General features: G+C 38.4%; 1 protein-coding gene and 2 pseudogenes across 1 annotated transcript; 1 reads left to right on the forward strand and 2 right to left on the reverse strand.

Moving 5' to 3' along the window:
* Positions 1–15276: 15276 nt before the first annotated feature.
* On the reverse strand, positions 15277–83510 carry Rab38 (RAB38, member RAS oncogene family). Its single transcript, XM_090349134.1, has 3 exons — positions 83257–83510; positions 53226–53506; positions 15277–16258 (listed from the first exon to the last, which is right to left on the reverse strand). The coding sequence occupies exons 1-3, from the start codon at positions 83456–83458 to the stop codon at positions 16106–16108; spliced, it is 636 nt and encodes a 211-aa protein (XP_090205260.1). The 5' UTR covers positions 83459–83510; the 3' UTR covers positions 15277–16105.
* Positions 83511–84280: 770 nt separating this feature from the next.
* Positions 84281–84462, reverse strand: LOC150053619 (keratin-associated protein 20-2-like; annotated as a pseudogene).
* A 14942-nt stretch (positions 84463–99404) lies between these two features.
* Positions 99405–100599, forward strand: LOC150053620 (zinc finger and BTB domain-containing protein 35 pseudogene; annotated as a pseudogene).
* Positions 100600–132437: the final 31838 nt, after the last annotated feature.

A 132437-nucleotide genomic window follows, 5' to 3' on the forward strand; every position in this document is an offset into this window, starting at 1 on the left:
GCTCAAATCTCAGCTTCCTGAGTAGCTAGGATTACGAGTGTGAGCCACCAGTTCCAAGCTCAGAGATTCTTCTAAATGTTTCAAACCCATAATCTCTTTTAAACCTCTCAGCAATATTAGGATTTGGAACTTTTCTTTTCTTTTGCCAGTCTTGGGATTTGAACTCAGGGTCTGAGCAGTGTCTTTGGGTTTTCTCAAGGCAAGAGCTCTACCACTTGACCCACAGCACCATTTCCGGCTTTTTCTATGTATGTGGTACCGATGAATCGAATCCAGGTCTTTGTGCATACTAGACAAGCACTCAACCAGTAGGTCAAACTCCTGGCCCAACATTTTTTTTTCTTGCCAGTCCTGGGACTTGAACTCAGAGCCTGAGTACTGTTCTTGGGCTTTCCTCAAGGCTAGTGCTCCACCACTTAAGCCACAGCACCGCTTCCAGCTTTTTCTATGTGTGTGGTACTGAGGAATAGAACTCAGGCCTTCATGCATGCGAAGCAAACACTACCCACCCGATTTGGAACTTTTCTAATGGATTCCTTTAATAATAATAATAATAATAATAATAATACACAACATAGGAATCCAGGAAAGAAACAGAGACAAGACAAACATAAAGAGAGAGACATAAAAAAAGGAGAAGGAATGGGACCAGGCCGGGGAGAAGAGGGGAGGGGAAAGAAGGGGGAAGAGGGAAAAGGAATATAGAACTAAAAGGTTAGAAACAAGTGCCACTCTGTGCTATATCACAAACTCAATGATAATTGATAGACATCAGTAACTCTTGGAGAGATCTCATCATCTCTGATGCAGGACCAGCTAAGAAATGTGAACATATTTGTAGAGATGAACCTGTTTTCTTTCCCTCCCCTCCTTTGTTGGAAGACACTGCACCAAGAATCCTTCCTAGATATCTTGTGAAGTTCCCATCCATTCTCCCTTCCTCTTTCATCCTGATGCTACAAACTTGACTTCCAAGTATCCTAGCCATGAGTGGCTTTTAAAGCTTTTGATTTGGCCTTCTGTTCGTGTATTGTTGGTGTACAAGAAGGCTACTGATTTCTGAAGGTTAATTTTGTATCCTGCCACTTTGCTAAAGTAGTTTATTAATTCTAGAAATTTGGGAGTGGAGTTTGTTGGGTCACTCAAGTAGAGGATCATGTCATCTGCGAATCGGGATAGTTTAATTTCTTCTTTCCCTATGTGAATAGAATAAAATACTTAGAAAAATAATTAACCAAAGATGTAAAGGAATTATTCAATGAAAACTATAAAAGCCTAACGAAAGAAATTAAAGAGGACACTAGGAAATGGAAAGACATACCATGCTCATGGCTAGGGAGAACCAACATAGTGAAAATGGCTATACTGCCAAAATTGATATACAAATTCAGTGCAATCCCCATCAAAATCCCAAAGACATTCTTAACGGAAATAGAAGATATAATCCAAAGATTCATATGGAACAAGAAGAGACCTAGAATAGCCAAAACAATTCTAGGTAAAAAGAGCAATGCTGGTGGTATTACAATACCAGACTTCAAACTCTACTTATAGAGCCATAATAACAAAAACTGTTTGGTATTGGCACAAAAACAGACCAGAAGATCAGTGGAACAGAATAGAAGACCCAGAAATAGAACCACATACCTATAGGCAACTTGTATTTGACAAAGGAGCCAAAGATATATAGTTGAACAAACACAGTCTATTCAATTATTGGTGCTGGCAAAACTGGGCAGCCATATGCAAAAAACTAAAAATTGACCCTAGCCTTTCGCCATGCACAAGCATTAACTCAAAGTGGATCAAAGACCTCAATGTCAGACCGGAAACCGTGAAACTGCTACATGATAAAGTAGGAGAGACACTGGAACTCATAGGCACAGGCAAAAGATTCCTGAACAGAATCCCAGGGTCACAATAGATTGGAGAGAGACCCGATAAATGGGACTACCTAAAAATAAAAAGTTTCTGTACAGATAAAAACATAGTCGCAAAAGTAGAGAGACAGCCAACCATCTGGGAAAAGATATTCACCAACAATACATCTGACAAATGCTTAATATCTAGTATCTACAGGGAACTCAAGAAACTAATCCCCCAAAAACCCAATAAACCATTCACTAAATGGGCAAAGGAACTAAAGAGAGACCTATCAGAAGAAGAGATTAAAATGGCAGAAAAGCATATGAGAAAATGTTCATCGTCTATGGTCATAAAGGAAATGCAAATAAAAACAACCCTAAGATACCACCTTACCCCAACAAGAATGGCCAAGATTTTGAACTCAGACAATGACAGTTGCTGGCAGGGTTGTGGAGAAAAAGGAACCCTATTACACTGCTGGTGGGAATGTAGACTAGTTCAGCCACCCTGGAAAGCAGTGTGGAGGTTTCTTAAAGAACTGAAAATAGACCTTCCCTATGATCCCACCATACCACTTCTGGGCATCTATCCTAAACATCATGACCCAAGATATTATAAGGACACCTACTCAGCTATGTTCATCTCTGCATTATTCACAATAGCCAGGCGATGGAAACAATTCAGATGCCCTACTGCAGATGAATGGATACAGAAAATGTGGAATATATACACAATGAAATTCTACATAGCCAACAGACAAGATAAAATAATGGCATTCACAGGGAAGCAGATGAATCTAGAGCGAATCATGTTGAGTGAGACAAGTCAAGACCTAAGGAACAAAAGGCACATGGTATCTTTAATATGTGGCTATTAAATCCAAAGAGTGCAAGAGCGAGGACTCAATAACTGCATACCCAAAGCTATGGACATGGCAATGGAAATAGAAACATAACTATATAGATATAAAAGCCTATGACCCTATAGACATGTCTTATTTCATAAATTAATATGTTTCTATGACATACAAACCCTTAGCCTAATTTTGATTAAGTTCTAAATACTAATTCCCAGTGATTGTAAATAGAGATTTCTTCCTTGAACACCTGTTTGGGTTAAACTTGTCATTTAAAATATGATGTAAAAATCAACGTTAATAAATTCTTTAATAAAAAAACCTGCAAAAAAATAAAGTTTTTGAAATTTTATGGTTTTTTTTTGATCAGTTGTGGGACTTGAACTCTGGGCCTGGGCGTTGTCCCTGAGCTCTTCAGCTCAAGGCTACCACTTTATTCCTTGAGCCACTATGCCAGTTCCAGTTTGCTGGTGATTAATTGAAGATAAGAGTCTCATAGACATTTTAGTATGGGCACTGGCTTTGAATCGTGATCCTCAGATCTCAGCCTCCTGAGTAGCTAGGATTACAGGCATGAGCTACTGCTCCCAGCTGAGATATTTTTTTTTAATTTTAGAGTTGATGTACCATGGATTATAATCACAGGAGTAATGAGTTCGATTCTTTTTTAGCTGTGTACTTCCCTTCTATTGCTCTCTCCTGGCTTTTCCCTCCCATCCTTACCCACAAAATACCCAGTTCATTTTCCAGTCTCTAGTGAGTATCACTGTTGTCTAAGATATCATATATTCTAGGTTCCAAACATAATAATAGAATGTTGAATATCATCTTTATGATTATATGTATAAACATGTAATTATGTACATATACATATAATACATTTTCTCTTCTACCCTTAATAGTTACCAATTGAGGATAATTAAATGGCTACAAGTTTGTGTGTTCAGTGTTGTACATATCTCCTTAAATCCCATGCAATTATTTTGAAATGGGTAACTATTTCCTACATAACATATTAATTAAGATTGGGGCATGAAATAGCTTGCTCAAGTTGAAAACTTCACAATTATTTCTGAGACCTAGTGTGATGAAAACAAGTCTACATGTTTATTGTATTTCCTTTTTCTGTAGTGCATTCACTGACTTCTCATAAAAATGGAGGGAATTCAGGTACTGGTGGCTCATTCCTATAATCCTAGCTACTCAGAGGTTGAGAATCCTTGAAATTCTTATCTAATTAGTTACCAAAAGAAAAACAACAACAACAACAACCTGAAATGGAACTGAGGCTCAAGTGGTAGAGCACTAGCCCTGAACACAAAGCTCAGGGACAGTACCCAGACCCTGACTTTGAGCCTTAAAACCAGAACTTATCCCTTCCCCTCCTCAAAAAAAAGAAGTTTTGGGAATAATGACTTTCTACATGCAAGCGGATTGTGAGTTTGAATCTAGTGTGTGCACAGAGAAAGTAGAAAAACAGCCTGGGTTATGAGACCCCCTTCTTACAATGTAAATTGCTCTCAGATATTTATGTGTGCTTATTGTCAATCATATAGATTACATCTTACTATTATCCCACTTACATATGACACTATTTAATTTGTATTAGCATAAAGCACATATTCTCCAATAGCCATGTTTTATATACTTCCTTACTAATAGAGTATTTGAAGCAAAGACACCAATAATAATAATTATAAATCGCCCTGTTATAGGAGCTCTGATTGTTACATTACTACCATTATTGATCAGGTGAACCATATACAAACATAACCAGGTACATTAGGCTGTACTACTTAAGAGCATTTGACAAGTAGTAGAAAAATTCCACTCAATCTGTCCTGAATAACACTGAAAAACAAAAGAACACCAAAGGGAAATGTATTGCTATGTGTTGCTTCTTGCAATAAGGAAGGTACATATTTATTTACACATGGCTGGACTGACTCAGATGGGGCTTCCTTCTTCTCTTTTGGCCTAATTTTTCAACACTATGGATTGCCATGTGTTAACCTCACTGTCACATGGGGTTAAAAAAAAAAAACCCAGCCACCATTTTCTGCAGCCCCTCTTAACAATGTGGTGGGAAAGATAGAACTCTGCATGTTGTAGCTGGGGCCACAAATACACTTCTGAAACTATTACCTGAGCCAGGAGGAAAAGAATGTTTGGACTGGCCAGAGAGGCAGAAATACTGACAGAAAATCCTGCCCAAAATATGTAACACTGGTGATCACTTAAAAAATCTATACAATGAAAATATTCTCCCAAAGGCTAGAAGTAATAATAAATGACATTTGGTTCAAAACATGTGACACTATGAGCAAGACATGGTATTCAATCAATAAATGATAACTATTAATATTATATTGTTAAAAAGCAAGACAAGGCCAGGAGTGTGGCCTGGTGGTAGAGTGCTTGCCTATCATGCATGAAACTTTTGGTTTGATTCCTTGGTACCACATACATAGTAAAAGCTGAAAATGGTGCTGTGGCTCAAGTCTTGAGAAAGCTCAAGGACAGTGCCCAGGCCCTAAGTTCAAGCCCAGGACTGGGGAAAAAAGAGTTAAACTGTACCAAAGTAGAAACAGAAAAAAATGCTCATTTTCAATCCTCAACTATATATTTTGTCTGTCCTATTAATCTGCTCTTGAAACCAGAGATTTAACACCGCAGACTGAAACTTCAGAAGCTCTATATGTCTGGTCTGAGCTCTTCTCACTACATGCCTAATTTGGAGTCCAGATGTGATGAAGGAAAGAGAAAGATTTATTTATGTGCAGCCTTTAGAAGACAGCATTTCTGTCTTTTCATCTTGGAGTATATACATAAGCTTTAGCTTTTATGGACAAAGACTTCTAGACAGAGCTGAGGAGATATGCGTAGTGATTAAACATTCCAAGTCATATTATTTTAGTCCTTGTCCCTGGTCGAGTTCTGGAATGTTGATACTGCTTCATCACTCAAGGAGAGGGAATTTGAAGCTTTTGGCTTTTCTCTTCCGAAAGGCAATTTTGCTTATCAGTAAATCCTATCCCTCCCGGGACACAAAATAATTGCAAAAGGAATATAGTTGAGAATGGCTCAGATCAAAGGACAGATGCTAAGTAGGGCTAGGGGCATAACTTTCATTCTGCTCCTGATTTTATTTAGTGATCCAACTAAGGAGTCAGTGTTTTGGGGTGGGGTGAGGGGAGTTTAGTTCCTCTCTCCCTCCAAGGGAATTCAAAATTTGAGGAGCAGGGAATCATGATTTTTCTGTCCTATTTCCATGACAACTATCACAGACAGAAGGCGTTAATATGCATTAAGCACTATGCATCCTTACAGACTTTGACATATGACCTATTTAATGCAAACATAGCAATGTGTTCAGACCCAAGGCTGTAGAGATATTTGATTAAGGAGTTTGGTGAATACAAATTGATTGGTGTTATACATCTGGCAATAGGTAACATCTTAAAACTTTCAGTCAGAATAGAATACATCAGGCCAGGAGTTTGGCCTACTGGTAGAATGCTTGCCTAGCATGCATGTAGACCCAGGTTCAACTCCTTGGTACCCACATACATAGAAAAAAAACTGGAAGTGGTGCTGTGGCTCAAGTGGTAAAGCTCTAGGTTTGAGAAAGTCCAAGAACAGTGCTTAGGTCCTGAGTTCAAGTCCCAGGACTGGCAAAAATATAGAAAATAGGGGCTGGGAGTTTGGCCTAGTGGTTAAAGTGCTTGCCTAGCATACACGAAGACCCGGGTTCGATTCCTTGATACCACATACATAGAAAAAAGCCGGAAGTGGTGCTGAGGCTCAAGTGGTAGAGCTCTAGCCTTGAGAAAGTCCAAGGACAGTGCTCAGACCCTGAGCTCAAGCCCAGGACTGGCAAAAAAAATAAATAAATAGAAAACATCCTATTGTAATATAAGTAAGAGCAATTCTTTGTGTTTGACATAAAAAAATTAAAATTAAACACTTCCATAAAGTTCTTTCAGTTCTCTTGAAAGCAAACTTTGTTCTAATGGGGAAAATATGTAGGCCATCTAGAATTTTAAATCTCAGAGTCTAACATTAAAGTTTCAGTGAGTACATTGCTTTTAGGAAATACTGTCAGTGCTTTGGGATTAATATTCTGAAAATCAATCAAATTGAAAAAAGGAATTGGCTGGTCGAAATGGAAAATTTTAGGCTTACAGATGCAAGGACAGTTGCTGACATACCTCTGAAGTAGCATTTTATCCTCATGTTTGAGACTCTTGCTTAGTCTGTCAGCATAATTTTTACCTTTATTTATCAAAATTTCAAGCTAATTTTCTTCCCAGATTTAGGAATGTCCAATTGCCTGTGGAGTCTGGAAAGCCAAAAATAGCTTAGACAGAAACAGTTCAGATGCAGCCGAAAGCAAACCTTTGTGTAACGTGAGTCCCAAAGGCAGAAAGCAAGCTGTAAACTCAGAAATGATGATTAACCAGGAAGATGACAGTCTTGATTTTAAAAGCCCCTCCTGTTTGGGCCTGGTGGCTTGGATCTCCTTAATGAAAGGAGGAAATGCTTTGGGTTATGGTCAGATTTTTACAAATGTAAGATTTTGTCTTAAAATGGTTTCTTTTCAGGATGAAGTTAAAAAAACACCTCAGATTGTCCACAAAATTGCAAAAGGTGCAGCTATACTTTGAGATTAGTTGGGCACTGTGAATCTTATTTCAAAGTCACCTTATGTAAACACAGTTTACCCTATTCATACTAGCCAATCACAAGCAGATTCTGAACTTGAACTAGCCATCTGAGCAGAGGAGCAGGGCCTGCTGCATTGGGGGTAGGGAGAGGAGTATCCTTCCCCCTCTGTGTGCTTGCTTGCCTTATTTTTGGCTGATGGTGTATCCTTCTGCAGAAATAAATTCTTAGTGTATTCCTTAAGCTTAGGCCACTATCATATGCATAATCTCACAATGTATTTTATCATCCCCTAACAAAACCAGTACTTTTAGCTGTCACCCACCAATCCTCTCAAGTGTAGACAATAATTTGCATCAATAGCTTCATGTTTGGCTTCCAGTCTTGACACTTGCAGAAATACATACCATTTTGGGGTTGGCCATGGGGCTTGAATTCAGGGCCTGGGCACTTGTCCTTGAGCCCTTCAGCTCAAGGCTAGCATTCTACCACTTTGAGCTGCAGCCCCACTTCCAGTTTTCTGGTGGTTCATTGCAGAGTCTCATGGACTTTTGTGTCTGGGCTGGCTTTGAACAGTGATCCTCAGATCTTAGCCTCCTGAGTAGCTAGGATTATAGGCATGAACCTGGATACATACCATTTTTATGATTTGTTTTTGGATAGATTTTTATCTGTATTGCTTCACCTTAATAACTCACTAGACTATGTAATATCATCATGACCACAATAGTTTGTGCCACAACCAATTTAAGGCTCTATGCTGTGTTTTGCAGGTATTATCTTTCATAGAGAAGCACCTCGTAGTGCTGGATCTGTGGTAAGTGGGTTAGTGTTGCACAAAGTCCGAGGTAAATGGTTTAGCATCATACACTGCATCCAGAATATTGTCCTCTTCTAAAATCTAATGAGAGAATTTACCATAATGCTTAGTAGTAAGAGACCACTGGTAGGTGTCTGAATAGTTAGTTGTTCATTATAGCTTTAGAAATGGAAAAGCCTATCAGAGCACTATTGTGCTAATATATGGAAGTATATAGGGTTTTCAGGCCAACTTTATGCATACATACATCCAAATTTACATATACATACACTCACATATGCATATATACAAACAATATATATTCCTATCTATTGCATATATTACTTCGTGTAGTGAGAGAAACAGAGGGAGAGACAGGTGGAGAGTGACAGGGGAGGAAGAGAAGAGGGCAAGGGAAAGAGAGAGGAGGAATAGGAAAGAGCTAGGGAGAAGGAAAAAAAGAAAGAAAAGAAGGGAGGGGGAATGATGGAACGGAGATTATGACTAACAGCAGGAAGAGCTAATTGAGCAAACTTTGTTGGTAAAGCTAAAGCATAGTGCCCTAAGAGAAAGAATAGTTGTCTTCTAGGAAAATACTATGATTGGCAGGAACACACATTCTTTCCTCAACTTGATTGGAGTCCATGATTTGAGATAGTATATTTTCATAAAAAATAGCCCGACTTGGCCCCTTGGCTTCTCTGGGTAAAGAGAGAACTGCTTATTTGTTTGAGTCTCTTATATGATCATAGAAAGTTCTTTCTGGAACCATGTTTCAGTCCTTTGTGTCTCTACAACAGTGCTAGCTGGAGTGTTGGCACATACTAATTGCTTGATAAATACCAATATGGTAAGTGAGGGAGATGGGCAATAAATCAGTGCAATGAATCAATTTGTATTCATTTTGGAGGTGGCATATATGAACAATTTTTTGTGATGGTAGGGTTTAGAAGTTAGTTCTTACCTAGCACATATCTCAGACACATGTATCAAATCTTTTTTTTCTTTTTAAATATAATTTTTTTTTGCCAGTCCTGGGCTTGAGCTTAGGGCCTGAGCACTGTCCTTGGACTTTCCTAAGGCTAGAGCTCTACCACTTGAGCCTCAGCACCACTTCCGGCTTTTTTTCTATATGTGGTACTGAGGAATCGAACCCGGGTCTTCATGCATGCTAGGCAAGCACTTTAACCACTAGGCCCAACTCCCGGCCCCTTAAATATAATTTTATTGTTATTATTAAGGTGTTGTACAAAAAGGCTACCATTTTCTAAGTCAGGTAATGAGTATGTTTCTTTCTTTTTTTTAATTTAATGGCTGTTTAGGAAGAAAGGCAAAGTGTGTCAAAGCTGCTCTTGCTGTTCTGGAGGCTTAGACAGAAACACTGTCTGTGTGCAGATACCTGGGGCAACATGCTAAGATCCCATCTCAAAACAAAACAAAACAAAAAAGTAAAATGAAACAAAAGAATCCCAAAACAAAAAGCCATATATTTGAGATTCCATAGTTATTGCCCTATTGTAAGAGCCACTCGAATTTGAAGCTGAAGAGAAATAAAAATCATCTAAATGGAACATGATCGTGAGAAATATTGATAAGGACATAAGTAAGCAAAGCAGGGAAGCACAGGAAACCCCAAAGATTGGAGTAAGGGGATTACCAGTGTGAAACATTGCCTTGGTCTTATTAGAGATCTCACAGGGAAAGCATAGAGAAATCTTTCTAAGCCCATATAAAAGGTCAGCTGGAATATTGACTTATGGACACATGTTAGGCTTACATGAAGCTGCTCCAGAAGGTTTTAACTATAGTGTGGTGGCCTGTTCAACATACAAGACAAAAGGCTAATGCACTTAGAGGAAGCTATAGGCAAAGTTTTGCTGGGAATTGTTACAAGAAGCTGTAATATATGCTGGTATTCCTCAATTTCTCCTGTCATTTCCATTCCCTTCATGCAGTTGCTTAGGTTCATTTCATGCTATAATGAATTGGACTTTTTTCCATGAGAATATAAGTTTCTGGTTACTTATTTTTTTTTTTTTTGCCAGTCCTGGGTTTGAGCCTGAGCACTGTCCGTGGACTTTCTCAAGGCTAGAGCTCTACCACTTGAGCCTCAGCACCACTTCCGGCTTTTTTCTATGTATGTGGTACCGAGGAATCGAACCCGGGTCTTCATGCATGCTAGGCAAGCACTTTAACCACTAGGCCAAACTCCCGGCCCCTGGTTACTTGTTTTTATTAGTATAATGTTGTAATTGCCCCACCGTTGTCAACAGGCATGAAAGCACCAAGGAATACAATATCCCAACAAACAACACTCCTGCCTATAATCTCATGTGCCTGTAACCTCCACTGGGAGACAAAAGTCTGCCTTATGCATGGCCACAAATAATAAAGTACAAGTGGAGGTATGGCTACAATGGATCCCTCACTGCAGTTTTCTGATATAGGTGTCAAGACTTAACCCTGAAGAACCTGAATTTGTGGCAAGGAGGAACACATTTTAAGGTTGACTATTGAAAATAATGGAACCAGATGCTGGTAGCTCACATTTATGATCTTTGCTACATAAGAGGCCCTGATAGGAGGATCACAATTCAAAGCCAGCCTTGGCAGGAAAGTCTGTGAGACTCTTATTTCCACTCACCTATTTAAAAAGCTAGAAGTAGAGCTGTAGCTCAAATGGTAAAGTGCTAGCCTTGAACAAATGGTGGTCAGGGACAGAGGCCAGGCCCTAGGTTCAAGCCCCAGGACTTACACAAACAAAGAAAGGAGTGGAAAGGAAAGGAGAGGAAAGGCAGAGAGAGAGAGAGAGAGAGAGAGAGAGAGAGAGAGAGAGAGAGAGAGAGAGAGAGAGAGAGAGAGAGAGAGAGGGAGGGAGGGAGGGAGGGAGGGAGGGAGGGAGGGAGGGAGGGAGGGAGGGCACGCGCACGCGCGAGAGAGGAATGATAGTGACACAATCTTACTTTTTTATTTGGATCCCAGCACTCCAGAATGTAGTTTCATAATACTCCTAACATTTTATTGCCACATCTTAAACTTTAACCATTTAGGGGGTCATTCCCACAAAAACACATCAACTTCTCTATAATTTCAAACCTTGTTAATAGAAAAAAAAAGGTACCACTCAGTTTCTCATCTCTCTGTTTGGAAGACTCTTATGGATCTCGTGAAAAGAATATGTTCTAGATTTAGCTAGGAACATAATCAGCTGGCCTTTCAGAATAAATACCTTCTGACACTTGCATTTCTGCAGGACTTTCAACTGCTTCTTTAGCATTTTGCCAAGGTATTTCTGGCATCTCTACATCATTTATTCTAGGTCAATATCATTTGCAACCAAATATGTTCAGTAGCATATTAAGGCCATCTACAAGTGGATTTCCTGGGACGTTATAAATGAACTCATTCAGGAATATGTAACAAATAGATTATATGTTCTCTGGTCCAACATTTTGTGCTTCCTGATCCAATACCTCAGTGCCTTATTATTTTATTTGAAATTTCTCTAGATTACTCTTGGTGTTAGTTAATAATGTTAGTTATACCTCAATATATCAAGGTTATTTTTTAAATTTCTCTAGATTACTTTTAATGTTAGTTAGCCAGATTCATATGATGAATGATCTCATTATATCCTACAATAGTGAGCATCCATTTCCATTCAGATCCTGCGAGACCTGACTTTAATTATTTATCTAAAACAGTGATGGGAAATGACAGCTGAAACTGACAAGGGCAAGTACCACTTTAAAAATAAGGTGAAGCATTTACAAGACAGTTAGCCATTCTCCATTGGAAGGATACAGCATTCATTTTCTAAGTCAAAGTTTTAGGAGAACCTAGGGATTTAAAACTTTTAATGGTGTGTGTCCAAATATCACACTTTACATTTTGATGCTGTATTACTTTCTTATAAGGGTTCTGAAGTCCATGGAGGGGAATTGATAGTCATGTAACTTTAACCTCCTTTGCAACTCTGCTAAATAAAATTTAAGAACTAATCTGCATAGTCTATGCTCCATAGTCTACAGACAACGAAAATTATTTTGACTGATGGTTGAAGGACTTCAGTTAACTTAATTTTTGGCTGAACTGATTCTCTATTTATTTTGTCCATCAGTTTCTTTGACAAAACATTTTTTTCTTTTTTATTAGTACACATTATGTAATACACATTTGCATTAGCATACATATTTCTATACATACATGCGTGCATACATACATTCACATATACGTACAATATGTACTGATAAAATCAAGGGAATTAGCATTTTAGTTCATCACAGCTAGGGTCTTGTGCTCTGCTTTTCTAGATTTAGATAAAAATATTTATTATAGTACTATAATAACCTTATTGTACATTATTCTTCCTACCTAACTGCATTTTGGTATACCCACTATCCTGATGTTTTATAGCTTCTAGTAGTTAACATTCATATTCTCTCCTTTGTGTCAATGTGTTTAGCTTCCACATATGAGAAAGGACATTATTTCATTTTAGTATACATGGTTCTATATTCTCAAGTTTGTCCTTCAACACCTGAACTGATTATGCATTATAGTATTGTGACTTGTGTTGTAATAAACACAGGTGGGTATACTTGTGGTACATTATTCTCATTTCTTCTAGGTAGGTATACAATTAAAAATGAGATCACTGTATTACATGGTAGATCTATTTTCAGTTTGAGGAATCATCATGCTGTTCTTCATAGCAACCATACTCACATTTCTATACCGTGTGTTTCATTTCTCTACATCTTCAGCAGCATTTATTTTAGGTTGTTTGTGTTTTCCTTTTTGACACTACCCATTCTCACCAGAGTGAAACAATATGTCATGGTGCTTTTGATTTGCATTTCTCTACTGGCTAATGATGTTGAACATGTTTTCATTTATTCTATTTCTCTTCTGAGAAATGAACATTCAAGACTTTTCTCATCTTTTCATTGGGTTTTTGAGGAAAGGGTTGTTCTAGTTTTGAGTTGTATGTGTGGGTGTGTGTGCGTGCTTGCGTGCATGTGCACATGCATGCTCATTAGTACAGAGACTGAATGGAGAGCCTCTTGCTCACTTTCTCACTCAAGCCAGTGCTCTACCACTTGATCCATGCCTTCAGTCTGGCCTTCTGCTAGTTAACTGGAGATAGTTTGTCTTAGACTTTTCTATGAAAACTGCCTAGAAACTTTGGTAGTTTGGATTCGATTTCTGCCTCCTGAGTAGCAGGGATGATAGGTGTGAGCCACGGGCATTGAGCTTATCTTCTTGATATTAATACCATTATTTAGGTTGTTTCTTCATGTTGTCAATTGTTTCCTTTTCAGTGTAGAAACTTGATGGTTGGATATTATCCCATTCTATATTTGTCTTTGTAGTCCATGCTTTTAGGATCTTATTTAAAAATTGATTGTCTATTGGCAGAGAGCGTACTTCCTACTTGTGGGTTTTCTAAGATAGTCAACTAATTGCACAATATCATCTTTTAAATGCACTAGTATTTCCTTCTATTTCTATTTTATTATTTTCACCTCCTAAGGAGAATCACTGCAATTACAGTGATATAGTTCTGCCATGCTATGTACCAGCAAGTACTTCTTGCTGCCACCTTGGAGGTGAATGATTGAATTAAGACCTGGCCCAAGGACCACCTCTGTCTTAACTGAGGTTAAATTGCTCTCTAAGAAGACTCAACTCAAGGATTTAAGTGAATTTGCTTTACTTGAAAGGTAAATCCAAGAAGCACCAGTAGAAGGGTAAAAAGAAATTGAAAGAAATTGAAAGAAAGAAAGCCAACTGAAGGTAGCTTCAATTAGGAAGATTGCCCCATAAGAACTAGGTTTTTGTTGTTGTTGTTGTTTCTTTTTGCCAGTCCTGGGGCTTGAACTCAGGGCCTGAGTACTGTCTCTTTTCTCAAGGCTAGTGCTCTCCTACTTGAGCCACAGCACCACTCCTGGCTTTTGTTTTTGTATGTATGTGGTACCAGGGAATAGAACTCGGGTCTCAAGCCCAGGAACTAGAGAGCTTGTCCCATGAGGAATCTTGGAGACTTCACAGAGCATGCCCAGCATTGTCCCTTCTGAGGAAGAAGGGAGTTGGGATATATATCGCTCTACCCCCCTATTACTGATCGAGATCTGCTCCTGTCTCCAGGAGACATTACCTCTCTGGCACTGCTAGCCTACTGGTTGCTGGATTAGCTGCTCCAGAGTCCAGGGACAGATTTACATACATAACAGGAAGCCATGGAATTGGTGCTTACAGAAACAGTGCATGTCAAGAGACTATAATAGTGGCCTGGTGGTTAGAGTGCTATTTAAGACTCTCCTAATGAGAATATTTAAAAATAATTACAAGTTAGGAAATATATAGCTGGAAACTATATTTAACACACTTTTCCCCCGAAAGACTTGTTCAGAAATAAAAACACAATTTTTAAAGAATATATAATAGGATACTTAAAATATCTATTATAAAAGGCAAATGGTCTGTGAGCATAGTATTACTGGAAAATATGCAAGTTTTTAAAATACTAACTTGTAAATATAGCTGAAGTTGGGGTGTTTGAGTCACAAGCATAGACCCTTCACAAAAACATTTACAACAGCAATATCTGTAGTATGGGCCACCACATGTATGGCTTGGCTGCACTGTGCATGTTTTGTTTCTTTATATTGCCTGTTTCATCACCTTCTGAGTCAGGGTATCTGAGGATGTAGTCCTCTAATTAACACCAAACAGACATACATACACTATTTGCTTTGATGGCCCAAAACTGATATGATACAGTTGGAATGCACTCAATATAATTTATATATATATATATGTGGTCCTGGGGCTTCAACTCAAGGCCTGGGCTTTGGGCTTTCTCAAGGCTAGTGCTCTACTACATGAACCACAGCACCACTTCCATATCTTTTTTCTGTGTATGTTGTAGAACTGAGGAACTGAACCTAGGGTTTCATGCATGCTAGACAGGCACTCTACACCACTAGCCTACACTCCTGGCTCCCTTCTTATTTTCTTTCAGATATAAAATTTAGAAATTCATTTTGAGAAATACACATTGTCAAGAAAAGAAAAACAAAAGCACTTTAAGAAATAGGGAAACAGTATCATTCAATGTTTTATTTCTCACTTGTGAAAATATGTATAATATATCTTACATATACAGAAGAGTCCCAGAGCTTGAGTCTGAGAAAACCAGAAGAAAGGCACCTACAAGTAAACCAGCATTCAGGCACACAATGGAAATGAAGTCAATAAAAACAAAAGAGGCTGTAGACATGATTCTTAAAGAGCTAATTCATACACACAACACTGCCAAGAATGGAAGTTGTCTCTGAAGACAATACTGTTTCTCTTTAACAAGCCTGCCAGACCACCTGAGCGCACACACAGGGACATCTGAACAAAGACACACCAGGAAAAAGGCCCTGCTTAACCTGACAGCTGATTTATTCTTAACCCCTTTGCAAATATTAGAGAGTGCTAGCCTAGCATGCATGAAGACCTGGGTTTGATTCCTTTTTCCTTCCAGAAAAAACTGGAGGTGGTGCTATGACTCAAATGGTAGAGGGCTATTCTTGAGAAAGCCCAAGGACAGTGCCCCGACCCTGAGTTCAAGTCCCAACATGGGCCCCCCAAAAACGCCAAATACCAGGGCTGCCATTGGCCTTGAAACATGTTATTCTGAAGGTCAAAAAAATTTTGTAACAGGTTAAGTATTTTCAAAGATTGTAAACACTGTGTGGATGGTGGAAGAGTATCAAAAAAAGAACACTTGCAATTTCTCTTACAGAAAATGCACAGGCATAGCTCTTTGGCTTGGTATGTGTGTTTCCCTATCCTGGTTTACCCACAATGGTAAACACTGAGGCACAATTCATCAGGTCATAGGATTATGTCTGCATGGGGCCTTCCTAGGATTTAGCACAGCTGGAGCAGCTGACAGTCTTGGGTGAGGGCAGATGAGGTTTCACGATGTCAGGTTCTATGGACTCCATTAGATCACATTCATTGGCAAGGATGTGTTTCACCAGGCATCTGGAAGCTTCATCAATGTTTATGTTTTCCTAAGGAGAAAAAAACAAAGCATATTTTATTTTATGGTATCCTAAAACTTCTCAGCAGAGTCTCAGATGTAAAGAAAGAAGAGGATGAAAAAGGGGCACTGCCTTAGGAATGTAACTATAACCCGCCCCCATATATCACCCTGATCATAAATTTTAAATAAAATAAAGAACAGCACTTTTTAACAAGTCACTTCAGGGCCAGGAGTTTGGCCTAGTGGTAGAGTGTTTGCTTAGCATGCATGAAGGCCGGGGTTCGATTCCTCGGTACCACATACATAGAAAAAAAAAAAGCCAGAAGTGGTGCTGAGGCTCAAGTGGTAGAGCTCTAGCCTTGAGAAAGCCCAAGGACAGTGCTCAGGCCCTGAGCTCAAGCCCAGGACTGGCAAAAAACAAAACAAAACAAAACAAAACAACAACAACAAAAAAAAACCCAAACCAAAAAACAAGTCACTTCAAATTCCTTTTTTTTTTGTCAAAGAATTCTACATTTCAGTCCCTGACAAAAGTGAAAACATAAATGTGGTTTATTTTGTCAAAGAGTGGCCATCTTATTTGCCAAGACTCATTTAGTAGGTTGAATTTGATAGAGGGCAATTTTCTTATTTTAAAGTCCTCTGTATTATGGAATGATATCATATAAAAATATAAATTTTAATCCAATATAGTGTATAATTGCCCTCTGTTGCATATTGCTATCGTGACTGTGATAAGAAATAGAAGTAATAGGACAGTTAGGACAGTATTTTTTTTGCCAGTCCTGACAGGGCCTGAGCACTGTCCTTGGGCTTTCCTCAAGGCTAGAGCTCTACCACTTTAGCCACAGCACCACTTCTAGCTTTTTTCTATGTATGTGGTACAGAGCAATCAAACTCCCAGCCCCAATAGGACAGAATTTTAACAACTATTTCTGGCTCTCTGCCTCTCTTAAATGGGAGGTATATATGAATATGTGATTAAGTTGGCCAAAGAAATGCAAGGAGTAGTATGTCTTGCTTTCATATAGGAGTGGTAAAAGCCACAGTTCCATTCCTCATTTCTTCCCCCTCAATTTCACGGAAACACTGAAATGAGAATTCTCTCTACCTTTGGTCTCTGAGTAATGACCAAATATAAATACATATTTGAATCATCTCATTATGACACATATAGTACAAGTGAAAATTATGACCATGTTATGTTAATCCATTGAGATTTGAAGTCATCTATTACCATGACATTATCCCAACTCTTCAACAGAAAAATGTGAACTCAGACATGTGATCTACTTTTAGAAACAAAATAAAACTTAATTTACAGAAAAGAGGTAGCAAGAGCTTGAATCTAAAATATGTGTCCATAAAATAAATAGCCTTTGTTCTACTCATCAGAAGTTAAAACACAGAATATTTACTATCAATATACTTTGCTCAGTAAAAATGTCCTAAAGATATGCATTATTATTAAATTTTTTTGTTTATAATACAACTTCTAGAAATTCTTTTTGAGGGTTTTTCCATATACTCAATATAAAGAAACAAAACGTTTCTTTTGCCTGATTGTTTTTACTACTGTATAGTAAGAAGTTTTGCTATTGTGTGATTATAGGTGGCTCACACCTATAATCCTAGCCATTCAAGAGGCTGGAATCTGGGAATCCTGTTTGAAGCCAACCCAGACCAACAAGTTTTCATTTCTTTCTCTCTCTTTTTCTTTTTCTTTCTTTCTTTCTTCCTTCCTTCCTTCCTTCCTTCCTTCCTTCCTTCCTTCCTTCCTTCCTTCCTTCCTTCCTTTTTCCTTCCTTCCCTCCACCCTCCTCTTCATAGAAGGAATATCATAGATACTTTAGATACCTAGCTTTGTGTCATAATGTTCCTATTGATTTTGTCATTAGTGTTTCAGTGGAGATGGGCTGTTTGTTACTCTAGAGGCAGAGAACAGCAGCTCTCGTGCCTCACCCCACTCCCCACTTTAGGAAAACATCTATGCTAACATCATTTCCAAATCATGGCATACTTTCTGCTTCTCCTCTTGTTCTTAACGTCCTTCTCAGATGTCATGATTTGACCGCCATGCAATAATGTAATAGTGTAGTCCAGGTAAGGGACAAATCCAGATAAAGACTTTACTCCTGTTATGTGTAAGTGAGGGGAAGGTTGGTCATATTCAACACAGAGGAGACAGGTACAGGTAACCTCATCTTCCACTCCAGGGCCCAAACTCATGGGCCAGCATTTCTCATAAACGAAGTCTTGAACTGAGGTGACTTTAAAGCATCTGTCTAGTAGTTAATAAAACATGCTTTCTCATTATGGCTTATGTGTTGAAGAGAGGCAGCAATAAAACTCACCCCAAATACCAAGCAGGAGAAAGAGTGATGTGTCTGCAGCTAAAAAAAAATCTTCATTTTAGAAAGATTATAGACCACTCACATTTACACAGCAAGTGGAGTGGCAGGCCAGAGCAACTAAGTGTATTCTCTTTGTGTCACTGTTTCTGACTAAGCTGTATTCCTTTTCAAAATCAGTTAATAGAAATTCTATTTGGTTATTAAACTATAGCAGTAGACCCATTAGGTACTAAAGAAATCTCAGTTTCATTTTATTTATTATCATAATAAAAATATTTATATGGCAAAAATAAGTTTCAATCATTCAAAGATCCCTATTGCATATAAAATGTAAATTAGATTTGCCAATAGTAATTTTTTTTGGCAAGTCCTGGGCTTGAGTTAGGGCCTGAGCACTGTCCTTGGACTTTCTCAAGGCTAGAGCTCTATCACTTGAGCCTTAGCACCACTTCCGGCTTTTTTCTGTGTATGTGGTACCAAAGAATTGAACCCAGGTCTTTGTGCATGCTAGAAAAGCACTCTACCACTAGGCCAGGCTCCTAGCCCCAATAGACAGTATTTTAACAATGTTTGTTAACACTTGGTAACATGCGAGAGGCAGTGAACACCTTATAAATGTTTTGTCATCTTCCCATTTAATGCTCAGAAGGACGTAACAATGTGCATAGCCTATTTCTTCATCATTATGCTGAGGAAACTGAGTCTGAGAAGGGTTAAGCGGCTAGCCAAGTCACACGAGTAAGTGGTGGGATCAGTTGTGAACACAGGGAGAGTGCTGAATCATAATATTGCCACATGCTTACTACAGAATAAAAAGCAGATGTGTGTAATAGTTAAAGCATACGTTTGAAGCGGGATTTTTATTTCAGCTCCCTTAAATAGACAGGGTTCTTTGTGTCTGCGTGAAAAGTGTGCGTTCAGGAAAGCAAGACCTAAGACTGTCAAGTCTGATTTATAAAGACACACTTCCGAAGCCAGACTCAAAGGAACATAGGCTCAATGATTTCCCTCATTTGTCATAATCAGTAGAAACCTTGGGCTCTCCTAGCAGAGATTTACAATAGAACAAAACCTAGATACAAAAGGCCACATAGTATGATGCTAAATGAAAGGACCTCCAAGATATAGACCAAAAGCCATATAATGAGTGATTGTTGTCCTTAATGTACAATGTTATCTCTCGTCTCTTTTGCTGTCCCTTGGTTATCTCATAGTTACAGTATTTCACCTTGTTATCTGACATACTGTACGTATGCATATGTGATTATGTGAAATAGGATAGGGAAGAGGGGAAAACAAAATGAGGGGTGGGGGTGGGGGGAAGGAAATGGGGACCAAGATATGAGAAAGGGTATCAGTGTTTGAGAAGTTATGCACCTTCTATCTGGTGAATGTAATATAACCCTTCTATTAATTAAAATTAAAAAATATATGGAAAGAAAATAAAAGACACACTTCCAAATATACCTGGCTGGACCTGGTATTTTCCTTCCTTCCCTTCTCCTTCCTTCCTTCTTTCCTTCCTTCCTTCCCTCCCTCTCTCCCTCCCTCCCTTCCTTCTTTCCTTCTTTCCTTCCTTCCTTCTTTATGTTCATTGCTGGTGATTGACTCCAGAGCCTTTTGTATGCTAAGAAATCCTTCTATCATTTGAATTATGTCCCAGCCCTTTTGTTTTAGCAAAAGTGTTTGTCAGGGATGACCTTATATTTGCTTCCTGATTGCTGGGATTACGGACATTTACAGCCATGTGTAGCCTCTCTTGTTTGTTTGTTTTGGTTTGGTGGTTTGGTTTTTGTTCTTTCATATTGACTTCATTGAAGTCACAGCCAAATGTCTTAGACTGGGAGAAAGAACAACAATGTAAAATGAATTTCTTTCTCTCCTCTGTACCAAGAGTAGCATGGACAATCAGCCTTTGCCTGATAAAAGTGTAGGTTCCAGGCCCTTTGGGGAATTAGATTATGACATAAGTGACTGACCAACTTGGCACTTGGGTAGACACAGCCAGGTTCATATTTTCAGAGTGATTGTGTGAAAAAACAGCACTGCTGGCAAGAGTATTACCTGAAGACTCTTACTTGTATTAATGATCAAGGGAAATAATAACATCCATAGAAACACTGTCTGCAAGAAAGGTAATTTGCATATCCCATGACTACCCAGTCATGTAGATTCAGCCTGGCTCTGTGATTTAGTCACACATCTACAGATGAGTCTACTCTGCTGACTGCTTAAGGTTAATGTGTGTGTCTTCTGGTACAGATGCTAGAAATCTTTCTATTTATGTCAACACACAAACTAGAGAAAAAGCTTAAGGTTCCTACCAACCATTTTACTAAAGACAAATGACAGTGATTACTAATACTAGACAGGTGCTTTATTTATGCACTCTTCATAAAAATCTATTCACTGGTTAATAGCCATATTGAAAAGGTAAGGAAGCAACAAGGTTAGATAACTCCCTCAAGCACAGCACGATCTTGGCCAATCTAATTTCCATGAACAGAACCTAACATGAATTCCTATTTTATCCCTGTGCATTCCCACTAAAATGTCTCTTAGGATGGAAAGAACTGTTGACAGAGCCTGATTTCTAAACCACAAGTTTTCAATCCTGATTGTATAGCTTACAAAGGCACTTTGCCATACCCCCCTCACAGACTTTGATCTAATCAACCTGGAAGTTAAAAAGACTTATTTAATATGTGCAGCAAGTTCTCAGACATACTTTTATAACCTAAAACTGTCTTTAAGACACTGTTCTTTTTGTTGCTTCTGGAAATACAACAATACAGAGAAACTGCAGTGGTTCTGATCTTTTGATGGGGGAAGGCTTATACAGCCAGCCATCTGAGGTCTGGAGTACTTGCCAGTTTTAATTAGCTCTTTAGAACATCTGTCAGGTGGCAAATTATTTAGTCTTTGACCCAAAGTGCCAAAGAGAAGGAAAAACATAATGTAAAATCCATAGTAAAAAGCCTTCACATCTGCCTAGTTAGAAGTTGGCAAAAAAAAATCCATCCTTGTATAATCTTTCAAAATACTTCAAGCTCAAACAAAACACCAAATGTACCAGAGGCTCCAAGATTTAAGGCATAAAATTCCTCAGCCCTGTGAAATTTTAATTAAAGCAGATGGCTACCAGGGGAAAAAAACACTACTATCACAAGCTTTGTATGGAGCCAAGGATTAAGAATCCTCTCTGGAGAAGACTCAGCATTTGTTTATTAAACATGTAAGTGTCAAACATTTTCCAGCTTTCTATTTACTTTAATTCCTCACATGGGTGTTGGTGAAAAGGACACCTGTATTTGGTATGCTAAGCATCTCTGTCCTTGCTAATTTCATCTCTTCCTGAATTTCATTACCCCTTCCATTTCCTGTGGGAATTTGTTGTGTCCCACTCAACTCCTGAACTTCCATTGGGACTAGTTAGGCTCTCCCTAACTGAACTTGGGTCTTAGTCATTGTTCTCAGAATGTGAGGGTTCACTTAATATCTACAATAATGTGGAATTTTGAGCTGTCTTCCCATTGCTTTATTTTGTTTTGTGGATGGTACGGAAGTTTGAGCTCAGAAATTCACATTTGCTAAGGTCTACCTCTAGCCCTTTTTTTTTTTGCACTGGTTAGAGACTGGTTCTCACATTCTGCCCAGATGTACTTTGCCAGGTGTACTATTCCTTTCGTAGCTGGGATAAGAGACATGTACCATTACTTCCACTGAGATAGAGTCTTAGGAACCTCTGTGCTTGGGCTGGCCAAGAAATGTGATCCTTATAATTTTAACTTCTAATATAGTTAGGATGAGAGACACATGTTACCATGCCCAGCTGTTGATGCAGCAGTGATTTCCTATGTTTGCCAGGGATGGCCCTGATCCATGGTTGGCATTACAGACATGTGTCACTGAGGTCCAGTTTGCTGCTCTCTGGTAAATGAGAATAATGTGATTCATAGAGTGGTGACAGCAGGTTTCAGGATGGTAAACATTAGAACCTGGATCACACTCATCTCCTTCAAGTGTTGCATTCTCCATCTTTTTTTCTCCTGGCTGTGTTAGCTGCTGTCTTCTGTTCTGCATTCTCTAGGAAAGAATGACACACCCAGGGAATGATTCAGAGAAACCAAGTCTCAATTGTGCTCAATTGTCTAAAAGCCACTGGACTTGAGTCTCACAATCACTTAGGACACTTCTGCCACATGGTTCCTGACTTTAACAGAGTCACATTGCCAGCATGGAAAAATGGATGTATGGAGGAAAGTCCATAAATAAAGTCAGCAGGAAAAAGTGTGTCCCTTGAATATGGCACCTGTGACTGCCATAGCTTGCCCTCAGCTCTGCCCTCAAGCTTTAATTTTAATTATCGGTGGTGCTCAATATAAAACCTAGAGACCTGCTAGGCAAGGTCTCTTGCGCTCAGCTATATTCTCAGTCTCAAGTCCTTTGCTTTTCACATGGCAAAGTCCATTTCAGACCAGCTTTCCTTCCTCTCCTTGAAAGTTCCAGACATCGTATTAATGAGATCTCTTCCTTAATCTGCTCAAGTACCTTCTCCCACCACCCAGGCAACCTCTGGTTCCTATTTTCAGCCATGAACCCCTCCCACCCTGGCTCCCTGCACCAAGTTTATAGAGAACTACAACAGATTACAGAAAAAGGGAATTAGACACCAATAATGGAGCTTCTTCAAATAAAGGGTACATATATAGAATGCCTAAAATGACACAGACTGCTGAGTCTCAATCTCACAGTGCCTCCATGTTCCTCCCTAGAATTCTAATTCTTGTTTGCTTGCATATCCCAGTGCTTCTGGAAATATCTCTTCAGAGTGGCCATACCTTGAGTCCTGTGAAATGCTCTCTGGCTCTTTATACCCAACTCAGTTGTACGTTCTGCCCCTGGTTCATGTCTTAAAGACATTGTATGTAATTACAATTACATACTTGTGTTCCTGGCTCCGGCATGGAGATGGATCTCTAACCCATAACATTATCAATGAAATCTAATAATTACTGTGGACAATTTATTAGAAACCAGGTACTACTTAAATTATCCTTCTGTGCCAGCTAAATTAATCCCTACACAAATTCCAGTGAAGAAATAAAGGTTAAATCATTTTCCCAGGGTTACACAGGCACCAGAGGGAGCTTTCTGTACTTGATTTGTTGTGGCTTCCTTAGCCAATACTACAGGACCACTGAAGATGCAGCCATGTCAGAAGACAGAGGCAAACTCAAACCCAGAGTCTTGGCTCTTAACAGACTCCTCTTCAAATTGCTTGTAAAAGCAAGAAGAGTCTGATTGCTTATTAAATTGATTGATCAGTTTTTGTATATGTGTGCCAGAACTGGGGTCTTGAACTCAGAGTCTCCTCACTTGCTTAATTTTTTTCTACTTAAGGTTGGGTTCTACCACTTGAACCACAGCTCCAATTCTGGCTTTTATTTCAGGTTAACTGGAGATAAGAGTTTCATAGATTTGCTTACCTTTGAACCATGATCCATGATATAAGCCAGTGGGATTCTTTTTGTTGTTTGCTGGTTTGTTTGTTTGTTTAGATTGAGAGTTATTGCTTTCTTTCTAAGTCTCAAAAAATTCTGAATGTGCAATCTATACTGCATTACATTGGACCTATATGTACTAGTTAACTAGTTAATTCGTGATTCTTCACGTTTAAATGTCTTTAACTGACACATGTGCCTTCTCTAGTTTACCACCTATCTAGATTAATCATTGCTGTTAAATTCCATGGAAATGTGTGAGTTCATCATCCCTCCTTTTCCTACACCAGCTCTTATAATTCATCTGCCAAGCACAAGCACAAGCACATGCGTGCGCGCGCGCGCGCACACACACACACACACACACACACACACACACACACTCACATGCACACAGAGTTCCCAAGAGTTTCTTTCTGACAGTACTGGGGCTTGAATTCAGGGCCCCATTTTTTGCTTCCTTGGCTTGCTTGCTCAGCTGGCACTCCACCATTAAGTCATGCCTCCAATCCCTGATTTTTCCTGCTTATTTGTGAGATGGAATCTGATAAACCTTTACACTCAGACTGGCCTTGGAAGAACTCCTCTGGTTCTTATGTTCTCAAGTACTTACGATTAGGACCCAGTTTGTTTTCTTTGCTTTTTTGTAAGATGGGATCTCACTAGGTAGTTCAATACAGCTTCAAACGTGCAATCCTCTTACTTCCATCCTTCTAGTGTAGGGATTAAAAATAGGCAAACACTACCATACTTAGCCCTTAGTCATGTTTAAATTTATTATTAGTTTTCATTTATCCCTGTGCCAAGTACAATAAGAAATGGGTGACTTACCTTGACTGACCATTCAGAATCAGAATGTGCATAGTTTTGCTTATGTTAATATGTCCCTTTCTATTTATGTATTCATTCATTTATTTATTTTTCTTTTGAAGTACTGGGAACTGAGTCCAGCATGTTTTTTGTTTGTTTTTGTGGTTGGTGTTTTTTTTTTCTTTTTGTGAGTCATGGGGCTTGAACTCACAGCTTTGACTCTGTCCTTGAGCTTTTGTGCTCAAGGCTAGCTCTACTATTTTGAGCTGCAACTCCACTTCTATTTTTTAGGCGTTAATTTGAGATAAGAGTCTGCTGGACTTTTCTGCTCTGGGTTATCTTCAAACTGCAATCCTCTGATCTCAGCATCTGAAGTAACTAGGATTACAGACATTAGCCATAAGATCCCAGAATGTGTGCACATGTTAGGCAAGCCCTCTACCTTGTGAATTATGTATATCTGCAGACCTTTTGTTTTATCATTTCACAAGAAGATGTCTTGAAGGTACCTTTTCCCCAAATGACCTTGAACTCAAAATTCTCTTGCCACTCCCTACTGAGTATCTGGAATTTAGTCTTGTTTTGATTACCCTTGTTGTATGTCTTTTATTGCAACAGGGGGAGATTATTCAATAATCAGTCTTGAAAAGAAAGTAAATAGAAGCCTAAAAACAACTTAATCATGAAGCATAGCAGCTTTCAGCTAAAATATATTCCTATTTGCCAGTTAGAAAATAAATGACTGACCAGTCACAAAACATTGATAGTAATAATTGCTATCCACTTTTTCTAACAATTATACATAGTAACTTATACCAACACATATAATATCACGTAGCTCTTAACATACCCTGAGTAGTAAATGTACTATCACCTCATTTTAAGCAGAAATCAAAACACACATAGAATAAATCATGAACCAAAGTATTTTTATGAACTATTCAATTCAAATGCTTACTCTAGGCAGAAATGATCACAAAGGCAATCTTCGTTATTATTAAATACTTTTGACATGGTTTTTCTGAGTCTATGAGGGGGGAGTTTCATTGTGACATTTCCATAAATGGGTACAATGTGCCCAGATGAAACTCACTTGCTCTGTTTCCTCTCTCATCTACCCTCCTCCATTCTCAAAACAAATTTCAAAAGGTTTCATCATTCTATTTTCATGCTCAAGGATTTCAAACTCATTCACTCATTCTCCCGTTCAGGGACGCTCGTCTTCTTCCTGCTGCTATCTGCTCTCCCCATAGATTGTCTTGTTGCTTTTTTTTATTTTTCACATATATTATATACGTATATCACTGTGCATGTTATATACCTATATTAAGTATGCATGCATATTAATTCTACCATGCTAATACATATGTACATGCATTATAATTCATTCAGATTAACCTTATTTATTTTGCTTACTCCACCCCCAGTGTTAACACCTTTCAGCAAGTTTCTTTATACTAACATCATACACAAGTATACTGTTAAAGGTACTATTAATCTATTAATCCTTCATTATTTTATCTTGGTACTTTCCTGTGCTGAGATGAGATGGCAAACTGAGATTAGAACGTCATTGTTCCAGGAACAACAAGATGTATCAAGCCAAAACTCTGAATCAAGCCAGGCAAAGTGGTTCATACATGTAACACGGTCCTCAGAAAACTGGCAAGTTCAAGTTTCAACCTGAAAATAATTTTAGGTGTAGGAGATTTCTATACAAAGTGAAAAGAAAGTGTGTTCTCCCATGAATTTACTTCACAAGTCAAACTGCCTGTTCTTATTTCATTTGTCAGTTTCTATCTGACACCATTCTTCTCAGGTGAAATGGAAAGCAGACTGAATTCAAGTGGGCAATTAGGTTTTACAATTGAGCAGACTGAAGCTGAAAGTCACGAATTGGTTCTTCTGAAAGTAATTCTTTCTACTTTATTTCAAGACTTTTTCCAGTGACTTCTACTATTTAAGTAACTAGATTTACATAGATAAAATAACTAAATTTTCTTGGGTCTTACTATAAGATAGAAATAATTCTACATTTGTTTAATTATAAGATTATAAGTATTATATTGAGGTCAAACATTGAAAGTGGTCACATATATTATGACTACATATTAATATAATATATATTACTCTCTGTAGGGTTATTTTTAATACCATCTTCTCTTAAGAACAGAACTTTTATGAAATTGAATGCAAGTGACCAGTTAGCTTTTTTTGTCGCTGTTGTTGTCAATACCAAAAACCTTAACCTGTCTCAACAATTTCTGAGGTTTCAGTCCATGGTCTGTTGGGTCCATTTCTCCTGAGCCAGAGGTAGGCAAAGCAGAGCATTGAAATGGACAACAGGTTTTTAAGAGAGTTGCTCAAGAGAGACGGGAGGTGCCTACTTAAAGGTTGACTTTCCAGGTACATTGTCAGTGACCTCTTCCCCCAAGGAAACTCAGTCCATCAGAGAGCCTTTTAGGTGCAATCACTTGCCAAAATCTCAGTACCTCAAAACAAATGAGCCTTTAAGATACATCTGAGATTGAAACCATAATAGGAAGTTCTAGCTTAACAATTTCCTCCCAGATTTTAGTTTGTTGTTGCTTTACATACTCTCTTTTGTCTATTCCACACTAATTCTTTCATATGAACTTTCAAGCTCTTCCTTTTCCAGATATCTTAAGTGAAAGTATTCTTACCATCATTGTTTGAACCATGTTAGCTTGGGTGAAAAGAAATAGGAACAAGAAATATGGGTAAAAATAGATCTGTTGATAAAGCTAAAGAAATTCATTTTTCATCACTCTTTGGTAGTGGAATTCCAGTAGTACTAGCTAAATACCAGAACTCTGGCCTCAACACTCTCACCAAATCTACTCTATTTCCCGAAAGCCTCATTATCTAACTCCTCAATTTCACAGTTAGATATCAAATCATTCTGAGTCAGGGAAACATCCCTGGGACAGAATTTAGCACACGCTATATAATTTTCTTCTTTCTGATGTGGAATAATGTTCCTTTCCTTCATTCCACAAGCTTATACTAAGAAAATAAAAGAGATTATATCCATCACTCCCCCACCACCCACTTGACACTGTGTATAGTTTCTTTCCTGGCTACCTGTATTCAGTTTCTTCCTATTAGAATCATCTTTTGTTTCCCTACTAGACTGACTGCTGACTACAGTGTAGTTACATTCATCATCAATTACTATCTTTAAAAAAAAACTTATTTGACTCAGAATAAGTACAGATCACTAAAATGTGGGGCAACTAAAGTAGCCACAACTTAACCTCTCCTATCTCATCTCTGCTGACCTCCAGGTCAGGTTCCATGAGAAAGAGACATAGGCCCATTCTTTTCTGTGTCCTATGCCTAAATTAGCTATTCTTATTCTCTTTCTATCTGTAGATCCCATCCATCCCCAATAAAAATATCTGCTTTGGAAGCATTCAACTGTTGACATCTAACTGATTCACAAGAATTTCCATTTATTCTTCTTTGAACTGTCAGATGAAATACAAATGCATACAACAGCCTCAAAATCTCTAATATCTTGAATGTTTATTATGTGTGCATAATCCATTGCTATTAAGGGAAGAAGTATCTCAGCTCTGTTAGTGCGAGCTGGAAAACTTCAGAGAAATGAATCTCACCTCTTTCTGGTCCTCAGTTTCCTTGCCTATGGTCTACCATAGAAAAATAATAACATATTTACAAGGTTGTTGACAATGTGTATCAAAGGAGATGAACTATTCCTTTCTTATGTTGGTCATAGAGTTTTACACTCGGGTGGATGTTTTCCCTGAGCTTTTTCACTCAAGGGTATCACTCTACCACTTAAACAAACATGTCTGGTTTTCTGGTGATTAACTATGATAAGAGTCTCACAGACTTTCCTGCCTCAGATCTCAATCTGCTGAGTAGCTAAGATTACAGTCATGAGCCACAGGAACCCAAGGGGATGAACAAATCTTACAACAATTTCGATTGTTATACAAACTCTTGGCTGTTGTAAAAACTCGACAACAGTTAGAATATATAATAGATACAGAAAGTAAAATGTTTAGAATATAATAAATTGCATACATATGATTATTAAGTCAAGCATAAGAAACATCAGAAAAGCAAAAACATTTGTTTGCTGGAATAAGTGATGGCCAGACTCCTTACTTCTCTGCATCTCACATTCTCTTCTGTAAAATGGAAATCATAGTATCTGCCTCACAGAATGAGTAGTAGATATGAGCAGCACACAATAGTAGGTACTCCGTAAGTGCAGGCCCACAGAGGCACTTAGTATCTATCCCTTATATTCAAACATTCTTTCCAAGATCAGTACTGATCGTCGGATGATTTCAGCCTTGACATCCTTCTAAACACACAGCATGAGCACACAGATCAGCAGTGAACTCACAAGCAAATCTAACCACCTGACTCAGCCTCCTTCTGCTCTTCTTGGTGCTTCCAGGGGTTCTGAGCCTTACACTGGTGAAGTCCTTAATAGGGTTCTTAGTGTGACTCACAGCAGCCACTGTAGTCCAAGCATCCACGCATAAGACACCAATAGAGGGATTTTCTCCTCTCTTGGCCACAGATGTCCTTCACTGGTAATCCAGAGGCCAAAACCAGCTTATATGGCTCTGTTTGGTTCATTTAAATTTTCACTTAAAATTTTCAGTTTGTTTCCAACATTTAAAAATATAGAGCAGAAAAGGCATTAGACAAGATCCCTTTATGCTAAGAGCTCTGGAGAAACTAGGAATCCATGGAACATTCCTCAGTATAATAAAGGCTGTGTACGACAAACCCACAGCTAGTATTATACTTAATGGCAAAAAGCTAAAGCCATTCCCTCTAAAATCAGGACGAGACAGGATGCCCACTCTCTCCACTCCTCTTTAACATAGTATTAGAATTCCTAGCCAGAGCAATAGGCAAGAAGCAAGCATAAAGGGGATCCAAATAGGGAAAGAGGAAGTGAAACTCTCCCTCTTTGCAGATGACATGATTCTGTATTTAAAGAACCCTATAGACTCCACCCCCAAGCTTCTTGAGCTGATTCAAAACTTTGGAAAGGTAGCAGGGCATAAAATCAACTGCCTTCCTCTATCTATGCCAAAAGTGTGAGGAACGAGGCAACAATCAGGAAAGCAACTCCTTTTGCAATAGCGCCAAAGAAAATAAAGTACCTAGGAATCATCTTAACTAAGAATGTAAAGGAACTTTTTGATGAAAACTTTAAAACCCTGAAAAAGGAAATGAAAGCAGAACTGAGGAAATGGAAAAACCTCCTATGCTCCTGGATTGGAAGACTCAACATCGTGAAAATGACAATCTTGCCAAGGGCTATCTCCAAATTCAATGCAATAACCATCAATATCCCAATGTCATTCTTTAAAGAAATAGAAGAGGCAACTCAAAAGTTCATATGGAATAATAAAAGACCCCGTATAGCAAAAACACTTCTTAGCAGAAAGAACAGCGCTGGAGGAATTTCAATTCCAAACTTTAGACTCTATTACAGAGCTATAATAATCAAAACAGCTTGGTACTGGCACAAGAACAGGCCTGAAGACCAGTGGAATAGAACTCAGGACCCAGATATTAAACCACAGACCTATGGCCACCTAATCTTTGACAAGGGAGCCAAAAAAATAGAGTGGAAGAAAGACAGCTTCTTCAACAAGTGGTGCTAGCAGAACTGGTTAAGCATCTGCAGAAAACTAAAGTTGGATCCTTCTTTGTCACCTTGCACTAGAATTAACTCCAAATGGATCAAAGACCTCGAGGTAAAAGCTGACACATTGAAAACTTTACAAGGAGGAAGAGGAGACACAGTAGGCCTCCTTGGCACACGTCGAAACTTTCTCAATAAGGACCAAGAAACACAACAAATCAGAGAAAGGCTGGATAAGTGAGACTGCATTAAACTGCAGAGCTTTTGTATGGCAAAGGACATTGCTAGTAAATTAATTAGGAATCCTACAGAGTGGGAGAAGATCTTCACCAACCATAAAACAGACAAAGGCTTCATATCTAAAATATATCAACAGCTCAAAAAATTGAATCACTCCAAAAGTAATCTCCAAAGTAACAACCATCCCATTAAAAGATCGGCCAAAGACTTAAAGAGAGTCTTCTCTGAAGAAGAAACAAAAATGGCCTATAGACACATGAAGAAATGCTCGACATCTCTGATCATAAAAGAAATGCAAATCAAAACAACTCTGATATTCCACCTCACTCCAGTTAGAATGGCTAGGATCAAAAAAACTAATAACAACAGATGCTGGAGGAAGTGTGGCCAGGAGGGATCCCTACTACACTGTTGGTGGGAGTGCAAACTTGTTCAACCACTATGGAAAGTAGTATGGCAGTGCCTCAAAAGGCTAAACATAAAGCTCCCCTATGACCCAGCGATTCCACTACTTGGCATTTACCCAACCATCCAGAAACAAGGGCATACTAAATCCACAATGATGTTCACTGCAGCACTATTTACCATAGCAAAGATATGGAACCAACCCAGATGTCCCTCAGTTGATGAGTGGATCAACAAGATGTGGTATTTGTACACAGTAGAATTCTATGCTGCTGTCAGAAAGAACTTATCATATTAAGGGAAGTAAGCCAGACTCAAAGGAACTTAGGCTCAATGGTTCCCCTCATTTGTCATAATCAGTAGAAACCTTGGGCTCTCCTAGCAGCGATTTGCAATAGAGGATAACCTAGATACATAAGGCCATACAGTATGACACTAAATGAAAGGACCTCTAGGATATAAAAACAAAAGCCATATAATGAGTGATTGTTGTCCTTAATGTACTATGTTATCTCTCATCTCTTTTGCTGTCCCTTGGTTATCTCATATTGTTGCAGTATTTCACTTTGTTATCTGATATACTGGACAAATGCATATTTGGTTATTTAAAATTGGATAGGGAAGAGGGGAAAATGAGATGAGGGGTGGGGGTAAGGGGAGGGAAATGGGGACCAAGACATGAGAAAGGGTATCAATGTATGTGAAGTAATGCACCTTCTATCTGTTGAATATAATGTAACCCTTCTATTTATTAGAATAAATATATATGAAAAAATATGGAACATAAAAACAAAATCTATGATCTTTTTGGTGGGCAGGGGGGATAGAATTGTTCTGTATTTTGATAATGGTGATTGTTATTGGACTATATACATTGAACTATATACTTAAAATTGTGTATAGTTTGTGTGTGTAAATTTCACTTTAATAAAATGTTTTATGATTATGCCTTAATAAATGTGACTAAAGGGAAAAATGATATCTCAAAGTGAGCACTCTATCTATCTATCTATTTACTCTTTGCCTACCGACCTACTTACCTATCATCTATCATGTGCAGATCCTATAACTTTACCTCAGGGCCTGGGCAATGTTCTTCAGCTTCGGTGCTCAAGTTTCCAGCTTTTAAATAATTATTTGAAGATAAGGGTTTCACAGACTTTCCTGCCCAGACTGGCTTTGACTGCAATCCTCATATCTCAACCTCTTATGTAGCTATGATTTAAAAGCTTTAACCACCATTACCCAGCATGACTTCCAAAATCAATACAATAATACAGAGAAGGAAAGGATGTCTTATAGAAATAAAACTTCAGGAGAGGTTAAGTCTAAAATACTTCAAAATGTTTTTATGAAATGGAAAAGTATTGTTGATGGTTAGGATATGAAAGGATCCAGAGGAACACAGAAGAAGGAAAAGGCAGATTCCAGTTGCTATGGGAAACTTCAAGAGAAATGAACACTCTTACTTCTCTTTCCTATCCTAACGCAGGGCACAAATACCAAGCAGCCATAGGCTTAGCTAAACACAGAACTCTTATTGAATGCTGGATCTCACATGATTTGTGGTCTCTTTACACAACTAAGCAACTACTGATGTGAAAAACTGGTGAGCTGTGTAGCAGTGTTTGCAGATGGGGGCATGGATTGACACAATAATTGTTAACTAGCTTGTGTTACCTTAATGGCTTTCTTTTTTGCCTTTTCATGAGTGCCACTTCTATTTTTACTTTTCTCCATTTCTGTAGCTAACTCATACTTTTAAAATATGCTTTTAGCACAATAGAGTCACATCTCCAAAATTAGAAACAAATGGGCCTCACTGATTATAAGAAAGCATTATCCATTCTGGTTGACCAGATGCCCTACCCCACAATTCCAAGCAATGAAGAATCAGATGTTTTTCTTATGTTTTTCCTAGTGGTTTTCTACTGGCTGTTATCCTATACATTCAGATTTACTTTCAGAAATTTACTTTCTCATTAGATTTTAAACTTTTTGAGGCCTGAAATGGCATTTATAGTCACTTATGCTTTGACTAGGAGCTAACACAAGCTAAGACAAGGATGTGTTAAAACATAGGTCCCAAAATGTAATGAAAAAGTATGTTGCGAGTTGCTTTGTGTTAATACTATAATAAAGTTCCTTCAAAATCAGTACAGAAATTTCTAAAGCTTGATTTGGTGGTAAACTCTCTTGGTCATTATGGGGAAATTTAATCCTCTCTCTGGTGCTAATTTCACTAGTTGTAAAAGAATATTTAGTCTGGCCGGATACTGGAGGCTCACACCTGTAATCCTAGCTACTCAGGAATCTGAGATCTGAGGATCGAGGTTCAAAGGCAGCTCAGCACTAAAATCTGTGAGACTCTTATCTCCAATTAACCACCAGAAAATGGAAAGTTTTCAAGAGGTAGTGTGGTAGACTTGAACTGAAGAGTTCAGGGATAGTGCCCAGGCCCAGAGTTCAAATTCTATGACTGACCAAAAAAAAAAAAAGAAGTTCCCCAATTCTTTTAATGTTATTAAACCTCTTCAGATATACTACCTGATTTTCTTATGTTGTAAGACATTACTCAGGAAACCTGCTTTTCTGTGCATTTCACTCCTCTCCTGAAGATGCTGCTGTGTTTATATGGTTATAGGTCTTCAGATGAGTCAGTTTCATGGGTTTAAACTTTACAGATTAAAGATTAAACTTTAAGCTTTAAAGATTATTAGTAGGAAGGACACAAACTAAAATATTAAATTTGATTGCAGAAAATATTCACCTTCCATTTTTAAAATTCTGTTATTTTCTCCATTTCCCATAAAACACATATATTCTTCTACACCAAGAGGTATAGAAAAAAGAGGAAAGAATGCTGAATTTTGAACTGTGCATAATATAAAATGTCCTAAAATATTTCGTCCTTGAAGTCCAGACCACAGAAAAAAAGAATCCATCAATAAATATTTCATGACCTTGAGAATATAAAATAGGATGAATGAACAACTATGTAAATTCTACACACAGATGGAAAAGAGGTTTCATCAAACTGCATTTGAAGAAAAATAAGGACAGGAAGCTTAAACCTGGAAATTTTAATAATGAAATCATGAGTAATTCATACAAAAAATGGAAATGGTTATAAAAGAAACCATTTTGACTACAGGAACATCTCAGAGAAGAACAAAATTTAAAAATAGCCTGTACAAAAGGCAGACGGAGACAAGAAGTGGTCTGAATTCATCCAAATAGTGTTCAAGAAGCTCAAATCAAGTCTCAGGACAAACTAAATGGAAATACTAAAGGCAGAACATAAGTATGCTATCCATTTAGAGTAAAAGCATGACCAGCAAGAGGAAAGAACTTACAAGTTCAAGAGAAAGTATAGAGAAGAAGCACACTAATAACAAGTGAACTTCATTTTCTTCTCTAAGGCTAATTTCAGATTAGGCAATCAAGAGACTGCTTTATAAGTAATTTTTTGAATTTTGATTCAGAATGTTGCTGTAGATAAGGTGACTATGGGATGACTCTGTTAAGAAACAGATTTGAATGGGCTCAAACTGAGAATTATTAATTACATTAAATAAGTGTAGTTATTTTATCAGTATACTGAATAAAGCCATAAAAGTCATATTTACCAATTCGGTTAGATCCAAAGGTTAAGAAGAAGAACAGGCATGGTAGAAATATGGGACTTTAGAATGTTTTTAGAAGAAGATAGCCACTCCTATTTATTGTTAGCAGGTACAACTTCAGTCTCTTCCAAAGTTTAAAAAAATGAAGATGTTTCATTACAATCTTTTACCCTTAAGCTTTCCAGAGCATTTGACCTCACTCAGAAATTAGTATGGGGGGCAGAAAGTTAAGATAGTCCAAATATTCCTACTTGTTGGGGGTACATGCCCACTGAAATAGATCTATGAATATGATGAAACAGTCTCTCCCTTGGTGAGCTTATATCATGCAGACTCCATTGTGGCAGACTAGAGACTCCTACCTTGAAGATATCTTGTGGTGGAAAAGCCATGCAGAGAGAAACTCAAGTCACCTTCTAGATGCTAGCAGTATTCCTCACATAACAGCCAGCAAGGAAACCAAATGACCAGACCTACATTGCAGATATCTGAGTTCTGCAAACAGCTGGATGATCTGGGAAGAGGATTCTACATTTCAAAAAAAAAAAAAACACATCCATGGCGGAAAAGACTCTGAGCAAAAGATCCAGCCAAACTCTACCAGGACTGTAAAAAATAGAAAACAGAAAAGTCCCCTAAGCATATGGGAATCTCAAGAACTTTCTACCAAGGCTGGACTCCAACTGCATCTCTTGAGATCTGCACCATTAGAGTAGTTTATACTATAAATGTAAGTCATGCACCCGGGTGATGTTTCACTTTATAGGTAAAAACAAAATAAAAACAAGACTAGAGCCAGGTGTTAGTGGCTCACACCTGTAATCCTAGCTACTTGGGAGGCTTAGATCTTAAAACTTTAAGAGCCAGATTTTAAGACAGCCTATGCAGAAAAATATGTTACACTCTTACCTCAAGTTAACCACAAAAAAAGGCCAGAAAAGGAGATATGGCTCAAGTGGTAGAGGACCAAGCTTGAGCAAAGAGACTTAAGTGAGAATGAGAGGTCCTGTGGGAGTGGGGGGGAAGGGAAATGGGAACCAAGACATGTGAAAGGGTATCAATGTATGGGAATTAATGAACCATCTATCTGGCAAATATCATGTAACCCTTCTATTAACTACAATAAAAAATATATGAAAAAAAAAGAATAGAGGTCCTGAGTATAAGCCCCAGAAATGTGACAAAAATAGATAAATAAACACATAAATCAACAAATAAGTAAATAAATACACAATAATAAAACTATAAAGATAGATTAAAATCATAAAACAAAACTAGCTAGTAGGTGTACTTGAGTTGAAGTTATCAATAGCTCAAATACATAAGACTTCACTTGACAACATATGACAAAATGTCATATTTTATCACTTGGAATGAGCATTCTTATAACAGAAAATACTTTCTCAATCTAGATAAAGAAAATATAAAGATGCTGAATATTTTGGATCTTTTGTGGAATTGAGAAGTATATTTGCATATTAAACTCTGAATTAGACTTAACTGTTTGTAACTTCTCTAAAATGCTCCTAATCACACCCCTAGATACCTCTGACCAATGTTAAAACTCCTAGTGAATTAAAAGAAAATTCTTTCTTAATAGTTTAGGGGCAGGTAATTAACTCACTGTCTTATTTGCCTACTTTGATTTTTAGACTCCTTAACTAGCAGTTTTGATTAGTTAGGAAATTAATATTTCATAATCTGCTCTTTTCTTCCTGTCCGATACAACCTCAGTTTATCATTTAGAAGGAAATGAAGGAAAGAAATGATATTCTCAAAAGTGACTTTACTAATGTTGTTCAGCAATAGCGCATCACGAAAGGGCCCCTTTTAGCTCTTCCACTTCTCTTCTCTGTGGTCTCATTTTCCTATCTGATTATTATAGTCTTTAATAATCATTCTTTAGGTAATCTCAATAAGAGCTTTAAATACCATCTGTATGCTCATAACTTCCAAATATCTATCTTTATCCTACACTTCTGGATAACGACTGGTGCTATCTCAAGTAGAAAATTCAAAGTGACAGAATTAGAAAAGTTTCCCGAGAGAATTTCCTTTCTCTGGAACAATCTTTAAGAGAAAAATAATTTTCATAAAATGACTCCACTTCATTTAGTTCAAGGAAATGGATTTAAAACTCTTCAATGTTCTGCCATTGGCTTTTCTAAATTATCCTTAGGACCATCTACACATTCAGAATCTCTCCAGGCACAACAGGCTAACATGGACTTTGAGCACTGCCAGCATGGCAAGTCAGTGGAGACAGCTGAGGACCTGCTACTCCTCACTTAAACCTAATGGGATATCGATTTACCCCAATCCCAGCAGGCTTTACCAAAAAAATCAATACTTCACTAGCAGTGAAGCAGACAGAGATGAAATGGAAGGCCTTGGGATGAGAGGGCTGTCACCCACAAATCAAGGATGTCTCAAAGATGGCAAACAAGATCTATCAAAGGCAGTGAAGCACCACAAAACAGAGGACAAGCAAAATCAATACAGAAAGCAATGAAGTAACACAAGGAGAGAGAAGCCAAACATGTCTTAATAATGAAATCCTTTTTAAAATAAGCAAGCCGCATTTCCCAGGGTTAGAAGGAAAGGAATTGGACAGTGGTTTAGCCAGCAGAGAAAGAGCCCAAGAACCTTTGTCTATATTTTCTAAAGTAGGAAGCTGAGATCAAAATCACTAAGGTGAGTCAATCGAGCCCAAGAACCTTTGTCTATATTTTCTAACGTAGGAAGTTGAGATCAAAATCACTAAGGTGAGTCAATCAGACACAATTTAAATCCTAGTATTCATAGTAGCTGGCTTATCATGTCCTGCTGTGATTAACTTCCTGCATTATAAAGTGAATATAAAACAACACTGATTTTCAAATGAAATGAATAATTACATTTACTAAGATAGGGTCAGAAATGAGGTGATCAGAAGTCAGGTAGAGATACAAAAATAAAATGGGCAACTTCCCAGGAAGTATGGTCATTTCCTTTCTTTGCCAGAATTCTGCAAAAAAAAAAAAAAAAAGAGGAATTGAATATTTCAAAGAAAACCTCGAGGCTTCAGACAACCAAGAGAAATGAGAAAGTGTATACTGGTATTCAAGAGATTTTAACACATTTTTAGAAATCTAGAAGTAATGGAGCAATAGTAGTGGGTTTGTTAGCACATAGACAAAATACTCTAAAGTTTTTGGAGAGGGTTGGAGGCATGGCTTAGAGGTAGAGCACCAGTCTAGCAAACGTGAGACCCAAGTTCAAACTGCAGTACCACTAAATGAATAATAAAGGTTGTATAATGGGAACAGGGGACAACGAAAGCAGAAATTCTGTCCATAGCAGAAAAGAATGCTGAGAATTTCATAGTAAGGGCAGCTGAAATCAGGAGGACTATTTGCAAGTCAGAATAGAGAGTTCATCCCTAATCCTTCTTCATTCTTCCACATAGAACACAAACAGCTAGGCATATATCTCTCTCAAGGAAATTCATCCCATGAATAAACATTTCATTGGTTCTCATATAAAGAAACTATAACTAAAAATTTATTACAGCATAAAAGAGAAACTATTGGGAGAGACTGAGGAGAGTAAATACAGAGGGATGGGAAAATATGGTCAAAGTACATAATATGTATATAATGAAAAGAGAATAATCAAACTCATAAACATTTATAAAACGGGGGGACGGATAAGAAACAGCAATGGAGGTAAATATGATTCGATTATATTATGTGCATGTATGCTAATATAATAATATTCTAGGGCTGAGAGTTTAGCCTAGTGGTAGAGTGCTTGCTTAGCATGCACAAAGACCCAGGTTCAATTCCTTGTTACCACATACATAGACAAAAGCCTGAAGTGGTGCTGAGGCTCAAGTGGTAGAGCTCTAGCCTTGAGAAAGACCAAGGACAGTGCTCAGGCCCTGAGCTCAAGCCCAGGACTGGCACAAAAAAAAATCTGTATCATTGATATGTACTAATAGAAATATTTTTAAAGAGGCATGAGACTCAATAGACACTAACTCATTCATTAATCTCCCTCTATAGGTGGTGTGGGGCTCAAAAAGTCATCTAAAAGTCTTTTATAAAACTCAAGGCCCCATAACTCATCTTCTCTAGGAAAGAAGTATTCTGTGGATAAGTGGTCTCCAATAGTCAGACCTTCCCAGTGATTCCCAACCAGAAGTGAAACCCATGTATCAGAAATCAACTTAATTTCATCAGGTGACAAAGGCTCACACTTGTAATCCTAGGTGCTCAGGAAGCTAAGATCTGAGGACAGAGGTCCTGGGCAGACAAATCTGAGAGACTTTGATTTTCATTTAGCAAGAAAGAAAGAGAGAGAGAGAAAGAGAGACAGAGAAAGAGGGAGGGAGGGAGGGCGGGAGGGAGGGATGAAGGAAGGAAGGAAGGAAGGAAGGAAGGAAGGAAGGAAGGAAGGAAGGAAGGAAGGAAGGAAGGAAGGAAGGAAGGCAGGCAGGCAGGCAGGCAGGCAGGCAGGCAAATCAAAACAATACTGAGATGGAATTAAGAGGTTTATCTTTGATTGCTGTTCTTAATGTACTATGTGAAGTTATTTCTTTTCTCTTTTTTACCCCTTTATGGTTTATCTCATATTACTGTATCTGACTTTAGTACCTGGTATATATGTTTATTTGCTTATTTAAAATAGGGAATGGAAGGTAAAAAAAAACAAGATGATTAGGAAGAGATAGGGGGATGGAAATGGGAGAAAAACATGGGAAGGGGTATCAGTGTTCAAGAAGTAATGTATCCATGACCTGACGAATTTAAATATAACACCTCTATAAATCATCCCAACAATAAAATAAAAATTTTAAAACACACACACACAGATTCCACCTCACCCTATTCAGAACAGCCATTATCAAGGAAACAAACAATAACAAATTCTGATGGGAATGAGGCCAACAGGGAACTCTTTTACATTGTTAATAGGAATGTGTGCTTGTATACACACACACACACACACACACACACACACACACACACACACACACACACACATATACAGGGGAATATTACTATTCATTCAGAAAATTGATATAGTACTATTCATAAGGAAATGCAAAAACTTAAAATTATATTAATTGAAGTAAGACAGACCCAGAGAAGCAAAGGTTGCATGATTTCTCTCATTTGTGATACAATGTGCCTATAAACCCATAAGTAAACACTCCAGGTGGTATGCAAGGTTACAAATGAACTAACTGAATTAAAACAAATACTGTGGAGAGCTTAAATACTATACATTTTTAGAAAGATTAAGTTTAAGCCCAACAAAATTAGCACCAAGAAATAGGTACTTGCAAAGTAGAAAGGGGGAAGAATGCAGTCATGAATGTATTTTATATGCCACAAAATTGAGAAATGTAAGGCAAGAGGAGGAAATTGCCCATTGAAGGGGATGACACAGATCAAGATGCATTGTATTCATATACGCTTTGCTAAGTAACACTACTTAAAGGTAATAAAAAACAGGAAATGGGGGCCGGGAGTTTGGCATAGTGGTAGAGTGCTTGTCTAGCATGTACAAAGACCCAGGTTCAATTCCTCAGTGCCACATACATAGAAAAAGCCAAAAGTGGTTCTGTGGCTCAAGTGTTAGGGCTCCAGCTTGAGAAAGCCCAACGATAGCTGCTCGGGCCCTGAGTTCAATTCCCAGGACTGGCAAAGAAAAGAGGTAAAAGATATTATATCACCATAAAAATAGCTCAAAAATATATAACTACAAGAGCATACGCTATTGGTGAAAATGTCATTGCCTATGTTTACTTTCTCATTACAAATAAAATAATATGTACACAATTTAAAAAGAAATACATAGAATAAAAATTTAAAAAGTGATAAAAATTATGTGGGAAAAAATCTAGATTTAAAGATGTAGCTTCAAGTCAGGGGATCCTAAAAAATAACAATAATAAATAAGAAAAGGTAGAAAATGATCAAAGAAATATTACTTTTCAGAACATGAGCTTCTAAGTTGAAAGAGCTTACAAAACCCAGAGAAAGAAATGAAGAATGGTTCATAGAGCACTGGGCCAGGAATAAAAAGATGATTGCAAACAAAACAGACAATGGGAACCTTTTATACAAAAACCTAAGAATCCAAATTATATAAAACCTCTACAGAACAACCCTGGATGTTATGCTACAGTGGCATAATGCCGTCAAGCTAGAAGGAGAAATCACTTTAACGTTAGAATTTTGTCCCCATCCAGAGAATTGAAACTGTGTGAGGCTTAGAAAACACATACTTGAAGATAACAAGGGCTCAGAGGTGCCCATGCAGTTTTTAATAATCCACTGCAGAATGCTGGTTCCAACAAAATAAGGACATAGAATAAGGACTTAGGGGAGAAACCAGGCCACCAAATAGAACAGCAAAGAGTTGTCCCAAGCTTGCAACTCTGTGCTATGTATACAAGGCATTCAAAACACATTGGATTAAACAAACAGAGAAATCAAACAAAAAAACAGAAAAAAAATAGGAATCACATTTCATCAAGGATAAGTATGAATGGTAAATTGTTTAAGGGAATATCATTTTCTGGTTTAACTCACAGCATTGATAGAATTCTACTAGCAAGGTGTGATCACATGGAAAAGCCAGGCAAGGTTGTTCACACCTCCTAGCTAGTCAGGAGGCTGAGGATTGTGGTAGCCAAACCCAAAAGACTCTTTTTCATCAATTAACAGCTAGAAAAGACAGAAGTCGAGCTATATCTCAATTGGTAAAGAACCAAGGTCCGGGGTTCAAGTTCCAGTAAAGGTAAAAAGGAATGAAGAATAAATGAATGAATGAATGAATGAGTTAAATCCTCATATAGCATGGCAGGTTATGAATGGATATAATTAAATCTCTTCCATCATGGAACTGGGAATGGAATAAAAAAAGAATGAATTATTTGAATAAAGAAAGCTGAGTTTGAAACTTTGCCACTTGTTAATCATAGAGTCTTGGTAAATATTTTAATGTTTCTAAACTTTTTATGGTGTAGAATACTTATAATAATTGTGTTTATTTCACATGGTTTTGTGAGAAATAAGTAATCAATCGATCGTGCATGCTAGGCAAGCACTCTACCCCTAAGCCAAACTCCTGGCCCAATTTTCTTGCTTAGATGTTTTAAAACCAAGATGGAAAGCTTATCTGTTTTATAAAACCCAAGGATTCCTAAGTGTGATTCCTAAAGCCCCACTTGTACAGCATCCATGAAAATAATTCTTAGTGGTTCCCTGAGTCTTCTTTGATGCCTCTCTTATCCTCAGGCCTGCCGATCAAGCCTCCGGGAAGCTGCTTCAAGTTTCAAGGTAACAGCTTTTCCTTCAGGCTCTCTTTTAGAAAGTTGACCAGTTTTAAGAAGCTTCACACTGCAATAGTTCTTTCTTTTGGGGTTTTCTACAGAACACTGGGAAATTTTAGTGCAAAGAGACTGAATGTCCACAATGACCAGTTCCTTGGTCCTTAGCAAGGTCTTACCTGCACACATTTGAGGAATGCTCCCCGAATGAAGGAGTTCAACAGATAAATGAATGAAATCTAACAAAATACAACTTAACCATCCCATCTGCCAACTATGACAGTGGAACCAAAGCATCTTCAACTTTAACAAACACCTCACCTGGCCCCCAAATCACAAGTCTGTTCAAGAACCATTCTCCCTGAACTAGACCTGAAACTTTGGTTTGTTGTCTCCATTGAAAACCACACACACACACACACCTCTTGAAAGACATTTATTTATTTATTATTTGTGAGTTTACAAGGAATTTTCAGGGGCCATGAACATGGCCTAGTGGTATAGTACTTGCCTACCATGCATGGTAGCTCTGGGTTTGATTCCTCGGTACTACATACACAGAAAAGTGATGCTGTGGCTCAAGTGGTAGAGTGCTAGCCTTGAGAAAGCTCAAGGACAGTGCCCAGACCCTGAGTTCAAGCCTCAGAACTGGCAAAAAAAACAAGGAGATTTCAATTCAATATCAATTTATAAGTACACTGAATCTTGACCAATGACAAGCCCCCCCCCCCCCACTGTTCTACCTCAACTGTCTCAAACCCAATCATCACTGCAGAGCTTCTCTGGTTCCATTTTCACATACATACATTGAAAATTATCATTGTATTCATCCATCCTTCCTCATTCCATTCTGTCTCCCCACTCCCTTTGATCTCTCCATGCTGCTTGTTTATTAGTAAAAAGAAAAAAACAGGACAAATGTGACAGGCTGTGTGTGCAGCTGAAAAGACAGTAACAGAAACAAATACAAAACATGTAAAACAAGATTTTGAGACTCCCATGAAGAGTGAAACTGCAAAACTGTGGTCCTGGAGTACACTTGGTTGAATTATCAGAACTGCAGGTTAATGTTAAAGTCTTCTGAGGAGTTGTGTTGCCTTAATGAGAAAAGACCTTGCAGATCCCCGATCAAGGGCTAAGGGCATTGAGTGAGGGTGGCTATGTCCCTTACCTTCACCATTTCACTTCTCTTTTCTCTTTCCCCCTCCACACAGCAGGGCACGGTAATCTCCTGGATGCGTAAAGTGTCTAGAGAGTTTGTTGGATAAAAGGAGTTATATAATGTAGCATCCTTTGGGGGAAATATAGCAGTAATTTAATTTTTCTGCATCAACAGGGTTCTCTAAGGATAGGAATAGCCCACAAAAAGCAGCAGAGAGAATAATACAGTTAAAGAATCTTCTGAAAGAATCTATGAGCAAGCAACAAATGAGCCTCTTCTGTCTAATGATCACCGACTAGTTGACCTGTCAATGCTAGCCCCTGTGCCAGGGAAGGATGAAGAACACGTGAGCCATAGAGTAATGGCCAGGCCCATCAAGGAACAGTTTCAGGCCAGGTGCCAGTGGCTCACACCTGTAACTCCATCCCAGCTACTCAGATGGTAGAGATCTGAAGATTTGGGTTCAAAACCAGCCCAGGCAGAAAATTATGCAATACTCTAATCTCCAATTAACCAGGAAAAATCCAGAAATAGGGAGGCAGTTCTAGTGGCAAAGAGCCAGCCTTGAGTGACAAAGCTAAAGGAGAGGGCTCTAGCCCTAAGTTAGAGCCCCAATACTGGCAGACAGACAAAGGATGGAAAGGAAGAAGGAAGGGAGGGAGGGAGAGAGGGAGGGAAGAAGGAAGGAAGGGAGGAAGGAAAGAAGGAAGGAAGGAAGGAAGGAAGGAAGGAAGGAAGGAAGGAAGGAAGGAAGGAAGAGAGGGGAGAGGGAGGGAGGGAAGAAGGGAAGGAGGGGACGGAGGGAAGGAGGAAACGGACAAGCAAACAAGCATTTTAGCATAATTTAATAAGAGGAGAAGTGGCTATCAAATGTGAGTATTGGATGGTGCTCAAACTGTGCCATGAGGAAGAGTAAAAGATGGTATAAGATAATAGGACGTATGTTCCAGTCATGAATAATACAAAGGCCAAGAAGAGATTCCTTCTGGCCTCAGTTTTGCATAAGCTAGAAATCAAGAGAAAGACGAAATACAGGTAACATTGAAGGGGCAAAGAGTAAGTAGCCAGAGCAAAGAATTTTCTAAGCTCTGGAAATAGGAATTTCCAAAGGATGGGTAATAGGACTATATGGTGCCTGGTTTGGGGGTGTGTGTATGTGCAAGGTGTCCAAGTCAGATCATCACATTTGCAGAAACTGATGATTTGACTTGCTAGGTTTGAGGTATTATCTGCATAGTATGAAGACAACAATGAAGTAGAAAAGTGAATGTCTAGTTGTAAGAGAAAGTTATGGCTAGGGGTAGAGATCCAAGCACAAAATTGACTTTAGGGGCAGAATCTGGCTGTACTTTAATCATTTCTTGGATCTGGGGATGGGAGACCTGGTCTATTAATTTAGTCATATTTTGTACCCAACTGTGTCCAAGCAATGTTTTCATTCCCAAATGCCCTAGAACTCTACTTTATTCCCTTATTTTTTTATCAGCCACAATTTTTCACGGGCCTTTTTGTGTTTCATATGATATAAGAAACAGTGGAAAGCCTTTAGAGCAACTTTAGTCCTTGAAATACCAAAAAAAAAAAGCAATACACGGGTCTCATTATCTCAGAAGATATTTTTTGGAAATAATTATGATAAGGAGCTGGGGCATAATTAACAAAAAATGCAAAGATAGAAATCTTACAAAGACTTTATATTACTCCCCCTGGACTAGCTTATATTCTCTTACATGGCACAGGGAACTCATTACCTTCTTCTAAACAACTGGTCTACCTTTAGGGTAGAGTTTATGCTTTCTTTCCCTTAGTCTCTAATCTTCCTCTATAAAAGCTCATCATTTTATAGCTTTGCTTCTTTTCCATACTACACACAGGGCAAAACTTCCACTTTCAAAGGAGAAATGAGGAGAGCAATGAAGCAGCCTTCATTTTGCAAACTAATCTCAGGAGACAGTTTTGCTTAGAACTCTGAACTTGCTCCTTTCTATTCCTGATAATCTACTCTACTCCAACTAAGAATTCTCACCTAGATAATAAATATTTTCCTTCTTCAATTGCAAGGGATTTTTCTTTCTGAAGAAGACTTAAGCAATCCAAGGTACAAGGAACTGGAAATAAAACAGTTGGGTAGTTTTGTCCAGGAAGCCTCTGAATTGCCCAAGTATGTATTACCTACATATATATATATATATATAGATATAGATATAGATATAGATATATATGTATTGCCTGCATAAGTATTTTTTTGGAAAACCAATCATTTATTGCATATGAACTACCTTCTAGATACTTTATGATTTTTATCACTAATTTTGCAACAATACTATGTAGAACTATCCTATAAAATGAGGTTTGTTGTATTTGAGGAACATACTGAAGCTACACTGCCCTGTTGTAGAGGCATTCTACAAGGTCAAAGATGCATACTTTTCATCTCTATTACAGCACCATGTTTCTATTGAGTGTTGTTCCCCAGCTCTGAGTGATCCAGTGAGCACAGCTGTCTTCCAATAAATGTTATGTGCAGTGCAGAGAGAAGGCCATATTTGGCCAATAGCCCATATGTGGCAGGTATTTATTCTAAGCTGTCCACATTTCAATCAGTTCAGAGTACAGCTGGAGTTCACTGATGGCTCAAGCTTTAAATCTAGCAACTCAGGAAGCTGAGATCTAAGAACCATAGTTCAAAATCAGCCTGTACAGAAAAGCCTGTGAGACTCTTATCTCCAAGTAAACAATAAAAGGCCAGAAATGGCACTGTGGCTCAAGTGTCAGAGTGCTATGCTTGACTAAAAAAGTCATTTGAGGCATAAAACCTTGAGTGCAAGCACCAGTGTTGCACAAAAAAAGAAAAGGAAAAGATAAAAGACTTGAAGCTGAGCACCAGTAGCTTAGGCCTATAATCCTAGCTACTTAGGGGGCTGAGATTTGAGGATCATGGTTCAAAGCCATCCATGGCAGAAAAGTCTCATGTGGCTCTTCCACCAATTAACCATTCAAAGCTGAGAAATGTGCTGTGGCTTAAGTTGTAGAGCACTAGTTTTGAGTGCAAAGAGGCTCAGGGATAGTGCCCAAACTCTGAGTTAAAGCTCCTAACTGACAAAATAAATAAATCAAAAGGACAAAAAAGAAAGACTTTTGCACAAGGTAGTGACAGCATTAAAATGATCCTGTCAGGTTGGGTTTTTATCAGTCTAGAAAAGACTTCTCTAATGAAAGCCTGAGGATGAGTTACTTTGATTGTCCAAGCATAAGACAGGAGGATCTGAGTTCTAAATTATGAAAACATTAGCCAGGCAAGACAGAAGCTACAGTGTTACCTTCTGATGGTCAATTGCTTTCTTTCAATATCTTGGTTGTAGTTTGATCTCAGATTAACTAGTAAATTGTGGGCATAGACCTAGAAAATCTTTAGAGAACTAATTAACTAAAGGCTTTTAAAGTGCCATTATTAGTTCATACTGGTACTTAAACAGATGAGTAGCTTGAATTTAAGACGCTTGTGCTTAAGCTATTCTTAACTTCAGAAAAGATTTCCACTTTTCATGTAGTACATGTTGAATCTGTCAGAAGTAATGATTCAAACAGTTGTATAACAGACTGGTGGTGATTATATGATCTGATCACAACGATTAAACACAGCCATATCATTAAATTATACCTTCTAACTTGCTCTGGTTTTAAGTCTCAATTTAGAATCTTTTTATGCTTCTAAGTTCTAAACCTCTAATCAGATTGGTTAAAATATACAAGGTTAGGGCTGGGAGTTTGGCCTAGTGGTAGAGTGCTTGCCTAGCATACACGAAGACAGGGGTTCGATTCCTTGGTACCACATACATAGAAAAAGCCAGAAATGGTGCTGAGGCTCAAGTGGTAGAGTTCTATCCTTGAGAAAAATCCAAGGACAGTCCTCAGGCCCTGAGCTTAAGCCCAGGACTGGCAAAAATAATACAAGGTTAAATATGCAGTGGACAATGAGGTCAGTGGAGTTACTCACTGAAATAAACACAACCCATCCAAACACTGGAGATGGATGCTTAAAATCTGAATACCTACTTTCCATAGGATCAGACTGGAAAAGAACACAGTATTAGGCTTAGTATATACTCACAGGACAGGGATTCAACATAAATTACGCTAAGCAATAAATGCCCAAATGAATATCACAACTTTTTTTATACTTCCACATTTGAAAATTGGAAACAATCAGAGATGGCCTACTCAATTTAAGTACCAAAAAAATTCAAATAATATGCTATGCTCAATACATTTAAAAGGTACCAGAATAGCTATCTACCCATCCCCAGTGCAATTATCTATGCATTTTCCATTTGTGTATTACATTTTATAACTGTATTTTCTAGAAGCCTATAAAATAAATGATGTGTGATACTATTCCTCAAGCAGCATATAGAAAACCGGCCAATTTTTAACTGCTATGTATTTCAGATCTCAGGGCAATTGAGAAAACAATTATAAAAGAGCTCACTAAAGTTCATGGCACACAGATAAGTTTCTAAGGCAGCATTGCCAAACTTTATGTCATTCCCAGTGTTTAACATAGCCTAAGTATTTAGCAACTACTGCATGGTGTTTGGACATGGCAGTAAAAAACAAAACATGACAAAAACATTATTTGTAAATATACCAACACTTTAGAAATCTACACTGACTACAGGGCACATCTTGATTTTGAAATATTAACATAAAAAGTAATAAATAATGTATGTGGCCCTACCTGAAAACCAAACTAAGGCAAAAAGGACAGGACCATAGCTTAAATATCTAGGCTAGTAAACACAAAGCCCTGACTTGAGACAGCACCATGACATGAATCAAGACACATAGTACTGCTTTACAAGCTGCTAAGGTCCACTTGGTAGCATTTGTTAAGAGCTTCTGTGCTCATGACCAACTTTCCTCTATGAGTTTTTCAAGCTGTTCTTTAGTTTGGGCATCAGACTAATATTCATCTCATAGAAATGAGGAGAAAATGATTCTCCCCTTCTAATTTCTGAAAAAGTATGTCAACAGTGAATCCAGCTAGACCTGAGACTTTCTTTGTGAGATTTTAAAATTATAAAACATAACTTTTAATTTACATTAATGATAAAGATATATAATCCAAATATTTATCTCTTAATTGGCCTTCAATAGTTTACATCTTTTTTGAGAAAAGGATCCATTTTCATCTAAGTTAATGAAGAGTTGGGATAAGACTTTACAAAGATGCATGGCACTCACAAATTGAATCACCTTTGTAGATATACTTAAAGATAATAAAAAAGAAAATAGAGATTAAATAAAAAATAAAATAGAAACATAGAAATAAATGTCCTAAGGAGGTCTGTTACCTTTAAAACTCTTATGAAACTCAAATTGGACATAACTATTCTTGGGTCTATTAATGATTCTGTTCTCCCAAAGCTAGACACTTTCTCTGCCACTCTTCCCAGAGAAATGAATCCAGCATTTTGTCTTTTACATAAAGTTGCTCACTTCCAAATCCGTATAATTGACGGAATCTAGGTCATATGCCTGTCCATTAGTTCCAAAGTGGACAAAAGAACAAAAGTGGTTCTTTCTGAGCCAGTAACTAGAAATTCCCAAAAGATAATAAATGTAGTTAAGAACGAGAGAGCCAGAACACATCATATTGTGAAATCCATTTTTTGAAAAAAGTCTAATACCATCTCAGCAAGAAGTCTATTTTTCATTTTCTCAGCAGAAGAATACACATAGACATCTTTTCTTTTGGTCCCAGGGCAGAGACCAAGATTGAGTAGAATTTAATGTAAGAAAGCTTTTTCTCAGGGTACCCATTGTTCATAAAACACTGAGAGAAGGAAGGCCTAAAAATGTCACTATACGTCGGATAAAAATTCCGAAAGAAGTGTACTAGGAATAGAACTTGAGGATTAGGAAGCAAGAGCAGGTGTGTATGTTCTTCTTCTGAATTAGATTTTATCCCAATTACTGCAAAGATACAATTTGCTCCCTTATTTCCCAACGGCACTGGCATTTCTCTGTTGTCCAATTTCTGAAGACATCCAGGCCCAAAGCACTATATTCTGAAGCAAAATGCAGTAGAATTAAAAAAATGGGTAAAAGTAGAAAAAGATGAAACCAAACAAAAAGGCTAAATGGCAAAAAGGCTAAATATGCAGTTGTTATATGCATCAGAGATAGGTATAGACAATGAAACCCAGACTATTAGATGGGCTGTGGATATACAGAACAGTAACAGAGAGGTGGGGATGGATTGAGGGAAGGAGAGAAGGAAGACAGCAGGACGGGGGGAGGGAGAGAGAGAGAGGTTACAAGTCTAGAAGGTAAATAAGTGTGGTTAGAGAGCAAACCCAACAATTGTATTGTTATAAGGAGAGAATGAGAAGCCACATTTTGAGAAGCTGAATCTTGGAGTCTTTATCTGAACGCCAGTGACTACCTAGTGGATTCCTATCTCAAAGACCAGCAGTCAGAAAATACACTTAATACAATTAGGAAACATGACAGAGAAGAAAGAAAGAAAAAAATGACACCAAAAAGCCAATTCAGGGCCAGGAGTTTGGCCTAGTGGTAGAGTGCTTGCCTAGCATGCATGAAGACCCAGATTCGATTCCTCAGTACCACATACATAGAAAAAAGCCGGAAGTGGTGCTGAGGCTCAAGTGGTAGAGCTCTAGCCTTGAGAAAGTCCAAGGACAGTGCTCAGACCCTGAGCTCAAGCCCAGGACTGGCAAAAAAAAAAAGCCAATTCAGCTCCAACAGAGAACTGACCTGGGACTCTATGGTTACCAGAGAACAGACAGGAGACAAGAGACAGGACATGAACCAGAGACACATGGCATGGCTTAATAGTAATGAGCTGGTCTGAGCCTAAATAGGGTCCAGTCAAGGGGCAGGGTCACAAGAAACTCCCAGTACCAGGAACTGGACTGACAGGTCTAGTAACCTACCAGTCAAGTGCCCACCTAGCATGCCTCTCCCCTGAGAAGTGGTGGCTTCACAGACTCTACCAAGTAGCCAGGATGATGCCAGTCAGATCTAACCTCCTTGCTTCAGTATACAGTGAAGATTCAGGGCATTGGCACCAAACAAAACCAGGTAAATTGGTTAGTAGGCACAGAGTCAGTCAGCCTCTGAGACAGCTCATGAAAGGACTCTAAACTTTGAAGATACTTAGAAAGAGTGTAGCCTTCAGCTTTAAAGACAAGTCTAGGGGCCGGGAGTTTGGCCTAGTGGTAGAGTGCCTGCTTAGCATGCACGACGACCCGGGTTCGATTCCTTGGTACCACATACATAGGAAAAAGCCGGAAGTGATGCTGAGGCTCAAGTGATAGAGCACTAGCCTTGAGAAATCCCAAGGACAGAGCTCAGTCCCTGAGCTCAAGTCCAGGACTGGCCAAAAAAAAAAAAAGACAAGTCTATCACAACCCATAATATAAAGACAAGGATTATATAAAGCATAAATGGGTTGAACTCCTAATCTATAGGCTGACCATATATATTTAAATCACACATTAAAAATAGGAAGGTGTTCTGAATAATGCTACTAGGACAGTGAATATACAAACCAGGAACGTTTTGGACAAATTGAGATGTATGATAATCCAGAGTATAGATTACCTAGAAAATCCATAGGTGAAGGAAAAAACATGAGAAGGGGTATCAGTGTGTGAGAAGTAATGCACCTACTATCTGGTGAATATAACTGTAACCCTGCCATACACTACAATAAAAAAAGAAAATCCATAGGTAACATTCTCAGCAATAGAATAAAGTAAAACATGTGACATTGATATATCAAAAAAAAGACTTAAATAGGGTCCTTTTTTCTTTGATTTGTTTTTAATATTGGGAATGATAAAGTGAAAAACTAAAGCAGAATACCAGAAGACATTTAAATATTAGCTTTTTTAAAAATTCACTGTGGTGAAATAGCAGTAAGACAACAATGACAGAATGAATACCCTCCATGGCAAGTTACTGGTGGTGATGGCACAGTAGGAATGTAAGTTTTCCTCAGTAGTTGGGATAGTGGCAGAATGGGGGCTGGGTTCAATGATAAGTACATCTGACACTCTTGTAGTCTTAGATCCAGAGCAGGCTAGAATAATGATGAGGACAAAACCAGCAAGGTTTGTACAAGTTGTGTCCATGGAAGCAAAGCTGGAGGAGGCTGTGATCTAGGCTATTAGAAGGCTCCCAAATGTAAAAATAAAAAAAAATAGGAAATCAGATATCTATCTGATGTCCAATTAACCTGTCACTCAAGAGTGCTCTAGTCATTCACAGATTCACTTTCTAAGAGAAAGCTTTCCATAGTAAATATTCTTTAATCCTAAGTGTAGACAAAGAAGGGATGGTAGTTGTCCTCAAATATTTCCATTTCACCATCAAAAAGATCATTTGGTTCAGGCCCCAGTTTTGTAATTGTATTCAGTTTTGTACTGTATTCAAGAAGTGAGCACAACTTCCTTATAGACCTTTGAGTTTTTCCAATGACTTGACAATCTACTTTGAAAATGCAACAGTGTTCCAAATCAACAGATTGTAATGCTAGCCCAGGCAAGCCATTTTCACTAAGATACTCAGAAAGACACACTTTGTGGCTGGACTTCTGGAAGGAACAAGTGCCGGATGTGAGTTCTCTCTACTACAGGGATGCCTCGGTCCTCTTGTCAGCTCCACGTTCTCCCTCCTATACCACACACAGATTCTCTTCAAAGATACAGGAGTGGAGATTTGAAGGATTAGAAATCCAATACCTAAGGGTAAGGATCTGCCAGGCCTAAAGTGAATAAAATCACATTCTGAAACATACAGAGTTTAACATTGCTATGGAGAAACAAAGAATGTCAGAATGTCAGAATGTAATGTGGGGAAGAGGGAGACGGGTTGAGAGGTTTTTTAACCTAGAAGAAATTTCAATCATTTCCCAAACCTGTAACCCTCTTCCTTTCCCTTCTTGTTTGCTAACATCTAATCACTAGAAACACAGTCCATATTTGATTGTTTTTGGATTGTTTTATCTAGGATGTCAAGGTTCTGTTTTGTGACTGCATAAAACCTCAATGCCTAGAATGTTTGACTAACATGTGACATACATTCAACGATATATATTGAATGAACGAATAATGGAAAACTTCCTTTCTTATATACCCCATACAGTACAGTTTGCCCTTAAATATGCAGCAGTCAATCAAGAAAGTGATATTTTTGAAAGAAAGTGATTTGAAGGAAATGGAAAAATCTTGATGCTACATGTTCATCTAAGAGAAAGAGGGCAATGGATGAATCTACTCCCATTTTGGTTTTAAAAAACAAAATCCAGGCTAACATCACAGAAAGCAAATCTGATACTAAAAATGTGTCATATGTGTAAATTTTCTATAACTTAACCTCATCTCAGTATTGCTATTTCCCATTATTGCAGTAAATCCTTCAGAGGAACTAAAAAGGTGAAAAGTTAAAACAAAGTGATTATTTGCTAACCCCAGGTAAGAATCTGAAGAAATGCTAGAAATAAAAACTTTCCAAGGGAATGAGAGGAAAAAGGCATTCTAGAACACTTGAACTTCCAAATGAAGAAAAATCTTCTAGGCACTAAAGAATAACAACTTTCCAAAGACAAGAATTGGCTCACTCCACAAATCCTAGCTTCTTTGGAAATTTAGATTCAAAAATCAAAGCTCCAAGCTAGGCTAGACTGTAAAGTCCATTAGACTCTAAATTCAGGCCTCCATATGAGCATAAAAAAGGAAAGGAAGGGAAGGGAAAGAAAGGAAAGGAAAGGAAAGGAACTTAAACAATACACATTATTATCATTCTGAAGATGGTAATTATGTATCATTTTCTTTGTGAATCTTGCCTATAAGCTTAGCCATTAATGGTCACGTTACCTTAGCTGATGTCTCAAACCATCCCACGAAGCCATGCTCCTTGCAGAACTGGTCCATCTTGAGGCCATTGTTTATAAGCACATCCTTCCCCTGGTCACATTTGTTGGCCAATAAAACCACTGAAACTGGTTTGCCATTAGGCAGAGTTAATTTCGAGTCCAAATCATTTTTCCACTTTGCTACTGCTTCAAATGTGGCTGGCCTTGTGACATCAAAGACAATAAATGCACCCATCGCTTCTCGATAATAGACTCTTGTCATATTTCCAAATCTTTCTTGACCTAGAACAACAACAAAAAAAACAGAATTAAAACTTATTAAAAATTGGAGACTGATTTACATATTATAACTTCATGAGGCTACTACAATGAACAGGTCATTTTGTAGAGAGTCTCACTGCTAATTTCTAAAGAATAAGCTAAATCACATTCCCATAGATTTTTCTCTTCTTCTTTGGGTTCAAAAGTAAATTTTTTCATTACAAAATATGTACTGAGAAAGCACTACGTACCATATAATTTCTTAACAATGCATTAATTCACTTGAAGTTATTTCTGTTTAAATTAATAGAAATGAAATAAAATCTTAAATTCAATTTCTGGATCACAGTAGCTACCTATATGGCAAGTGATCAATCACATGTGCTTTGTGGCATTAGATAACACAATGTTGCACTCCACTTAAGAGTTGAAACCGCCCACTATGCTCACTCATACTAGAGTCCAAAGAGGACTAGGGCTACAATGATTAAAATATGAAAATATAATAAAATATTCATGTGAAAATATAAAGATCCAGGGAGAAAGAGAGAAAGTATGTGAGTAGAATTAACACATATACAGCACACAATACCTTAGAACTACTCAAAATGTAAGTTTCTTTCCCTTTTATTCAGGACACAAAAAACATAGTAGAAAAAAGTGAATCTCTCCAAAACAATTCTTCAAATAAACAACCATCCCATTAAAAGATGAACTAAAGACTTAAAGAGAGATTTCTCTGAAGAAGAAATAAGAATGGCCTATAGACACATGCACACTTACTCGACATCTCTGGCCGTAAAAGAAATGCAAATCAAAACAACTCTGAGATTCCACCTCATTCCAGTAAGTTAGAATGGCCATGGACAAAAAAATCTAATAACAACAGATGCTGGAGGGGATGTGGCCAGGAGGGATCACTACTACACTGTTGGTGGGAGTGCAAACTCGTTCAACCACTATGGAAAGCAGTGTGGCAGTTCCTCAAAAGACTAAACATAGAGCACCCCTGTGACCCAGCAAGTCTACTCCTTGGCATTGACCCAAATGTCCAAAAACAAGGGCATACTAAATCCACTAGCACAATGATGTTCATTGCAGCACTATTTACCACAGTGAAGATATGGAACCAACCCAGATGCCCCTCAGTAGATGAATGGATCAACAAGATGTGGTACTTATACACGATGGAAATCTATGCTGCCATCAGGAAGAACGACATCACCCCATTTGTAAAGAAATGAAAAGACTTGGAAAAAATCATATTAATTAAAGTAAGCCAGACCCAAAGGAATATAGGCTCAATGGTTTCCCTCATTTGTAATAATTAGTACACATCTAGGACTCTCCTAGCAGAGATTACAATAGCGTAAAACCTAGGTACATAAGGGACATATAGGATGAGACTAAATGAAAGGATTTCTAGGACATGGAAGCAAGAGCTTTATATTGTGTAATTGTTGTTCTTAATGTACTATGTTATTTCTCTTCTCCTTTGTTGCCATTTGGTTAATCTCATATTGTTACTGTATCTGACTTTGTTACCTGGCACATTGTATATACTTTTATTTGTTATTTGAAATAGGAAAGAGAAGGGGGGAAAACAAGTTGAGGGGAGGGGTGGGAGTAGGTAAATGGTGACAAAAACAACCTATGAGAAGGAATACACCTACTATCTGGCAAATGTAACTGTTACCCCTCTATGTACTACCTTGACATTGAAACATAAAAAAAAAAATTTAAGAAAACACTTAAAATAAAAATAAAGAAATGGGTTCCAAATTGTAGAGGTCCAGACTATGGTTTAAAACAACAAAAAAATTACAGATATTTCAGCTAACTATCAAAAGTAAACAAAAGGACCGGGAGCATTGTCTAGTGGTAGCATGCATGAAGTTCGATTCCCCGGAACCACATACACAGAAAAAAGCCAGAAGTGGTATTGTAGCTCAAGTGGTAGAGCTTGAGAGCCTTGAGAAAGCCCAAGGACATTGCTCAGTCCCTGAGTTCATGCACCAGGACTGGCAAAAAAGAAAGAAAGAAAGAAAGAAAGAAAGAAAGAAAGAAAGAAAGAAAGAAAGAAAGAAAGAAAGGAAGGAAGGAAGGAAGGAAGGAAGGAAGGAAGGAAGGAAGGAAGGAAGGAAGGAAGGAAGGAAGGAAAAAAAGGAGAAGTGGCACTGTGGCTCAAGTGGCAGAACATTATCCTTGAGCAAAAAGTGTCCAAGGACAGTGCCCAGGCCATGAGTTCAAGTCCAGGACTGGCCAAAAAAAAAAATGTAAACAAAATTGGGCACCATGGGCCGGGAGTTTGGCCTAGTGGTTAAAGTGCTTGCCTCGCATGCACGAAGACCCGGGTTCGATTCATTGGTACCACATACATACAAAAAGCCGGAAGTGGTGCTGAGGCTTAAGTAGTAGAGGTCTAGCCTTGAGAAAAATCCAAGGACAGTGCTCAGGCCCTGAGCTTAAGCCCAGGACTGGGAAAAAAAAAAAAAATGGGCACCAGCACCTTATGTCTGTAACTTTAGCTACTTAGGATGCTGAGAGCTGCAGGCCCAGGACCTGAACTCACAAAAACAGCCAACCAAAAAAAGAACATGAGACCCATTTTCAAATAACCATGCCATGCAGCCAAAGAAACTTAGAAAATGTAAGATCCGGAGTTCAAACCTTGATACTGGCAAAAAAAAAAAAAGGAATCCTGTGTCTACTAGCAATCACTGAAGAGAGAAACTAGATCAGGTATATATTTCCTGAACCCACACTGTAATAGCATGTATCCACAAGCTTTTAAGTCTGATTTGGACATTCATTTATATTGAAGGTTGTATAGAAGTATATAAATTAAAATAAAGCTAAGTGTGCATTTCTTTACTTAGAAAGAAAAAAATTGCTGAGCCTGGGGTGCACATTAGATCAATCTAGCCTCTAAGAAAGTCTATCCAAATTTTGAGAACAAATTTTGATGGCTGGCAAATTTCAATATAAATTACCAAACTGTTTTTTTGATCATGCATTACAAGTGAGATCAGAGATGTGCAGAATCCCTGAGCCATTACTGAAAATGTTGGAATATCCACTGGAGTTTTTAAACCTGTATCACTGACAAGAAAAGTATTTTACCAGCCAGCATATGATATAATTCTAAGACATTTCTTTCATAGGTTATGCTACAGAAAAACTATAACAAATTCCCACCCTCATCGAATCAATGATGAGAAGCGGTGAAAAACTCCCTATATGCCATATAACCCACAGATGAACTTTCATTTCCCCTGAAGGAGTTTCAATCGTTCTTCTTTGTTAATGTCTGATGAAAACATAGTCTTCTTTGATACTGTTCGTGGTGTTCCATGACATTTCAGGAAGCTAGACGAAGAAAGCCCTCTGTGATCATTCAGAACTCCAAAGGCCTCTAGGCTTCATAAATGATGTCTTATGATCTCTTTCAGAAATCTAATCAGATGAAGGACAGAGTCATGGGTTATTCAATAATCTGCTTGTCCAGAGGTTTTCAGGGTAGAGTAGGCAGCTCTTAAGAATAAAGATTTTTACATTTTACTATGAAGGAAAAAGTGTTTTTTAAGACTGCAGTAAGAGAGTTTTCCATAGAGATTCCAAAGGGAAAATGTGGGCATGTACATAAGATTGTAAGTCTATGTGTATCAGGTCACACACAAAAGGAGAGAACAGCTGATTTCTAGAAAGAAAAGACCTTTGTAAAGGGAGGTCACTGGGCCAGCCCACTTGGACAGTTTATATTTGTGGCATTCCAGCAAGGGTCACATTCAGATCAGAGCATTTCTAGCACTTACATTTTATCCTTCCTTAGTCAGCTGACAGCCCTCTCTGCTGTTTCTTATTAAATGAGTGCAAACCATGTGACCCTCAGTGAGTGCCTACTTATGGGCAGATGGAAACCTGAGCCATTCATTGTGGGCAAATTTACTTTCAAAGCAAACACCTTTGGGTATTATATCACATATTCAACATGTACTGAATGAGGCCAGGCTCTGTGCTTTAATTGGCTAGTATGTAGACACTTTGTTCATAAGGAACTTAGAAGTTAATGCTGAACACAGCCAGTGCACCATAGAGTACTTCTCTTAGTTTCTAAACACACTCACAGCACTGTGCATGCGTTTCAGGATTCAGTGTCCAGCTTAGATAGGTGTTAATGTCAAGACAATCAACTGAGTCACAGAAGATGGTGTAGCAGTGCCAAAACCATTTGCATAACTTCATGGCCAGCTCATTTCTTCACCTTTTATTTGTTGGCTAGTTGTGGGGACTGAACTCAGTGCTTGAGCACCAGAGAACCAGGGATTCTAATCACAAGCAAGACTTAAACAGCCTTAAGCAAATGTGCCTCTCTCCCTGAGTCTGTTTTCTGATGTGTTAAATAAAGTTAACGTGGCTGATGTCTAAGGCCTCTTGTTCTCATTGCTGAGATTAAATTGAACCCTGACCCTTTTCCCAACAGCCAGAAATGGTCCCTTTGGTGTTAAAGCCTGAACTGAAATTACACAACACATCACTGCCATAATATGCACTTAAAAACATTTTCAGTTCGTGTAGATGTTTGCAGTATGCAAAACCAAGCAGTGCTTCATCTCGACAAATATCAAACCAACAGCAGGAAGCATGTCATGCTATCTTTGAGAGCTGGCACTTTCTTTTATAATCTGACTTGAACCAAGTAGCATTGTGACTTCACCAACAGGACTAAAATGAAGGTGCTAGAAGGAACATCCTCCAATCAATTCATATGCCTCAGGGAATGCCTCCTCTACAGACAGACATTCAGTCTCCACCTCCCACTTCTTCTGTGTCCCACAGTCTAGTTCAGGATAGCATCGACACAATCATCCAGAATGTACATTCAGGTTACCCTCAAAATAATTGCTCATTCCTTTATCCCCAGAGTCTCTAATATCCTGCCATATTTTGCATTAGAAGTACCTCTGTCCATTGGCATTGCCACTATTCTAGTACAGCCTTATCTCTCCTCATCTGGATGCCTTCAAGTGTGTAAACTTTATTCATCTCCAGGAGATATAGATATAGATATAGATCCCACAGATAATATAAATGCGAATACTAGTTTAGCAGATGCTGCTGGCTCACTTTTATAATCCTATTTACACGGAAATCTGAGATCCAGAGAATCATGGCTCAAAGCCAGCCTAGAGAGAAATTCTCCACGACTCCATCCAAAATCACCAGCAAAAATGAGGCCGGTGGTGTTGCCCAAGTGGTAGAGCACGTCTCAATAGACGCGGAAAAGGCATTTCACAAGATCCAACACCCCTTTATGTTAAAAGCTCTGGAGAAACTAGGAATCCATGGAATATTCCTCAATGTAATAAAGGCTGTGTATGAGAAACCCACAGCTAGTATTACACTTAATGGTGAAAATCTAAAGCCATTCCCTCTAAAATCAGGAATGAGACAAGGATGCCCACTCTCTCCACTACTCTTTAACATAGTACTAGAATTCCTAGCCAGTGCAATAAGGCAAGAAGCAAGCATAAAGAGGATCCAAGTAGGGAAAGAGGAAATAAAACTATCCCTCTTTGCAGATGACATGATTCTGTATTTAAAGAATCCTATAGACTCTACTCCCAAGCTCCTTGAGCTGATTCAAAGCTTTGGAAGAGTAGCAGGCTATAAAATCAACCCTCAAAAATCAACTGCCTGCCTTTACGCCAACAGTGAGAGGAACGAGGCAGTAATCAGGAAAGAAACTCCTTTCACAATAGCCTCAAAGAAAATAAAGTACCTAGGAATTAGCTTAACTAAGAATGTAAAGGACCTTTTTGATGAAAACTTTAAAACCCTAAAAAAGGAAATTAAAGCAGAACTAAGGAAATGGAAAAACCTCCCATGCTCCTGGATTGGAAGAATCAACATTGTGAAAATGACAATCTTCCCAAGAGCTATCTACAAATTCAATGCAATACCCATCAACATCCCAATGTCATTCTTTAAAGAAATAGAAGAGGCAATCCAAAATTTCATATGGAATAATAAAAGACCCCGTATAGCAAAAACACTTCTTAGCAGAAAGAACAGCGCGGGAGGAATTTCAATTCCAAACTTTAGACTCTATTACAGAGCTATAATTCTCAAAACAGCTTGGTACTGGCACAGGAACAGGCCTGAAGACCAATGGAATAGAACTGAGGACCCAGATATTAAACCACAGACCTATGGCCACCTAATCTTTGACAAGGGAGCCAAAAAAATAGAATGGAAGAAAGACAGCCTCTTCAACAAGTTGTGCTGGCAGAACTGGTTAAGCACCTGCAGAAAACTAAAGCTGGATCCTTCTTTGTCACCTTGCACTAGAATTAACTCCAAATGGATCAAAGACCTGGAGGTAAAAGCTGACACACTGAAAACTCTACAGGAAGGAATAGGAGATACACTAGGCCTCCTTGGCGCAGGTCGAAACTTTCTTAATAAGGACCAAGAATCACAACAAATCAGAGAAAGGCTGGATAAGTGGGACTGCATTAAACTGCAAAGCTTTTGTATGGCAAAGGACATAGCTAGTAAACTAATCAGGAAGCCTACAGAGTGGGAGAAGATCTTCACCAACCAAAAAATGGACAAAGGCCTCATATCTAAAATATGTCAACAACTCAAAAAATTGAATCACTCCAAAACTAACCTCCAAAGTAACAACCATCCCATTAAAAAATGGGCCAAAGACTTAAAGAGAGTCTTCTCTGAAGAAGAAACAAAAATGGCCTATAGACACATGAAGAAATGCTCAACATCTCTGGTCATAAAAGAAATGCAAATCAAAACAACTCTAAGATTCCACCTCACTCCAGCTAGAATGGCCAGGATCAGGAAAACGAATGACAACAGATTCTGGAGGGGATGTGGCCAGGAGGGATCACTACTACACTGTTGGTGGGAGTGCAAACTTGTTCAACCACTATGGAAAGCAGTGTGACAGTGCCTCAAAAGGCTAAACATAGAACTCCCCTATGACCCAGCAATTCCACTACTTGGCATTTACCCAACCATCCAGAAACAAGGACATACTAAACCCACTAGCACAACAATGTTCATTACAACACTATTCACCATAGCAAAGATATGGAACCAAACTAGATGTCCCTCAGTTGATGAGTGGATCAACAAGTTGTGGTATTTGTACACAATGGAATTCTATGCTGCTGTCAGAAAGAACGACATCGCCCCATTTGTTAGGAAATGGAAAGACTTAGAAAAAATCATAGTAAGTGAAGTAAGCCAGACTCAAGGGAACTTAGGCTCAATGGTTTCCTCATTCGTCATAATCAGTAGAAACCTTGGGCTCTACTAGCAGAGATTTGCAATAGAGCAAAATCTTGATACATAAGGACATATAATGTGAAGCTAATTGAAAGGATCTCCAGGATAGTGAAACAAAAGCCATATAATGAATGATTGTTGTCCTTAATGTACTATGTTGTCTCTCATCTCCTTTGCTGTCCCTTGGTTATCTCATATTGGTATAGTATCTCACTTTGTTATCTGATATATTGAATTTATTTGTATTTGGATATTTGAAATTTGATAGGGAAGGGGGGAAAACCAAGACGGGTGGGGGGTGTGGAGAGGGGAGGGAAACGGGTACCAAGACATGTGAAAGGGTATCAATGTATGTGAATTAATGCACCTTCTATCTGGCAAATATCATGTAACCCTTTTACTAATTACAATAAAAAAAAGAAAAAAAATGAGGCTGGTGGTGTTGCCCAAGTGGTAGAGCACCAGCAGAGTGAACATGAGGCTCCGAGTTCAAATTCTGGCACTACCATAAATAAATAAATACATATATACATATATGCAAATGTGTGCATATGTACACAGACAATTATCATCAGGAAATATTTTTTTCAGGTTAATTTTATTTTATTTATTTTTTATATTTTTATTGTAATTAATAAAATGGTTACATGATATTTGCCAGATAGAAGGTGCATTAATTCACATATATTGATACCCTTTCACATGTCTTGGTCCCCATTACCCTCCCCTCCATCCCCCGCCGTCTTGGTTTTCCCCCCTTCCCTATCCAACTTCGAATAACCAAATACAAATAAATTCAATATATCAGATAACAAAGTGAGATACTATAACAATATGAGATGACCAAGGGACAGCAAAAGAGATGAGAGATAACACAGTACATTAAGGACAACAATCATTCGTTATATGGCTTTTGTTTCAATATCCTGAGGTCTTTTCATTTAGCATCATACTATATGGCCTTATGTATCAAGGTTTTGCTCTATTGCTCATCACTGCTAGTAGAGCTCAAGGTTTCTACTGATTATGACAAATGTGGGAAACCATTGAGCCTAAGTTCCTTTGAGTCTGGCTTACTTCACTTAATAGGATTTTTTCTAAGTGTTTCCATTTCCTAACAAATGGGGTGATGTCATTTTTTCTGACAGCAGCATAGAATTCCATTGTGTACAAATACCACAACTTGTTGATCCACTCATCAACTGAGGGACATCTAGGTTGGTTCCATATTTTTGCTATGGTGAATAATGCTGCAATGAACATTGTTGTGCTAGTGGATTTAGTATGCCCTAGTTTCTGGATGGTTGGGTAAATGCCAAGTAGTGGAATTGCTGGATCATAGGGGAGCTCTATGTTTAGCCTTTTGAGGCACTGCCATACTGCTTTCCATAGTGGTTGAATGAGTTTGCACTCCCACCAACAGTGTAGTAGTGATCCCTCCTGGCCACATCCCCTCCAGCATCTGTTGTTATTCGTTTTCCTGACCCTGGCCATTCTAACTAGAGTGAGGTGGAATCTTAGAGTTGTTTTGATTTGCATTTCTTTTATGACCAGAGATGTTGAGCATTTCTTCATGTGTCTATAGGCCATTTTTGTTTCTTCTTCAGAGAAGACTCTCTTTAAGTCTTTGGCCCATCTTTTAATGGGATAGTTGTTACTGTGGAGATTAGTTTTGGAGTGATTCAATTTTTTGTATCTGAAGTGATTATAAGATAGCCACTTCTGGCCAAGTACCAGTAGTTCAAGCCTATAATCCTAGCTACTCAGGAAGCTTAGACCTGTGGATCATGGCTCAAAAGTAGACCAGGCTGGAAGGTCTGTCAAACTTTTATCTCTAATTAACCACCAAAAAGCTGGAAGTGGAGCTATGGCTCCATGCCACTTTGGCTACACACCAGAGTACTGGTGTTGAACAATTAGGCTCAGAAATTGTGGCCAGGTCCTGAAGCCCTAGGACTGGCTCACACACACACACACACACACACACACACACACACACACACACACCTAACACTCCCTATCTGGGTTGATTCTTACTCTGTAGTGTTTGTGTGAAGCCTAGGTGTTTGCATTTTAAGCACTCTCGATGATCGTAATGCATGTTCCAAACTTCTGCCCTTTGTTTTCATTATAATCCACATTCAACAGGTATTTCTTACAATTAGTTTTGTTTTAATTGTTCATGTTTGCTTTTTTTTTAAGAAAAAAGACACTTTCATTAGTACTGCACATAAGTTGGATATCTTTTAGAAACTTCGCTTTCCATTACTTCTTTCAAAGTGCTGCAATGCCAAGCTACACTGAGACACTTTTGCTTATTCCTAAAAGCAGCCTGCAGTAACTCTCTGGTTTCCTTTATCATTTATCTGTGTTCCCAAAATTGTGGACCCCCTCTTTGTTTCTCTTTCCACTCTGTTCAAGGACATCTTATACGTCCTCCCATTGAGCCCTGAGACCTCACCACCTCGGAGCAGCCTTCGCCAGCCTGAGAGCTGAGACACCAGCTCCATCCTCGGCCACCTCACTAATCCTTTCTCTGCACCATGAGCACTCATCACACTGTGTGTTCATTCACATTTCAGTGTCTACCAGGCCCTGAAAATCCTGGAGAACAGTTTTGTCGTATTTTAATATCCTAAAACTTTACAGCTCATTTCTTCACCTTTTATTTTTTGGCTAGTTGTGGGGACTGAACTCAGTGCTTGCACTTTTCTCAAGGCTAGAACTCTACCACTTCCAGCTTTTTTTATGTATGTGATACTGAGGAATCGAACCAGGGTCTCCATGCATGCTAGGCAAGCACTCTACCACTAGGCCAAACTTCCGGCCCCTCATTTCTTCACCTTTTGGAGACAGAGCCCAAGCTGTTGGAAAGGCAATATATGGATATCCAGACTTCTTCTTTGAAAATACATCATCATTACATAACTAACTAAATTACTTCATCATATATTCATAAGCTACTACCTAGGATTCATGTGCAGAACTTCTACTCATTCCCAGAAAACAAACAAACAAACATACAAAAATAGAGTAGATGGAGAAAATTTAAAGGATCCTAACACAGTTACGCACTAATCTGTTAAACCATTTCAGATTACAATATGATGCTTTTGTCATCATTCTCATTTTAAAGAAGTAATCTATTTACTGTGAATTTTTATTGTATTATAAGCAATACTTTTTTGGTAATGGCACAATCAGAAATCCTAATAGTGCCATGAAGATATTCTTTATTTTTCTAGTCATGATCATGTGAAAAACAGGAAGTCAAACAAAACTAAAAGTAAATATGCACAATGGTTTGGGAGAAAATAACCAACTTACATAATTAGTACAGTAGTCAACTGGACACTGAACTTTTAATGAGTTAGATGGTTTTAACAAAGTTCGAGAAATTCTCATAAACTAGTATTCTTTTCAGACTAACTTTGGTTTTTTTTAGGGACTTCATCTGATAGTAGCTTCCAAACTACTCCATATCGCTTCAATATTTTTCCCTACAAGTGACCGAAATGTGTCATTAATCATTGGTTTTCTAAGTCGCATAGACACAGGTTGTCAAACTGGTTTTGTCTAATCTTCCATCCAAAAATCATAAACGACTCTGTAACAATGCTCAAGCTTTGGTGGCTTCAGTAATGAACACTGTGCTTGGCACAGTGAGAGTTTCTTGAGGGCTTGCTGTGGTTTGGACATGAAATGATCCCCAAAAGGTTATGTGGTGACTTGCTCTCTTTGATCCCCAGCTGGTAGTAGTAGTAGTACCTGAACTCTTATTCACTTGTCTTCATCTCCCTTAACTATCTCACCAGATAATATAAATATCATTCAAGTTACTGTATAATATAATGCAGAGTATAAAACACACACCGTTGAGAGGTGATTGGCTCATGAAAGTGCTAATTTCAATAGGTCAGTCAATGATTTTAAATAGGCTCTTATCAGGTGGGATCTGATGGAGAAAGTGGAACTTAGAGATTTGCTGTAGGCCTTCCCTCCCATCCCCCTCCCCTCTCTCTTCCTGGTCGGGGTGCAGTAAACAGCTTTCTTTTCACAAACCCTTCTGTTGTGATTTTTCTGCCTTGCCATGGGCCTAAAAGGATGTAGCCAGTAGAGCACAGACTGAAACTGTGATCCAAAATAAATCTTTCGTAATCTAAGTATTTTCCCACTCCTAGAGTATTTTGACATAGCAATTGGAAAACTAACATTTCTAATCCTTCACCCTACTAGCAGTTGATACTTAGAAATTTACCCAACTAAATCATCTGTCCTGTCTCTTGTATTAATCATTTTCTTTCCTCTTCTACTAGACACCCATCTCATCTCATCATTTTACAAAAACATTAGCACTTATAATTGTCAAGGAACTGTTCAACTCACTACAATAAAAATCTTTGCTTTATTGATAATTACAGTCTATGGGAAAGAAGCAAACAGTAAACAACAAAGTAGGTAGAACAAAGATGAGGAATGTCCAGACTGTGGGTTACTAAAAAACCTGGATGATAGGTAAGACATATAATTCTCATGGCTGTCACTGGCTTTCCTCAGCCTGTCTGCAATGATAATGTTGGATGGCCCACAAATGATGTTATAAATAGCCAAATAGCAGTGGATCTGTGGCTTAAGTGATAGAGCACTAGCCTTGAGCTGAAGAGCTCAAGGACAGCACCCAGGCCTGGAGTTCAAGCTCCATGATCAAACATAAAAGAAAAAAGAAATATTCAAATGGCGCTTGGTAGAAAAGAGGCTTGGTAAGAATACTATGGTAAATACTATCTGGTACAAAGTATTATGGGGGTTAATAAGGCAGGAAAACAGAAAAGGGTATTCAGTACTGGAGGCAGAGGGACAAGGAAGCCTCTACAAATGGGACAGTGGTTTCATCCAAGAGCAGTGGCCTCCATGACCATCTTGAAGAAGGATATAATGTGACAGGATGGTGCATGAATAGACTCCGCGGGATATGTGTGTTGGAGAAGTATTTGAAGAATGAGAAAATTCACTTGAATAAAAAAAAAATGCACATGGAGGAGATTAGTATAGAATGAGACAGTGAGGTCCCAGATCCAGACTACAGGCAGTTCCTAATCATTCTGGATGTGACGATTAGTTCTAGATGAGAGAAGGAAGTATTCAAGGGTTGCAAGCAGATGAGAGACATTAACTCAAAATAATCAATGAGCAATTAAGACTGCTGTCTTAGGAACTGACTTACAGTAGTCAAGGCAAGAAGTGAAGTGACTAAGAATTTACTGTAATCATCCAAGCAAGAGATGATGATGGTTTGAAACAAAGTAGACATGGGAAAGATGGGGAAGATTTATCAGCTTACTGGTTCCATTTTGAAGTAGAGATGGCAGTTGGATTGCAGAAGATGAGCTAATTCATGTATGATTCTTAGAGGAGTCTGAAAACCTGGTACTGCTGGGCAGTCATTAGCTGATGTGTAGAGGCAATGATACACGCAAGTTTGGTGTAAAGAAGGGGTGGAGGGTGCCGGGAGTTTGGGCTAATGGTTAAAGTGCTTGCCTAGCATGCACAAAGACCAGGGTTCGATTCCTTGGTACCACATATATAGAAAAAAAAGCCGGAAGTGGTGCTGAGGCTCAAGTGGTAGAGTTCTAGCCTTGAGAAAGTCCAAGGACAGTGCTCAGGCCCTGAGCTCAAGCCCAGGACTGGCAAAAAAAAAAAGGGGGTGGAGGATGGGAAGCTAAATCAGAATTCTGACATGCTAAGTTTAAGATTTCTATTAGGATAAATATTATGTTGGCAGTTGGCGATAACTGAGTTAGAAGTTCTAACAGAGGTTCAGAATGAAAAGATTAAACTTGACCTTGCTTTGTCACTAGTCAATATACCTTGCACAGCTTCTGCCCCTGTCATTTCCCTAATGAAATGACATACTTCTAGGGATCCTCAGCAACTAGACAATGGGCTGCTAACCTGAGGTGTGAGCCAAGCCAGATTCAAAATAATATAAACTATTCTGGTACAGTTTTAAATTGCAAGCTGTAACACGAATATACAAATATTGGAGTATATCAAAAACTCAGAACACGTAGAAGTACAAGGCACACATCATCATCATACTGACATGGCTCATTTATGGTTTATTGGTCAGTTCATTTGATTCGGTCATACCAATATCAGACTGCTCTTTAGGGAAAAAAATATGCTGAGACATTATTCCTTCCACATTATCTCCTGCCACAAAAACACTGCCTTCAATTCCAATGTATTTCACTAACTTGAATGTTTTTTTTATTTTTTATTGTAATTAATAAAAGGGTTACATGATATTTGCCAGATAGAAGGTGCATTAATTCACATACATTGATACCCTTTCACATGTCTTGGTACCCATTACCCTCCCCCCCACCCCTCCCACCCGTCTTGGTTTTCCCCCCTTCCCTATCAAATTTCAAATAACCAAATACAAATAAATTCAATATATCAGATAACAAAATGAGACACTGTAACAATATGAGATGCCCAAGGGACAGCAAAGGAGATGAGAGACAACATAGTACATTAAGGACAACAATCATTCGTTATATGGCTTTTGTTTCAATATCCTGGAGGTCCTTTCAATTAGCTTCACATTATATGGCCTTATGTATCAAGATTTTGCTCTATTGCAGATCTCTGCTAGTAGAGCCCAAGGTTTCTACTGATTATGACTAATGGGGAAACCATTGAGCCTAAGTTCCTTTGAGTCTGGCTTACTTCACTTAATAGGATTTTTCTATGTCTTTCCATTTCCTAACAAATGGGGCAATGTCATTCTTTCTGACAGCAGCATAGAATTCCATTGTGTACAAATACCATAACTTGTTGATCCACTCATCAACTGAGGGACATCTAGGTTGGTTCCATATCTTTGCTATGGTGAATAGTGCTGCAATGAACATTGTTGTGCTAGTGGATTTAGTATGCCCTTGTTTCTGGAAGGTTGGGTAAATGCTAAGTAGTGGAATTGCTGGGTCATAGGGGAGCTCTATGTTTAGCCTTTTGAGGCACTGCCATACTGCTTTCCATAGTGGTTGAACGAGTTTGCACTCCCACCAACAGTGTAGTAGTGATCCCTCCTGGCCACATCCCCTCCAGAATCTGTTATTATTCGTTTTCCTGATCCTGGCCATTCTAACTGGAGTGAGGTGGAATCTTAGAGTTGTTTTGATTTGCATTTCTTTTATGACCAGTGATGTTGAGCATTTCTTCATGTGTCTATAGGTCATTTTTGTTTCTTCTTCAAAGAAGACTCTCGTTAAGTCTTAAAACCCTAAAAAAAAGAAATCAAAGCAGAACTAAGGAAATGGAAAAACCTCCCATGCTCCTGGATTGGAAGAATCAACATTGTGAAAATGACAATCTTGCCAAGGGCTATCTCCAAATTCAACGCAATACCCATCAATATCCCAATGACATTCTTTAAAGAAATAGAAGAGGCAATTCAAAATTTCATATGGAATAATAAAAGACCCCACATAGCAAAAACACTTCTTAGAAAGAACAGCGCGGGAGAAATTTCAATTCCAAACTTTAGACTCTACTACAGAGCTATAATTCTCAAAACAGCTTGGTACTGGCACAAGAACAGGCCTGAAGACCAATGGAATAGAACTGAGGACCCAGATATTAAACCACAGACCTATAGCCACCTAATCTTTGACAAGGGAGCCAAAAAAATAGAATGGAAGAAAGATAGCCTCTTCAACAAGTTGTGCTGGCAGAACTGGTTAAGCACCTGCAGAAAACTAAAGCTGGATCCTTCTTTGTCACCTTGCACTAGAATTAACTCCAAATGGATCAAAGACCTGGAGGTAAAAGCTGACACACTGAAAACTTTACAGGAAGGAAAAGGAGATACACTAGGCCTCCTTGGCGCAGGTCGAAACTTTCTTAATAAGGACCAAGAATCACAACAAATCAGAGAAAGGCTGGATAAGTGGGACTGCATTAAACTGCAGAGCTTTTGTATGGCAAAGGACATAGCTAGTAAATTAATTACAGAGTGGGAGAAGATCTTCACCAACCAAACAATGGACAAAGGCCTCATATCTAAAATATATCAACAACTCAAAAAAATTGAATCACTCCAAAACTAATCTCCAAAGTAACAACCATCCCATTGAAAAATGGGCCAAAGACCTAACTTGAATGTTTAATAACACACGTTTTATTTTCTAAAAATCATTGGGATGGTCTCATCTTTGTTATTGTAAGGCTTGTGTTAAGGTTAACGTAGGATTGCCTGTTTATTTCATTGCATGAAATTCCTTATCATATTTTGGATCACACTAATGCATTCAATTAGCTGCATGTAAAATGTTAGTGCTGGCCAAGAAAGGGATGAAGGATATGAGAAAGCACTGTTCCTGTTTCCTGGGGAATGAGAACAAACACCCATGAAATGGATAAGATGGCCAAGAATTGAGATTGGATTTTTTAGGAAGGTTCTTAGAAAATATAAAAGTAGTTGAAAACACAGCAGGACCACACAAATAAATGCAATGACTATAGAATAGTATAGGTAGGGGTGAAAGTCCATTGAATAACCTCTTTCAATAATTATCAGGCAGCTCAACATAAATACCAGGAAGCTGAAATGTCTTGACAAGAGCATTCTGAACTCTCAGGCAGAGTAGGGGAAGATGCATGAAAGAGCAATCATAAGTGAACACAGCAATAACACTCAGTACACACACAAAAACTGAGCTAAGAGGTGTGAGGAGATAGAAGGAACGAGATGAATGAGGGACAACAGGGAATGATGGAAGGGATAACTGATCACCATGCACTTCCAGGCTGACATGTTAAATGAAAACCCCATTGTAAAACTAGCTGAAGAAAACAAAAAGAAAATAAAATTAACATTGCAGCCAAAAAAAAATCAAGATGGACAAGTCTGTGTCTATGTGAACAAAAGGACTTATGACCTTACCCTCTGGCTGCCTATGGAGTGGTGAGGTTGCACATCTTGCTGTTCAAGTGTGGGTTTACTAATCTACTTCATGCTAAGCTTTTTGCCAGTCTGGGGCTTAAACTCAGAGTCTGAGCACTGTCATTGGGCTTTCTCAAGACTACAGCTCTACCACTTTAGCCACACCACCAGTTCTGGCTTTTTCAATGTATCTGGTGTTGAAGAATTGAACACGGGTCTTTGTGCATGCTAGGCAAGCACTCTACCACTAGGCCAAACTCATAGCCTTTGGCTAAGTTCTTTGCTTAGCTCCTGACTGGATGTGACTCCATTCCCATTGAATATTCCTTCTTCCTTCTTCTCCTAACCAAATCCTACCCAGTCTTCAAGTTTGCAGTGAAAGCTAATCCTAGAGACACTGTTTGCTTATTTATTTCCTCAGTTCTATCTCCTCCCTCTTTCATATTCCCTTAGCACTGACTGTACCACTCACTGGGCTACTTGGTAAACTTTACTTTGTACTACTTTTCATCTGCTGCAAACTTCTGAGCTTGTGTCCTCGACTACATTATAGAGTCCTTGAGCCCATCATTCAACTACTCCATTATAGTGCCCATGTCTGCCTGCACACAGACAATGAAGTGAAACTGGTGATACATGGCTTCTATACATAATAAAGTAACAATTAATATTGAGTCTGATTAGAAGGGATCACCAGCAGGGAAAGCAGTAGACTGGATAAAACTAGTCTGTTGCATGGCTAGTGAAGATCTTCTTCCACTCTGTGGGCTTTCTATCTAACTTGTTAGCTATGTCCTTTGCCTTACAGAATCTCTGCAATTTAATGCAGTCCCATTTGCCCAAACTTTCTTTAAACTTTGTGTTTCTGGATCTTTATTAAGAAAGTTATTTTGTGTTTCTGGGTCTTTATTAAGAAAGTTATCAAAGATTTATGGCCATGGGTCTGTGAGTTGATTACTGGGTCTTCAGTTCTATTCCATTGGTTCTCAGGCATGTTCTTGTGCCAATACTAAGCTGTTTTGATTATTATAGCTCTGTAATAGAGTCTGAAGTTTGGTATTGATATTCCTCCAGCACTGTTCTTTCTGCTAAGGATTGTTTTTGCTATACAGGGTCTTTTATTATTCCATATAAATTTTTGGATTGCTTCCTCTATTTCCTTAAAGAATGACATTGGGATATTGATGGATATTGCATTGAATCTGTAGATAACCCTTGGCAGGATTGTCGTTTTCACAATGTTAATTCTTCCATTCCCGGAGCATGGGAGGTTTTTCCACTTCCTTAGTTCTGCTTTAATTTCCCTTTTCAGGTTTTTAAATTTTTCATCATAAATATCCTTTATATATTTAGTTAATTCATAAGTATTTTATTTTCTTTGAGGCTATTGCAAAAGTAGTTGCTTTCCTGATTTCTACCTCACTCTTCTCATTGTTGGCATATAGGAAAGCAGTTGATTTTTGAGGGTTAATTTTATGCCCTACTTCCTTGCCAAAGTTTCAAATCAAGCAACTTGGGAGTGGAGTCTATAGGGTTCTTTAAATACAAAATCATGTTATCTGCAAAGAGGTGAAGTTTCACTTCCTCTTTCCCTATTTGGATCCCCTTTATGATTGCTTCTTGGCTTATTGCTCTGTCTAGGAGTTCCAATAATATATTAAAGAGGAGTGGAGAGAGTGGGCATCCTTGTCTCATTCCTGATTTTAGAGGAAATGGCTTTATCTTTTCACCATTAAGTATAATGCTAGCTGTAGGTTTGTCATACACAGTCTTTATTATACTGAGGAATGTTCCATGGATTCCTAGTTTTTCCAGAGCTTTTTTCATAAAGGGGTGTTGGATCTTGTCAAATTCCTTTTTGCATCTGTTGAGACAATCATGTGATTTCTGCCTTTGCCCTTGTTGATGTGATGAAACATATTAATTTGTCATCAGTATTCATCAAATAAATGGGTCTATAGTTCTCTTACTTTCATGGATCCTTGTCTGGTTTGGGGATGAGAGTTATCTGGCTTCATAGAATGAGTTTGGCAAAGAGCCTTCACTTTCAGTTTCATTGAAGAGTTTGAGGACTATTGGTGTGAGCTCTGCTTTGAAGGTCTTATAGAATTTAGCCATGAATCCATCAGTTCCTGGGCTTTTCTTGGATGGGAGGTCTCTTGTTGCCATTTCTATTTCATTATTTGAAACAGGTCTGTTTAGTTGGTTTAGATCTTCTTGAATTAGTTTGGTTATGTCAGTATTGGTTAGAAATTCATCCATCTCTTCTATATTCTCAAATTGGTGGCATAAAGGTTTGAACAATATTCCCTTATGATGCTCTGGATCTTGGTAATTTCTGTCATGATATTTCCATTCTCATCCATGATTTTGTTTATTTGGGTGTGCTCCCTTCTTTTGTTGGTAAGATTTGCTAAGGGTCTGTCAATTTTGTTAATTTTTCAAAGAACCAATTCCCTGTTTTGTTGATTCTTTCTATGGTTTTATTGGATTCTAATTCATTTAATTCTGCTTTAATTTTAATAATGTGCTTCCTTCTACTTGAATTGGGATTGGTTTGTTGCTCTTTTGCCAAGAGCTTAAGGTGCTTGGTTATCTTTGTTATAGGCAAAAATTTGTCTCTATTCATCAAGAATATGATTGTTGTCATTAATGTAAGTAATCTAAACTATACAAGAATTATATGAGAAGCAATATTGATTTTTCAGGGATCCAGAAACAACAGGCTTAAAGAAGGAAAGGGGTATAGGATAGATTATCAGTAAATTTTACAAGTATATTCATCATATTCTGAATTCATATTTAAAATCAAAACAGTGTACTTATGTGTATATTTGGAAATGGGTGTTAGTACAATATCATTGCTTTTCTTTGATCCAATTCTATCATCTCTAGTAAAAGAACTAATAGGAATTAAAAGTCTAATAATCAATGTGAGATAAGATATGAAACCAAATCACGAATAAGAGATTAGTACAAATCAACACCAGCATTTACGTTTTTAGTTAAATAAATAAGCGAACTTATAAGCAAAGTTACAGTCTCATACCTGTAATCCTAGTTATTTGAGAGGCTCAGATCTGAGTATCACAGTTTGAAGCCAGTATGAATGACACGCAATCTGACATCTCCAATTAATCAGCAAAAAAAGAAAAAGATGTGGGAGGTGGAGCTGTGGCTTAAGTGGTAGAGGACCAGCCTTAATTGAAAAAGCCAAGGACAGCATTCATGTACTGAGTTTCTGCAGTCAAACCGCAGTACTTGCACCAAAAATAAGCATCCTTAAAATACCTTTCATTGCTATGAAATAAAAAAGTTATCTTTGAATTACATGGCAATTGAAGCAATATTTCTTTGGAGGTTTCATACATAACTTAATGGATAACTCATGAGAATCCCTAAACACCAAATTTTTCATTCTTGGAGAAATTCCAGAGTTTTCTAGCACTGTAGTTTCTCAAACATGTCAAAGTGTCCTCAGATGCCACATGAAAGTCACAGGGGTATAAGAAGATGTTTTGTAAATTTCAACATAAGCCTTGTGATACTCAAGCTCAATCAGACATTTTAGTGGAGTAGCTTGAGTCACAATTTTAGCTCTGTATTCATTTTTTTTATGTCATCACATTCAAAATGGATTTGGGAAGTTTCTGTGATAGAAGGTAAGAACCTTGTGACAATCACTATGAACAGAACATGATTGGGATGATACCCACTATGTCCCATGGCATAGTTCATGGTGAAGGGTAAATTGTAGTTACTAAAAACTGAACAAAACTATTCTTATAACTCATATTTTTTAACTCAGATGACTATTCAGTTGTTAAAACATATTCCTGTTGCATTGTTAAGTGCTATTTAATTAACGGAATTTCCAATTATTTCTTTTGGCTTAGGTGCTTTAATGAAAATTTGCAGGAGGTGTGGAGGGAGAGAAAGAAGGGCTGCATGCTGGTTCTGGAGCTTGAACTCAGGGCCTAGGCACTGTCTCCGAGTGTTTTTCTCAAGACTAGTTCTCTACCACTTGAGCAACAGCTATACTTCCAGCTTTTTGGTGGTTAGAGATAAGAGCTTCTGCCTGGACAGGTTTCAAACTGTGCTCCTCAGATCTCAGTCTCCTGAGTAAGTTAAGTTTACAGGCATGAGCCACTGGCTCCTGGAAGAAAATTTATTTTGATGGTAAGGATTTGAAGAATTTAGGGTATGAGGACTTCTTCTGGTGTCTAATCTATTGTTTTTCTTTAAATTGAAGTACAAAAACATATGAACATCATAGAACATACGCACACTCACCCCCCCCACACACATGCAGGACACCCACACACACTTCTACCATCATATAAGAATTAATTTTTATTTCTTTCATTTCTCAAATAAGAAACCTGTGGACCTCTGCTGCTGTGGTTTTCTTGCCAAACCTAAATACAATACATAAATATAGTTAATAAATCAAACCAACCATATAGTCTCAGTAAGGATAGATGCAAAGAATACTGATCATCTTCCAACTGGAGTGTAGAAGATGTGAACACAATTGAATTGTTTCATGGCTCATTAAAAAATAGTAGAACTGGGGCTGAGAGTTTAGCTTAGTGGTAGCTTGCCTAGCATGCACGAAGACCCGGGTTCGATTCCTCTGTACTACATACATAGACTAAAAAAACAAAAAACAAAAAAAAAACAGAAATGTTGCTGCTGCTCAAGTAGTAGAGCTCTAGCCTTGAGAAAAGCCAAAGGACAGTGCCCAGGCCCTGAATTTGAGGCCCAGGACTGGCAAAAATGAATAGTAGAATTGGCATAGTCCTCATCACTCCATGTTGATATGACTTTTAGCAAGTTTTATGTGTTTGTTCACTTGTTTATCTGTTTTGCAGTCTATGGAAGCATAGTTCTCTTACCTGCGTGTAACAACAGTGTCTACGAGATAATCTCATTTTGAGCAGCAAATGAAATGATGCATAGAGATATAGAAAAAAGGTACTTGACCTTAATAATAGATGGCTATTAATAGCAAAGTATATTGCAAAGGAAATAGTTCTTCCAAGAAATGATTTATTATATCAATTTGTTCTCAACCTCACCCTATAAATTGGATTGAAATTTGTTTGAATCCCCCACACTATTAAGCATTATCTTTGTGCATATCAGGCTGAGGAAATATACAAGAAATTTAAGCTCATCATTCTCCCAGAGAGAGCAATTTTATACAAGGCTGATAAACTAATAAAAGTTAAATCCAAATATAAATGATAAGGAACAAAGGTTAAACAATGCATCAAGATAACACAAACTACAAAAAGTAGAGTTTGGAGAAAAAAATTAAGAAGACATTTAAGTCTATTAACTTCTCTTAAATTAAATCACTTTTTGTTTCCAAAAATAAATCTTTACTTGATTTGCTCCTTCCTTTGCAATTTCTTCCTGTCTACTTCTTTTCTGACCCTACAATCATTGCTTCAAACTATATAACAAATAACTGGAATCAGGTCTGATAAAAAGTTATGAAGGATATTTAAATAGATACAGAATAATTCTATGCAAGGTTATGTAAGCAGTGCTACAGGGGATAAAGAAAACTGGTCAGGAATTCCAGGCATAAGAAAAATTAGGGAAGTCTTGGGAAAAAGCTGCTATTCAGAAGAGCCTTAAATATTGGGCAGGATTAAGACAAGGGGCTGGAAACACAATCAGGTAGGGGGAAAACAACAACAACAACAAAAACCAGAAGACATACAAGCAATAGATACAGGTCCTGAAAATGGAGTATCAAGTTCAAATGTCTGTAATTAAAGCTTCATCGTGGACAGAGGGCAGAAATATTATTAGGAATGTTATTAGTAATCAACATTTGAAAATCTTTGGCTTTCACGATGGTCAGGCACCATTCTGTCTTCTCTCTGAAATATGAACTTCTATAGGGCTGGGAATCATCCAAGTTGTCCATGTTTTGATTTCAGTACTTGACCATACTGAGCACCTGATATCAATAGCATGTTTTAAACTCTTCTAAACTCACTAGCAGAAACAAACGGGGGGAAGCTTGAGTCCTAGTTTTAGTTCTACCATTTAACAGGTTTTGTGAGTCTGACGAACTCATTTCCCTCCAGTCCAGATTACAAGATTACATCTTCTTTGTCTCCAAGGTGACTGGTGTGATGTGGTTTTGACAAGTCCTTAAGGTTTTTAACTACATACAATTACCTTTGGGGAAGATAGTATTCTGTCAAATATATCCAATAATTACAAAGAAAATACAGACCTTTGATTGTACCACTGAATAAATAATAATTCACTCCAAATTATGGAGACTATTAAACCCAGATGCATCGTTATGGAAAATATTATTTAAGTTGGGTATGTTGGAAGCTTATAATAGGAAGATGAGAACCAAAGGATTAAGTGATAGAACACCAACCTTGAAGCCAAGGGGTAGTGGTGGTGGGGGTAGTGATGGTTGTAATGTATGAATTGTAAGGAAGGTATGACATTAAAGAAAAGTGAAATTTGATTCACAGTCTAGGAGTGGCTAGTTAGAGAAAGAGGAAAATAGCAAAAATTAAAACTCGAGTCTATTTTCAAGGAGTAATTTAATATCTTACATTCTTTTACGCAGTTCCACACATCTGAAATATCTGAAAACAATAATTTGAAACCTAAGGATAGAACCTTAAACTTGATTCTGCCAAGCTGAAGGAGAGAACTCTAGAATATGAATTTAGAGATAAGGGTCTTCCCATGATGGAATAGCTGTCATTTCCACCACCGAAGCAGTAGGGACACAATCTCCCTCTGGAAACATCCATCTCATAGAGTTAAAGAAGGCTCTCAATGGCTTGACAACACTGAAAGAGTCCTGAAAGTGAATTATGAGAACAGGGAAAGAAAAGGCTGTGAGCTTACTTCAAGATAACTATTCTCAAACATTTATCAGATGAGCAATCACTCTGGTATCAACCTCAGTGACTACTTAGCATCAAACCACTTTTACTGAGTAACTTTTATATAAAAGTATTGCAATGAGTATGACCCAGTGTAACAAAATAAATATCAGGAAAATGGTACTTGAACAGTGGGTGGGAGAGGTCAAAGGAAAGGGGAAAGGGGAATGAAGAGAAAAACTAGGAGCAGAATGTAAATATAAAATTCAATGCATATCCTACAAAATAAAGAAACTGAGGAAAAGGTTAGAGTTGGAAGAGATGAGGGGAAAAGTACTGGTGACATTGATCAAAGTCCATTGGAAGCATATACTACTTGAATGCATGGCAACCTTTTTTGTACAACTACTGAAAGGTAATAAAAAAATATATTTTGAAAAAAAGAGTGACCAATGGGAAAATGGAGTTGGAAGTAAGTTGGAAGTTGGAAAGTCAAGCTTAGAATCACAGCTTTGGGGTCATTTGCATATGATCTAAACTACTTTCAGGTACTAACTTTGGTAACATCAAAGAGGTAGGGTACCAGCACAAGAAATAGCATACCAGCTCTGGCTTTGTTCATCTCCTCTGGTTTAGTCTTACACTGAAAGGATGTAGGGTAGGCAAGACCCTATTTGTATCACAGGACTCTTGAAGTTACCTATATCAATATACATTACTCCCTACTATAGGTAATTTACTTTATGTCATCATCCCCACTAAAAGTGAATTTCCAGGAGTCAAGAATAAAGTCTATGAAATGATTTGTCCAATGACACATTAACATGGGAGCTAACATACACCATGCATTAATTCACCAAAGAAACCAGCCACATATGGGAGAACCAGTCTCTCCAATCCTTTCTCTACAATGACTTAACACTCCTTGGCAAACCTCCACCTACTTTCCTGTTACAACTAGTCCTAGATGATAGGAATGTCCCACACACCCTTGATTATACATTTGTGACACATGCAAACTCCAACAGCTTCCCAGCAAGAGGCCTTGAGGTCTTGCCTACCTGAAAATTCACCATTGTTTTCCACTCTATACATTTCTCATCTGTAAGCACATACCATGCCATTCCACGTAGTAATTAGGAATCCATAATTACTCAGGCTAGAAGCAGAACAATCAGTTGCCAGTAGAAAAAAGCCAGGACCTAACAAGCCTTTCTTTTCTTTATTTTAAATTTAACATACTGAATTGCTGAAGCTAATTTTTCTGCATTTCTCTGTCTGTTACTTTGACATTCAATACTTCTCCCATAAAACAAATCTGAGAGTTTGAGGCATACACATAGTAAAGTCCAAACCCTTCCTTCGGGAAATTTCACAATCTGAAAGCACTTGGCAGACTAAAAAACAGTCTAGCACCATGGCCCAAATCGCTGTCACAGCCTCTTCTGTGAAGACTCAACTAGTTGGTAAGGACTCCTGATAAGAACTAGGTAGCATTCACCCCACTACCCTCTGCCAATGAGACATGTACCCCTGTGCTTCCTTGCCACTTGGCAGAAATGAGGCAGCATGGGCACACATATATCTTCTTCTAGATTGTGTCTTGTTAAAGACATCTCGTATTTAGTAGGGCACAACAGTGAATTTGTTTCAAAATCTCTGTGTGTGTATTTGTTTTGTAGTTTTAAATTTTAATCGAATTTAATTTTTCCTTTCTAATTTCTGTTTTTTTAATTTGTTTTTTAAATCCAATTTATTTTTCAATTTAGGACTGGATTTTCAATAGCTATTGACAGGTTTGGTCATCTCACAGACAGACAGCCAGACAGACAGGCAGGTGTATAAAGTTATATTAGTTCTGAACTTCTTGGCCACTTGTGAACCTGTGCAACTCTCTTACTCCTTTGCATTCTAGGGCTCATGCTTTTATTCGTTTTTTTCACTAAAGGTAAGTACTTTACCTTTTGAGCCAGTGCTTCACTTCCAGCTTGTATAGTCTTTGTTTCACTTTGATTTTATAAGATAATAGCATTTCTTTAATTATTATTATCTTTAAGAAGGTGTGTAAAAGTTTCTATTTAACAAAGCAGTATAAGAATACAGTCACGCCTGTAATCCTAGCTTCTCAGGAGGCTGAGATCTGAAGATCACAGTTCAAAGCTGACAAAAAAAAATACAATGCATCTTGATCCACGTGGTCCCTTTCAATAGCCTCACCCATCCCTCCCAACCTCTCCTTTCCTTTCCTTTTCTAAAATTATAGGATATAGATTGAATTCTTGACTGCAGGTTAACTGGAAATAAGAATCTCTTGAATTTGTTTGTCTAGGCTGACTTCTAACCATGTTCCTCAGATTTCAGCTACCCGAGTAGCAGGATTACAGGTGTCAGCTAGTAGCTCTAAAAGATGGAGGTTCTGCTAGTGACCCCACTTTACAAACAGGAAACCAAGGCGCAATGAGCAAGGGACTCACACCTGTCACAGGGCTAGCAGGTAAGGCATTTGGAATGAACTGCCATGAACTATCTACCCTCTGTGCAAAGTGAGACTGCGATATTAAAACTGATGGAAACTGCAAGAGATAATATCTTACAAATATGTGATGTCATTGGTAAATAAACTTGCAGCTCTACAGGTGGAGTTCACAAGGTTTTGTAACTGGCCTAATGTCATGAACTACATTTTTTTTGCCAGTCCTGGGGCTTGAACTCAGGTCCTGAGCACTATCTTTGGGCTTTCTCACTTGAGCCACAGCATCACTTCCAGCTTTTTTATGTATGTGGTACCGAGGAATCAAACCCAAGTCTTCCTGTATGCTAAGCAAGCACTCTACTACTAAGCAAAACTTCCAGCCCCACATTTTTAAATGTCTGTAATTTACATTAAATTCAGAATCTGTCTTAAGCTATTTATTTAAAAATTAATAATTTGGAGAGTATTAAGAGTCTTAAATGTGAAACTTTGGGTTTTTTCCCCTTTTCCTGATGACTCTATATCTAAAGGGGAAACCATACCAAGAGTCATAACCAAATATCAAATTTTTAAAACCAAATTTTCATTCATGTCTTTCCAATTTTGACTTACTAACTAATAACCTAGTTATAAATAGGAAGGGAAGGGCAAGACACTCTGCCAATTAAGGAAGGGAAGAGGGCCTTTTCTGTTGGCTAAGAGAGTGCCAAGAAATCACAGGCTGGTAGACCTTAAAGAACATGGCTTAACTCCAAGTCAGACAGAATGGGTGAAATCAGATCTTCCACTGTTAGTTGGGCAGCCTTGAGTAAAGTGACTCCATTTCTCTGACACTGTCCAGAGCTTCTGAACACAGGAGAGGGCCCAATTGTTTCTCTGTGACCTTCTCTCTGAGATCCAGGGTACCTGCTCTTCTTCGAACAGTAGAGATGGCAATGGGCAATTTCAGAATCAAAGTGACAGTAAACATATTATGGAAATATGGACAACAGTGGTACCAGTTAGCATTTCACATCAAGAATGTAACCAAGCAAGGAGTCCCTCATTGACATATAGTAGCCATTGACACCTAGCAACCATCAAGCCATATCATCTCTTTGCTACTGACAGTCCAGAGCCAGTGAAAACAAGGCCCACTCACCTCCACTTCCTGTTTTTCCTGGATAACATAGGAGTGGAACACAGTGCCAGAAAGACAGGTTGTAGTGTGGAGGCGGTACACTTAAGCAACCAGAGTCAGATGAGCAGTTGGCCTGGGCTTCATAGGAACTCATAGGACCTTATGAAATGTGAAACATGTATTATTCCTACCATGCTGTCCCACCATGGCCCATGCCCACCTAACGCTTACCAACTCTCCAACTCAGCTCAGAGTGTTTTGAGCTTCAAGCTGTCAATGATAGATGATCCCTGAACAAGTGTTTGAAATTCCCCTCCTGAGAGCCTACAAACAGCACTGGATCTGTAGAACTGGTTTTGCCAAACTCCCAGTTATTTCTTCACACAGACCTCTGTGACTGCAGCTTCTACAACAACTTTAGTCCAGGCTCAGGGAGAATGTCAAAGCTTAGGAGATGAGCCGGCTCATGGAATGAGGTGCTTGAGAACCAGTGGAATAGGTGTGCCACAGGAACTACAATTTAGGTGGACTTGGTATAGGCACATCATGTTCCTCTTATCTAGCATTTATAAGTGCACAAGAAAAGGTACGACAAGCCAGGCACGCTGGTGGCTCACACCTGTAATCCTAACCACTCAGGAGGCTGGGATCTGAAGATCGTGGCTCAAAGCCAGCATAGGTAAAAATGTCCATAAGACACTTATCTCCATTTAACCACTGGGAAGCCATTAGTGACACTCAAGCTGTAGAGTGTTAGCCTTGAGCTGAAGAGCTCAGGGACAGAGCCCAGGGCCACAGTTCAGCCCCACAACTGACCAAAGAGAAAAAAAAAGGTATGGCAATAATCCTACAAGAGCTTCTGTGGCTGCCACTAACGCCTTTAGCTGGCACTGTTTGGTTTTACAGCTTTTAGTTAGGACACAGTTTTTGCCTGGGCTGTCCTGGACCATGATTCTCTTGCTTATGGCTTTTGTATAGCTGGGGTGACATGACGGCTCCACTACAAACAGCATTTTAGTGGTTTAGATGGCAGTTTCATAAGGCCCTCTCTGGCTTCAAACCATGATAAACTCCATCTCCTCTTCCCAACTTGTTAGTTTTGTAGGCTTGAACCTTGGTCCCAACTCTCCCCTGTTTAGGAGGAGAAACTGAGGCATGCAGCCATATAATGCATTTGAGAACCAACAGCTGCTTAAATCTGAAGAAAATATTACATAGTAACTAGTTCTAAATCCAAGTCCTGTAGATTTTTATTACAGCCATGAGCTTTCAGATACTAAAACCTGTAGCAACAGCTAAAGACTCACAGCTGAATTTTTTTTTAGACGAAAATCCCAGTGAGACACTGGCTGACATCTTCTGGTCTCTTATAACCAGGGTGCCCCAGAACTGCCAAAAACTTCAAATGCATAAATCTGTCCACTTGCCAAGGGCTTTATCATAAGACCTGGCAGCTCATGATTAAAGAGGCACCAGAATCCTCAGACCAGAAATGCCCTTTCAAAAATTCTCCACATTTGTTCTTGCTTTAGGTCAGGAAAAAAATGTTTCCAGTCAAATGCATCAGTTGAAATGAGCCTCTTTTCTGAAGAGAAGGAATGAGAAAGAAGAAAGAAAGAAACAACAATGATCAGAAGTGGTTCCTTCTGTCACAGACCATGAAATAGCCAAGAGATGAAGTGTTTCACAGAGAATCTCCAAGGACCTTGGAACTTCTAAGCAGGAAGGTTTCCAATCTGCCATTGCCTAACTCCTTTCAGTCTAACAGGAATATGCTGCAACTAAACTGAAGGAACTTTTTCAAAGCCACCGGGCAGGTTGCTGAGTGGCAGAGCCAACATCTATAATAAGAGACTCGGCATGTCCTGATTGTAAAGAGCCTTAGTCCCAGGACTTGCTCTTTGAGAAGACACTTCACGTTATCTTTTTGACTTTCCTAAGTCCTCATACAAAGTCAGCAGTCAAATTCTGCTTTCAAAACGTATTTTTAAAGTTGCACTTTGTACATGGATGTAAAAATGAAACAATGAAGCTTGTTGAGACTGGGTCGGGAAAGGAAACAAGGAGATTAAGAGAGAAGAGGGAGGGAAAGAAGAATATGCCAACTCCTACAACTCATGGATGCTAACAAAACTGTGGGAAAAATAAAAAGTGCCTCATTTTTCAGACCATTGAAATGTCAAGAGTCAAATAAACAATTCTTAGCCAAATGTCAGTGGCTCCCGCCTGTCATCCTAGCTAGTCAGGAGGCTGAGATCTGAGACTACCTGTTTGAACCATCCACAGCCAATAAAAGTCCATCTGACTGTCATCTCCCATTAACCAGCAAAAAGCAGGAAGTAGAGCTGTGGCTCAAGTGGTAAAGCACCTTGAACTGAAAAGCCAACGGAGAGGAGGGAGCCCTGAGTTCAAGCCTCAATCCCCAAGCTCAGCACAGGCGCAAAAAAATGAGTGCCATCCTCTCTTGCCCAAAACTTATCATAAACCAAAAACACAATTTCTTTTGGACAAATTATAGGGAAGCCTAAAAACATTGAACAGATGCGAGTAGAAGACAGTGACTTGACTGGAAGGGACATGGGGGAAACTTTCTTTGTCCCTGATTTGTATATAACAAGCAAAGTATTTCCAAGTCCCTTAATATATCGGAGGGCAGAAGCGAGGAGGGTGAATCTGGAATCAAGCGGGCTGTTAAAAGCCCTGAGCGGATCCCAGCTTCCCGGCTCAGCCAGGAGGACACGCGGGGCCCGGCCACCCCCACACCCCCGCGGGCCCCTAAAAACGAAGCAGAGAATCCCAGGCCACCCGCCCGGGCTCGCTCTGCGCCCCCGCGGCGCCGGCGCAGGCGCAGCCGGTGAACTTCCAGCCACTTGGTTTGAACTGGAGTTGAGAAATTTTTGTTTTCATCTCTGCCAACAGGTTTCCTTCCAAGCCACCCGGGACGTCGGTGAGGGTGGGACGCCCGCGCCACCTGTCTGGACGGGGACCCGGGTCCCCCACGCCCGGCTCCGGGGGGAATGGTGGGGGGGCGCTCACCTGCGATGTCCCAGAGCTGCAGGCGCACCACGGTCTCGGGGTCCCAGTGCAGCACTTTCAGCGCGAAGTCCACGCCGATCGTGGCCCGGTAGTGCGAGGAGAAGTTCTGGTGGACGTAGCGTTTGATGATGCTGGTCTTGCCTACGCCCAGATCGCCGATCACCAGCAGTTTGTACAGATGCTCTTTTTGCGGGGCCTGCATTCTGGCGGCCGGCCCGCCGAGCGCTGCGGGGCTGGGGAACCGCGGCCGGCAGAGCTGGGGCTGAGAGCAGACGGGGCGGCGGGCGGGGCGCGAGCACTGGGGCGGGGCGAGGCAGGGCGGGGCCGGGGCTCCTCCCCCCGGCCCGGGGCTCCTCTCCTCCCCCTTCCCCCCCCCCCCCCCCGCGCCCTGGCTCTTTCCCCACCCCACCCCCACATCCCCGCCCCATAAAGCCTCAGTCCTAGTTCCCCAGGGAGGAGCTGTGTGAGGACCTGAGGGATTCCTAGGGCAGGGAAGCAAAGGGTTCCCGCATGGCTACAAGCTGATCCTACATTTTAGGGATTTTCACACATCTTCCTGTGAGGATCAGTGTCTAAAAACAGTGTTAAAGATGATTTGATAGGAGAGGGGACAGGGGAGAGGGGACAGTGACAGGCCCAGAGGAGTAGCACCCCCACCCCAGAATCCAGAGTGGGGTCCCCTTTAGGCCAGCTTCTCCATCTTCCCTGACCTAGGGGCTCCAGAGACACAGGTTTTTGTTTTGTTTTAAATTATGGTTTATTTTATAATATACATCGTTTCACAATAATTGAGAGTCACATTGGATATCACTTTACATAGAATAATAAAATGTAAAAGTGTTCCTTCAGGCTATCGCACAATCCAAATTTAAAATGATGAACCAAAATGAACAGTATGCACTTTATTTCTGGTAGCTGGATGGATAGTTGAGCTTTCTGAAGACATTCAAAGTTTCTCCTGTGAAGGAAGTTGGAGAGAGTTGCAGAGGATTGTACGGGCAATCCTCTCAGCAGTGGTGGATGCTCAGTAGAAGCCATAGGACCAGTATCTTCCATAGCACAGCGGGTGGCAACAGCCATAGCCATAGCCCCATAACCATAGCTGCCATAGCTTCCAGAGCCACAGCTACAGCCACAGTGATAGCCACAGCCTAGACCTCCATAGCCATAGCCCAGGCCTCTATAGTAGCTGCCATAGTAGCACATGGTGTCAGGAGTGGACTGGGGAGTCTCGATGTCCCTGGGTGCCACCTGCCTTTTATGGGCCTGTGTGGAGTGTGGGGAAGCCACAGGCATCTGCAGAGACACAGTTTTTGAGTGATCTTAGTTCCAGATCTAATCATTTTAGCTTTCCGACAAGAACTTGCTGAAATGCTGAACTTTTAGTATCCTGTGACTTCTTTTTTCTTTTTTTGTCAGTCCTGGGCTTGAGCTCAGGGCCTGAGCACTGTCCTTGGACTTTCTCAAGGCTATAGCTCCACCACTTGAGTCTCAGCACCACTTCCAGCTTTTTTCTATGTATGTGGTACTGAGGAATTGAACCCAGGTCTTCATGCATGCTAGGCAAGCACTCTACCAGTAGGCCAACTTCCAGCCCTGTAAAGATGTTTTATTAACATACATTAGCTGTACAAAGGAATTTCACTCTGATTTTTCCCAATGTGATTATCATATCTTCCATCAACCTCTATCACTCTCTCTTCTTAAAACAATTTTAACTGGTCTCATTCTTCTCTTTTCATCCATGCATATATTTCGACCCTAGTCATAATCAGTCCCTTCATTCAGCCATCTCTCTCCCACTCTCCTGCCATTCAGTCACTTTTTTTTGATAATATTAAATTTGAACTTTATTTGCTTACTTCCTAAGCTAACACTGTACTACTTGAACATGCCCACTGCTTTCAAAAAATTGTATTTTTTACCATGATATTTTGCAAGTGCAAATATCATATTTTAACCAAAAATATTTTTCTATGGTCTGTCTATCACTCATCTCTTATTGTTTAACAGCCTTCAGAAAAATTCCTTTTTCCATATAGATATGATATATTTCTATATTAATTACTTCCACCAAATCTTTCTCTTACTCTTTTCTAGTCAAAGAGTCTGATGTTCTATGTGTGTATAGACATATATACAGATCTATATATGTGTTTATCTATAATATATATCTGTATTGATACAGCATAGATAGATAGACAGATAGATAGATAGATAGATAGATAGATAGATAGATAGATAGACAGACAGACAGATAATCTTGACCTTGAGATGTGAACATCAGCACTTTGGATGCTTTCATATCTATTCACACAGTGGACATCCAGGCAGAAGCTAATGAGGGTATTTATGACTTCCAGCTTTCTCACATATCCCCAAAACTCTAAGCTTTTGTAATTCTAGCAACTCAGAGGGTGAGATCTGAAGATCACAGTACAAAGCCAGCCTGGTCAGGAAAGCCTGTGAAACTCTCATCTCCTCCAGTTAACTACCTAGAAGACCAGATTGTGAAGCTATGGCTCAAATGGCGGAGTACTAGCCTTGAGCACAAAACCCCAGGCCCTGTGTTCAAGCCTTAGGACCAGAAAAAGAAAAAAGAAAAAAAACTGAGCAGCACTGGGAGGCAAAGGCAGTGTAAATAACTGACAGTACTATTAGCAGCAGTAACAAATGTTCACATGTATCACTTAATCATCAATTCAAATAGGCACTTGTTCTTTACATTTTACAAACAAAGACATCGAGGATAAGAACTTTATAAGTAGTATCCTCATACCTAGTAAGAACTGGCATTAATAACTGGTAGAGTCCCTCAGCTACTAAGAGCACAGGGCTCTGAATTTTAGAAAACACAAGGCTCTGAATTCAAATCCTGGTGCTGTACCACAAAACAAAAACCATGCCTGGCACCAGTGGTTTATACATGATTCTCCTAGTTGCTCAGGAGGCTGAGACCTGAGGATTACAGTTCAGAGTTAATCTAGACAGACAAATCCAAGAGTTTCTTAGTCCCAATTAACCATGAAAAAGCTGAACCTGGAGGCAATGCTTGATTAGTAGAGCACTAGCCATGTAAATAAAGCTGAGCCAGAGCACAAGATCCTAAATTTAATCCCCAGTGTGAACACACACACACACACACATTCACTAATAAAGAAAATGCACATTTTAAATCTAGGTATTTCAGGTTCAAAGACTGTGTTTTTTCATTCTCGTACTCAGCATACCTTGAGTATTTACAATGTACCAGGCAATGAGGGAGAATCTCACTGAATAGGAGAAATACTTTGATGAGCTGAAGAAATGAGTAATGATACTCACAGTGTCCCCTGTATGATGGGTCTGTGCCACATAGCTCCACCCCTGGTTTGGTGATAAGAAGCCACAAACCAGGGCTAGAACTCTGCTACAAATTCCTTTCTTTCTTCTAATTGCACTATGGAGGAAGGCATTTTATAAGTGAGGAAATTGAGATGAAAAGCAGCCTTCCCATGGCCATAGCAAACTAGGAAGTACCAGAACAGAAATTTAAAGTCAGACTAGCGCGAAATAGGAAATAGAAGGCTTGCTATGACCTTGGTCTTCCTCTAACATTACAAACCCCAAAGTTCCATCACCACAGGCTCCTCACAAGCATAAGGATGTCCCACAAATGTGACCTGGGTATCTTTTATTACTTCTCTAAGTTTTAATTACCCCATCAGCAAAATGAGAATAGTAATCTTCCAGTTGTTGAAAGGACTAGAATATGTATACATATTATACATGTATATTTATATATTTGTGTGTATATAATATATTATATATTATCAGTTCCATGGAATGTACTGGATAAATGGTAGCCCTAAATGTGAAATGAAGAACAAATTATAAACACCGTTGACAGCATTGTCTTTTTCTTTTTCTTTTTTTCTTTTTGCCAGTCCCGGGCTTGAGCTCAAGGCCTGAGCACTGTCCTTTGACTTTCTCAAGGCTAGAGCTCTACCACTTGAGCCGCAGCACCACTTCCGGCTTTGTCTTTCAATGTATGTGATACCGAGGAATTGAACCTGGTCTTCGTGCATGCTAGACAAGCACTCTACCACTAGGCCAAACTCCTGCCCCCCCCCTTTTTTAAAGCTTTATCTTATCTTCTTCAAGAAGAATAAAGAGACCCCAATCCTCATGGACACTAAAAGAAGACTGGAGAATTGCACTGATGTGTGCTTTATGCTTAGCTAGGTAGGCTTTATTCATTGCTCTCCATCTACCCAGAGCACTGCAGGCAGATGGTATGTAACCAGAAAGATGTGATTTCAGTTGCCCAAGGGATTGGCCAATACTGTATCTTTACTAAACGGGGAGGAGCACTCAAGAACCAGAAAACAAAAGGATGGTGACAGCTCCAAAGTTCTAGTCTGAATCTGAAAAGGCAAGCTTGGTCTACCAAAGAGCTGATGGTGTCAGACAGGGACAGAAATTTGCATCAGACCAAATTTCATGGAGCTGGCTCTCCATGTGACACTTGCCCCAACTTCTTCACAGGCCTCAACCTATTTTCCTAAGGTGAATGCAAGCTTGAGTTATGCTCACATCTCTTTTGCCTTTCCTCTGATCAAGAGTATTCGAACATCAGATGTTTACCTGGATGATGTGGGACAGGCATGGCAAGATTCAGGATTTCTGGTGCACAGCAGACCCCATAAGCAAAAGAATGCAAGATTAAAAGCTAATTCTGTGTCAGAGCTACGGAATGAATCCAAAGCTCCAGCCCCCTTGCATCTCTGTAGACAGAGGACAGTGGCCAAGCACCAAGCACAGTGAGCAAGTAGCCTGGCTAGGAAGGAAGTATGAGCAATTTGTTTCCAGAGGCATTCTTTTTGGTCTCAAGATAATTTTTCACAGTGGGAAGAAATTACTCAGTTTGTATTTTTCAGCCCTTTAGATAGAAGTCATTTGGTGAGCACGGTGTACTCGGTTCAATGAAACATATTTGTCCTTTCGTGGCCACTACTACATGTACAAACCTGTGTCTAACCATCACCCTTGAAGCACCTCTGACAATGTCTTCAGGTTTACTATCCTCATTTTGCTCACCCATCACATATCCTGTCCTCCAGCCTACAGGAGGGATGTGAGATCATACAGTGGTTGGAATTCAAGTGCTCTCCCCAGAGGAGAGCCTCTGAGTTTTCTATCTCCATTTTCTCCCTGCCCAAGGAGGAGACACAATCTTGCACTTATTAAGTGGAAAACCTAATTGAAATGATTAGAAATTGCTTCTCAAATACTAAATTGAAAGTACAATCCCTTGTGCTTTCTTCCCAAGACTGCTGAATTCAGTGAGCTCCTGAAAACTTACTTTATTTGCTTTGCTATTAGGAGAGCTACAGGGAGTTACTCATTAGCTTCTGTGAGCTCTTAATTATTGCATCAAAGAAATACTTAAAGGACTGCAAGATAGAGTCCCAAAGGCTTTGTTGTAGGAAAGGTAAACTAATTTTTCTTTAGATTGACAAGAGGAATATATCCAAAAAGACATGGACCCTTCCCTGCAAAAGGTCCGTCAAGAGATGATTATATAATTTATCATCTAAACTGAATCTCTTGAGAGTGAAAGAGGCGTTATTAATAATTACATCCAAAAAAACAGAACCAAATCAGACAATCCTGAAGAACATTCATTCCTGAAGCAGAGGGTTAAAGATCTCAAACAAGATCTAAATGTAGCAGTGGCATTTGAAAAATCTCCTAAATCGCTCTTTTAATAAATAAGACTGCCAAGTTAAATCTGCAGCTCATTTCTCTATTGCCTTCAAAGCATTTCCTCATTTTCCACTAGGCTTGTCTGAAACTTGTGTTAACATGAAACAGGAGTTGGATCTAGCGTTTATTTAGGAATGCAGCCATTGTCTAGAAGTGGGAAGCAACTTGTAGACTATAGAGAGGGGCCTAAATGGATTCAGGATGGGTAGTTCTTGGAATAAGAACACTTCAGTCTGGAGGAACTTTGGTAATGAATTTCCTGTCCCCCAGAAAGAAAGATTATACTAGAATATTTAATGATTCTCATTAGAAAATGAGTACAAGTGATTTTTTAACTGTCTGTTAATCTACAGCGTATCAGTAAAATCAGAGTGTGTTTTAAGCTGTTTTCAGTAATAGAGTTATTGCCAGCTAGGATTATGTTTCACAGTTTTACTAATTAAACTTGCCCTGAACAGATACAGCCAAGTGGGGTCTCACATTCCTCCTAGCCCACCAAACATAAATTTGTGGAAATTAGCTATAGAATGGCCAAAAGATAAGCTGCTATGAAGAACTTATCGCAAAAAGAATTCTGTATATAATGGAATTTCAGATGTACCCTTGATCCTCATAGCTACTCTGCAGCATCACTTGCTCTTTAGTATGAGCAAAATAGGTAGCTGAATAAATAATTTTCTCAGAATCACAGGTAGAAAGTGGCATAAAAGAGAATTGCAACCCCGAATCCCTACCCCTATACATTTTGTTTCTATCACACTCCTTTAGCAGAAGATAAAAGCCGCATTCAGATTTTGACTCCTGATCTATTCCCACTGTAGTATTAGGTATTCTGGCTAAAACAGAAAAAGATGAGTTCTACTTCTATCCTACAAAATCCTGTAGGGGAATGATAAAAAGAAAAAAAGGATCCATCTCATACTCATACTCACTATGTAACTCAAGCAAACATAAAAAGGGCAAGCTTTTCATTTGAGTTGTGATCTAAAATACTGTATATAGGAGGTATGTACGGAGGAGTTGTTCCCAGAGAAAGCAATAATAATAGAGTACCAAGGTTCTTCAGTTAAGAGAACCTTGGCCCAGTTAAGTGACAATAACATATGACTTAGTATAGTCTAGCTCAAAAAAGATAAAAATTAGGCAAGAAAATTGACAGACCAATAAAACATGAATCAAGAATTACTCATACAGAAAGCATAATAGTAGGTGTTCAAGTTGGGAATGTGGCTTAGTGGTAGAGTGCTTCCCTAGCATGCATCCAGCCCTGGGTTTGATTCCTCAGTACCACATAAAGAGAAAATGTCAGAAGTGGTACTGTTGTTGCTCAAGTGGTAGAGTGCTAGCCTTGAACACTCTGAGTTCAAGCCTTAAGACTGGCAAAAATTTCATGTGTTTAAGACACAAGCCTCTACCACCAAAATACATTTATAGTGCTTAGAGAATTAGCAGGTACACAATTATGAAGGCCTTTTTAGCCCCCTTTACTGACAACTTTTTTCCTTTCTGTCTGTCTGTTATTTTACCATTTTCCATCCATAAACCCTTGACTTTCTTCTTGCATTTATCCAACTCCTCTGGTAATACAGAAAATTAGAATGAAAATTAAATTCTCATTCAATTTCTATCATTATCCAACTGTAAGAAAGTAATAAAGTGACTTAATTCCTGTGAGCTTGTCCTTGATTGTCTAAAACAAGAATATTAATGCCTCCTAACTCATAAATTTGGTGAAGACATGAAGTTAAATAATGCAATAATAACTGCTTCCATAATTCCTGAATCCAAATTTACATTAAAATGATGTTAAATTAATAAATGTCTACTGGTGATTTTTATACTTGTATTTAAACTTCAAACATTTCTTCTACATTCTATACCCTCGTTATAAACTTCCTGTTGGATACATCTTCCAGGTTGCAACAGCAGCATGGGCAAAGCTGAATTTATTATCTACTCCCAACAGACTCCTTCCTTTTCCTGTATTTCTGGTTTGGGATATTGATAGAGTCTTACCACAGTCTACCAAGTCTGGAAACTCAGTGACACTTTGTTGGTCCCTCATACTTCCCACTTTCTCTTTAAGCCCTGTAAACTTGTCCTCAGTTGAGTTCCTGAGATCCTCTTCTGTATTTCATAGAAGTAGCACAAGAACAAATTAGGAAAAGAAAGAGGAGGCTTATCGCAATGTCATTAAGATATTTATTCAATGAAATTCAAATTTAACTATTTATGCCATGTTGTTCAATGCTATTAAAGTATTAAAAGCAGGAATCACAAAAGGAAAAATATTTAAAGGATGCATATATGTGTGCATATATATATATGTGTGTGTGTGTATGTGCAACTGGAAGATGAGGAAAGTGTTTTGACACTTAAGACAGGCCAAAGTTTGGGGGGAGGGAAATGTGGACCAAGACATGTGAAAGGGTATCAATGTACGTGAATTAATGCACCTTCTATCTGGTAAATATCATGTAACCCTTTTACTAATTACAATAAAAAAATGCAAAAAAAAGACAGGCCAAAGTGAGTTTATTTAAACACTGTGTCTAGTTTGCACAGAATTTTGCTAAATTATCTTTAAACACCTTCACAGGTAAAGGAACAAGGATATAAATAGACAAATGTCCACACAAGAAATAGACAATAATAACATGAAATATAGTTACTAGTACTGAAACTATGAAAATTAAGAAATAACAAGATACTATTTGTACTTTTCAAATTGATAAATACTTTATACTAACATACCCAGATGAAATCAAGGAGGGCACAATTCATCCTCTCTTCTGCCACACACACATATTCTGATGGGACAGTATTTTAATAAAATAATGTTGGAGATAGCATGAATTCTAAACATTAAAAATGCATGTGACCTTTTGTCCAACTATTCCATTCATAAGAATTTGTAAGTAAATAATTGGGGACCTGTGTGTGTATGTGTGTGTGTGTGTGTGTGTGTGTGTGTGTGTGTCTGTGAGCAATTCTATATGAATAGTGAGCTAGAATTTGTAAGTAAATAATTGGGGACCCGTGTGTGTGTGTGTGTGTGTGTGTGTGTGTGTGTGTGTGTGAGCAATTACATATGAATAGTGAGCTTCAACAATGTCTATTACAGCCGGGCGGGGTGGCTCACACCTGTAACCCTAGCTACTCAGGAGGCTGAGATCTGAGGATCACAGTTCATGAAGAGCTCAGGGACAATGCCCAGGCCCAGGGTTCAAGCCCCATGACTGACAGAAAAGAGTGTTGCTGATAACAACAAAGTGAAACTTGCTAAATAAAACTGGAATATTATAATGGTGTTATAAACTATATGAGGATACTTCTACATACAGTTAAAGAAATAGGTTGAAGCTAGGCACTGGTAGCTCTCATTTACAGTTCTAGCTACTCAGATGTCTGACATCCAAAATCTGGGGATTGAGGTCTGAAGCCAACCCAGGCAGAAAAAATTTCCATCTCCAACTAATCAACAAAAAACTGGAGTGGAGGTGTGGCTCAAGTGATACAGCAACATCAGCCTTGACTGTAAAAGCTAAATGAGAACAGATGGTCTGATATTTAAGTGCTAGTATTGGAGAAGAGGGAGGGAGGAAGGGCGAGAGAGAGAAGGAGGGAGGAGAGAAGGATACAGAGGGAGGGAAAGGTAGGAGGAAGAAAGAAAAGAAGGAAGACAGAAAGGAAGGCAGGAAAGGAAAAAGAACAAAGGAAAGAAGGAAAAGGAAGAAGGAAGGAGAGAAGGAAAGAAAACAGAAGGAAAGAGAGAAAAAGAAATGAACAAAGGAAGGAATATATATATATATATATATATATTAGATTATTGCTGGGTGCCAGTGGCTTATGCCTGTCATCATAACTCAGGAGGCTGAGATCTGAGGATCACGTTTCAAAGCCAGCCCAGGAATGTTCATGAGACTCATCTCCAGTTAGTTGCCACAAAAGCTGAAAGTAAAACTGTGAGCAAGCAAAAAAATAAAAAGTCAAAAGGTGTCGGTAATGATTTTCATAGCTCGCTTGTAATAAGCACATTACAACTGAGAAAAGTCAATCATAAACCATAATTCCCAATACATAAAACTGTGTTTATAAACACATGTTGATGATAATGAAAAATATAAAATGGTGTGTAACTCATGTTTATGAATAGCATATGGTAGTGAAACTAACATCCTTTGTAAATTATCTTTTTCTTACTTTCTATCTTTTTTTTGCCAGTCATGGGGCTTGAACTCAGGGCCTAAGCACTGTCCTTGGGCTTTCTCAAGGCTAGAGCTTTACCACTTGAGCCACATCACCACTGCTGGCTTTTTCTATGCATGTGGTACCCAGGAACCAAAACCAGGTCTTCATGCATGCTAGGCAAGCACTCAACCACTAGGCTAAACTCCCAGCCCACTTTCTATATTTTCTAACAGAAACTTTATGGATTTACAAAAGGGTGGCGGGGGAAGTAGTTGTATGGAATAGGTCCTGAGCAGGGATCCTTGCATCCTCACTTCCAGGCCTCCATGTTCAGTGGATCATTAGACAGCCACCCCTACCTTCCTACTGGGTGTTCAGCTTTAGCCTTCAGTATTTTTCCAGGCGCCTTTTATTATTCTGATCCTATCAGTGCTGAGTTTTGTCTCCCAAAGAAACCAATGCAGCCTTTTAATGATGGCGTAATCACACTGACGCTCCAGAACCAGTTCAACAAGGTATGGGGATTGTCCTGGGGTGACACTGTCATGTCAGCCCAGGCTCTGGGGATAGAGCAATGTCTCCACAGACTCCATGTGGCTCAGAATTCCCTCCTGCGTCACCACTGCCCAGTCATTAATACCATCTCTGCTTCCTTTTGTCTTTGACTTATTTTCCCACTTGGACACTGGTGTGCTAATTCTTCTCTGCAGGGTCACGCCCCTTCATCTTGGCATTTGTACCTCAGTTTCTCTTTTGGTAATGCTGATGGTGGTGCCAGGGTTTGAACTCAGGGCCAAGTGCTTATTCAGGTTGCATGTTCAGGGTCATCTACTTGAGCCATACTTCCAACCCAACCTTTTGTTAGTTATTTTGGAGACGAAGATTCATAGACTTTTTTTCCCCCTGAGCTGGCTTTGAAACTTGATCCTCCAGATCCAGATTATCTGAGATCTGAGTAGCTAGGATTACAGGTGTCAGCCACCAGCAACTAGCAAGTCCTTCTAGTCATATCAAGCACTTGTTTTGTAAAGAAATATCTCTGGCTCTGTTCTTCCTGGTCTTAATTACCCCCGATCACTCTTCTTCAAAAATAAACTACTTCAATGAAGAACTCTATTCACCACCTCAGAACTAATATATGACTCAGTTTATTTAAGCCTTTGCAAGCACACTACCACTGGGCCACCTGTTTTTACACTTGTTGACATTTTATACTTGTTTATATTTTTATACTCGTTCAAGTCCACATATATTCAATATCCTGATCTACACAGATATCCGGTAAATCTTTTCCTAACAACAGAAAATATAATAAAAGATTGAAGACAGTGTCTTCAGTGATTATCAGCCAGTACATGCTCAATACATAATAAGCCACCTGGTATGTGTTGGTTATATTTTCCTTATTTTTTCCCGCAAGTAGCCGTAACCCTGTTATTAGCATTGGTTTACAAGTATTGGGCAAACCGATTCCAAACAATGCTAAGAGAGGTATTTTGATTTGGTTTGACTCTGCCAATAACTTTTGGAACCCACTAGATTTCTTCCACTTGCACACTTCCAGTGCCCTTCATCTAGCTTTTGTAAATTGATTTTAAAAGCAAAGAAACTTTTTCAAAGACAATGTTCTCATGTACATTATGTATCTTAAGTCTAGAAATAATTGCCAAACACTTTAGCAACCATTAACCAGTTGGCTTGCTGTCAGAATGTATCTTCAAGAAATAATCTTTAAAGATCAATGCACAAAATAGTTAATACCCTGTTGCTTTTGTGCTCTAGGTCTGAGCTCTACCACTTGAGTTATAGCTCAACTTCTGGGTTTCTGTATTAACTGGAGATAAGAAGCTCACAGAGTTTCTGGACCAAGCTGGCTTCGAACTATAAACCTCAGATATCAGGCTGTTGAGTAGCTAGGATTGTAAGTGTGAGCTACTAATGCACAGCTTCCTGTTATTTTAAGTAGCAACTGAGGCACACATCAACTGTAAATTGTTTGGACCGTATTCTGTCCATGAAATTTAAAATTTAAACTGAGCACTGGTGGCCCATGTCTATAACCCTTAATACCCAGGATGCTGTGTTTGAAACTAGCCTGGGCAGAAAAATTTGTGATTCCTCCAATTAACCAGCAAAATGCTGGATTGGAGTCATAGCTCTGGAGGTAGAGCTCCGGCTATGAGAGAAAAAGTGAGTGAAAGTATGAAGCCATGAGTTCAATCCATAGGACCTAGACACATTATCAGGACATGGACACACACACACACACACACACACACACACACACACACACACACATTTAAAACCTAAAACCTTGCAGTCACTTAACATCTTATGAATAATAATTTATTCATGTACATTATAACCTGAGTATTATATCATCTGCAAAATGCCAAAATACATAGGTTTATATATATATAATATATCACATGTGATCTATTATGTTGAAAACCAAAAATGTAATATACATACATATGTAAGCATTGGTTATCTCACTTTTCTAGACATAGGGGCATGATTATAAATGAAACTTGAAAGAAAAATCAAATAGAGAAGACAGACTTAAAGTGTAATTATTTTTATATATAAAATTAATTTGTAGGGCCAGGAGCATAGCCTAGTGGTAGATTGCTCATGTAGCATGCATGAAGCCCTGGGTTTGATTCCTTGGTACCACACACTCAGAAAAAGCCAGAAGTGGTGCTGTGACTCAAGTGGCAGAGCATTAGCCTTGAGCAAAAGTGTCCAAGGACAGTTCCCAGGCCCTGAGTTCAAGCCCAGGACTGGCAAAAAAATTAATGTGTACTTATGTTAGAAATCATTTAGGCATTGTTACTTATTTTATTCATATTAACTTTTCAAGTGTTTTCATTGATGCGCCTTGGTTTAAGTCACTAAATAGTCTCTTTCATATGAATACCTATATTCTTCAGTTCCAAGAAACATTCATCCATCTAATTTGTTGACAAGCTTCCCTATCTTTTCATCTGTTCTAAACATTGCAGAAAGTTTTAAATATGTACTCGAGTTGTGGTTCAAGTGGTAGGGCAAGCTTTGTGAGCAAGCAAGCTGAGCAAGCTTTAAGCCTTGAGTTCAAGTCCTAGTACTGCAGGAAACCAACCAATCAACAACAATAAAAAAGACAACTCTAGACCCAATGAAGGCTCTTAAAAATATTTCACTCTGTTTTTCTGCCCTTATGGTTAATCTCATGTTGGTACTGTATCTGACTTTGTTACCTGGTATGTTGTATACTTGATTTGTTTACTTGAAATAGGGAAGAGAAGGGGAGAAAAAAAATTATTAGGAGGGGGTGGGGGAAGGGAAATGGGGAAAAAACATGAGAGGGGTGTCAATGTGTGAGAAGTAATGTCACTACTACCTGACAAATATAACTGTAACTCCTCTAAACATTATCCCAACAATAAAAAAAAGTTCATTCTTTGGCTATAGGTGTGTGTCTGCAGTAGAATATCTGTCTAACAAGTCAAGTATAATTCATTGTGTTTGTCTCTTATTTCTGTATTTGGAAATTTCACCTAACTGTATTATCTAAGTTTTTCACACGAAGCTTTTACTAGATATTTAATTTCTATTGAATCTTATAGGCAGCTAAAGCATAAATATACAATTTTAATTAATGTTTCTCAGTCAGTATTAGAATATAATGCCATTGTCAGTTGCTATATTAAAAAGTGTTAGAAAAAACACAGATGTTTTTATTTTTAGTTTATTTATTTATGTATGTATTTATTTTTGCTAGTCCTGGGACTTGAACTCAGGGCCTGAGCACTGTTCTTGGCCTTTCTCAAGGCTAATGCTCTACCACTTGAGCCACAGCATCACTTCTGGCCTTTCCTGTGCATGTGGTACCGAGAAATCGAACCCAGGGCTTCATGTATGCTAGGAAGATACTCTACCACTGGTCACCCACCTGGCCTACACTGGTATTTTTAAAAAGCACTGAAGTTCTATGTTGCCTGTAGATTTTTCAAGCCCTGGCATACTCTAGCCTCAGTAATAACTAACGTTTATTGTGAAGGTTTATAAAATTGACCTGTGGGGAGCAGAAAACATAGAGTATATTGACAGTGGAGGATACTTAGTTAAACTCATCTAGGTCCAATTAGGAAGGTAGATAAAATTAAGCTCTGCCATTTTACTCTCAGGAACCTAAAGACTGTCTTTCATTCAGAAATGTTGGTTCAGAAGGACTCAAAAAAAAGGTGGAAAATGCAGATGTTAAAAACGACAGAAAGGTTTTGTTGCTAGTTGTTTAGGTTTTTTTTTCTTAAAATGTTTCCATCAAAATAAGTCTCTTAGCTCTAGTCTGTTTACCTCTAGCAATTAAAGTCTTTGGATAGAGGTCTGATCAATTTTTGTTGCCCTGATCTTAGCCAGCTTTTTAATAAATGTATCATAAACTATAGAAATGATTGGTGACAGCCCCCTACAACCAGAGGGACTTAACTAAACTACTGGAATCATCTTCCAGAAGGGAGGCATATGGATAATACATATATATATATATATGTGTGTGTGTATATATATATATATTAGTCTATGCTACAGAGAATAGGTAAAAGAAGACCTGAGGCATACCACCAGATATTTCTGGGTTGCTTGAGGCTCATAATCCCTTGATAAATTCCAAATTGAGGCCTTTGGACTTCCTCAGTACCCAAAGAGTCAGGAAGATCAGGGTATGTGATGCAGAAAACCTGCAGGCAGCCAGGCAGCCTCTCTACCTCCAGACTGACTTGGTAAACCTGATCACAACCATTGCCAAGTATTTCTATGGCTTCCTCCTGTTCAACCAAATTTTCCCCACTGATTTATTAAAGTCAAGGTTCTCTGAAAAGAATTCCATCTGAGTTTATAGCCTAAAAGACACATTCTTCCAAAATTCTCAGCAGTTCTTGAATGAAGTGTGTACATCTGCAAAAAGTACATATTAGGCTTTGCTAACACAGGAGTCAATTGATCAGTCATCCGGACCACTCTTGAATCAAGGACATATCTTAGGTTATTCTAAGCATCTATTTTCTTTAATGTGTGCAATCTGATCCTTCATTCCCACTTTGTATGCTGGGACATTTTCTGCAGGTATTTTTAAAGCAATATTGTGATGAGTAACATCAGAACACAAATTCCTGGCACATCCCATCTCCACCCTCACAGGGCTTGAGACCCAGTCTTCCAGCTCCTGGAATGCAGGACTAACTTTTTTTTTCTGCTGGAGCAGGCTCCTGTGGCTCAGTCCTCCTGCCTTCCAGAGAAATGGGCCAAATAAATAATAATTGAAGATGAAAGAGATTTTCACAGTTTCAACTGAGGCTAAGAAGATTATATCCATTCTAACCATAATCACATAAGTAGCTTTATGGTACCTTGGGTTCATAGTGAAGTCACAAGTCAATAAGTCAGGGCCTTGGAAGAGTAAGAGTTATGTATCAACCTGTATTGTCTGCTGCTTCCTAATTAGCTAGTGCTACCTGACATTTATTATACACAGAAGTTAGCACAGCTAGGAAAAACAGGATGACAGTGAATAGGCATGCATTGCAGAAGACTGTAATTATGGGTCTCATCAAAGGAAGTGGTGGATATCTTCTCTGAAAACAGGACACAACTAAGCAGATCCCAGGGCACTCTTAGAGGACAACTCTTCTCTTTGCTTTTTGTGCTTTAATTCCAACAAGAAAGGCAAGTCCTTGGGTTTTGTTCATTGTGACCAAGGGCAGCCACTCAAGCAATTGGGCTTGAGCTCAATGAGTTCCAGTGATTGGTTGTTGATTCTAGCTAAGTCCTACAGATGATACATCTCAGTTTCTTAGCAGTGGCTTATAGTGAATACTTCACGCTCACTGGCCATAAACATCAAATCAGATAACTAAACCATTGTTTAGAAAACTGAAAGGACTTCTATGACTAACAATAAAATAAGGTTTAAGCTGGGTACAGTAGCTCACACAAGTAAATCTAGCTACTCAGGAGGCTGAGATCTGAGGATCAAGGTTCAAAGCCAGTCTGGACACAAAAAAAAAATGGGACGTTCATCTCCAATTAACCTCTAGAAAATGGGAAGTGGGGCTTGGCTCAAGGGAAGGGTGGTAGCTTTGAGCTAAAGAGCTCAGGGACAGCGCCCAGGCCAAGTTCAAACCCCATGCCCCACAAACATAAATTCCCCCTGAAGCAACCCAACGGCCATGGAGGCTGAAGAAACGATGGAATGCCTTCAAGAGTTTCCTGAACATCATAAAATGATCCTGGACGGATTGAATGAACAGTGGGAGCAGGACCGGTTTACCGACATCACCCTCATTGTCGATGGACACCATTTTAAAGCTCACAAGGCTGTTTTGGCTGCTTGCAGTAAGTTCTTCTACAAACTCTTTCAAGAATTTACTCAAGAACCTTTGGTAGAAATAGAAGGTGTTAGTAAAATGGCTTTTTGTCATTTAATTGAATTCACATATACAGCAAAATTGATGATACAAGGAGAAGAAGAAGCCAATGATGCATGGAAAGCAGCAGAGTTTCTACAAATGCCTGAAGCTATCAAAGCCCTAGAAGTCAGGTGAAAAGCCTTTTGAGTGTCCAAATTGTCATGAAAGATTTGCTAGAAATAGCACCCTCAAATGTCACCTCACAGCATGCCAAACTGGAGTAGGGGCAAAAAAGGGAAGGAAGAAGCTTTATGAGTGCCAGGTCTGTAACAGCGTCTTTAACAGTTGGGACCAATTCAAAGATCACTTGGTAATACACACTGGAGATAAACTCGATCATTGTACGCTGTGTGACTTGTGGTTTATGCAGGGGTTTATGCAGGAGTTAAGGCGGCACCTCAGTGATGCTCACAGTATTTCAGAGCATCAAGTAACTGAAGAAGTTCTTTCAGTAGAAACTCATGTGCAAACTGGGCCAGTACGACAATGACGATTATAGAACAAGTTGGAAAGGTGCATGTGTTACCACTGCTCCAGGTCCAGGTAGACTCAGCACAAGTGACTGTGGAACAAGTTCATCCACATCTGCTTCAGGACGGCCAAGTGCATGATTCCCATATACGTGAACTTCCAGAGCAGGTCCAAGTGAGTTATCTAGAAGTGGGTCGAATTCATACCGAAGAAGGTACGGAAGTCCATGTCGAGGAGCTCCACGAGGAACGAACGGGTAAATCAGATGCCAGGGGAAGTACATACTGAGCTTCTAGAGGCAGACTTGGATCACATGACTCCTGCAATCCTGAGCCAAGAGCAGAGTGCGCCGACCCAAGCAGATGCTGCTCAGGCTGCCAGGGAAGATCGCGAAGGTGCTGAGGGTTTAGAGACCAAGCCAACATTAGACTCCCCATATGAACAGGCAGAGGACGACAGAACAGCTATGCCCATTTTACAATGAAGTAACAAATTTGTGCATTTTTAAATGTGTATGTCCAATTTTTGAACTGATGATGGGCAGTGTGACTGTCCTTAGGCTAACAGATAAGTGGACCCAAGTTAAACTATTTCATTTTGTGCTGAACTGTTTCTATGGAAACAAGCTGACACCCCTCCCCCAAGTTACTGACAGAATGGGGATTTTTCTCATAAATGAAGGGGAGCTTTGAGACGTCTATTTCTGAAAGCCTAAATGGATTATATTCTTACTATATAGTTGGGTACAAATGCATCTATTTTCATTGTGAAAAGGGTCCCTTTTCTCTTTCCCAGGTCATGTCCTTCCTCAGATTCTTTCCATATTGTAAAATCAAATGTAAAATCATTAGAATACAAGTTTATGTATTCTAATGCATGTTAGAAAATTGAATATACAGGAAACAAGGCTGCATGAAGAAAAGTGCATTGTTGCTGTGCAGTTAAGTTTTGGGTCTGGCTTTCTTTCTTTTGAAAAACTTTGTCTTTCCCAGTAGTCACAGATGCCAACTCTGTAACAGAAACGATGGTGGCAAAATTTATAGAATGTAAAAAAACAAAACACCCATGTGCCTTTCAAAACCAACTAAACTTCTGTAAAGCATCTGTGGTTCTTTCAAAGTTTGTGTCGTAGGAGCATTGTAGCAATTATAGTACTTCATATTTTTGCTTATCATGACAATTGCCAATTCTTTTTCATTTTAAGTTAGGTTGAAAATTTTCATTTAATGGCAGCTAAAGGGCCATTTTCAATTGGGAATATTCATTTACATCTGTGGTAAACTTTATTTTGATGAAAATTGCGCTAGTATTTTACCACCAGATTGAAAAAAATGAGCCTCATTTAAAAATTAATGTATTTAAAATAAAGTACAGAGGAAAACATGTATATATCAAGCTTTGTTTTGAATGGAATCTTTTCCCCAATCTTTAATGTAAAGATTCTGTGCTATAACTATTAAAGCCATACAAATAAGAGTGCTAAACTGTGGACTTAAAAGTAGGTATGTAAATATTTTTAATCAGTATTACTTGGAAATAAAATAACAACCACATAAAATAAACCAATATGCTATTATCTCTACTTGTTAAATATTGGGAAATACATTTTTAAGTAAACTTTAAAAAAATGTGAAACACAATTTTGAACTATAGTCATCATCTTTATAGTAGGTCTTTTTAACAGAATTTAAACTGAAATTTAAATTAAATTTAAATCCAGAACCATCTAGAACTAAGATCAGTTTCTTTCCATTGAGTAATGATGCATAATCCAAGGCATAAAGACATCAGCAAGTTCAGGCATAAACTTTTGACCAAATCTGGATCTGAAAGCCAAAGTACTTGGGTTCTTTCTGGTATGGCCAGTTAGCTTTTGGTTGTGTGAACAAAATTATTTAAACTTTCTGTGCCACAGTTTCTCCCCTTGGGAAGAGAGATAAAACTAATACTGCTCTGCCAAGTATTCAGTTAACACATGTTAACACTTAGAGTAAATAGGGCCTGGTTGTATATGCCTATAATCCCAGCATCCAAAATACTTCACTGTTTTATTTAAGCTAAAAGGAGTATAACATCAGTTCTAACCCTGATCACAGTGACACTTTTGTTATTATTTGAACTCAATGATGTGGATTAAGAATTTGAAACGAGCATGGGCTGTGTAGGAAGGCTCTGTATCTTATGAATTTAAAGCACTTAAATAATCAACAAAAATGAACTATTATTCCTTAATAATAATTTTCTGAACTTCTCTTTATCAGTCTGTAATATGAATAGACTATAGTGCTATCTACTTTATGAAGAAACAAAATAGAGTCACTGAAAGGAAGATAGTTTATTCTCAGAGTTACTAGTAAACTGTAAATGCCTCTGTTTATATATATATATGTGTGTGTATATATAATATTGAATTTTCATTCATCATTTTATGTTCTTATTGCATGTTTATACAGATGCATTTCCCTCTCAGAGAGTATTTTTATTTTTATGCTTTTATTGAATGTTTATACAGATTCATTTTCCAGAAGGAGGAAAAAATAGAAAGTACAGAAAAACAAATCAAAATTTTATCCAGCAGTCACTGCCAAAACTATATTATTTCATTATTTATGTTTATGTGGCATGTGCATATACATAGATATGTGAAATAATTACAATAGCACTATATGTGCATCTTCTTTTCTTGTTCACAGAATGATTTCCTTGGTTCCAAACATTATAAAAACATTTCTTACAGAGTCCATTCCCTTAAATGCGTATTTTCTTTATTTTTGCTTAGCTTTAAAAAGTATATTTAAGATAAAACTCAGGAAGTTATAATGCTTAAATCCAACAGAGCTTTTCTAAATATAACATCACTAGAGTCTTAATGAGATTTTTCCCTTATTTTTAACACTATGCTTGAAGTGATGTATCACAGGAAATGGCATTTTAAGAAAATACCATTTCCTTTCTTAAAAGATAATAAAACATCTGCTTTTTTTTCCAAAATAAAATAGTTATAAAAATAGACTTCTTGAGATATACAAGTTAACTTTCATATATTTTGAGAATTACTCCAAAGTGTAAAATTCACATAAAAACCAATGGTATCTCTGAGTATAATTCTCAGCATATGTAAATTGTCTGTATCTAATTATACTTAGCACATCTTACCTTACATGTATCAAAGCATTTCACACATCTTAATAAAGGCTCAAAGTTTTTTTTAATTAAAGACTTAATTTGCCATGATATTAACAAAGGAATCCTGCCAGAAATAATTTATATAAAATACAGATAGCAGTGTATGTGATTATGAACTTCCCAAAGCAATGGATTGAATGTTCTACTTCACGATACAGCAAACTGAATGCTGAAAATCCATTTCCTTTAACATTTATTACCTATGTTGGAGACCTATTAAAAATGAAACAAATTCACATAATGAATTTAAAATCTAAGCACAGGCAATTATAAGATGAATTAGATAAATAGTTGGCATGGTGTTTTGGAGTGTGTGTGTGTGTGTGTGTGTGTGTGTGCTCACACACATGCGTGTGCATGCTGGTTTGGGGTCTTGAACTCAGGAAGGGTCTGGCACTATCCCTTCCCTGAGCTTTTGATTAAGGCCATCACTCTACCCCTTGAGCCATAGCTCCACTTCTCGATTAAATACCCTATATAAGATGGAGTGGATTCTAGTAAACTTATTTAACCAGACTTAGCTTCTTTTAAAACAAAAGAAGGGCTTTGAAATAATATTAAGTAATTTTAAGTACTTAAATAATACCAAGTGATTGTAATTAAGTTAATTGTCTTCTGGATTGGTACTTTGACCATATTTACTTAGATCTTGAATAAAATGAAGACAATAAAACAGGCTCACTGAAAGTAAGACAAAGCTATGAATCTACAACCACACTGTTAGCTATGAATCTACAACCACACTGTTAGTGAATACAGCCAAACGTACTTTCCAACAATTTAATCTTTGATTTGGTGCACTTCAAACCACTTAGCAAAGCTTCAGTTTGGTTGCACTGAAACTAAAGTAAATACATTTTAATAGACATCCAGTAGAGAAAAAGAGGGCCTTCCAGCAAAAGTAATACCAAGGAAGCACTCTATTTTACTAATTATATGGCAGACACTGATATTTCTTTAACTTTAATTACTAGAAGCTGAAAAACTCCAACTTCGTGTGTGTGTATGTGTGTGTGTGTGTGTGTGTGTGTGTGTGTGTCCACACGTGAGCATGCACATGCTAGTCTCTGAGCTGGAACTCAAGTCCTGGGTGCTGTCCCTGAGCTTTGTGGCTCTCAGCTAGCATTCTTCCACTTGAGCCATAGCACCATTTTTGGCCTTTTGGTAAATTTGAAGGAAGAACCTCACAGAATTTCCTTGCCTGGGTTGGATCCTTAAATCTCAGCCTCCTGAATATCTAGGATTATAGTCATGAGCCACAAACACCCAACAAGTTGCAACCTCTTGATGAATTTAAGGATCTTCAGTGAATAGGAGTGTGGTTGGATGGATCAACAGAGGACCCTAGCTCACTCACGGAGACTGTTTCTACTCCTTTGTGATTCACAGTATCATCAAACACTCATGGCATTCACAGAAGGTACATCCAGTTTTCATCTAATGTCTTTTCTTCCCTTTAGCCTTTCTTCCTGGCCCCACTGTACCATTTGCGTGGATACCTTTCAGAACCACTGTCATGGTAACTTCATTGTTGGTCACGAGTCATTTCCTGTTGCTCTGAATTCCTGGTCATTTACTGTACCATCTGTTTTCAACAGTTTTTAGAAGGCCATCAGAAAGACATCACCTCATTCGTAAAGAAATGGAAACACTTGCCAGGCCCAGTGTCTCAAGCCTGCAGTTCTAGCTACTCAGAAGGCTGAGATCTGAGGATCAGGATTCAAAGCCAGTGTTGGCACTAAAGACCATGAGTCTCGTATCTCTAACCACTAGAAAAGAAAATGGAAGTGGTGCTGTGGCTTAAGGGGTAGGGTGGTAGCCTTAAGCTGAAAAGCTCAGAGACAATGCCCAGGCCCAGAGTTCAAGCCCCACAACCCACAAAAAAAAAATGGAAAGACTTGGAAAAATCATATTAAGTGAAGTAAGCCAGACCCAAAAGAACACAGGCTCAATAGTTTCCCTCATCTGTACTAATTAGTACACATCTAGGACTCTCCTAGCAGGGGATCGCAATAGCTCAAAACCTAGATACATAAGGTCATATAGGATGAGACTAAATGAACAGTAGGACATGGAAACAAGGGGGTTATCTTTGTGATTCTTGTTCTTAATGTACTACGTTATTTTTCTCCCCCCCCCCATGGTTAATCTCAAGTGGTTACTCTGTCTGACTACTTCGTTACCTGGTATATTGTATATACGTTTATTTGAAATAGGGGACGGAAGGAGGTGAAACAAGATGATTGGTAGGGGATGGGGAGAGAAATGGGGACAAAAACATAAGAAGGGTTATCCATGTGTTAGAAGTAATGCACCCACTACCTGTTGAATGCAACTGTAACTCCACCATACATTACCCCGACAAAAAAATAAAAACCACTAACATCCTCTGTCAGTCTCCACAATCTCTAAGCCTTCTGCAAAGACATTTCCTATCATGCAGCTCCCTCCATAGCTCATTAACATAGCAGTGTAATTGTAAATTTGATGCACATATAAATTTGTGCAAGTAAGAGCTCATTTCTCTGATCTTTGAAATTATTGTTTTTAGCTGGTATTCAAATGAGCATAGGTGATCAGGAACTTAGGTGGTCGTTACATTTAATTGCAATAAAACACAATCTGAGTTTTGAGTACATTTTATGCTGCAGCTGTATCAACATCAACCAAAGATAATCTTGGGTTACAATTTTATTTTTCTCCCCAGTTAGTCTGTGATGAGTCTCTGGTATTTTCCAAAGAGCCTGCCTGCAGTTATCCTTATTTTCAAAGGTTTAGATGATTTTCTTCTGTCTTCTACTTATGCGTTTGTAACAAAAGATTCCCAACCTTTGGCAGCCTCCTGCAAATTTGACTCAGGGCCTCCTGTTTGTTAGACAACAGAGTCCTGAGACTTGTGGTTGCTAGATAACCACTCAAGCCCACCTCCACCCATCCATCCATGTATTTATTTATTTGTTTGTTTTGCGTTTAGGGTCTCATCCTAATGTTTCAGTAGCCTACCTCAGATCACACCCCCCTACCTCTACTTCAGACTATCTATGACCACAGTCTTGTACTGCCATGCAGGGCTTGTTTGTTGAGATGAAGCCTTGATGGGCTGCCCATGGAGCTTAATCTTCCTCTTTTTGTCTCCTGAGTAACATGGCTTTCCTTCCTTCAATTTTCTTATGACAGGGTGGTACTCTGTTTATTCAATCTGGCCTTGAACTCTGAAGAACTCAGGTTGTTGGGACTGCAGAAACTTTATACCCCACCAAGGTTTGTTTTGTTTCATTTTACTTCCTTTTCTTCTATGTTTTCTTTCCCTCTCCCCCCCCCCCAGCCCCTGTGTCAGAGTTTAGATTTAGGATCTGGCACTTGCTAATTTGCACTTGCTAATTTGTCTGCCAATCTACCACTTGGGCCATGCCTACAACCCAGCTTTTTGCTGGTTATTTTGAATATGACGTCTCCTGGTCTTTTCTGCCTACCTGGGCTCACTTTAAACTGGGATCTTCCAGAGCTAAGCTTTCTAAAAGTTTGGAAACACAGGCTTGGAGTCACCAATGTTAGGCTTTCTTTTCTATTTAAGAATGACTTTATTCTTATGATGTAGAAAAAGTTCTTGACATTCTTGGCATAAAAATGACTGAATACAATTGAATATTCAAAAAATTACACTTGTCTTTCTTTTTGGAATTGACTATGTTGAGAAGCCTATGAATGTGGAAAGGACATCTTCAAATATATTTTCAACAGCCGACCTCTTAGCTCTGCCAAGAATAATTAGCAAAAGGGAAAGTAGTCCTGCTTTCCCGATTATTCCTTTAACTGTACACTCTAATTTTAAAACAAACACCTTTTCCACATTTTCATTTTTTCATTATCCAGTGCTCTTTCATGCACTGTATATTATGTTCATACTTCTGCAAGTGATGAATACATGTTTATAGATAATGAGACCTAATTCTGAAAAAGTCTTTTTTTTTAATTCCAGACTGCTTTTTAATAAAATTAATGTATTAAGAGATCAATATATCTCTAGCTACAATACATTTACAAATTCAAGGAATTATGGACAAGATTAAAGAAAGTAGTTTAATTAATACAATTTAATATTCAAAACACTGCCTAGCAATGTTGGCTCATGCCTGTACTCAGGAGGATGGTATGTGAGAGTCAGAATTCAAAGTCAACCCAAGCAGACAAGTCTGGGAGACTCCTTAATTAACCACCTAAAGCTTAAAAAAAAGAGGTATGGACCAAGTGAGAGAGTACAAGACTTGAGCAAAAAAGCCAAGTATGAGTGTGAGGCTGTGAGTTCAAGCCCTAGAACTGGCTGAAAATTTTTTTTGTAAAAAGTAAAAAGTAACTAAATAAATAAATAAATAATAGAGCAGAAAAAAAGCAGTGGTCAATGTTGGGCCAAGGCAAGGCAATTCTAACTTTGAGGCCAGCCTGTGTACTGAGATATTGTCTCCAAAGACAAATAATTGAGAAAATACCTTGCATTTCCAAATATGGCTGAATTATAGCTATGTTCTTATTAGGAGAAAAGTCAGCACAAGAAAAGTTATGTAAGCTAGACTGATCCTAATTTTAAAAGCATATCAGAGCTGGGTGCTGGCGGCTCACATCTGTAATCCTACCTACTCAGGAGGCTGAGAGCTGAGGATCACAGTGGAAAGTCAGAAGCAGAGCTGTGGATCAAATGGTAGGTAGTCCCCCATCTTTGAGCAAAACAGCCAAGAGACAGTATCATGACCTCAATTCAAGCCACGGTACCAACATAAATAATAATAAAATAAAATAAAACAAAATAAAGGAGCCTCAACAAACTATGAGAACAACATACTAGATTCAAATTTCAGAGGGAGAGGGCCTGGGGAGCTAAGCTACTGAAGGTTCGTCTTTTTCTCTCCTAATATATCTGTTAGTCCATTCTGAGAGCAGTCTGTTTGACCTTAACTCAGGCCTAGAGCCTCTGCTGGGGAAAGAAATAGCAAATGGATTCTACTAATTGCACAGGGCTGGTATAAGAAAATTGAAAACTTGAAGAACCTCAGATGCCCTCATAGATTACTTTCTATTCTAAGCTGCACAGAAGCTAGAAGTTATGCAAAGGAGTCTAAAAAGGAAAACTAAAGCTCCCTTAAACTCCTATAGTTACCAGTTGTTGGAAAGTCAGAATCAATGAGGTAGTGTCTCATTGTTTTTTCCATAAGGAAGAGATTTTTTTTAAAAAAAATCGCAATCTCTCCATCTAAAAGCAATGATTTAGGTTGGTAAATTGTCTTCCTTATAGTTATGACTCCTTTTTTCCCCCCTGCTTTCTTTGTTTTCTCTGTTCAGCTGATTTGCTCAGCAGTGACTACCGCTCCATCCATGCCTTAGCCAGACTCTTCAGTACTAATTTTAGAAACAGGGTCTTAAGGACTTAGCTGCCCAATGGCAATCTTCAGAATTTCAATCTCCTTAGTGATTATGATTTTAGGCTGATGAGACATCAGCACTATGGTGGCTGGGCTATGAAAGGTATCAGGTAAGCTTTAACTTTCATGTCTTTTCAACATGTCTTCTGTATATCATTTTACATCAGTGATCTCCCCCCACCTCGCAAGCACAATGAAGCACTCCCCAAAATTCTCAGTGCACAAAACTCTACTGTTTCTCTTCCTCTTTCTCTCTCAGGCACAAGGAAAATAATAAAGTCATGCTGTTGAATCAGTTCATTGTGAGTTTGCAAAAGGTTATCACTTCTTGGAAAATTTAACTAATATTTATCTAACAATGTATTCAACTGGTGATATTCTCAGTGGTTTCTTTGCCTCCAGCCTATTAAGGATGATTTCAAAAAGACACTTAGATAACTTGATATACAGCCTTTGAAGTTTGGGAACTAATCCATGAGTGATCTAAATGTAAAATGTTTTAAGAGTGGTATGTATATCAAGTGCCAGCCCCATTTCCAGTACTCATAAGCAGAAAGTTCTTCAAGAAAACCCATTGTAGTGGGACTGGAATTCACTTCAGCTTAATAGAATCAGCCTATGAACAGGTTTATCACTTCATAAAAGAAAGCTGAGCTGACCACTCATGACTAACAACTGTAATCTTGGCTATTCAGGAGGTTGTGATCTGAGAATCATAGTTACAAGCCCAGGGAAACCACACAAATAACCCGCAAAAACCTGGAAGTAAGCTGGGTGCTGTGGCTCACACCTGTAATCCTAGCTATTCAGAAGGCTGAGATCTGAGGATCTCAGTTCAAAGCCAGCCCAGGCACTAAAGTCTGTGAGACTCCTATCTCCAATTAGCCACCAGAAAACCAGAAGTGGCACTGTGTCTCAAGGGGTAGGTTTGTAACCTTGAGTTGAAGAACTCAAGCACAATGCCCAGGCCCACAGTTTAAGTCCCACAACTGGCCCCCACAACCCTCCCAGAAAAAGCTAGAAGTAGAAGTGTGGCTCAAGTAGTAGGACAACAGCTCTGAGTGAAAGACCTAAACAAGAGTGTGAGGTTACTAGCACACACAATGTGAACAGAGGTATGCACACACACACACACACACACACACACACACACACACACACGTTTACAAATTCACACATTCATTTGTTAAAACCACACAAAAAGAAAAGATAGATGTGGTGCTGTGAATGGTTTCACCCAAGGAAAGCATGCTAAGTCATTTAATGATATGGAAGATCCGATTTTTCCAACAGAGAACTCTCCAGGAAACCCACAAATGTGCTTAAGTGTGGCAGCCAGAGAGAATAGTCATTGAACTTATTTTATGCCCGGAGAAACATCATAAAATTCCCTGATCTGACCTCTTTATATTCATCCTACATCAATCTAGAAATCCCAGGAATTTCATGTCCAGAACAAAGCTATCATACTTGCCTAATTTATAGGCTTCCAAGCAAGGTAAGTAAAGGGGAGGAAAGGAAATATTTAATTTGCAAGTGCATTTTATAGTTTTACTTTTCAAAGTGCATATTTCTGAGAACTCAAGATGCTACAATGCTGACACTGTTCTTGGAACTAGAGTGCTGTTTTATTATCTGGGCTGATTAGAATGTTGTAACTGATCTAGCTTTCAGGAAGAACCAGGAGCCAGACACTTAATAATGAAGAGATGCTTATTTCCTTTTATAGTCATTCAGAGACCACAAGATGCTCATCAATCTCCTTTCTTCCTCCAGAAAGTTGTTTCCCAGCTTCCTTTACAGTTCATTTAGAGTCACATGACTGGGATTTGATGAAGAAAATTGCATGAAGGTATAATACTGTGTGCCTGGCTGTAACAATTGCCTATGCTACATTCTTCTGGTCTTATTGCTAGAAGTGATACATTGTAGGATTACCAAGATGTATTATGAGAAATCAAGATTTCTGAGAAACTGTTAGAAGACAGTTCTACCTCAAACTCCTGAACAAATCACCTGACACTTTGTAGGATGTAATGTGAGCTTAGTTTGTTTCAATCCAATTTTATTTGAGCTTGTTTTACATGCTCTGACATGTAATGTCTAACTCTATATCCTTCAAATTCTTTGAGTATTAGCAAAAAGGTTTGATAATTTTGCTCACCACTTCTGTGATTGTGAGAAAGCAATGAATGCTGACACTATATGATCATTTCCTTAGAGAATCTAGCATCGGAGAACTCATTGTGAAGCCACAAGAGCCTTACAGAATGGTTGAAATTGGCCCATTGGTTGGCAGAAAAACTTACTTGCAGGGAGAAGAGTAGGTGATTTATGCAACCAGGCTGTCCAAGAATTTTAAACATATTCAACAACCATGACTGAACTCCTGATGTGTCGGTGAGAAGAAGAAATGAAGACTTTAGACCAGGTAAAATCAAAGGAAGAGTTAGCCAAGGCAAAGAACAGGGAGAATGTTCAAGAAGGTACGACATTCAGCTGATCATTCAACTTGATGGCCTGCTTTATTCGAGCATTGGTATCAATTCTAGAAGCATAGGAAGGGATACAGAAGAACTTTAAATAAAGGGTAAACACAATACCCTGACTATTAGATGATACCTGGGATTGTTTATTTAGAGCTTATTACATATTAAGTACTCTGTCAGGGGTTTGATGTTTCATTTGATTTCATTGTTACAATACAGAGATGTACATATTTTTATGACTCTCATTTTAGAGAAGAGAAAACTGGGGCAGTGGAATCTCACTCCCTATTTTTTTTCAGACAATATCTAATGGATATTTAATGCAAAACCTCTTCTCCAGCACCTAACATGCAGTAGATGCAGCCCAATGAGGCACAGAAATTTCACCTGTGCTTTCAATAACATGGCACCAGCATGACTGACCATACAGTTTCTTTAATAATGCCAGTCAGTAAAATGTGGACAGAAACTTCTGGTAAATAAACAGGCAAAATGGAGCTTATATTGGTCTTTGCATCAAAACGCAGAAATTATTTGTAATCCAATGCCCTGAATACAGCTAAATAATTAAGTTAGATGATCTGTTGTTCATGTTTGGATTCCCACAACAGTTCTACATCTATAAATCAAATCAGATAACCCACCAACCACTCTCATTTCCGGATGGCCACAATCTGTCAGATGAAAATCGCTAGTTGCATTATCTTCTTTCAGATTCCTTCGTTCCAGACATTCACATGACATTCCACAAGCTCTTCCTGTCAGGCATGATCAAAGCTTTGAAGTCAATGAAAGTTTTCACATTTTCTGACATCTCTTTAATGAGGAACAGTCAATGAGTGAACTTATTCTTATAGAGGTTCGTGTACAATTAATCATAATAGTCATGGTTATTCTTGAATGTGTTTACTTTTGATTTGCGTTCTACATGATTATGTTTAAAATATTTCAACAGGGAAGAGAAATCGCTTCTTGGCCTTTTGGCTAAGATCAAGTGTAGTATCAACAGGGAAGAGAAGGAGGAAAACAAGATGATTGGGAGGGGTGGGGGAAAGAGACAAAAACATTAGAAGGGGTATCAAGGTTTGAAAAGTAATGCGCCTATTGCCTGACAAATGTAACTGTAACCCCTCTATACAATATCCCAACAATAAGACACAATAAAAAAGTGTGCAAAAAATCTTTCAGTAATATTTTTGTGTTTATAGGTTTGAACTCAGGACCTTGTATTCTTTCTTAGCTTATTTAGACTAATGCTGTACAACTTGAGCCACATCTCCACTTACAGCTTTGTTCTGGTTAATTGGAAAGAAGAGAAGTGTCTCACGAATTGGTTTGCCCAGGCTGTTTTTGAACTTCGATCCTCATGCTCTTCATTTATAGGTATGAAGCACTGGCAACTGACACTCACCCAGTAATATCTTGGAATGTTCTGGGTCCACCATTCATGAAGGTATAGATTTTTCCTTACAATTACTTTATGCTTCCATATAAAATACAAATTACCTTTTGCTTACTTTTCCTACTGATAGTTTAGTTAGTATTCCAAACATAAGAATTGCTTCTTACTTTTACTTTTTATATTTATTACCATTTTCTATATCTATCATATCATTATCTATATCATATCATATCATATATCATATATATCATATCATATATTTCATATATATATTATATCTATATTACTACCCTGTAATACATTAGGAGTTATTTCCTTCTGTGTGATGCCGGGGACCTTTCCCTAACAACTGCTTTGATTGTCTTAATGTTAGATAGAAGAGGTAAAAGTGGGTGTCAATTGTTTCTTGTTGCAGTTGGTGGTAAAGATTTAACTGCTCATCATGAGTTGTACCTTAAGGGTTTTCATAGATGTTGTGAAACAGATGAAATTTGCTTCTATTGCTAATATACAAAAAATGTATACTATAAATGGATATTGCATTGTTATCACATGATTTTGCTATTGAACTTATCTTCTTTCTTTCTTTTTTTGGTGCTGGTAGAGGGATAGCAAACTCAGGACCATACTTATGCTAAATAAATCTGTGCAATTACTGACAGTCTTCAATTTTTCTTTAATTGGCAAAGTATATTGGTTTCTGAATGTTGAAATAACCACATGTAATTAAAAAATACTTGCACTGATGTTAGTAAGATATGCATGGTATATGATATTTCGTCATCAGCTTTAATTATTAAGATTATTCTGTTTACTAAAACTGGAAGTATACTCCACTTTCTATCCCTTTTGAAAGACTTTAGATAAAAATGGTTTAATTTTTTTCTTAATGTTTGGAATAATGGCTATAAATTCAGCTGTGCCTAGAGTTATTACCTTCAAATACATTTCCTTACTTGATACAGAAGTGTTCAATTTGTATAAAGTTTCTGTGTTTCTCCACTTGAGTCACAGCACCATTTCCTGCTTTTTCTATGTGTTTGGTACAGAGGAATCGAACCTCACTCTTTGTGCATGCTAGGCAAGAACTCTACCACCCGGCCCCAATCCTGTAAATTTTTTAAGGTAAACTCAAGTCCTTTAGTATTCTATTCAATCAAAACAATTCTCTCTCACTTCTCATCCTCCAGGATATCGCATATGAATTAATACACAAGTTTGCATCTCTTTCTCTAATTTAAATAGATTAATATATTTTTAAATATTATTAAAAGACAGAAGATGTGTCTTAGCCATTCCCAGTATTCTCCAGCTGTCTCAGTAAAGATTTTTTCATGTGGTAAGCAATGAATATTTGTTGAAGTGAACTAAAGCTTATTATACACTAAAAAAAGTTTCTGTATATCTATACACTGTAATTTCAATGACTTCCCATTTTATGAAATTTTTGTAAGTGAATGGTTCAAATTTTGATTTTTTCTATCATTAATTTTCTAGAGAGTTTAATAATCATGATTTCAATATATTCCTGATATTATATGTGCTTCCATTTAATCTTTATATTAACCCTATAGAATAGGTATTGTTGTTATTGCTATCATTATTTTCCAACTTTTGCAGGATATTTAAAATAATCACAGTGAGTCAAGAAGCTGCATAGATTTACACAGGTAGTAAGCAAGAGGCAGCACTCCAAGCAAAGTCTGAAGTCTCAAATGCTCACATTCTTTTTTCAATTTATTTTATTTATTTATTTTTTATCATTTTTGCCAGCCTTAGAGCTGGAACTCAGGGCTTGGGCACTGTCCTTGGGCTTTTTTTCAAGGCTAGAGCTCCACCACTTGAGCCATAGCATCACTTCTGGCTTTTTCTGTGTCTATGATACTGAGGAATTGAACCCATGTCTTCGTGCATGCTAGACAAACACTCTACCACGAAGCCAAACTCCCGGCCCAGAATTTATTTTTTTATCTACAAATTGTATTCTTCACAATTATGAAATTACCTACTTCAATCATACATTGCACTCATAGCTATGCTTACTTCATTCTTTTCAGAAAGAAAAGGAAAAAATAGAACATCCATATTAACAGTGGCTTTGTCCAAGAAAAAGAAGAGGGTAAATCATTCTTCAACTCTAGCTAAACATTTGACAGCAGCACAGTTTGAATCATTTCCCACTAACATATGCCTTTTGAAGCTTTTAGACCTCTTCAGAGAACTCGTCCTTACACTATTGAAAACCCTGAATTAGCCCGTAAGTACCTGTGCTCTGAAGGACTCTGCCTATTTGTTCTTCTGTGTTTTCTATTCCAAGTAGGATGGCTTAATTGTTCTTCCAAACACATCTCTTCATATTAAAATTTTCAGTTACAGCACAAAGAATCACACATGCAGTATCATGGATGTGTTCATAAGGTATATGCCTCTCCTACTGAATTTTCATTCTTGTGAGAAGAACAGGAGCCATAGCTGTGGCATCATTTTCAGTGACAATTCTCAGTGTAACCTAAAAGAGCCTGTGTAGAGTGGAAACATGGCATTGTTCTACATGGTTTATTAGTGAGAAATGTTTTGTTTTGTTTTTTCGGCCAGTCCTGAGGCTTGAGCCCAGGGCCTGGGCACTGTTCCTGAGCTTTGACTTAGGCTAGCACCCTACCACTTGAGTCACAGCACCACTTCTGGCTTGTCCTATGTGGTACTGAGGAATCGAACCCAGGGCTTCAATGCACGTTAAGCAAGTGCTCCACCCCTAAGCCACATTCCAATCCCACATTTTTAAAAACCTTCTCTAAGAAGGAAGTGTTCCCTCAGTAACTCTGCCACTTTGTCTGGCACTTTCCTAAGTACATTTGTGTTTGAATGTGCTTTCAAAGGCTACGGAAGTTCTCAGCCAAATACTAGGCCTTAATCTAATCTAAGAATCCGTAATCTAAGGCTCTGCTGCAAAATGATAAAGTCTATTTTAATGGTTACATTGTACAAATTCGTACTGAACGCACAATGTTACTTCCGTGTTGATGTCAAATGTAAATGTGAGGTTTTAATAGACATATATATGCTTCATTTCTTCCCTCCGTTCTCTGGGTTCTCGCCTAGACTGTTGATTGCAAATGTTCTGAGGAGAAACCAACCCTGGGCTGTATGCTCCCCAAAAGCCTTAAGAAAGTCCTATAGCACTTAGAACTGCGATAAGAGGCATCGCCACTAGGTGGAGCCCCACGAAGCCTGCGGCTACCCCGGGTCCGCTACTGCTCACCAGTCCATAGGAGGCTCTTGATGGAAAAAGGCCAAGCAGCCTTTGAGTTTTTCCTGGAGCCAAAGGCAAGCTAGAGAGGGACAAACACAGACCACGTTCGCAGGAAACTGGAAACTAGCATTGGGATCTCGTTACCCTAGGTCTTCCCATTTTCTACAGTTATGGGTTTACCCCGCCCCCGGCCCCCGCCAATGGTTATACATTAAAAGGCAACTAGTTCAAATAAAACCAAGAGGCATTTTTGATTCATCTCTTCCATGGTGAAGAATAGACAGAATATTCTTTTAGCATCTATTCTGGGGCCACACACTCTTCACCAGAGGAAATGGGCTTCCTTCATTAGGATGAAAATACCTACAATATCTAGGATTTCTCTCAATCCATAGTCACTGGGGCCTATGACAGGATTTAGGGGCCATGCATTGAGGGCATCTGCCAAGAGCCTTTCCTTGAGCAGGTGGCATGGTCAAAGGCAAGGTTCCCATCTCTGCTTCCACCGAGGAAAATGGACTTGATGGACAGCTAAAAAGCAAAGAATTTTCCCTTTCAGTTGTCACACACTGTGGGCTGAGGAATTGAAAGTTCCCAGTCACAGAATGGGTGTGCAATTAAATGATCTATATGGCTTGGAATGTCTAGAACAAACTCTGTACCTACTTAGCACTGTTCAGAACATAGTTGCTCTTTGTAAGCTACGTTGCCTCTTCCTGATTCTATTTACAGTTAAAGGAATACTGAAGCATGGCTCTATCGTGACATATAATGCACGGATGAGGAATGTTTAGTAGCTCCTTTCAGTACAGTTGCTATACAAAGAAAGATTAGCTAAACATCCAGAGGATTCATCTTTAATTTTTCAGTGGAAAGTAAAAACACAAACCAGCTTTGGAAAAGAGGAAAGAGAAAGAAAAATTTCCCCAGGTATACTGAGTTACATTCAAAGCTTATCAATGCTCTTTTGCTTCGTTAGGATGCTGTTAAAACATCCGAGAATCAAAAATAATGAAAATATAAACAATAAGGAAGCATTTGCTCATTATGGGCATTATAATATATATATTAAGTGCTATTATATATAGCACCATACATGCATATATATGTACAAACACCAATCATTATGATACAATAATTTTTAAGGGGAATACATCTGTGTTTCTTTTGGAAATGCATATACACACGTGATTGCTCCTTTTTAGAAGATAAACACACTGGGACGTGATAAATTACATAGAACTCTAGATAGTCACGCACTTGAGGCCAAAGGAGGCTATGCATAAGAGTGGTAGGCAAAGCCTCAACAGGCATATATAAATGATCACATAAGTTATATTTTAGGCTGGGCTCCCATAGCTCACGCCTGTAACCCTAGCTACTCAGGAGGCTGAGATGTAAGGATCACAGTTCAAAGCTAGCCAGGGCACAAAAGTCCATTGTACTCATCTCCAATTAACCCTCAGAAAAATGGAAGTGACACTGTGGCTCAGCATGATAGAGCACTAGCCTTGAACTAAAGAGCTTAGTGGCAGCATCCAGGCCCAGAGTTCAAGCCCCATGATTGACAAAATGAATAAGTAAAATATTTTATGAAATGAACTCCAAGAAAAGGAAACAAGAGACGTTTTTTAGTTGCCATTGTTATTGCTGTTTTCATCTCCATGTTCTTGTTAGTTTGTATTTGGAAGGGTAAAAGAAGAAACAGAAAAGGTGGAACAGGATAAGCAAATACATCAGTGATATTAGGCACTATGAGGAAAATGAGCTGTACATCTTGTGGGTGGAGACTGGAGGGAAAAACCAGGAGAGAGCAATGGAAAGGGAGACATGGTTCAAAAAGAATTGTGTTCCTTACTAAGTACCAGACTCGTGTAATTGTAACCCTTTCTGTATATCAACTCTAAAATAACAATAAAGAATAGTGAAATAAAAAAGAATGGGTGAATAAATTCATTACTGCAGTAATGAATATTGCTCAAAGGTCCCAAAGATGTATGTGTGCTTATTTCCTTTCTTTCTTTTTCTTTCTTCCTTCCTTTCTTTCTTTCTTTCTTTCTTTCTTTCTTTCTTTCTTTCTATTCTGTTTTTCTGCCAGTCCTAAGGCTTGAACTCAGGGCCTGAGCACTGTTGTTGGGCTTTCTCAAGGCTAGAGCTCTGCCACTTGAGCCATAGCACCACTTCCGGCTTTTTCTATGGCTGTGGTACCGAGGAATCGAACCTGGATCTTCATGCATGCCAGGCAAGCACTCTACCACACACTCCTGGCCCCCTTTTTCTTATTTCTATATGTACATATGTTAATCCAAAACTTTGAAGAAAGAAAAGCACTATCAAGACTGGAGAGGCTAATGAAAACAACCTAAGAATTCTGAAAGAGTCAAAAATTTTTCCTTCTCTCTCCCTCCTGAGTCTAAGATGAGATCTCTGTGTCTCTGTTATGTCTCTCTCACACACCCATGACCATATTTTCTATTTTTACACATGTCTTTATTAAGATATAATTCAAACTCTCAATAATTCTTTTATTGAAAGTACATAATCTAATGAAGTTTACTTTGTTCAGAGTTGTGTAAAATCACACCAATTTTGAAACATTTTTATCATCTTAAAAACAAATTCAGTAATTGTAGTTATTCAATACTTTTCTCCCTCATTTTATTTGCCCCACCTCCACATCCATGGAAATCATCTACTTATATTCATGAGATTATATATTTTCCTCTTATGGGTATTTAAAAAAATTCCTCCTATCTCATAGTAATTATATACCTTTGGAATACTATCTCATCCCTAATTGCACAAGCCTCATGTGACCAACCACCATTTTCTTCTCTACTATGAGTAAATTCCTGTGGTATTTGTCCTTCTGGATCTGACATATTCTTTTTCTTTTTTTCATATTTTTATTGTAATTAATAGAAGGGTTACATTATATTCACCAGATAGAAGGTACATTACTTCACAAACATTGATACCCTTTCTCATGTTTTGGTCCCCATTTCCCTTCCTCCACCCCCGCCTCTCATCTTTTTTTCCCCCCTTCCCTATCCTATTTCAAATAACCAAATAAACATATATACAATATATCAGATAACGAGGTAAAATATTGTAACAATATGAGATAACCAAGGGACAGCAAACATAGTACATTAAGGACAACAGTAACTCATTATATAGCTTTTGTTTCTATATCCTGGAGGTCCTTTCATTTAGCATCATCCTATATGGCCTTATATATCTAAGTTTTGCTCTATTGTAAACCTCTGGTAGGAGAGACCACGGTTTTTACTGATTATGACAAATGAGGGAAACCATTGGTTGGTCATGGGGCTTGAACTCTGGGCCTGGGCACTGTCCCTGAGCTCTTCAGCTCAAGGATAGCACTCTAATACTTGAGCCACAGCTCCACTTCCAGTTTTCTGGTGGTTAATTGGAGATAAGAGTCTCACAGACTTTTTATGTCAGGGCTGGCTTTGAACCATGATCCTCAGATCTCAGCCTCCTGAGTATGAGCCACCGACACCCAGCAGCCTGATGTATTTCTGTTTATATAATAATCCTAGGTTCATCCATGATTTTGTATATGACAGGCCTTTCTCCTTTCTATGGCCTAGTAGAAGAGCATTGTGCACATACCACGTCTTCTGTTTCCAGTTTATTCACAGATGGTCACTTAACTTGATGCCATGCATGGAATTCTATGAACAATGTTGCAATAAACATGGACATGCAAATTCCTCTTTCATATAATGACTAAATTTCTTTTGCATTTATGCCCAGTGGAGAGCACACTGGGTCACATGACAGTTGTATTTTTAATTTTCTGAGGATTCTTTATACCATTCCCTATTATTACAATAGTTAGTACTATAGAATAAGCAAATAATTGGTGACAGGAGTGTTCACATTCTACCTTATTCCTACATGTAGTTACATTCATCTAAACTGTAAAGAAAGAACATTAGGAAACTCCTATTTTGTATATATGCCAACAGTATGCAATATTTTTTTCTCTATATCTTTGCCAGAAGTTTTCTGCTATCTTTGACAATAGGCATTCTAACAGATATGAGGTAATTTCTCAGTGAAGTTTCCATTTTCATTTGCCTAATGATGAGTGCTATTGAAATCAGTTGCATATTTGTGTGTCTTCTTTTGAGAAATACTTTCCAATGCAAGCATTCTCCTATGAATGTCTGTAACCTTAAGCCCACGCAAGTTCTCTTGTTAACTGAATTTCTTAGGTTGCAAAATAACTTTTGAGTTTAAAATGCTTAAAGTCAATCGTGACTTAGGTTTGTAATTCTAGTTGCTCTGGAGACTGGCATCTAAGGATTGCCATTCAAAGCCAGCAAGGTCAGAAATGTCTGTAAGACTCTTATCTCAATCTTGGAAGTAGAGATATGGCTTAATTTGTAGAATATTATCCTTCAGAGAAAAAAAACTTACAGGACAGTGCCAGGTCCAAAATTCAAGCTGTAGAACTGGCACAATAATTAAGTAAGTAAATAAGACACAAAATAATAGAAATAAGTAAAATCTGTATCTCACAGTTCTGGCTTGGTTTTAAGCAGGAATCTGATAGATAATTAGTATCTTCAGGAATTTAATAGATGGGTTGCATGCAAGATTAAAATTTATCTTATGTTTAAGTACATTACAAACACGTTTTTTTGCAGGATAATTCAATCATTAATTTATCTAATAGAAAATTAAATTGAACAGTTTTATTCCAAAAGAGTAGGAAGAGAAACAGTGAAACAGTTAAAGCACCCTACCCATCTGGGAAGGAAGAAATTGAAGTGCAAGAAGAAGTTTCTGTACTTTGCCTATAATTCATTCTCACATTACTCTTTCTGGAAACTGCAGACATTTAGTATTAGGAAATCAGACTTTTCTAATGGACTTCTGTGCCTCTATCAGTGCTATCACCTCCAATCTTCTACACTGCTAGCATTTACTATTGCATTTGTTTATTCAGTAAATATTTACTGAGTCCTGCTGTGAGCTAGTCTTTGTTAGAACTCTGATGAAGTCCTTATCTGACTAAAAGATCTCAAGGACCTTCTGATTGAAATCTCAGTTTCCTTACTTTGGCATTCAGAGACCATACTTATCTGAGCTACAGGCCTTTGTTTTCCTCCTTGTCCAGTATCTCATGCCATGGTCACTGCACAACTTGCTTTTTAGCCTGATCCTATGTGTTCCTGTCCTTGAAACCTTTCCAAGAATGTTAACTCCCTCTTTCTGGCTTGTTCTAAACACTTCTCTTCTAGGAAAAGGAGACTGTGCAGTAGATAGTGGGTTTTTTGTTTGTTTGTTTGTTTGTTTTTTGTGGGTGCCTGAGAGCTGTCCCTGAGCTCTTCAGCTCAAGGCAAGTGTTCTACCACTTGAGCCACAGGGCCACTTCTGGTTTCCTGGTGATTGATTTGAGATAAGGGTTTCACAGGACTTTCATGTAGAGGCTGGCTTTGAACTGTGATTCTCAGATCTCAACCTCCTGAGTAGCTAGGATGATGGGTGTGAGCCACTGACGCCTGGCTAGATAGTGTTCTTAAACAACACCTATACTGATATTGTATTTGGGGGAAGGAGGGCTAGTCCTAAGGCTTAAACTAACAGCCTGGGAACTACCCCTGAGCTTTTTTTCTGTTTAAAACTAGAACTCTACCACTTGAAACACCACTCCCAGTTCTGGCTTTTTGGTCAATAATTGAAATGACTCACAGATTTTTCTGCCTGGGCTGGCTATGAACCATGATCCTCAGATCTTAGTCTCCTAAGTAGCTGGGATTACAGATGTGAGCCACCAGCACCCAGATATTTTCTTTTATGTAATGATACTAGGCTTGAACTCAGAGCCTGGGCACTGTGCCTTAGTTTTTTCATTGAAGCTGTTGCTCTTCCACTTGAATCACAGCTATACTTCCAGATATTTTTTCTAGTTAATTGCAGCTAAGCAGTCCATGGGCTTGCCTGCCTGGCTGCCTTCAAACTGCAATCTTCATATCTTATCCTCCTGAGTAGGTAGCTTTATAGGCCTGATACACCATGGCCCAGTTTTCAAAAATGCACTTTTGGGCCAGGAGTTTGACCTCGTGGTAGAGTGCTTGCCTAGCATACATAAAGACACAGATTCTATTCCATAGTACCACATACATACAAAAAAGCCAGAAATGGTGCTGTGGCTCAAGTAGTAGAGCTCTAGCCTTGAGAAAGCCCAAGGATAGTGCTCAGGCCCTGAGTTCAAGGCCCAGGACTGGCAAAAAGAAAACTTAACAAAAGCACTTTTAATAAGGAAAAGTGAAAGGGAAATAAATAAGGAAGGAATAAAGATTAAAAGGAAGTTATAGAGGCATTGAACACATTCTACCAGGGCAAATTGGCTGCCTGTCAGGTTACTGAGCACGCCTTAATTTTTATATAATAAGAATGGCCCAAAGGTTTCCAAAGTCAGTTAGTTACAGTTAGTTTGTAGTTCGTTTGGACAAGGGTCAATACAGGTAATTAGATATTTTACAATCTTTTGAAAATTACTCTAGTTTTGTGTAAAACATCAATATCAGATGCAGTGTGCCTTAGCAAGGTGACATGGTGAGTTATAACATGATACTCAAGTTGGTGAAGTGAAAACTAGGCAATTAGGAAGATAACCCAGACAGTTTCTTGGCCCGAAATAACCAAGGCCAATATTTTGTCAGGATTATTTAGCAAAAGATCTTAATTCTGGGACTTAGCAAACCCAGAAACATCAGAAAATTAAGCACTCTAAAACCAGGCTCCAATGGTCCGCATCTCCTGAAGAGGCTGAGATCTGAGAATCACCATAAGAAACCAGCTCAGGTCAGGAAAGTCTATAAGACCCTTATGTCCAATTAATTCCCAAAAAGCTGAAGGTGGAGCTCTTGTTCAATTGGTAGAGCACAGCTTTGAACAAAAATCCTAAGGGATAACATTTGTGCCTACTTTTTTGTTTATGTTATTACTGGCATAAACTGACACTCTAAGAACTCAAATATGTGAACATTTATCAGACTTTGTCCTTGCGAGAAAGCTTCTTTAAATCAATTCTAAAGGAAAGAGAAGCTTCGCTTGGTAATGTGGCTTAGTGGTAGAGTGTTTGCCAAGCATGCATGAGAAGTGTTCGATTCCTCAGTATCACATAAACAGTAAAAGCCAGAAGTGGTACTGTGGCTCAAGGTGGAGGACTAACCTTGAGCAAAAGAAGCTCAGGAACAGTACTCAGATCCTGAGTTCAAGCCCTGGGACTGGCAAAACATAAACCAACAAAGAGAAGCTTCATTCTATAACGTTTGGATGGCATGAGATAGTAAAGAACAGGAGTTACAGAGTTAGGCAAATATAGGTCTGACTTCCACTCTAACGCTGTGTTCTCGAAATGAAAATTAGAACTCACATAGGCAAAAAAAAAAATCACTGAATATGTCTGAATAATTTACAATTCAGCAGAACAAATTTGTAAATGATTGAATTCATTGACATTTAAAGGATGAGTGAGAGACTAAGGCAGGAATATGAGAATCTCAGAGGTATTATACATCTAAGGATATTCCAGAAGGTAGTTTAATATAGTCAATAATCAACAAGCCCTGTTCATAAAACAATGCCAAATATGGGAAGTGGGGAGGCAGGTTCTAAGAAAATTTGGTAGGTATTATCACTTACTAGGATTTGGGATCCGAGTGTATAAGACTAGTACTTTTAGTGTGTGGGTACTTCCAGCTTCCCTTGACGTAATGGGCCTGTGGTGCTCACACAACCTCTGATAGGTAGGTCAGCCTTGACTATTTGGAAGCTGTGTGTCTCATCCACTGAGGCATTATGTCCTAGGGCAAATTCATAAGCTGATAATTTCTTCTTCTTTTTCCTTTATGCAATTTCTGGGGCTTCAACTCAGAGCCTGAGTGCTATCCTTGGACAGTTTTTTGTCCTAGTCTAGTGCGCTACCATTTGAGCCACAGCTCCACTTCTGGCACTTGGTTAGAGATAAGAGCTCTATAGATTTTCCTGCCTGGGATGATTTTGAATGGTGATCCTCAAAGCTCAGCTAGGACTACAGGCATGAGCCACTGGCGCCCCCTACTATTTCATTTTTAAAAACAATTTCAATTTTACCATTATTAAGGTAATACAGAGGGATTACCATTTCATAAGTCAGGTCATTACCTGACTTTGTCTAAACAATACAACCCCTTTCTTCGCTTTCCCCCCGGTTTCCCCTCCCATTCTGCTCATAAATTACATAATTCATTTTCCACATAACATGTATACTGAACAGGCTGATTGCATTTGTTCATCCTTCCTCCTTTCCTGTGCCCCCCTTCTGCCCCCACCAAAGAGAAAAATAAACTCCAAGGATACCCTTAGGGGAAAATCACAAAGATGTAACTCCTCTGAACATTTAAAATACTATATACTGAAACAAATTCCAGGAAATGGAAACACGTTTTGTGTTGTTATTGTTATTGTTGTTGCCACTGATACTTCAATTGCATATCTCAATTTTGTATACATATCTGAATTTGGGCTAGAGTTCAAATGCTCAAAGGTACTTTCAGGCTACTCTCATTTGACTTAAATATTCAGCAAAACCTCAGATAAGAGAAACTTCACCAAAGCAATAATGTTTCATAGTGAGAAAAACTCCTATATGACAGTTGGTGTCCCTTTGAATAGGACAGACCAGCCTCGCCTCATAACTGTCCCTGTAATCCTTTCCACTCAGGAGGCTGTGATCTGAAGATCAAGGTTCTAAGCCAATCAGGGCAGGGAAGTCTATGAAACTGTTCTCTCCCAATAACCAGTAAAAAGCCAAAAGTGCGGTGCTGTAGCTCAAGTCGTAGAGTGCCATCCTTGAGCAAATGCTAATAGCTCCAAATCTGGACACACTTAAACCACCAGCACACCCATGTTCACTGCAGCATTGTTTACCATGACCAGGATACCATGGAATCAGCCCATGCCTCCCACGGAATAAATGGGTCAAGAAAAGGTGGTATACACAATGGAATTCTACTCATCCATCAGAAAATAGAATTGCTCACTTGTATGAATCTTTGTTAGAATTGTCTTGCCCTCCTTTCATGGACTGATTTCAGCCAGACTTTAGTCTCTTTTTGAACCTCACCAGCTAAGTTCATGTAGTCAGACCACCATTCATGTGACCCTGAAGAAACAAATAATTGACAAAGGCTCTTCTTTTACATGTTACTGTTTTGAAGTGTGCAATGCATTTCCCCACATCCTTCCTTAAGTATACTTTGATGTATCTATTGAATACATATTGTACTGTGAGAAATCTTCCCGTGATGATTTTTAAATTGTTTCAAGAATCTCACTGAAGGCTCTTTAGGTGTCTAGATCATTTATTATATGTATACATAAAAAGGAAATATTTGACATTTGTTTAATTCAGTAATTTTCTTATCTTAGAGAAAAATTGCCAAGGGAGTTTACTAAAAATGCAATTATTATCTTGAGATTCTAACTTGATAGGTCTGGTACAGGATTCAGGAAACCCTACTTTGAATAATGTTTTGAATGCACAGGTCAGGTGATTATGTTCTATTATATAGTTATGTGGTACTGTGTATCATGAAATTTGTTAAAAAGCTTTATAGGTCTTCTTTTATAAACTTATCACATTGGTGCCACAAAAATAACACCCACATCGTAAAATGAGCAAATGGAGTTTGAGAAAGAGAAATTAAAACTGAGACAAAATGAATTACATCAAATATTCAAATTAAATGATAGCTACATAGCTGCAATCCCCAAATTCTTTTAATTGTATTATATATAAAATATACTGATGAAGTTAGTTTTAATTCCAGCAGAAAAGGGAGTTCTCCACAAGTGTATCTTAAGTTTTAAAAATCAATTAGTTAGCTGAAAAAGTGAGGATAGGTGGGCTAGGCTGCCATAACAAATAATCCCAGGTGGTAGCTGCTTAAAACAACTGGTTACTATTCATTGTGCTCTATCTTTAGTTGTGCTGAATATTCTGCGCCATATTCTCCTCATTTGGGGCCACAACCTTCCAGACCCATTACCTTGCGAGACCTCACTGCTGCCTCCTGCAGGAAGAAAAACAAGCTTCCATGTCAGTGATGGAAATGAGTTGGATCAAGAAGACGGGGGAGTAATGGTCTTTGTGTGCTTACCAGGCACAGAGAAGCGCAAAGGTTCACAACGAGACTGGAAAACTACCAGACTGGGAGAAAGATGAGATTGGTTTAAATTCTGACACCAAAAATATGGTTGGCTAAAGGTAACACATATTCATTTCCAACTGATTGAATTAAAAATAACCGCCATTGATGACTATAGTTGCTCATCACATACCAATGATGTTTCAGATTTACAATCATTTCCCATCACAGTTCATATATGGTTTAACTATCTAGAATACAGTTGAATACTTTACAAAGCCATCATGGGTTAAGTTCCTCAGTAAGCAGTCTAGAGTGGCAGAAACAGCACCAGCAAAGGGGTGAGTGAAAAAGAACTGAGGAAGAACTGTTGGTGACTTGCAATGCAGTTGCAATAGATCTTATCCGTCTGGTAGTCCCAGAGTTGGGCTGACCACGATGGAATGCTCTGAATTATGGTATGGGAGTCGGACCCACCTTTGGGTTAGGAGATGCCTTCAGCAAGCAATTCCCAGAAAGGGTTCCCGTGAGCAGCCATAGCCAGTCAGCACAGGGCTACAGCTGAGAAGCCAATGGAAGGAAGGCGTTGGGAAAGATCTCAGCAATATAACCATGGCATTTCCTTTCAAAGTCAGCTACAAGCTGGGCACTGGGGCTCTGGCCTGTAATTTTAACCATTTGCAGGCTGAGATCTGATGATTCTGATACTAGTATAAAGCCAGCCTGAGAAGACAAATCAGAGACTCTTATCTTTAATGAACTATCAAAATGCCAAAGTGGAAGTATAGATTATGTGGTAGAGCACCAGCCTTGAGTGAAGAAGCCAAAGGAGAGCATGAGGCCCTGAATTCAAGTCCCCGTACTAGCATTATCTAGCCAACTTAATTAATTAATCAATTAATTAAATCTGCAAATAGAACAGGCTATAAAACTGAAAGAAATTAGACTAGTTTCTCATTGTATTTTCTTTCCCTTTGAGTAGAAAATAACTGACTCTAACATTCTAATATACAAATAGTAATATATATATATATATATATACAGAGAGAGAGAGAGAGAGAGAGAGAGAGAGAGAGAGAAAGTCTTTTGCCACTGTCACTTTCATACAGAAATAATTGGCCTACTAGGTAGTACTATAAAAATGGTAGGCCTAGTGGCAAAACAGAGTCATTACATCCAGCTGAGAAATAATTTCTAAATAAATCAGTGTGTTTGCACATGTTGGATTGCCCAACTTCAGGATTTACTAGCAATATTCGAATGAAACAGGAGAAGCTAGAGGAAGCAGGAGACCAATATTCAGGATTATGGATATGACTGGATGACTTGAATATAAGAAAGCGTGTACAGAGCACAAATACTTTAGTGATTGTATGTTTCCAGTTTTATAAACTGGATTATTTTCAAGATAAAAGCACATATTTAAATAAATCAGCCGGGACTCATACCTGTAATCCTAACTACTCACTAGGCTGAGATCTGAGAATCACAGGGGGAAGGCAGCCCCAGCAAGAAAGTTCTTGAGACTCATCTCAGATAACTAACAAACATCAAGAGTTGTGGCTCAAGAAGTTGCTTTGAGCAGAAAAGAAAAAAAAGCAAAGGGAGAGCACCTAGCCCCTGAGTTCAAGCCTCAGTATTGGCACAAAATAACAATAAATGGATAAATAATCACACTCATCACATGTCCATTCTGCTGTGCCTTCAAGAGAATTTCAGCACAAAATTTGGGGCTGGGCATGTGGTACAATTATCGCACTTCCCTTACAGATAAATTGTGGTTTAAGTCTCACAATGTTTTATACTTCAGAGACATCTTTGGACAACATTTCTCGGGGAAATGAAACCAATGAAGGAGGCTTATATTTCTATAAAGGACAGAGGCTTAATTATATTTAACTACTTACTTCAAGGGGATTTAAGCACTTAGAGTGACGTTCTTAAGCATCCTTTCCTGCAGTCAGGAGGTTGAGATCTGAGGGCCACAATTCAAAGCCAGACCAGGCAGGAAAGTCCATGAGGCTCTTATCTCCAATTAACCAGAAAAAGACCAGAAGCTAACCTAAGGCTCCAGTGGTAGAGAACCCACCTTGAGTGAAAAAGCAGACAAATGAGAGTACGTGGATTGTTCAAGCTCTGGTTCTGGCACAAAGAAAGGAAGAAAGGAAAGAAAGAGGGGGGGGAAAGAGAGAAAGAGAAAGAGAGAGAAGGAAAGAGTAGAGAAGGGAAAGGGAAATCCTCTATCTCAAAATTTCTTCCAAAATAAGATCATGTTACCATGTAAAATGTGAAATAGTAAAAAAAAAATTAAAAATGTGAAACAGTGCTTAGAAATCATTTTTGATAATTTATTGCCTATAATCCAATTTTTAAAATAATTTTATAATTACTATCTTGATTTTATGAATTAAGAATCAGAAGCTATAAAAAATTAGGAAATGGAAAGGTATGAAACTCAAGTGGCTGATCATCATTTATTTATATAAATAAACCATTGGCCAAAATCCTATATTCGTTTTTCTTTTTCCTTTTTTTTATTTTTCCAGTCCTGGGGCTTAAACTCAGGTCCTGGAAATTGTCCTTGAGCTTTCTCAAGGCTAGCACTCTATCACTTGAACCACTGCACCACTTCCAGCTTTTTCTGTGTTATGTAGTGCCAAGGAATCAAACCCAGGACTTCATGAATACTAGACAAACACTCTATCACTAGGCCACATTCCCTGCCCCAAATCTTTCATTCGTTTGACCTAGAAAGAGGCTCTGCCATGTAGAAAGGGGTCTGGGATACATGGTCAACGTTCAGATCCTGGTCTTGTGTTATATAATCAGCTATGACATTTGGAAAGAATGTAATAGTTCTTGAGCTTCAGATAGCTGGAGAATGAAAAATATTATGGTGCAATTGTGAAAATGAGTTAAAAAATACTTTTGGAGCTTCTACATTTAAAAATATGTATATATCATATATGTATATATCTATATATATGTTTTTATTTTTGTGCCAGTACTGGAGCTTGAACTCAGGGCCTCTTGGTACTCTATTACTTGAGCCACCTTCACTTTGGACTTTTGTTTTAGTTTATTGAAGATAGAATTCTCTTGGATTTGTCTGCCTGGGGTGGCTTCAACCCACAATCCTGAAATCTCCTGAGTAGCTAGTGATACAGGTAAAAGCCACCAACATCCTGCTGACATTAAGTCTTTGAATGATGCAATGAACATGCCTAAATGAATGGGCCACCAACTGTTCTGCTTAGCATGAAATCCAGTGCAAGCTAGCCAGTTACTCAGAAGCAGGCAGGGGTGGGAAGCCCTCCTGCTCAGTTGGTTATTTCCCCTTGTTATTTTGCTTGGTCCTCCTAGATCTGTGCTTTCACGTAGTTGTTGACAATAAGAACATCATTTAGTTTTCCCAGAGAAATGTTGGGAACATCCTTTAGTTTTCTTAGGGATGGTAATATTTGGAAATATTTCCAGGATGTTATTTTTTTTTCATCTTTCTCTTTTACCTGGTCCAGTTTTCAAAGGCTATTTGTTTCGACTGTTCAAAGTGGTTTTAATTATAGCTGATAATTCTGGGGTGCCTTCCACAAACTCCCTGATGAGCGTGATATAAATGGACATAATAAACAAACCATCTAATATTGATAGGGTCTACAGCTGCATCTGCTATTTAGGACCAATAAAGGCTTTGAGGGCAATGATTCCACGCAGCATTTGTTTAATTAAAGCCTTTGTCTGCCCTCTTCTGAAGGGTGAAAAATATTCTGCTTAAATTGTACTGAAAACAGTCATTAGAATGCAGAACATTCCATAATAGTCCTTTCTGGCCTCACAGAATGACACTTTCAGAACTAAATAATATTTTCTTGATACAACGTTGCTATTGATTTAATTAGACTAGAAAATTTGTTTTGTTTCTAAACCATACATAGGTGACAAAGAAAAGGCAAGTGAGAATATAAGGCCCTAAGTTTATGCCCCAGTACCAACACACATCACACACACACACACACACACACACACACACACACACACACGCGCGCGTGTGTGTGCATGTGCACACATGCACACAAAGCAAATGAATACAAGTTACTTATTTTATTGCATCAATACAAGATGCATTTTAAACATAATATATAAATGAATTTTCACTCAAAGCTAGTGCTCCACCACTTGAGTCACACCTTCACTTATGGTTTTTGGTGGTTAATGGAGAAAAGAATCTCAGGGATTTCCCTATCCCAAGTAACTTCTAACCATGATTCTCAGAACTCAGCCTTTTGAGTAATTACAGGCATGCACCTATAAATGGCCTTGCATACTGTATCAAAATGTGCATCAGTGTAACAAAACAAATTGAGAGACATGAGATGAAAGAGAAAGAGCTAAAGTACCATGTTTAGTTTTGAGACATAAGCTATTATTTAAGATCCTAATATCCAGTTTACCATGTGACTTTGCATATAGAAATTTACATCTTAACTCTTTTGCCATGACATTTGAGAGCACATTGCAAGGGGACCACACAGAATCAAAGGTGTATGATGACACTCCATGGATAGGGAAAGTGAGTCTGGTAGGGCTCCAGAACTCACAATTATGGTGGATATACTCTACCAACCTCATTAGCAGTTTGAGGGCCCACAGTACTCCAGGCACATTTTATGTGATTCTGCATGGACCAAATCAATTCTGCACATTCATCTCACTATCTGGGTCATTTGTCCACATGCTATTTATCTCTGATGAGCTGATCATATGATCATGTCTAGAAAGACAGAAATAAAAATCCGTGTTCAGAAGGAGAGGTTGCAGATCTAATTCACATACATTGTCAATACTATGAATAAGGACCTTTGGAGAGCAATTTCTAGATGGCTGACTATAATGTGACCAAATGCCTATTGAACTGAGGGGATCAATAAGACCTTTCATAGTTCAGTGTTGTTATCTTTAGATTCTTTGGTGCCCAGAAATGGTATCTCTATTTCTCTTTTTTCCCACAATACATACTTTGCTGGAGTCCATTCATCATAGAACCTTGAATAGAGAAGCATGCACTAATGCTCTATATTTTCCTGCCAGAGCTAACTGCTATTCAGCAGGAATTTTTTTTTTAAATTTTCCAGGAACCATACCATTAGCTTACAAAGATGAAATTCATTATAAGGATAAACGGAAGACTTAGAGAAATTTCGGTGCTGTTGTGTCTTAATTGGGCCAGGTGGTTCTAGAAAGCAGAATGGCCTGTCTGACCTCATCTCTGCCCCAGCTAATAGATTAATAAATTTTATTATAGTTTTATTGTAATTAATAGAAGGGTTACATTATATTTGCCAGATAGAAGGTGCATTACTTAACAATCATTGCTACCCTTTCTCATGTTTTTATCCCCATTTCCCCCCTCATCTTGTTTGCTCCCCTTCCCTATCCTATTTCAAATAAACAAATATACAATATATCAGATAACAAGGTAAGATACTGTAACAATATGAGATAACCAATTGACAATTCTTCCCCTCCCTCCTCCTCCTTCTCTTCCTCTTCTCTCCGTACTCCATTCGAAGAGACTTTCTTTATAAAATTGGAATAATCATATAAAAAGATTGAAGTGTGTTTGTGATGATGAAGTAAATCCTTAACTTTCCATATCTAAAAACAGGGACAATAAGTAACCCAATATATTTATTGTCTAAATTGGACAAAATTGTATGACGAGAAATCTAGTAGAATTTCTTTTTTTAAAAATTTTTTTATTGTAATTAGTAAAAGGATTACATGATATTTGCCAGATAGAAGGTGCATTAATTCACATACATTGATACCCTTTCACATGTCTTGGTACCCATTTCCCTCCCCCCCCCCCACCCTCCCCATCCATCTTGGTTTTCCCCCCTTCCCTATCAATAGAATTTCTTCTATGTAGTACCACTTTAAAACTTAAGTGTTCAAGCACAAATGGCCTTACATACTATATAAAAATAAAATTAGTTACCATTTAATGAACACTATTCATCAACATTTTTAAATGGCTTTGGGTAAATTATTTTCTTTAATATTCTCTTATTCTGGGAATTGACAAATGTTATACCTTTTGAGCCAGGGCCTTAGCCTTTCTGTCTGTATTTTATCTGTTGATATTGATTCTCATTAACTGTGCCCTGGCTAGACTAGAACTTACTTTCTTCCATCTCTTCAGTAGCTGGGATTATAGTTTGTGCCATCACGTGTAAATCTTCTGTAAGATAGTTAACAGCTGTTGGTTGCTGTCATTATTCTCATATTACAGATGAGGGCTTATTCTATACTGGAAATTAGAATTGAAGTTTATTAATCTGACTCCAGAGTTTGTGCCCTTAATGCCCTATGTTATATTGGTTTTATGTCAATACAAAGACAGTAG

The sequence above is a fragment of the Megascapheus bottae genome, chromosome 16 (assembly GCF_031878675.1).
Source record: "Megascapheus bottae isolate mThoBot1 chromosome 16, mThoBot2.hap1, whole genome shotgun sequence".
NCBI lineage: Eukaryota > Metazoa > Chordata > Mammalia > Rodentia > Geomyidae > Megascapheus > Megascapheus bottae.

Bases quoted from the DNA above. Each gene is read 5' to 3' on its own strand.
- Rab38 (XM_090349134.1), bottom strand. From the start codon at position 83,458: ATGCAGGCCCCGCAAAAAGAGCATCTGTACAAACTGCTGGTGATCGGC. The intron at 53,507-83,256 runs GTGAGCGCCCCC...TTGTTGTTCTAG, and splicing joins GCAGCTCTGGGACATCGCAG to GTCAAGAAAGATTTGGAAAT. The intron at 16,259-53,225 runs GTAACGTGACCA...TTTTCTCCTTAG, and splicing joins GGTTTGAGACATCAGCTAAG to GAAAACATAAACATTGATGA.